The sequence below is a fragment of the Podarcis cretensis genome (genome assembly GCF_951804945.1).
Source record: "Podarcis cretensis genome assembly, chromosome: 13".
Classification (NCBI taxonomy): Eukaryota; Metazoa; Chordata; class Lepidosauria; order Squamata; family Lacertidae; genus Podarcis; species Podarcis cretensis.
Genome location: NC_137182.1, coordinates 54,495,858 through 54,635,746, shown reverse-complemented (window position 1 = coordinate 54,635,746; position 139,889 = coordinate 54,495,858). Strand labels below are relative to the sequence as shown.

At 47.5% G+C, this 139,889-nt stretch overlaps 7 protein-coding genes across 8 annotated transcripts in view; 4 read left to right on the top strand and 3 right to left on the bottom strand.

Annotated features, from left to right (window-relative positions):
* The window catches only part of LOC307202311 (uncharacterized protein), a 20,128-nt gene extending 2,468 nt beyond the window's left edge, over window positions 1–17,660 (bottom strand). The window contains exons 1-4 of the mRNA XM_079952195.1: window positions 17,523–17,660; window positions 8,930–9,052; window positions 5,942–6,025; window positions 4,340–4,477 (exon numbers count right to left, since the gene is read on the bottom strand). Coding sequence (XP_079808321.1) covers window positions 4,340–4,477; window positions 5,942–6,025; window positions 8,930–9,047 — 340 coding nt within the window. The 5' untranslated portion in view covers window positions 9,048–9,052; window positions 17,523–17,660. The remainder of the gene's footprint in view (window positions 1–4,339; window positions 4,478–5,941; window positions 6,026–8,929; window positions 9,053–17,522) is intronic.
* A 654-nt stretch (window positions 17,661–18,314) lies between these two features.
* Window positions 18,315–32,331, bottom strand: LOC307202230 (zona pellucida sperm-binding protein 3-like). Its single transcript, XM_079952051.1, has 7 exons — window positions 31,911–32,331; window positions 29,386–29,504; window positions 27,442–27,545; window positions 25,462–25,633; window positions 22,204–22,324; window positions 20,172–20,263; window positions 18,315–18,568 (listed from the first exon to the last, which is right to left on the bottom strand). The coding sequence occupies exons 1-7, from the start codon at window positions 32,271–32,273 to the stop codon at window positions 18,412–18,414; spliced, it is 1,128 nt and encodes a 375-aa protein (XP_079808177.1). The 5' UTR covers window positions 32,274–32,331; the 3' UTR covers window positions 18,315–18,411.
* Window positions 32,332–37,783: 5,452 nt separating this feature from the next.
* LOC307202269 (asialoglycoprotein receptor 1-like) lies at window positions 37,784–61,623 on the top strand. The gene is made up of 8 exons (XM_079952130.1): window positions 37,784–37,932; window positions 42,052–42,168; window positions 51,041–51,136; window positions 51,440–51,511; window positions 53,623–53,709; window positions 54,020–54,171; window positions 55,744–55,850; window positions 59,385–61,623. The coding sequence occupies exons 1-8, from the start codon at window positions 37,839–37,841 to the stop codon at window positions 59,533–59,535; spliced, it is 876 nt and encodes a 291-aa protein (XP_079808256.1). The 5' UTR covers window positions 37,784–37,838; the 3' UTR covers window positions 59,536–61,623.
* Window positions 61,624–63,103: 1,480 nt separating this feature from the next.
* Window positions 63,104–78,569, top strand: LOC307202277 (asialoglycoprotein receptor 1-like). 2 transcript variants are annotated; one of them, XM_079952139.1, is made up of 9 exons: window positions 63,104–63,126; window positions 67,108–67,203; window positions 68,612–68,734; window positions 68,903–68,998; window positions 69,973–70,044; window positions 72,219–72,311; window positions 74,628–74,776; window positions 75,526–75,632; window positions 78,327–78,569. In XM_079952139.1, the coding sequence occupies exons 2-9, from the start codon at window positions 67,170–67,172 to the stop codon at window positions 78,469–78,471; spliced, it is 819 nt and encodes a 272-aa protein (XP_079808265.1). In that variant the 5' UTR covers window positions 63,104–63,126; window positions 67,108–67,169; the 3' UTR covers window positions 78,472–78,569. The 2 variants fall into 2 exon arrangements, with proteins under 2 accessions (XP_079808265.1, XP_079808264.1); XM_079952138.1 differs by lacking the exon at window positions 63,104–63,126 and adding an exon at window positions 65,769–65,904.
* Window positions 78,570–79,355: 786 nt separating this feature from the next.
* On the bottom strand, window positions 79,356–93,587 carry LOC307202317 (thialysine N-epsilon-acetyltransferase-like). Its single transcript, XM_079952201.1, has 6 exons — window positions 93,416–93,587; window positions 88,787–88,838; window positions 86,416–86,499; window positions 84,419–84,520; window positions 82,987–83,027; window positions 79,356–81,538 (listed from the first exon to the last, which is right to left on the bottom strand). The coding sequence occupies exons 1-6, from the start codon at window positions 93,515–93,517 to the stop codon at window positions 81,359–81,361; spliced, it is 561 nt and encodes a 186-aa protein (XP_079808327.1). The 5' UTR covers window positions 93,518–93,587; the 3' UTR covers window positions 79,356–81,358.
* Window positions 93,588–100,605: 7,018 nt separating this feature from the next.
* On the top strand, window positions 100,606–122,785 carry LOC307202323 (diamine acetyltransferase 1-like). The gene is made up of 6 exons (XM_079952211.1): window positions 100,606–100,820; window positions 103,902–103,956; window positions 105,674–105,757; window positions 115,382–115,483; window positions 120,021–120,061; window positions 122,558–122,785. The coding sequence occupies exons 1-6, from the start codon at window positions 100,758–100,760 to the stop codon at window positions 122,732–122,734; spliced, it is 522 nt and encodes a 173-aa protein (XP_079808337.1). The 5' UTR covers window positions 100,606–100,757; the 3' UTR covers window positions 122,735–122,785.
* A 7,683-nt stretch (window positions 122,786–130,468) lies between these two features.
* LOC307202322 (thialysine N-epsilon-acetyltransferase-like) lies at window positions 130,469–139,297 on the top strand. Its single transcript, XM_079952210.1, has 6 exons — window positions 130,469–130,620; window positions 132,541–132,595; window positions 134,251–134,334; window positions 134,489–134,590; window positions 137,379–137,419; window positions 138,742–139,297. Exons 1-6 carry the CDS (start codon window positions 130,558–130,560, stop codon window positions 138,916–138,918), a joined length of 522 nt encoding a protein of 173 aa, XP_079808336.1. The 5' UTR covers window positions 130,469–130,557; the 3' UTR covers window positions 138,919–139,297.
* The last annotated feature ends 592 nt before the right edge of the window (window positions 139,298–139,889 follow it).

Below are 139,889 nucleotides of genomic sequence, written 5' to 3'. Positions count from 1 at the left end.
TGAGAGTAAAAACAAATTACAAGACGTATCTGGTTTAAAGATTGAAAGAAAGGTTGAGTATAATTTAACACAATATAAATTTGTAAAAGATAATTATTTAAAAACTTGGGAAGAGAATAAAAGAAATTTGCAAATTTGGAATAGAATGAATCTTTCACTGTTAGGGTGTTGGCGATAAAGATGAATGTACAGATTGCTAAATATCTGGGTAGGTCCATTTTTAGCAGGTGTCAGAGTATAGCAGTTGTGATGCCAGATGGGTAGGCAAACTAAGGCCTGGATCCGGCCCAATCGCCTTCTCAATCCGGCCTGTGGACGGTCCAGGAATCAGTGTGTTTTTACATGAGCAGAATGTGTCCTTTTATTTAAAATGCATCTCAAGGTGCAACAACGGCAGCAAGGATACTCATCGCTAAGAGCTGGAAAACTCAAGATCTACCCACACTGGAAGAGTGGCAGATGCAGCTGATGGACTATATGCAACTGGCCGAGATGACTGGTAGAATCTGAGACCTGGGAGAGGAGAGGGTTGAGGAAGACTAGAGGAAATTTAAGACTTATTTACAAAAATATTGTAATTTGGTTGAATGTTAAGAAGGATGCTAGATCATAAATAATTGCCCACCACTGAATTAGATCTGAATTTGACGATAAGTGAGATTAAGGAAAATACAAACTTTTTGGAGAATTGCTAGATTTTATTTAAATGAGCGGAGATAAGATTGCAAACAAGTGGGTAATTTGCTTGGAAATTTTTTTTGTAGCGATGTAAGTGCGAGCGGGAGACGTGAGGGAGTCCAAAGAAGTGACGAAATTATGTTATGATATAAGTAATGTTGTTTATTATTTATGCATTTGTATTCAAAAAACTTTAATAAATATGTATAAAAAAAATAAAAAAAAATAAAATGCATCTCAAGGTGTGAGGGACAGTGGACCGGCTCCCTGCTGAAAAAGTTTGCTGATGGGGGGGGGGTGTTCCTGCCACACTGACCCCTGCAGTAGACACTCGGGTCACGTTACTCTCGAGTAACAAACTTTGGGTTGCAAAAGTGGCAAACCCGGAAGTATTTTTCCGGGTTTCGCTGCTCGTACGTACACAGAATCAGTGCCTCTGGGTACAGATCTTTTCAGGGTGCACACAGACCCCAGGAACGATTTAAATCCATAGCCAGAGGATCCACTGTATGTTAGGAGCTGCGCAGAGTGGTTGGGGCAGGGGTAGGCAAAATAAGGCCCAGGGGCCGGATCCGGCCCAATCGCCTTCTCAATCCGGCCCGCAGACGGTCCGGGAATCAGCGTGTTTTTACACGAGCAGAATGTGTCCTTTTATTTAAAATGCATCTCTGGGTTATTTGTGGGGCATAGGAACTCGTTCATCCCTCCCCCCCCAAAAAATATAGTCTGGCCCACCGCATGGTCTGAGGGACAGTGGACCAGCCCACGGCTGAAAAAGGTTGCTGACCCCTGGGCTGGGGCAATGGGTGGGGTATAACTAGGAAAAATATTAATATGGAATAGGACCAAAGTTTTTTTCAGTTCTGGCTCTTCTTAGGTGGGCACCATTGCCATTATAAGACATCAAGGGAGGCGATCATAGTGAGTTCTGGCACCTCTTTTTCAAGAAAAATAGCACTGAGTAAGACGTCCATATTTTCATCAGAAATTTCGGAGGATATATGCAAGTATATATGAAGTATATATGAGCAGTACATGTGAAAAGGATCTAGGAGTCTTGGTTGACCACAAACTTGACATGAGCCAACAGTGTGACGCGGCAGCTAAAAAAGCCAATGCAATTCTGGGCTGCATCAATAGGAGTATAGCATCTAGATCAAGGGAAGTAATAGTGCCACTGTATTCTGCTCTGGTCAGACCTCACCTGGAGTACTGTGTCCAGTTCTGGGCACCACAGTTCAAGAAGGACACGGACAAACTGGAACGTGTCCAGAGGAGGGCAACCCAAATGGTCAAAGGCCTGGAAACGATGCCTTATGAGGAACGGCTAAGGGAGCTGGGCATGTTTAGCCTGGAGAAGAGGAGGTTAAGGGGTGATATGATAGCCATGTTCAAATATATAAAAGGATGTCGCATAGAGGAGGGAGAAAGGTTGTTTTCTGCTGCTCCAGAGAAGCGGACACGGAGCAATTGATCCAAACTACAAGAAGGAAGATTCCACCTAAACATTAGGAAGAACTTCCTGACAGTAAGAGCTGTTTGACAGTGGAATTTGCTGCCAAGGAGTGTGGTGGAGTCTCCTTCTTTGGAGGTCTTTAAGCAGAGGCTTGACAACCATATGTCAGGAGTGCTCTGATGGTGTTTCCTGCTTGGCAGGGGATTGGACTCGATGGCCCTTGGGGTCTCTTCCAACTCTAGGATTCTAGGATTCTAAGTAGTGGATCAGGACTCAAGCAGTTGCGGCCTGACTCAAGGTTGTCCAGTATTACAGTCATAGTAAAGGTAAAGGGACCACTGACCCTTAGGTCCAGGCGTGACTGACTCTGGGGTTGCGGCACTCATCTCGCTTTATTGGCCAAGGGAGCTGGCGCACAGCTTCCGGGTCATGTGACCAGCAGGACTAAGCCGCTTCTGGCGAACCAGAGCAGCGCACAGAAACGCCGTTTACCTTCCCGCCGGAGCGGTACCTATTTATCTACTTGCACTTTGATGTGCTTTTGAACTGCTAGGTTGGCAGCAGCAGGGACCGAGAAATGGGAACTCACCCCGTCGCGGGGTATTACAGTAATACCTTGGGATAAATACACTTCAGGATAAGTATTTTCGGGTTGCTCTCCGCGGCGACCCGGAAGTAACGGAGCGCATTACTTCCGGGTTTCGCCACTCGCGCAGACGGTCAAAATCATGTCACGTGGAAGTGGCAAAACGCGACCCACCCAGTCACATCTTATGTTCTGTTCAGGATGCGAACAGGGCTCCGGAACGGATCCCGTTCGCATCCCGAGGTGCTATGTGGTAGAAAAACCTCGGCTATGGGTCCCCCAAAATGCCAGCCTGGGGTCAAAGGCTGCATTCATGAATTCAGACCCAAATCCCTGAAATGAGACTGCAAAAGGCTGCTGCGTACGTGTGTTTCTTTAAAGTGCTTTATTTGGTAACAGTTTGCATGGAAGATGCTTAAAAACGTTGGATGTCGTTGTGCTCTGAAACACATGGAGGGCCGTAGTATCTGGGGGACAGGCGAATGGCCAAGAGGATGAGCAGAACGGTGGCTTCTACGATGAGCACCACCATGGCACAGAACTGGAAATCGGGCATCCACCCTGGAGCGAGAGAGGGGGCAAGGAATGAGGCGCGTTGGAGACAGAAGCTGTGCCACAGCGTTAACACATCAGCTTATGAGACTAGCCGCTCCTAGCAGATGGGGCTGCCAGCTCAGGTACATCCCAAAGTTCACTTGGGAAGACAGGCAAACTAATGCTAGTCTGCTACTGGGGACGCGGGTGGCGCTGTGGATTAAACCACTGAGCCTAGGACTTGCTGATCAGAAGGCCGGCGGTTCGAATCCCCACGACGGGGTGAGCTTCCATTGCTCGGTCCCTGCTCCTGCCAACCTAGCAGTTCGAAAGCATGCCAGTGCAAGTAGATGAATAGGTACCCCTCCGGCGGGAAGGTAAACGACGTTTCTGTGTGCTGCTCTGGTTTGCCAGAAGAGGCTTAGTCATGCTGGTCACATGACCCGGAAGCTGTATGCCGGCTCCCTCGGCCAATAAATCGAGATGAGCACCGCAACCCCAGAGTCGGCCACGACTGGACCTAATGGTCAGGGGTCAACTTTACTGCTGGAAAAAAGCAAAGATCCCCCAGTGTCAAAGCAGTGATTCTTCAACATCAACTTCGCTGGACTGGTCATGTTGTGCGGATACCAGATTATCGTCTCTCAAAACAACTACTCTTTTCTGAACTTAGAAATGGAAAGCGTAATGCTGGTGGTCAACAAAAGAGGTTTAAAGACGGTCTCAAGGCAAATCTAAAATGTAGTATAAAAACACTGGCCTGTGAGCGCTCCAGTTGGAGAACAGCCTTTATCAAAGGCGTTGAGGGCTTTGAAGACAATCGAACTCAGGACGCAAGGGAGAAACGTGCTAGGAGGAAGGCATGCTTGGTGAATCCACACCGTGATTGACTTCCATTCGGAAACCAATGTCCCCACTGTGGAAGGATGTTTGGATCCAGAATTGGCCTCCACAGTCACTTACAGACTCACTGTTTAAACCTTGTTTATGGAAGACCATCTTACTCGGGTACGAGGGGTTGCCAGAGAAGAAGAATATCCCAAGCTCTGAGACTACAAGGTCCAGACTCAAGCCCCTTGCCTCACCTGTTTTGGGAGCAGCTGTCGATGCAGTGGTAGTGAGTTCCTCAGTCCTGGAAGTGGTACGGTTCTCCGCCCTGGAGACGGCACCTTCGAGGGTCATGGTGACAACTTCAGCCTTCAGTTCCAGTGCTTTCCTCGCCTCTGAGGGGAGAAAGGGGCAGGTCAGTTCAAGGAGCTGTGCCATCTTTAGGCACAAAGAGAGCTCTGGGGTAGAACTCGAACCCAGATCCAGAGGTAATGTTGCGTGGTTGGTCAACGGCACAAGACACATCATATGGGGACTTCCGGCGAGGCAAAATGATGGGCGCCACAGCAGTGATCAGCTCCTGACGCCAGCCAGAGCCAACTGCGCTACCAGGCTGGCTCTGGAACCGCTGACCACCCAAATTGAGCTGGGAGCGAGAGCACCCGGCCACCCAGCCGACTGCCCAGTGGTGCTCCGGCGCCAGGGAAAACCCAGAGCCAATGCAGGGAGAAGGAAGAGAGAGAAAGAGGAAGGAGAAAAAAGAGGGGAGCCCCGACATTGCCACCGTTGAGGAGGGGAGGTAGGAGGGCACCAGGAAGGCAGGAAGGCAAGGACAATGGCCGAGCCCAGGCCCGATCCGAGCCTACTCCATGGCGGTTAGCACTCCAAGAGGGCAGATCGGGGCCCAGAGGAAGGCCGTGTGACAGAGGAGACCACAGAAGAGAAGATATTACTTCTTGTTTAAATAAAATAAAGGTAAAGGGACCCCTGACCAGTTGTGGCCGACTCTGGGGTTGCGGCACTCATCTCGCTTTACTGGCCGAGAGAGCCAGCGTCCAGCTTCTGGGTCATGTGGCCAGCATGACTAAGCCGCTTCTGGTGAACCAGAGCAGCGCACAAAAACGCCGTTTAGCTTCCCGCTGGAGTGGTACCTATTGATCTACTTGCACTTTGACGGGCTTTTGAACTGCTAGGTTGGCAGGAGCAGGGACCGAGCAACGGGAGCTCACCCCGTCGTGGGGATTCGAACCGCCAACCTTCTGATCAGCAAGTCCTAGGCTCTGTGGTTTAACCCACAGCGCCACCCGCGTCCCCTCTTGTTTAAGTAACTTTTTAAAAATTACTTTTTTTCTCTTATTAAAAAAAAGTGTCCCCGGATTCTTTGGAAAAAAATCTGATAACCTTACTTTAAGCAGAGCTTGGATGGCCAGGGATGCTTTGGTTGGCCAACCCACCTGAGTGTTCCTTGATAACTTGGAATCTCTCCCCTACCTTTGGAATGCAACACCCCATCCAGTTAAAAGGAAGGAGCAGAGAATTAGGAGCTGTTAACAGTGGAACTGGCTCCCTTGGGAGGTGATGGTCTCTCCTGCCTTGGAGGTTTTTAAGCAGAGGTTGGACGGCCATCAGTCATGGATGTTTTAGCTGAGATTCCTGCATCGCAGCGTGTTGGACTGGATGACCGCTGGGTCCCTCCCAACCATACGATCCTACGCTCTGCAGAACTTGATCAAGTAGAGCAGAGCTTTTGCATGGACTCCGTCATCTTGCCAGCCAGGAGGTAGGCACAACCTTCCGCTGTTCTCAAATGCTACATACAAGCACGTATCAATAAAGGCAATTCTGGGGAAACTCCTTACCTGGCCTCGCTGCTTCTATTAAGTCCGGAAACCCAGATCCCTCTTCCGCCTCACTGATGAAGATGGGGCCTCTCCTCAGGTACACTGCAAAGAATTAGAAAGCATTGGCTGCCACCCCGGATCTGCTCAAGGAAAGTCGGCCAAGTATCATAAATAATAATAATTTATTATTTATACCCCGCCCATCTGGCTGGGTTTCCCCAGCCACTCTGGGCAGCTCCCAACAGAATATTAAAATACAATAGTCTATTAAACATTAAAAGCTTCCCTAAACAGGGCTGCCTTCAGATGTCTTCTAAAAGTCAGATAGTTGTTTATTTCCTTGACATCTGAAGGGAGGGCGCCACCACCAAGAAGGCCCTGTGCCTGGTTCCCTGTAACCTCACTTTTCGCAATGAGGGAACTGTCAGGAGGCCCTCGGAGCTGGACCTCAGTGTCCGGGCTGAACGATGGGGGTGGAGACGCTCCTTCAGGTCTACTGGGCCTCAGAGGCCGTTTAGGGCTTTCAAGATCAGCACCAACATTTTGAATTGTGCTTGGAAACATCCTGGGAGTCAATGAAGGTCTTTCAGGACCGGTGTTATGTGGCCTCCCAGTCCCCAGTCTGGCTGCCACATTTTGGATTAGTTGTAGTTTCCGGGTCACCTTCCAAGGTAGCCCCACGTAGGGCGCATGGCAGTAGTCCAAGCGGGAGATAACCAGAGCATGCGCCACTCTGGTGAGACAGTCTGCGGGCAGGGAGGGTCTCATCCTGCATACCAGATGGAGCTGGTAAACAGCCGCCCTGGACACAGAGCTGACCTGCGCCTCCATGGACAGCGGTGAGTCCAGAATGACTCCCCGGCTGCGCACCTGGTCCTTCAGGGGCACAGTTGCCCCATTCAGGACCAGGGAGTCCCCCACACCCGCCCAGGTTTGAACAGCTAAGGTTGGTTTGTCGGGCCAGCTGTTCAAAAACGGTTGTTTCCAACAACTGGTTTCCAACAACTGTGGAGGAACAGCAGGGCTGTAGCATTTGGGGAGGGGGTCGGCCATGGCCCTGGGAGCAGAATTTTGAGGGGGTGCAAAGCAGACAGGGATCCCCATCTCAAGGCAAATAAAAAATGTAGTATAAAAACTGACAACTGGGAAACACTGGCCTGCGAGCGCTGCAATTGGAGAACGGCCTTTACCAAAGGTGTTGTAGGCTTAGAAGACACTCGAACTCAGGACAAGAGGGAGAAATGTGCTAAGAGGAAGGCATGCTTGTCAAATCCACACCGTAATTGACTCCCGCCCGGAAACCAATGTCCCCACTGCGGAAGGACGTGTGGGTCCAGAATTGGCCCCCACAGTCACCTACAGACTCACTGTTAAAACCTTGTTTATGGAAGACCATCTTACTCGGCTACGAGTGAATGCCAAAGAAGAAGAATATCCCAAACTCTGAGACTACAAGGTCCAGAGTCACATTTGCAGAAGCTCCTTGCCTCACCTGTTTTGGGGGCAGCTGTCGATGCAGTGGCAGTGAGTTCCCCAGTCCTGGAGGTGGTACGGTTCTCCGCCCTGGAGAATCTTGGCAGGCTCCGTCCTGGCAAAAGGGGTCTCTGGGCCCAGGAGACTTACCTGGACTCACCGCCACATCCCTGGCCCCCTCGTTGCATGGCTGCCCGGCCAGCACTCGCTCACTCCTCGCTTGGCATGCTCCCTGGATGGTGAACGGGTGACCCCAGCATAGCCCAGCCCGGTGCTCCACTCCACAGGTTTTGGGGGGATTCACCCTCCAAACCAGCCAGCTGGGCTCCCCACATGTGCGGGCAGGCAGCCCCGCTTGTGGGGGTCACTTTGGCGGTGTGTGCTGGGTTGCCATGGGCTCCGTTCCCCCTTTGGGGGCGCAGATTGCAGCCATAACAAAGGCGGCATTTTTCCATCTCCGCCAAGCTAAGCAGTTGGCTCCTCACCTCTATCGCCCTGATCTGGCCACTGTGATCCACGCAACGGTCACCTCCAGACTGGATTATTGTAACTCACTCTACGTGGGGCTGCCCTTGAGACTGACCCAGAAACTCCAGCGGGTGCAGAATGCCGCGGCAAGGCTCCTTACAGGGTCCTCGCCGCAGGATCACATTCACCCGGTGCTATACCAGCTGCACTGGTGCCCGGTGGAGTACAGGGTCAGATTTAAGGTGCTGGTTTTGACCTTTAAAGCCCTATATGGCCTAGGACCCTCGTACCTACAGGACCGCCTCTCCTGGTATGTCCCACGGAGGAACTTACGGTCTGCAAATAATAACATCTTGGAGGTCCTGGGCCACAGGGAGGTTAGGCTGGCCTCAACCAGAGCCAGGGCTTTTTCAGCTGTGGCCCCGATCTGGTGGAACGCTCTGTCCCAAGAGACCAGGGCCCTGCGGGACTTGACATCTTTCTGCAGGGCCTGCAAGACAGAGCTGTTCCACCAGGCCTTTGGCCAGGGCGCAGCCTGACTTCCTCCTTTGGCAATCTTCCACATAACTCTAGCCCAATGGTTGCCATCAATTTGATTTGAATTAACTTTATAATGAAATGATTTTAGAATGTTGTATTCTTTTATTGTTGTTAGCCTCCCTGAGCCCGGCTTCAGCTGGGGAGGGCGGGATATAAATAAAATTTATTATATTATTATTATTATTATTATTATTATTATTATTATTATTAGTGCCCCGGGCACTGGCAAACCACGCTATGCCACTGAGCCAGAGTATAGCCCCCCAGAGCCCCCTCCGCCATGAATTTGGGAACCACTGACCTAGGCTCCCCCCCCCCCCAGATCCACAAAGTTTGGCCCATGCTCTTTCATTGTTCCTCTGTCTGCAACTTTGCCTCGCTCTTTTTAATGGCTATTTCCGTATACCGCTTTAGGGAGTTAAATAAAACCCAGCAGTCTAGCTTCTAAATCGAACTGCTCTTCCTTCTCAAGGCAATGTGTTTTTTTCACAGCTTGTGCTATCAACACCATCGCCCGGCACGTACCATCCAAAGGCAGCTCAGGATTATCCTCCTGCTCTTCCGAGATGTTGGCCGACCTTCCCGGGCCTTTGAAGGGCAGAGGGGTTTTCATTACATCCACCTTGGATTCCATCGCTGGCATGAAGTCTGCAAAGAAACAGAAAAAGGAGATGTGTTTCGTCCAGAGCAGCGGCTCGTAAGAACTTTTTAAAAAGAGATCTGCAGGATCAGGCCAGGGGCCCAACTTTTTTTTTTTTTGCCTTTTGCTTAAACATTAACAAGTTTCGTCTAGCATCCTGCACTCACAGTGGCCAACCGGATGGTCCAGTTGAGCAGGACTTGAACCCAAGACCCCTCTCTCCTCCTGTGGTTCTCAGAAGCATCGCTGCCTCTGAACGTGGAGGCAGAGCCGAGCCATTGTGGCTAGGAGCCATCGATAGCCCTCTCGTCCATGAATTAGCCTCATCCTCTTTTAATAATAATAAATAACAACAACAACAACAATTTATGATTTATACCCTGCCCATCTGGCTGGGCTTCCCCAGCCACTCTGGGCGGCTTCCAACAAAATATTAAAATACACTAATCCATCAAACATTAAAAGCTTCCCTAAACAGTGCTGCCTTCAGATGTCTTCTAAAAATCTGCTAGTTGTTGTTCTCTTTGACATCTGGTGGGAGGATGTTCCACAGAGCGGGCGCCACCACCAAGAAGACCCTATGTTTAAAGGCATCTATGTCAGCAATTGGTGCTGGAGGAGACTCTTGAGAGTCCCATGGACTGCAAGAAGATCCAACCTCTCCATTTGGAAGGAAATCAGCCCTGAGTGCTCACTGGAAGGACAGATCCTGAAGCTGAGGCTCCAAGACTTTGGCCACCTCAGGAGAAGAGAAGACTCCCTGGAAAAGACCCTGATGTTGGGAAAGATGGAGGGCACAAGGAGAAGGGGACGACAGAGGACGAGATGGTGGGACAGTGTTCTCGAAGCTACCAGCATGAGTATGACCAAACTGCGGGAGGCAGTGGAAGACAGGAGGGCCTGGTGTGCTCTGGTCCAGGGGGGCACGAAGAGGCGGACACGACTAAACGACTAAACAAGTCAGCAATTATCACTGCCTCCTGTGGGGGGGAGTTCCACAGTCTAGCTATGAGGAGAGGGGACTTTCACTGTCCTGAATCTGGCAACGTTCAGCCTTCATTGCATGTCCCCAAGTTCTCATGCTATGAGGGAGAGAGATAAACTTTTCTGTATCTACTTTCTCCATGCAAGGCATGAACTATTATTCCCAAACCTTTTTTTGGCCACCGCCCTCTTGGTTCCATAAACTCACCTGCAATTCCCCTTTCCATGCCCGATAAAAAAAAGTAATATTCAGAATAACAGTTTGCAGAAACCACTAAGACAGACAATATTGCAACACAATAAAACCCAGCAAGGAATATTGCACGGAAATTATTCTTACACACCCTTACTCACATACGGTTGAAGCAGATTCAGAGCATGAAGTATTTATGTATTACTACTTGCAGCACACGGACAAACCTTCACTTAATTTATAAGAAAATCAATAGCTGTTACCAATAATAGGCTGTCTTGTGGCCACTCAGAATCATAAATACCACAAATGTGATTGAAGGAAACAGATTTGAAAGTGGCAAGAACAGTAAAACTTTAAATACAATGCAAGGAAGGAGTTTCATTCAGGCGCTAACCTGGTCCATCGGAAAGGTTTGTAATTTAAAAGACAAAACACTAGCGTTTCCCTGCAAATTTCTCTGAAATATTCACTTTGTTTTTGCTGACCCCTGCATGTACTGCAGTCCCACAATCAATCAATCAATCAATCAATCAATCAATCAATAGCTGAACTGGGTTCCACAGTCACAAAAACAAAAAAGAGCCACAAAAAGGCAAAAATAAATAGCAAAAACAGACAGATCTCAGCGTAACACTCAAAACGGAAGTGTGGCACTTAAATTGGAAGCATAACACTCAAAACGGAGCATGTTCGGCTTCCGAAAAAAGTTCACAAACCGGGACGCTTACTTCTGGGTTTGCAGTGTTTGGGTCCCAAGTTGTTTGAGTACCAAGGCGTTTGAGAACCAGGGACCACTGAACTTCAAAGTCAATCCGGTTTGCCAAAAGGACAAAGCGATAAAATTATCGGTAAAAACCATGAGAAACAAAATCGTGGATGTTTCTCCATCTGAGAGACTTGAGGGTCGATTCTAAAAGATCCCACCTGAGAAACGTCTTTGCCCCTGTGGAGATGGTAGCACCAAAACATCGGCACACGTCCTCCTGTCTTGCACTCTCTAAAAAAAAACCCTGAGGAACGAGATCCTCACCCCACTCGTACTAACCATCCCAGGGCGCTCAACCACTGCCACAATGTCCTTTCCTTCTATCAGATCAAAATGAGCAGATAACAGCAAAGGTTGCTAGGTTCATAGCAGGGGCAATCAGAATAAGGGCCACTAACTGACTGCTGATTCAGGACTTTAAATTGTGCTTTTATAGCAAATTTCCTTTTCTGTGTGTATTGTGATGTTTTACTGTTGCTATGGCCATTGGTTAATGCGAATAAAGTTTTCTCTCTCTCAAATCAGAAGCGTAACACTCAAAACAGAGCACGTTCAACTTACGAAAACAGTTTGCAAACCGGAACGCTTACTTCCGGGTTTGCAGTGTTGGGGTTCCAAGTTGTTTGAGAACCAAGGCGTTTGAGAATGAAGTTATCACTGTAATTTTAAGGAACCTTTTGTGTCCACTTTTTGCTTCAGAGTCCATTTTTTTTGCCGGGATTCTCTGAAATTACCGTATTTTTTGCTCTATAAGACTCACTTTTACCCTCCTAAAAAGTAAGGGGAAATGTGTCTGCGTATTATGGAGCGAATGCAGGCTGCGCAGCTATCCCAGAAGCCAGAACAGCAAGAGGGATTGCTGCTTTCACTGCGCAGCGATCCCTCTTGCTGTTCTGGCTTCTGAGATTCAGAATATTTCCCCCCCTTGTTTTCCTCCTCCAAAAACTAGGTGCGTCTTGTGGTCTGGTGCATCTTATAGAGTGAAAAATACGGTACAGTGGTGCCTCGCAAGACGAAAAGAATCCGTTCCGCGAGTCTCTTCGTCTAGCGGTTTTTTCGTCTTGCGAAGCAAGCCCATTGACGGCTTAGCGGATTAGCGCTATTAGCGGTTTAGCGGCTTTTAGCGGCTTATTGGATAAACGGATAAGCGGCTTAGCGGCTTAGAAAAAGGGGGGGGGGGAGGAAAAAAACCCCCGCAGGAACTCGCAAGACATTTTCGCCTTGCGAAGCAAGCCCATAGGAAATTCGTTTTGCGAAGCGCCTCCAAAACGGAAAACTCTTTCGTCTAGCGAGTTTTCCGTCTTGTGAGGCATTCGTCTTGCGGGGCACCACTGTATATTGCATCACGGGGCAGAGGGAGAGAGACTATGATTTTGCGGCAACTTCTTCCTCTGCACAGAACTGCAATAAAAAGTCTTTTCGAAAATGTAAATTAACAGGGGCAAATCCCAGGGTGTGGAGCTGTCAGCTGCGATGCGCCGACTTCTCAGAGAGTGCACGCGATCTGTCACGGAGGCTACAAGCAGCGGCCTGACCCTTAGACCAGGGTGAGCAACTTATCCAACCATCTGTTGGTGGAGGAAGAAATAGAAAGCGGCGGCGATGCAAGGAAGCTAGCAATACAAGCTTGATCTGACAGTGGCACAGAACTGCACCCAACATTTGCCAGCTAGCAAAGCCAGATGCAGTTATTTCAAAATAAAATTTTATGCACAAGAGAAAAAATGTCGCGTTGTATTATTATCGGTCATTTTTTTCCAGTGCAGACCCTGCTCAGCGCAGACGTGTTGACGTTATCGGACTTGCTTAATTTAGGTTTGTTAATTTCAATGCTGGTCCGTCCCTCAAAAAAAATAAAAAATAAAAAAATACAACCCTGTGATTATACGGATTAGTTGCCCCGCAGAACCATTTCACCAGGTCACCTACAACCGTAAAGCAATTATATATTGATATTATAATAATAATAATCAGTGTTTTTTTTTCTAAAAAAATGAAATGTTTAGGGGTACTCTCATTTCGACTCCAAACCACCATTTTATAGTTCAAATCGGGAAAAGTAAATATAGTAAATGGACAAACTACAGAGGTACCTCAGGTTAAGTACTTAATTCGTTCCGGAGGTCCGTTCTTAACCTGAAACTGTTCTTAACCTGAAGCTCCACTTTAGCTAATGGGGCCTCCCACTGCTGCCACGTGATTTCTGTTCTCATCCTGAAGCAAAGTTCTTAACCTGAGGTACTATTTCTGGGCCTGTAACCTGAAGCGTCTGTAACCCGAGGTACCACTGTACAAAGATTTGCAAAATGTTTAGGGGTGCGCGTACCCCTGTGTACCCCCAGGAAAAAGCACTAATAATAATACTAATAATATAACTAATATAGCTAACATAAGAGCACAGTTGGAAGAGCATGAGACACTGAATCTCAAGGTTGTGGGTTCGAGCCCCACAGTGGGCAAATGATGCCTGCATTGGAGGGGGTTGGACTAGATGACCCTCGGGCCCCTTCCAATTCCCTCCCCAACATACGCATTTTTATGCACGATTTACCCCAGCACATGCATTTCTTTTGTACCCACTACTCGGGCTGGAGAAGCACATTGCAATAATTCAGAGGGGTGTGGACTGCCTCTCCTGGTCTGCCCTGCAGAGAGGTTCACAAATGACAATACCTTGGGGGTCCCAAGTCACAAGGTGGTTAGATTGGTCTCAACTAGGGGCAGGGCCTTTTCAGTACTGGCCCCGACTTGGTGGAACGCTCTGTCCCAAGAGATTAACATTTTAATATTTTGCTGAAAGCCACACAGAGTGGCTAGGGAAGCCCAGCCAGATGGGTGGGGTATAAATAATAAATTATTATTATTATTATTATTACTAGGGCCCTGCGGGACTTGACATCTTTCCGTAGGGCCTGCAAGACAGAGCTGTTCCGCCTGGCCTTTGGTTTGGACTCGTTCTGACCCTTATGTTTCCCTCCCCTTATGGTCTTGATCTGTGGGCTACTTTTAAAATGAGGCTGCATTTTAAATTGCATTTTTAATTGGTCCCCCCCCCCCCATTATGTTTTTATTGTAGTTTTACCGGTTTTAGCTGCCCTGAGCCTGGCTCTGGCCAGGGAGGGTGGGGTATAAATAAAAATTATTATTATTATTATTAAATAAATTTTTATTAAGATTTTAAAGGTTACAGAAAGAAAAAAAAGAAAACAATCAAAGAAGAAAAAGAAAAAACAATACATATCATCAAAAAACAGAAAACAAGTCAAACCTTTAACTCACTTACTTTCACTTATTTCCTTGACTTCCTCACGCCTCCCATTTTTGTATTCTAATTCAATTAAATATTCCAGCAAATCCTTCCAACTTTGTTTTTATCCTAATAATTTATCTTAACATATTATAATTTTACCTTCTCTCTTTCACCAATTCATTTTTACTTAATCCTTTATATCCTTTCTGCTAAAACCACATAAAAATTTATTATTATTATTATTATTATTATTATTATTATTTCAGAGGGGGCTGCGTTTCGGCCATCGCCTTGTTTCGGATCGGGCAAATTGAGTCCGTTTGTCTTCCAGGGTGACCTGAATTGAACCTCTCTCCCCCTCCCTAGTGATATTTGGAAACACCATTTAAATCCTGCTTCTGGCAGTACTGGCTCTGCAACACTAGAGGGAGCTCTGTGGCTTCCCAAATCATCCTTGGAGATAATTGCATCTTCTGAAATTTCCTGGGAGCAGAATGAAAATTGGAAGCCCTACTGCGCCGGATCAGATAGTGCTGGGTTTTCTTTTCCCCTTGACTTCAAAATATAAAGACTTCCCTTTCCCAGAATCACATAATTGTAGAGGTAGAAGGAATCCTGAGAGTCATTGTCCGACCCTCCGCCGTACAGGAATCTTTCTACCCAAAAGTGGGATTCGAACGCACAACCCTAAGATTCAGAGTCTCGTGCTCTACCGACTGAGTTGACATATACAGTGGTACCTTGGTTCTCAAACGTAATCCGTTCCAGAAGTCCGTTCCAAAACCAAAGCATGTTCCAAAACCAAGGCACGCTTGCCCATAGATGATGATGATGATAATGATGATGATGATAATAATAATAATAATAATTTTTTATTTATACCCCACCCTTCCCTTCCTGGTTCAGAAAACAGGGCTCAGGGCGGCTAACAACAAATTTAAAACACTTAATTGTGATACAACAAAAAACAGCATAAAATACAGTATAAAAGCGTGAATAACAATAAATTCAAAAATCAATTTAGGGCAAAATCCATCCAGTAAACATTAGATGATCACCAGGGCTAGATGGCTGAATTAGTTCTACTTGGGCCAGCGAGGAGGCCAGGGGAGAATTAGCTGTGGGATCCCAGAGTGGGTGATTTTCATAAAAAGGGGAGGGGGAGGGAAGGAAGGGGAATAAAAGATCAGGCTAAATTCAAATTAAAGGCCAGGTGGAATAGCTCTGTCTTACAGGTCCGTTGGTAGCTGAACTGGGTTCCACACAGTCACAAAAACGAAACAAAAAAAGCCACAAAAATGCAAAATAAATAGCAAAAACAGACGAACCTCAGCGTAAGACTCAAAATGCAAGTTTGGCACTCAAATCAGAAGTGTAACACTCAAAATGGAGCATGTTTGGCTTCCGAAAAACGTTCGCAAACCAGAACACTTACTTCCGGGTTTGCAGTGTACTCGGAGTCGAGTGTGGATTTCATGCTCTTTATTCAGCTCATAGTGGTGAGGAGGAATGGAAGTTCCCCTGAAATGTCTGTTTTATATACATTATTTACACAATGGGCTCCACGTGATTGGCTAATTCCGGGATTCTCCTTTAGGCCAATCAGGTTGCGGATTCACATCCACCTGGAGTTGGATTGGGTGGCTCCTGTGGACCAGTCAGACTGCTGCATTCTGAATCCTATTGTTTTAGGACCAATCAGACTGCTGCATTCTGGATCCTATTGTTCTAGGACCAACCAGACTGCTGCATTCTGGATCCTATTGTTCTAGGACCAATCAGACTGTTGCATTCTGGATCCTATTGTTCTAGGACCAATCAGACTGCTGCATTTTGGATCCTTTTAAACTCAGTACATAACACAGTGTTTGGGTTCCAAGTTGTTTGAGAACCAAGGTACCACTGTACAAGTTTTCGCAGTGCCCCTCCTTCAGAGGTAGGGCAGAGAAAAGATATATTTTTTCTTTTTTTGCTTTGGCAACAGCCTCTATTGAACGGCTTCCCTATAGAGACCCACCTGGCGCCCACATTGCAATCTAACTAAGCTAACCAGAATTATTCCAGTTTTCCGGACGTTTTGGGTTTCTCCACTGCCCTCTGATCTAGCCACACACTGAAAGAATGAAAAGGCAGTCTGGATATTTTTGACAAGAATCGCTGCGCCATTCGGCTGGTCCAGGATCCTGCCCTTCGCACGGGGCTACCTAGGTGCCCCCAAAGGAATTCTGCAAATGGGACCCAGTTTGCAACACCCCTCTCCTCGCTCGAAATTCCCAAAAAAACGATCGTCAGAGGGCACGCCACCTCCGATAATGGAAGCAAAACACACCCTTCACAACCAGCCATAGCTGTCAACTTACAGATTTGAAAATAAGGGACCAGCAGCCTTGAAAATAAGGGATCAGCAGCCAAAAATAAGGGATTTTCAGAGCACAGGTATGTTCAGCTTCTGAGCCAAAGGCAGAAAGCCCAGCCAGCAGCCAAACGAAGCCTCAAGCGGTGGTTCCCACAGCGCAGCAACCCGGCAAAGGGGATGCAGCAAGGAAAACCACCGTCCCCTCTCCGCTGGGAAGCGCTGAGCAAAGGCGAGTCCCCAGGCAACGCGGCCGATTTGATTGGCACAAGGCATGCAAGCTCCACCCCCCAGTCGTTCTCAGACTCCTTATTGGGTGAGCAATGCAGCCAAGCAACACAGTTGGAGCCTCCCTCCTCCCTGGCCGGCAGGGAGGGAGGGAGGGAGAGGAGCTGCTTCCTTTGAAACCCGGGAAATTTAAGGGACATCATCAGTAAGGGACAGCATCGGGACACGGCGCTGGGATAAGGGACTGTCCCGCCAAATAAGGGACGGTTGACAGCTATGCAACCAGCAGTCATCCAAACCTCACCCTCCTTGCCTGAAAAAACACACCATCTGTCGCTAATTTGTGGCGGTGAGTTCCGGGGGTCAAATTATGTGCTGCATCTCTTTTTGTCCCGAAAACCCGAATTCTGCTTCCCTGGATGACCCCCGTGCATTCCGGTCTTATGAGGCAGCGACACAAACTTCCTGCTTTCGTACACACCGTAACTTTTTTGTTAAAACGCTCCGAAAGCAGTTTTTGGCCGAAGCAAGCTCAGATTTTAAAGTCAGCAGAAAAAGGCATTTCCAGGGAAATGGCCGAGGGTGGAAACCAAACCCTAGCTAAAAAACAACCGAGGAAGCATCTTGCAGTTCCTTTCTTGGAAAGTTAGGAAGAGAAACTAGAAAAGGAGAAGAAGATCTGTTTTGCGAGTCCCATTTACCTTCCACTGCCGTCTTCTGAGCGCCGGCTGGGTCTGCGGGGAAGTTTGCAGAGTTCTCCAGGGAGTCGAAAACATAGAAGGGTCCCAGCGTCAGGTGGGCCTGCGGTGCGGTCAACTCGGCTGTGGTCAGGAGGAAGCCACAAAGTGGGTGAGTTACGAACGTCCAATGTTCTCACAGTGGCCAACTAGACGCCCATTATAGGTAAATCTTCAGGATTCGATCTCAAGATCCCTCTCTCCCCTCCTGCAGCTTCCAGAAAATGGGATTCAGAGGCAGGGCGTGGACATCCTGGCTAGTAGCCATCGATAGCCCTCTCACTCCTCCGTGAATTTTGCCCAACCCTCTTATTATTATTTAAAAGACATCTGAAGGCAGCTCTGTTTAGGGAAGTTTTTAAAAATATTTAATGCTGTATTGTTTTGAACATTCGATTGGGAGCCACCCAGAGTGGCTGGGGATTTTTATGCACGATTTACCCCAGCACATGCATTTCTTTTGTACCCACTACTCAGGCTGGAGAAGCACATTGCAATAATTCAGAGGGGTGTGGACCGCCTCTCCTGGTATGCCCTGCGGAGAGGTCCACACGTGACAACATTTTGGAGGTCCCGAGCCTCAAGGAGGTTAGATTGGTCTCAACTAGGGCCAGGGCCTTTTCAGTACTGGCCCCGACTTGGTGGAACGCTCTCTCCCAAGAGACTAACATTTTAATATTTTGTTGAAAGCCACCCAGAGTGGCTGGGGAAGCCCAACCAGATGGGTGGGGTATAAATAATAAATTATTATTAGTAGTATTATTATCATCCCGCTCAACCCTCAGCAATGCACACAGGGAGGATACCAAAGGCGTGAGGAGGGGCAGGGTTGGAGGAGATGACCTCCAAGCCCTCAGAAACCCCACTCACCTGGTAGACTTCTTTGCCAGCTCATCTCCACGGCTCGGGGTCTGGGAAGAAAGCTGGGGGCCTGTTCTGCTGGCACCCGGTCACAATTCCTCGCCTCACAGCAGCTGCAGATGCTTCGAGGACCCTCAACAGGAAGCCAGCTTTGGGGAGAAACGGAGAGCATGAAAGACCAGGCAGATCCCCCTTCCCACCTCAGTCCACCTCAGATCCCGCCCGTGATCCTTTTTGCAGAAGACCGATGTGGGGATCAGGGACGTGGGTGGCGCTGTGGGTTAAAGCACAGAGCCTAGGACTTGCCGATCAGAAGGTGGGCGGTTCGAATCCCCACGACGGGGTGAGCTCCCATTGCTCAGTCCCTGCTCCTGCCAACCTAGCAGTTCAAAAGCACCTCAAAGTGCAAGTAGATAAATAGGTACCACTCCGACGGGAAGGTAAACGGCGATTCCGTGTGCTGCTCTGGTTCGCCAGAAGCGGCTTAGTCCCGCTGGCCACATGACCTGGAAGCTGTACGCCGGCTCCCTCGGCCAATAAAGCAAGATGAGCGCCGCAACCCCAGAGTCGGCCACAACTGGACCTAATGGTCAGGGGTCCCTTTACCTTTAATGTGCGGATCAGGTGGGGTTGCTATGAGGAATTATGAAAAATGAAGCAAGCCGTTGTGTCCACGATGAAAGCAGTGCGTTGACTGCGTTTGATTCACTGACAATAGTTTCTGATCGAATCCCACAAGCCTCTCCACCTCTGGCAATTGCTTTCTCTATGCCAGAACGGCACATATAAGCATTCTAGGACACAGACCTGTTCCCGGTTATTTCGCCAGGCATCCTGGGCCATAAAGAAGATAGTTAGCTTTGATGTACCTTTCCTTGGTTTTGGTAACGGTAAAGGTAAAGGGAGAAAAGCAATGACAAACCTAGACAGCATCTTAAAAAGCAGAGACATCACCTTGCCAACAAAGGTCCGTATAGTTCAAGCTCTGGTTTTCCCAGTAGTGATGTATGGAAGTGACAGCTGGACCATAAAGAAGGCTGATTGCTGGAGAATGGATGCTTTTGAATTCTGGTGCTGGAGGAGACTCTTGAGAGTCCCCTGGACTGCAAGAAGATCAAACCTCTCCATTCTGAAGGAAATCAGCCTTGAGTGCTCACTGGAAGGACAGATCCTGAAGCTGAGGCTCCAATACTTTGGCTACCTCATGAGAAGAGAAGACGCCCTGGAAAAGACCCTGACTAAACAACAACTCCTTTCCTTGGTTTTGTTAATCTTAAAGGTAAAGGGACCCCTGATCGTTAGGTTCAGTCGTGGCCGACTCTGGGGTTGCGGTGCTCATCTCGCTTTATTGGCCAAGGGAGCCAGTGTACAGCTTCTGGGTCATGTGGCCAGCATGACTAAGCCGCTTCTGGCGAACCAGAGCAGCGTACGGAAACGCCACTTACCTTCCCGCCGGAGCGGTACCTATTTATCTACTTGCACTTTGATGTGCTTTCGAACTGCTAGTTTGGCAGGAGCAGGGACCGAGCACCGGGAGCTCACCCCGTTGCGGGGATTCGAACCACCGACCTTCTGATCGGCAAGTCCTAGGCTCTGTGGTTTAACCCACAGCGCCACCCGCATCCCTAGGGCCCTCTAAACTATGGTTATTCATGGACCATGGACTATGCAGGGCAGACCAGGAGAGGCGGCCCTGTAAATAGTGAAAACGGCTTCAGGATGGGGGAAATGTGTGTCTCGCAAGCGACTCACGTGCTGCTGGCAACGTCAAAGGAGCAAGCCTTGTTCCGGACATCTGGCGTTTGGTCGGCTCGCGTTACCTTGAGGTGGCAAATCACGTACAGCTGGAAGGGAGAAGGCAAGAGGTTAAAAAGGGCTTTGGGGGCGAGGGGACAGTGGTGACAGGTGTCAATCAACTGGTTGCATCCTTATTAATTGCATGGATATCCTGCCTTTTTCTCAAAGGAACTCAACGAGACAGGCATGGTTCCCCCTTTCCACAACAACCCTGCGACGTAGGCTAAAGCTAACCGGCTCCCACGAGCTTCTTGGCTGCGTGGAAATTCGAACCCGGGTCTCCAAGGCCCTAGTTCTCATTTGATCCCCACCCAAAAACACTGTGGGATAGAGGTGGGGCTGAGAGGCCGTGACCGGCCCCCAGGGTCACACCCTGCGAGCTTCCTGGCCGAGTTGGAGCGGGGATTCGAACCCTGCTCTCTCCCAGGTCCTAGTCCAGTTCTCTAACCATTGCACCACACTGCCTCTCTGATTTTAGGGCTTGCATAGGGCACGGGACTCCCGCAAGCGCTGCCCATCAGGAGTTGGGGCAAACCCACCTCGACCCAATCGGACCTCCATTTACCCTACAACTGTTTGATTTCTTTAGTTTAGACCATTTATATAGCATTTAAGTTGTAAGTTTTAAGTTTTTAAGTTGTAAGTTGTAATCGTTCAACCTGGAAACGATGCCTTATGAGGAACGGCTAAGGGAGCTGGGCATGTTTAGCCTGGAGAAGAGGAGGTTAAGGGGTGATATGATAGCCATGTCCAAATATATAAAAGGATGTCACATAGAGGAGGGAGAAAGGTTGTTTTCTGCTGCTCCAGAGAAGCGGACACGGAGCAATGGTTCCAAACTACAAGAAGGAAGATTCCACCTAAACATTAGGAAGAACTTCCTGACAGTAAGAGCTGTTTGACAGTGGAATTTGCTGCCCAGGAGTGTGGTGGAGTCTCCTTCTTTGGAGGTCTTTAAGCAGAGGCTTGACAACCATATGTCAGGAGTGCTCTGATGGTGTTTCCTGCTTGGCAGGGGGTTGGACTCGATGGCCCTTGGGGTCTCTTCCAACTCTAGGATTCTATGATTCTATGAACTTGTTTTTATTATTGTTAGCCGCCCTGAGCCCGGCCTTGGCTGGGGAGGGCGGGGTATAAATAAAAAATTATTGTTGTTGTTGTTGTTATTGTTATTGTTATTATTATTATTATTATTTTAAGTCAGTGGATCTCCCAAACCCAGCTTCACTTGGTTCCATAAAACCATCCCCGATAAAAAAATACACCACTCAGAATGATAATAATAATAATAATAATAATAATAATAATAATAATAATTGCGGTCTGCATGATCCGGCTAAGGGAGAAAATAAAATTCAAGCCGCTCAGAATTAATTGCAAAAGAGAAGTTGAACTATGCAGAATTGGCAAAAATGACAGATTAAGAGAAAACGACCACAGCGACTTTGAAAAAGAATGGGAACCATTTATATTATACTTGCAGAAACAAAGAAAGTCGATAGACTTGATGGCAGGATTTAAATAAACATTCACATTATTAGGATGAGAAAATGTTTAGGAGATAGAGAAATATTATGATATATTTGCTTTTATGTCTTTAGGTTTGATGTTATGTTATGTTATTAATAACTTTTTTCTGAAGCCGAAGTTGGGAAAGGCTAGGAGGGGATGGAGGAAGAAATAAATACTAAACGTTAAGAATTTGAGATGTATATAATGAATGAAAAAGAAAAATGGGTAAAAATTTTAAGAATTAATTGCAAAAACCCAGTTGAAGCTATTTCTGACCCGTGCAAGTAACGATGCTGCCTCCAGGGGGCAGTGCAGTCCATTATGCAAAACCCGCCTAGGCCATCCTGTTGCCCACCGGGCGCTTTGAACTATAACTCCCATCCGCGCCAGGTGGACGAAAGCTCTAGGGGTGCCGCTCCCACAAACCCGTGGGCCCAGGTAAGGCCTCCCACACCACCAAACCCCACCTGCTCACCATATTCCTGGAGTCCCCGGCAAACCGGAAGGCGTCCACCGTGAAACGTAGCGTCTCCTCGGAGACTCGGGGTGCGAGGAACGTAGACGAGACGCCCTCTTGCCTCCCGTCCACCAGGCACCTGCGTCAAGGGGAGAAATCGTCACCGACTTTGGGGACCGGAGGGTGGCGGAAAATTGACTGTTTCCCCCAGATTTCATTCATTTATTAAATTTATTAAATTTGTTGGCCACCCTTCGGGTGAAAAGGAAAGGAAATTCTTATGGCGGATTTCTGTTTCCAGCGACTCCTCGAGGTCAGCCTTTATGCTAGATTTCCCACCTACCTTTTCCCTTCCTTGGATGATAATAATAATAATAATAATAATAATAATAATAATTTATTTATACCCCGCCCATCTGGCTGAGTTTCCCCAGCCACTCTTGGCGGCTCCCAATCGTAAAAACAATACAGTGCAGAGGATACAGGATTGAGATTATCTCGGGTTTTTCCCTGCGATTTAACTGGGTTTTTTTCCTTTTCCAAAGGAAAAGCTGCTCTTTAGTGCTAAATCAGAGCAAACGTCAATCTTCAATTGACCATTTGTGCCAATTCAGCGCTAAAGAGTGGATTTTTCCAAAGCCGCAGGACAAGAGAAGGCTGGATAAACCCTCTCTTATTCTTTAGGCGTGTTAGGAAGCACCGTGCTGATGGGAGCTTAAAGTCCTGACATAATAATAATAATAATAATAATAATAATAATAATTTATTATTTATACCCCGCCCATCTGGCTAGGTTTCCCCAGCCACTCTGGGCGGCTTCCAAAAAAATATAAAAATACTGTAATACATCAAACATTAAAAGCTTCCCTAAAGAGGGCTGCCTTCAGACGTCTTCTAAAAGTCTGGTAGTTGTTCTTCTCTTTGACATCTGGTGGGAAGGCGTTCCACAGGGCGGGTGCCACCACCGAGAAGGCCCTCTGCCTGGTTCCCTGTGACCTCGCTTCTCGCAGGGAGGGAACTGCCAGAAGGCCCTCGGTGCTGGACCTCAGTGTCTGGGAAGATCGATGGGGGTGGAGACGCTCCTTCAGATATATCCGGAGATGCCGTCAGGAATCGAACCCAGAACCTGCTCTGCACACAAAACAAACGCTCTATCCCCCAAGTCACAGACCTTAGCGGGGAAGAGGCTTTTCTGCTCAAGGCCTTTAGATTGCTGGGCAAAAGATTACTAGCCAGACAGAAGGCATATTCCTATGTTTCCAAGCAAGGGAGCTGGAAGGCACCCTGAGGTCATCCAGTGCAACCTGCTGCAATGCAGCTATCACAGCAGAAGCAAAGTCTCAGAGGGTACTAGAAATAACGATTTTGCTCAGAGCGCTGCTGAAACAGGGATTCCTGGCTTTGGGCAGCCCGTCTCCCCCCATTCAGGGAGCACTTTAATCATCCCTTTCCCATGTGGTCTTTGGAACTCCCTGCCAATTGATATTAGACAGTCACCTCCCTTGTACAGCTAGGTAAAGGTAAAGGTAAAGGTAAAGGTAAAGGTAAAGGTAAAGGTAAAGGTAAAGGTAAAGGTACCCCTGCCCGTACGGGCCAGTCTTGACAGACTCTGGGGTTGTGCGCCCATCTCACTTAAGAGGCCAGGGGCCAGCGCTGTCCGGAGACACTTCCGGGTCACGTGGCCAGCGTGACATCGCTGCTCTGGCGAGCCAGAGCCGCACACGGAAACGCCGTTTACCTTCCCGCTGGTAAGCGGTCCCTATTTATCTACTTGCACCAGGAGGTGCTTTCGAACTGCTAGGTTGGCAGACGCTGGGACCGAGCAGCGGGAGCGCACCCCGCCGCAGGGATTCGAACCGCCGACCTTTCGATCGGCAAGCCCTAGGCGCTGAGGCTTTAACCCACAGCGCCACCTGCGTCCCCTTGTACAGCTAGATGCACCCTCAAATCTCTTTTCTGCTTCGGCAAGCCAGCACCCAGCTGCTGAAGGTGACTTGGCCTGTATTTTGTTAATTTTATTTCATTTTATCAGCTTAAAAGTCCAGTTTCTTTAGTTTTTTGGCTGCTTTTAAATGAATAGGGCAATGCCGTTGTATGTGAACTGCACAGAGAATTGTTGTTGTTACCGTATTGGCCCGAATATAAACCGCACCCACAAATAAGCCGCAAAAAATAGAATAACCGAATATAACCCGCTCCCGAAATCGCTGCAGTTGGTAGAATTGTAACTCCGAACCAATTTAAGCCTTCGGTCTCGCAAGCCCAGAAAAGTTACCGTACAATCGGCTGAAATCGAAAATGCTATTCAATTGCTACAATCCCACAGGTACTCAAGCTCGCAAATTGGCAACGAAACCATTTTTCTGTTCCGTTTTACCGTACGTCTGTTCCAGCAGCGATATCGTAAAAAACCATTTTTTGTTAGGTTGCGAGTTCAAGCCCTGCTTTAATAACTTTTCAGGGGCTGAATTTTTTTTTTTGGGGGGGGAGGGGAGAGAGAAAGCGCGGCTTATATCTGGGCCAATACGGTATTCAGGATAGAAGCCAGACTGGGGATAGCTCACCTGGTGGCACACAAAATGGGTTGCAGGTTCGAATCCAACGATTCTATGATAAAACTTACGAAATACCGTAAGTATGCAACAACAGCAGCAAGAATACTCATTGCGAAGTATTGGAAGACAAGATTTACCCACCCGGGAAGAATGGCAGATGAAGGTGATGGAATATATGGAATTGGTGGAAATGACTGGCAGAATCCGAGACCAGGGAGAAGAGTCGGTAGAAGGAGATTGGAAAAAATTTAAAGATTATTTACAGAAATATTGTAAAATTAATGAGCTTTAGAAAAATGGTGGAATGAAGTTATATGGCTTTGGCAGAAATGTTATAAGGAACTAGGTACAGATAGATTGTTAATGTATTAAAGGGGAAAAAAACAAGGTTAGAATATGTTAAGATTAATTACAGGACAGAAAATAGATGAAGAGGGAAAGGAATTGCTGAAACAGTTAATTGAAGTGGAATACAAAAAGGGAGGCGTGAGGAAGTCAATGAAACAAGTGAATGAAAGTTAAGATTTAAAATATTGGAAGTGTTTTTAATTGCTTTTGTTTTGTTTTGTTAATTCAATGTTTTATGTAGTGTTTTTGTTTCTGTTTTTGTATTTTATTATGTTTTTTTCTTTTTGTAATCTTTAAACTCTTAATAAATATTTTTTTTTTAAAAAAAGATAAAACTTACGAAATAAAATAGTCATGCAAGTTATTTCCTTACCCGTTGGAGTCGACAATGGCATACGTAGACCCCAGAGTGGCTTCCGGGCTGGCGACACAGCTGTCCACAAAGAGCCTTAGGGGAAGGTGGTTCTTCGCCTCGACTTGGGCTTGCAGGTGCAGGATCTCACCCAGCTGGAAGCGAGACGATAGCCGCTCTCCGCTCCAGTCATCTTGGCGGCGCGAGAGGATGAATGCGTTAATCATTTTTTATTTTTTTAATTGCAAGCACAGCAGAAGAGAAAAGGAAATAAACTTTTCCTGCTGACAGCGTGGTTCATTGCAGTGGCCTGTGGAACAGCCTGCCACTTGAGACTGGGCAGGGAGGGTCCCTTACTGAGCTGAAGGCCAGATTTAGGACTGTTGAGGCCCTGAGCTACAGAAGGTAATGGGGCCCTTTATATGTCCAGCTGTCCTTTGTTGACAACAAATTGTCGCTTTTTTGTTGTTGAATATATGCTTTATGGTAATTTGTGGACCTAAAAAGAAAAGTTAAGAAATTTGACTACAATTGGAATATTGTTTTTGAATAATGATATTGGAAAACTGCTACATTTAGTTACAAGGAAATTCAGGTGGGAGGGACTAGAGGAAGTCAAGTAATATGTTTATGAGGTTGGAAGTGTAACTAATTAATTAATTTGTATTGTTTATGTGTTTGATGTTATATCTTTTACTGCTATTTGCTTAATTTTCTTCTTTTTTGTTGCTTTATTTGTTTTACAGTATGTGTTATAGTTGTATGAAAATCAATAAACATTACTGGAAATAATTTATGGACCTAACAGGTATCAAAAGCCATTTGCACATCGCAAAATATGTATTTTATCAAAGTGATTGTTGAAGCGAAATACAATTAAGTAGAAGTATATTAATAGTGAAGTAATTATTAAGCTCTAACTTAAAATGATTTTTAATTCATAACTTAACGCAAACATTTAAGGTTTATGATTTCTCTATTTCCTTCTGAGGAAACTGAATAGTTCAGTGAAACGAGGTTTGTACCCGGCGTCCCGTTAAGGCTTTGTTCAGTTCTAGGTTTTTCTAATTTTTTCCTTAAACTTCTTGATTTTTGTTATTTAGTTTAATTCTAGAAGATAATATTTCTAGTCGATTACTTCTCGTTTCAGGGATTTTCATGGTATTTCATCTGTTTTGTGTAATTTCGCGGTTCCGTGACTGTCTTTTTTCTACCGGCTTCAGGAAAGAAGCCAGCATTTCATAAAACAATTTTGCTGCCCTAACAGCAGCAAAGGTTAGGAACTTCAGGAGTGAGAGGGCTAAACAGAGCTTGTGAAGAAGAAGGGAACCCGAGAGTCATCTAGACCATCCCGCTGCAGGGCAGGAATATGCAGCTGTTTCATGCAGGGTTCGAACCTGCAACCTTGGCCGACGCAGCTATCCTGCGTTCAAGAGCTATTAGCCAAAACGGCCAAGCAGAAATTCCATTTTCAGAGACAGCAAACCACAGCGATGTTTATAGGCTTTGGGGGTTACAGTGGTGCCCCGCAAGACGAACGCCTCGCAAGACGGAAAACCCGCTAGACGAAAGGGTTTTCCGTTTTGGAGGCGCTTCGCAAAACGAATTTCCCTATGGGCTTGCTTCGCAAGACGAAAATGTCTTGCGAGTTCCTGCGGGGTTTTTTCCCTTTTTTCCCCCTTTTCCTAAGCCCTAAGCCGCTTATCAGCTGATCGGCTAAAAGCCGCTAAACCGCTAATAGCGCTAATCCGCTAAGCTGTCAATGGGCTTGCTTCGCAAGACGAAAAAACCGCTAGATGAAGAGAATCGCGGAACGGATTAATTTCGTCTTGCGAGGCACCACTGTATTTGGCTGTCCCCTGTCGGAGGCAGGAAACTTGGCTAAGGCTGAACTTTGCATCCTTTAAGCCCTGGTGCTCAGCAGCCCTGGATCCTAACCAGACGGGTTTTAGGGCTTTCAGCTAGGCCCTTCCCGCACCCCGAATCCACCCTCTTCCTTACCGTTCATGAGCCGCAACGAGAACCCAAGCCTCGCTTCGGCCGACACGGTGGACCTGAAGGGAGCCCAGGTGGGCTGGATGGCCAGGCTGGAGACATTGCCTTTCCTGGAAACGGGAAGAGAAGCAGCTGAGAACTCATTCCAAAGACCGTGGGGCACCTAGATGCGATCCAGACTGACCCGCCACCCTCGGGAGCGAGAAATCGCTTCCTGCTCCGCCCATTACTCCTCGCTGCTCTCAGATATCTAGGGGGTTGGCAGGGCCGAAGGCAGGGATCCTCTACAGTGGGAGGAGCCACAGCCAATAATGGGAGGAGCTAAAGGCCTCCATCCACAGACATTTAAAGAGGTATCGGACCACTTTAAACCATCCAGGCTTTCCCCCCCCAAGAATCCTGGGAGCTGTAGTTTGCTAAGGGTGGCAAGAGATGTTAGGAGAAAGAACCCTTTCTCTCTCAGAACTACAATTCCCAGAGCGCTTTAACTATCAAGACCTCTTGCCCAGAGTACTTTGGGAATGGTAGCCAACATGGCGCCCATTGGATGTGGCTGAACTACAACTCCCATCATGCATCAGGCTGGCAGGGGTTGATGGGAGGCAGCTCCCAACTCCCAAGAGCACCAGAATAAAAATAATAATAATAATAATAATAATAATTTATTATTCATAGCCCGCCCATCTGGCTGGGTTTCCCCAGCCACTCTGGGCAGCTTCCAACAAAACACTGAAATACAATAACCTATTAAACATTAAAAGCTTCCCTAAAGAGGGCTGCCTTCAGATGTCTTCTAAAAGTCTGGTAGTTGTTGTTCTCTTTGACATCTGGTGGGAGGGAGTTCCACAGGGCGGGAGCCACCACCGAGAAGGCCCTCTGTCTGGTTCCCTGTAGCTTTGCTTCTCGCAGGGAGGGAACCGCCAGAAGGCCCTCGGAGCTGGACCTCCGTGTCTGGGCTGGACGATGGGGGTGGAGACGCTCCTTCAGGTCTACTGGGCCTTTGAGGCCGTTTAGGGCTTTCAAGCTCAGCACCAACACTTTGAATTGCGCTCGGAAACATACTGGGAGCCAATGTAGGTCTTTCAGGACCGGTGTTATGTGGTCTCCCAGTCCCCAGTCTGGCTGCCGCATTCTGGATTAGTTGTAGTTTCTGGGTCACCTTCAAAGGTAGCCCCACATAGAGCGCATGGCAGTAGTCCAAGCGGGAGATAACCAGAACATGCGCCACTCTGGCGAGACAGACAGTGGGCAGGGAGGGTCTCATCCTGCGTACCAGATGGAGCTGGAAGACAGCTGCCCTGGACACAGAACTGACCTGCGCCTCCATGGACAGCTGTGAGTCCAGAATGACTCCCAGGCTGCGCACCTGGTCCTTCAGGGGCACAGTTGCCCCATTCAGGACCAGGGAGTCCCCCACACCCGCCCACCCCCTGTCCCCCAAAAACAGTACTTCTGTCTTGTCAGGATTCAACCTCAATCTGTAATACAGTAAAACATCAGACATTAAAAACTTCCCTAAACAGGGCTGCCTTCAGGTGTCTTCTAAAAGTCAGATAGTTGTCTATTTCCTTGACATGTGGTGGAAGGGAGTTCCACAGGGCGGGCGCCACCACCGAGAAGGCCCTGTGCCTGGTTCAGGCCTTATGCATTGACCGAGGCTGATGAAAGCCATAGCCCAAAATAGAGAGACGAAGGACAGCCACTTGTGGAAGAGTTTCACCTGTTGGATTTCTGCCTGATCTACCACTCTTTTAAAGGTACAGACTCTCTCCTACCCATGAAGCGGCGCTATGGTCTCTGCGATTCCGGCATTGATGGGGGTTGGTTTGGATGACCCCTGGAGGGCCCTTCGCACCCTACAATTCTGCGAGTCTACGAACAGAAGCCAAGGGCTTGCTAGGGTGAAAAAAGCCTTGCTTCACCCCACCCCCAACCGGCAGCCTTCCTCACCTGGGGTAGTGGCACTCAATGGGTATCTCCGCAGCGTTGGTCCTGGTGATTATGGGATTGGTGGAAGGCGACGGCTTGTGGAAGAGACTTGTTCGGTAGATCAGCATTTCCGGAGTCATCTGGAAGCAAAGGGAGATGGGTTGACTTTCAGAGCTTTTCCTAGGACTTACTGCAGGATCCGTCCATCATGATAACTTTTAGCTATCCCGGAAACAAGGTGGCTCCTCCCCGGCTGTTTTTGGCAAAGGATGAGGCCCCACTGAAAGGCCCCCATCCCCTGGGACAGTTTCCCGGCCAGCCCCACTGAAAGCTACGGAGCTCAGGAAGAAAATATAATAATAATAACAACAACAACAACAACAACAACAACAACAACAACAACAACAATAATAATAATAATAATAATTTATTCCCCAGGCACTCTGGGCGGCTTCCAACAGAATATAAAAATAAAAATAATAAAATAAAATATAAAATATAAAATATAAAATATAAAATATAAAATATAAAATATAAAATATAAAATATAAAATATAAAATATAAAATATAAAATATAAAATATAAAATAAAATAGTCTGAGATGAAAGCACCTTGTTTACCTGGCCGAACCCCCAAAATCTCCTAAAACCGAGGAAGACAGAGACCGACAACCCCTACATCTCCCAAACAGTTCCCTTATGGGTTACTCGGAGAGTAAACAGCAGCCCGCCCTGTCCAGGGTCTCTGCCAGATCTCAGAACGGCACGCCGGTCCCTCCCAGCAGCTTCCAGTGAATAGTTTAATAATAATAATAATAACAACAATAATATTTATACCCCGCCCTCCCCAGCCAAGACAGGTCTCAGGTCGGCTAACACCAGATATAAAACAATGGCTTGAAACACAACTTAAAAAACAAGATTAAAATACAATATTAAAATTCAGGGTTGACCCGCGGAACTCCCTGCCACAGGAGGCGGAGGCGGTGACCGCCGACTGAAATGGCGAGGACTGGGCAAATTCATGGAGGAGCAGAGGGCTGTTTGTGGCGGCCATGGGCCTGATCCTGCAGGCTCTGTTTTTTGGCGGGGACAGGGAGGAGAAAGCTATTTGTGGAGGGTTAAGGCTATCATCGAGTGGCTATCCCACCAGCTGGAGGCAGCAATGAAAGTGGCTGGGAAATGCAGGAGGGGAGCGTTGGGTCTTGGGTTCGAATGCTGCCTGTGGCTTTCCCAGTAAGGGCGTCTGGTTGGCCGCTGTGGGGACAGGAAGCTGGGCTAGCTGGTGGCCTGATCCTGCAAGGCCTCCTCTTGCATTCCTATAAACCAGGGGTCAGCAAACTTTTTCAGCAGGGGGCCGGTCCACTGTCCCTCAGAGCTTGTGGGAGGCCGGACTATATTTTTTTTGGGAAATGAACGAATTCCTATGCCCCACAAATAACCCAGAGATGCATTTTAAATAAAAGCACACATTTTACTCATGTAAAAACATCAGGCAGGCCCCACAAATAACCCAGAGATGCATTTTAAATAAAAGCACATATTCTACTCATGTAAAAACGCACTGATTCCCAGACCGTCCGCAGGCCGGATTGAGAAGGCGATTGGGCCGGATTCGGCCCCCGGGCCTTAGTTTGCCTATCCATGCTATAAACAAGGCATGTCCAAAGTCCATTTTGGGGGCCTAATCCGGCCCCTGTAGCAGTTAATTTCCCGGGATAAAATCCCCAAGAAACCTCAACTGCTTCAATCCTTTAAAAAGCCATACACCTTTGGCGTAAAATCCTGAACAAAGCCCAACAACTTCAATCCACCAAAAAGTCAACAACTTTGGTCGGCCCCCATGGCCCTTCGCTTCATCAAATCTGGCCCTCTTTGGAAAACGTTTGGACACTACTGCATATAAACGTTTAGGCAAAAAAACCCCAAAGTTGACAAACACACAATTCCTTGTTTTTAGTAAACTCCCATCAATTGAGGAATCATTGAGTTTAGCCCTTGCAAGCCAGATTATGCTAGTAGGAGTGCAAGAAGTTTTGTGAGGTCACAATGTAGTTAAGTGTGATTTAATAAGGTGAAGATTTATGTTCTTTTAAAAAACTTTTTGGAAAATTAATTAAAAAAATTCAACAGAAGAAGAAGTAGTTTTGTGAGGTGGAGTATTCGAAATATTACAAGACAGACTAGGAAAAGAGTTATTAATTAAGGATAATTGATTTGATAAGGTGAAGATTTATGTTTGTTTAAATTTTTTTTGGGGGGAAATCAATTAAAAAATTCAACCAAAAAAGTTTTCTGAGGTTTAGTATTCAAAATATTACAAGAAAGACTAGGAAAAGAGTTATTAATGAAGGATAATTAAATGCTATATAAAAATTAAACCTCCTGCTGCTTTCCATGGGGCTGGCCTAGGAGACCCACCCTCCCAGGGGGTTCTGCCCCATGTTGCTCAACACACCCCATTTTTAAGCTGCACCCCTCAAGTAGGACCCACCCCCCTCCAACACCCCCACAAAAACCCTTCCATCCCAAAGAACCCAAAACACCTGGACCGTGATGCCACACTGATGGAGACCCGCCTCAAAGACGACCACGTCAGTGGTGCCAGCGGCAAAGGACACCGGGGCGCACGAGGCTGCCCCCAAAGTCAGGTCTGCGGGGGCCACCAGCCGGCCCACCCCAAAGAGATCTCGGTGCACGGCCACCACCAAGCGGTGGGGCTCACAGGAAACCTTCACGGCATGGGGCGTGGCAGGAGCGGCCCTGGAAAAAACAGAGGAAGGGGGCAAGGGGACATGATCCGAGGTCTCTGGCTCCCACCAGGCAGGACTCTGGGGGTCAGCAAAAACCCCCTGGCAGAAAAAAACGCCCCACAGCAAAAACAGCCCCATCACAAACTCCTGCCCCATAGCTGCAACCCCGGTGCGCAATGAAGCTGAGAGCCAAGCAATTGGGCTTTTATACTGCTTTCTGACTCCGCCCACAGTCACATGACTTGAGCAATTAAGACCCGCCTTGTCCTGCCCTCATTCCCCCGGGGTCCTAAAACCCACAGGTTTTTTTTTTTTATAATAATAGTAATTTATTATTTATACCCCACCCATCTGGTTGGGTTTCCCCAGCCACTCTGGGCGGCTTCCAAGACAATATTAAAATACAGTAATGCATCAAACATTAAAAGCTTCCCTAAACAGGGCTGCCTTCAGATGTCTTCTAAAAGTTTGGTAGTTATTTTTCTCTTTGACATCTGGTGGGAGGGAGTTCCACAGGGCAGGCGCCACCACCTTTTACCACATGGGGTGGGATTGTAAGAAAGTAAAATGCTTCTGGGAAATGATATATATAATGAGATGAAGGAAATGTTGAAATATACATTTGCAAAAAAAACAAACAGAAGCATTTTTACTTTGCATTGTAGGTACAGAAATGAATAGACAAAAATCTGTTTTTATATGAAGTTATAGCAGCGAGAGTATTACTAGCCCAATGATTGAAACAGGAAGAATTACCAACAAAGGAGGAATGGAAAATAAAACTGATGGAGTATGCAGAACTGGCAAAATTGACTGGGAGAATTCAAAACCAGAAAGACCTTAAGGATTGGACTACCTTAAGGATATATGACTTATTTGAAAGACAATTGCATTAATGTAACCTCGCTTGTAGGTTTACAAGAAGTTTTGTAAGGGGGGCTGTATAAATTATTGTAAAACGATTTCGGAAGGAAATAATTTGGAAATGAAGTTGAAAAGCATTAATTATAATAACAAAACGCAAGAATAGATAGCAGATTTGAAAATCACTTGACAGAATTGATGGAAGCCTCAGGCTATAATAGCCAAAATGAAGGTGATGTGATGTGAAGTTTTGTTTGGAAAACATATGCAAAAATTAATAAAAATTATTTATTTTAAAAAAAGAGAAAGATTTCAGCCTGTGGCTCCTTTGCAAGGAGATGAAATTCTGTCGGCTATTTATCGCACATTATTCATTCGTATTTGTTTGCAGGGAAGGTTACAAAATATTGCACTGGTTAATAGTCAACCCAAACTTTCCAATATACTATCAGTTTCCTTTATTGCAGGAAGTCTCACACATTTGGAAATAGAAGGAATCCACTTTAACTTTGTAGCCTGAAATTGCCAGGATATGATTGATTGGAGGAAAACCTACCTGGAGTTTCACCTGAGAGTCACAGGTGTAGCCAATGGCCAGGATATTAGACTTTTGAGGTCCTTCCAGAGAGGTAATCTTTTAAAGAGATCCTTCAGATCATCTATTTCACAAATTTTATACACAGTTGGATGGTAATAATTTTTTTTAAAAAAAATCAAAGCGGTTTGCCATTGAATCAATTAATTGATGAAAATTATACATTTGTGGAATATAAAGCTTTGCAAGTAAAGTACGGATTGACCAGTGAAACACAATGGCAATATAGCCAATCGAAACATATTTGCAAAGGTGGTTTGGCCCTGACGCTGTAGCAGCATTGGAAACACCCATGCTGCTACAAGATTTAATCCTGGAAGTCAATCAATGAAATTTTATTTTTGAGATATTTGTAGAATTGTAAATCTGTAGAGTGTGAAATTATGGGATATAGTGATGGTTGTGTTGTGTTTTACCTTCCCTGAGAAGAGAAACTGACCATTAAATCAGTCTGGGAGGGGAAATGGGGGTGTTTGTGGGCCCCCCAACAACTTTCGGCATCCTGAAAAACTACAGTTCCCAGAATTCTTGGCGGCGGTGGGGGGGGGTGCGCTGACAACAGGGGTCTGCTTTTAAGGTATGATATGGATGTGACAAGGCTGTATATTGTCTCCCTGGTTAATTAACTTATATGCAGAATTCATCATGCGAAAGGCTGGGCTGGATGAATCCCTAGCCGGAATTAAGATTGCCGGAAGAAATATCAACAACCTCAGATATGCAGATGACACAACTTTGATGGCAGAAAGTGAGGAGGAATTAAAGAACCTTTTAATGAGGGTGAAAGAGGAGAGCGCAAAATATGGTCTGAAGCTCAACATCAAAAAAACGAAGATCATGGCCACTGGTCCCATCACCTCCTGGCAAACAGAAGGGGAAGAAATGGAGGCAGTGAGAGATTTTACTTTCTTGGGCTCCATGATCACTGCAGATGGTGACAGCCGTCACGAAATTAAAAAACGCCTGCTCCTTGGGAGAAAGGTGATGGCAAACCTAGACAGCATCTTAAAAAGCAGAGACATCACCTTGTCAACAAAGGTCCGTATACTTAAAGCTCTGGTTTTCCCAGTAGTGATGTATGGAAGTGAGAACTGGACCATAAAGAAGGTTGATCGCCGAAGAATGGATGCTTTTGAATTCTGGTGCTGGAGGAGACTCTTGAGAGTCCCATGGACTGCAAGAAGATCAAACTCTCCATTCTGAAGGAAATCAGCCCTGAGTGCTCACTGGAAGGACAGATCCTGAAGCTGAGGCTCCAAGACTTTGGCCACCTCATGAGAAGAGAAGACTCCCTGGAAAAGACCCTGATGTTGGGAAGAGATGGAGGGCAGAAGGAGAAGGGGAGGACGGAGGACGAGATGGTGGGACAGTGTTCTCGAAGGGACCAGCATGAGTTTGACCAAACTGTGGGAGGCAGTGGAAGACAGGAGGGCCTGGCGTGCTCTGGTCCAGGGGGTCACGAAGAGGCGGACACCACTAGACAACAACAACATGGATGTGACCCGAATGGCAGTTCAGGGAGGTGGCAGTTTTCTCCCTCTCTCATAACGCTGGAAGTTGTGGGACTCCGAGGAAGCTGAATGTGGGGAATGTTTGAGGCTTTATCCTGTTTTTAATATTTTGTTGGGAGCTGCCCAGAGTGGCTGGGGAAACCCACCCAGCTAGGCAAGGTCTACATCATGGGTAGCAAACTAAGGCCCTGGGGCTGGATCCGGCCCAATCGCCTTCTCAATCCGGCCCACGGACGGTCCGAGAATCAGCGTGTTTTTACATGAGTAGACTGTGCCCTTTTATTTGAAAGGACTGAAAAAAGTTTGAAAAAGTTTGCTGAAAAAGTTTGCTGACTCCTGGTCTAGATTGTTATAAGAATTTAAGGTCTCAAACATATAAATTTAAGGTAAAGGTAAAGGGACCCCTGACCATTAGGTCCAGGCGTGGCCGACTCTGGGGTTGCGGTGCTCATCTCGCTTTACTGGCCAAGGGAGCCGGCATACAGCTTCCGGGTCATGTGGCCAGCAGGACTAAGCTGCTTCTGGCGAACCAGAGCAGCACACAGAAAGGCCATTTACCTTCCCACCGGAGCGGTACCTATTTATCTACTTGCACTTTGACGTGCTTTCGAACTGCTAGATTGGCAGGAGCTGGGACCGAGCAATGGGAGCTCACCCCATCGCGGGGATTTGAACCGCCAACCTTCCGATCGGCAAGTCCTAGGCTCTGTGGCCACCCGCGTCCCATATATAAATTAAATGTTCATAAATGTACAATTAAATGTTCATAAATGTACATAAATGTTCACTGGAAGGACAGATCCTGAAGCTGAGGCTCCAAGACTTTGGCCACCTCAGGAGTAGAGAAGACTCCCTGGAAAAGACCCTGATGTTGGGAAAGATGGAGGGCGCAAGGAGAAGGGGACGACGGAGGACGAGATGGTGGGACAGTGTTCTCGAAGCTACAAACATGAGTTTGACCAAACTGCGGGAGGCAGTGGAAGACAGGAGGGCCTGGCGTGCTCTGGTCCAGGGGGTCACGAAGAGGCGGACATGACTAAACAATTCAACAACAACAACAAATGTACAAGGCAAATACATACATAAGTATGTAAACCATGTGTCTGAAATAGTATGGGAGAGCAATCCTGAAGCCACTTGGACTCTGCCAAATTGACCTCAAATGTTTCTCTGGAAGGAGGAGGAAATGGGGAAAGCCTCTGCATCACCGTTTCCTTATGTGAAGAAATTAATGGACTATGCAGAATAGAACAAAAAAGGATTCGGAAACCTGCAGGACCAGAGATTCACAGAAGATTGGAAGAAATATTTGAAGAGCAACTGTAACCAACAAATTACGCTAGCTTTTGTAAGGAGAAATATACAAAGTGTTACAAAGTAGAAAAAGATAGAGATATTGGTTCTGAGTTTGAAATTTAAGAGGGAAAATAAGAAATGCATACTGAGAGATTAGATTGGAAAATTTTCAGACAGGACTGATGGAAGTCAAAAAAAGTTGAATAAGATGTAAAAGTATGTTTAATTACTGTTGGAAATGATATGTTAAAAAACTAATAAAAAATTATATATATATAAAAAAAGACCTTAATATTTTTTTTTTTTTACACCAACCATCTGAAAATCCCCCCCCCCCAACTTTCTGTGGGGTGGTAGCATTTTGGAAAGGCCGCTTTGGGGAGAAATAATATTGACAGAGCAAAGGTCATTGAGCCGCGCGGTGATCAGGAACAGGATGAGGGCCTGAAATTTTTTAATTTGGAAAAAGGAGGGAGGAGGTAAAACGGGGGCAGCCAGGCCACCCCAGATGCCCCAAAACCTTGCCCCCATCCCTCTTCTGTGGCAGCTTGCCCTGTGGCAATCCTGCCCCCTGGGCACCCGCCAACCTGCCCACTTTTGGCTGTGGGATTTGGTTGGCGCCGATTGGGAAATTGGTTCGTTGGCAGGTCATGACTTTGTTCAAACTTTGCCCAGGTTGACGTTTTTGACGGGGAGAAGAGGGAGCTACGATTTTCGGAAGCGCCCGTGGCCCCCCAACTCAAGAGCGACCCGGTGAAAGGACCCCTTCCGTGCCAGGGAGATGACAACTTCTTTTCCCAAGCAAGTAGACATCTGAAGGCAGCCCTGTTTAGAAAAGCTTTTCATGTTTAATAGTCTGCATTTTCATGTTTTAATCTTGTGTTTTAATCTTGTTTTTTGAGCTGTATTTCAATCAATTGTTTTTATATTTGGTGTTAGCCGCCCTGAGCCTGGTCTTGGCTGGGGAGGGCGGGATATTAATAAATTTTATTATTTATTATTTTTATGAAGATTAGCCGCTCTGGGATCCCACAGCTAATTCTTCCCTGGTCTCTTCGCTGGCCCAAATAGGACTAACTTAGCCAGCTAGCCCTGGGGATCATCTAATGTTTACTGGATGGATTTCCCCCCTAAATTTATTTTTGTATTCTGAATTTATTGTTATTCATGTTTCATACTGTATTTTATGCTGTTTTTTCATTGCATCATTTAAGTGTTTTGAATTTGTTGTTAGCTGCCCTGAGCCCGGAAAGGGTGGGGTATAAATTAAAAATTATATTTATGTATTATTATGAAAAAGAATATATGGGCAGAAAGAACACTGGGCGAGAAAAGGTAAGCCCAAAGAAAGGGAAAGCGAGGGAGTAGTCCAAGGGTTGCAGAGTTGAAAGCCTAACTCATCTTTGCAGCTTTGAGGTCCCACCGGATATTCCGCCTCGCTCCACCTCCATCGACATGGACCCTCCTCCCGAACCCAGCGTGGCCAAAGAGTACGAAGATCTCCAAAGCTTGGATGTGCCAGGTGAACGCGGGCAGCACTTCGGGAGAGGTACGCAGGGGGGATGGAGCGGGGCCGGCCCATAGGACTGGGTGTGGGGAGAGCCGGATTTAGGTTTGACGCGGCCCTCAGCTCCTGAAGGCAATGGGGCCCTTTCTATGTCCAGCTGTCCTTTGTCAACACCAAATTGTCACTGTTTTTGTGTGTGGAATATACAGTATTTTTCGCTCTATAGGACGCACCCGACCACAGGACGCACCTTGTTTTAGAGGGGGAGAACAAGAAAAAAAAATTCTCCCCCTCTCTGCCCAGCGCCCCTTCAGCGAAGTGGCAGGAGACTCTGCGCAGAGAGGGGGAGAATATTTTTTTCTTGTTCTGCCCCTCTAAAACAAGGTGCCGTTCAAGGTGCGTTCAGTCGCCTTCAGGCGGCTACCTTGGAAGCCTGTAGGAGAGCGAGAGGGGTCGGTGTGCACGGCCCCTCTCACTCTCCAGGCTTCAGAGAAGGCAACCCAAAGCCTCAAGAGCGGGGCGGGAGTTTCCGCTGCGCTCCGGAGGCTTCAGGTTCCTTTCAACCTGCTCTTTGGGGCTGGCGGGGGGAAGCCCACCGCCAGCCCCAAAGAGCAGGTCGGGGAGCAGCGGAATGGTGCGCAGTCTTCCCCCTGCTCCGCGAGCTTCTTGGGGCTGCCGGGGAAGCCCGGGTTTCCCCCCCCCCCCCAGCCCCATAGAGCAGAGAAGCCAAGACAGCGAGCAGGATGCATCCCACTGGCTGTCTCGGCTTCTGCCATAGCCATGCGCAACCAGCCAGGAGAGGCTGCGCATGGCTATGGCTTCTTTAGCCCCGCACAACCTCTTCGGCAGGGAGAGGCTGCGCACGGCTATGGCTTATTTGGCCCCGCGCAACCACTCCGGCAGGGAGAGGCTGCGCACGGCTATGGCTTCTTTGGCCCCTGCAACCTCTTCGGCCGGGAGAGGCTGCGCAGGGCTATGGCTTCTTTGGCCCCTGCAACCTCTTCGGCAGGGAGAGGCTGCGCACGGCTATGGCTTCTTTGGTCCCTGCAACCTTTCCGGCCGGGAGAAGCTGCGCACGGCTATGGCTTCTTTGGCCCCTGCAACCTCTTCGGCCGGGAGAAGCTGCGCAGGGCTATGGCTTCTTTGGCCCCTGCAACCTCTTCGGCAGGGAGAGGCTGCGCACGGCTATGGCTTCTTTGGCCCCTGCAACCTTTCCGGCCGGGAGAAGCTGCGCACGGCTATGGCTTCTTTGGCCCCTGCAACCTCTCCGGCCGGGAGAAGCTGCGCACGGCTATGGCTTCTTTAGCCCCGCGCAACCTCTTCGGCAGGGAGAGGCTGCGCGCGGCTATGGCAATACCCCCACCTCCCACAAAAGCCCACAGGAGCCGCACACCCTTTAAGGAGCGCACGGCTCCTGCGGGCTTTTCTACGAGGAGCGAGAAGGGACTGGCCGCGTCAGTCCCTTCTCCCTCTTGAGGAAAAGCCCGCAAGAGCCGCGCGGAGCCTGTGTGCGGCTTTTGGGGGCTTTTCCTGCCTGCCTCCCCCCCTGCATTCGCTCCCTAAGACGCACACACATTTCCCCTTACTTTTTAGGAGGGAAAAGTGCGTCTTATGGAGTGAAAAATACGGTATGCTATATGGTCATTGATGGATCTCATAGGTATCTCAAGCCATTTGCACATCACAGTCATACCTCGGGTTACAGCCGCTTCAGGCTGTGTTTTTTCGGGTTGCGGACTGCCGAAATCCGGAAGTACCGGAACGGGTTACTTCTGGGTTTTGCCGGCTGCGCGTGCGCAGAAGCACCGAATCACAACATGTGCAGACGCGGGTTGCGAACGCTGCGGGTTGCAAACGTGCATCCTGCACGGATCACGTTCGCAGCCTGAGCATCCATTGTATGTATTTTATCAAAGTGATTGTTGAACTGAAATACAATTAAGAAGTACCGTATTTTTCGCCCTATAGGACGCACTTTTTCCCCTCCAAAAATGAAGGGGAAATGTGTGTGCGTCCTATGGGGCGAATGCAGGCTTTCGCTGAAGCCTGGAGAGCGAGAGGGGTCAGTGCGCACCGACCCCTCTCGCTCTCCAGGCTTCAGGAGAGCCCCACCGCCAGCCCCACAAGGTCGGGGGACAGCGGGGAGGTGGAATGCCGCCATCCCACTATCTCCCGATGTGGTTTGGAGACTGACGGCGGGGAGACGCGTGCTTCTCCCCACCGCCAGCCCTGCAAGCTCCGGGGACAGCTGGGAGGCGCAGCGTGTCTTCCCGCTGTCCCCAGACCTGGTCTGCAGGCGGGCGGCGGGGAGAAGAGCGCAACTCCCCGCTGCCGGCCCCACAAGCGCCTGGGGGGGAAATAATTTTTTTTCCCTTTATTTCCCCCCCAAAAAACTTGGTGCGTCCTATGGGCCGGTGCGTCCTATGGGGCGAAAAATACGGTATATTAGTAGTGAAATATTATTAAGCTCTAACTGAAAATGATTTTTAACTCATAGCAAACGTCATAATGCAAACACATTGGCATTGGGCGATAACAAAAGCTCCTTTAGAAACACAATTTACAAGGGCTCATCATCCAGTCTCTAGAAACTTGCTATAACATGAAATGATAATAGGTGTAATATATGGTGCAAACTACAAACAATTATAGGGACACGGGTGGCGCTGTGGGTTAAACCACAGAGCCTAGGACTTGCCGATGAGAAGTTGGCGGTTCGAATCCCTGTGACGGGGTGAGCTCCCGTTGCTCGGTCCCTGCTCCTGCCAACCTAGCAGTTCGAAAGCACCTCAAAGTACAAGTAGATAAATAGGTACCGCTCCGGCAGGAAGGTAAACGGCGTTTCCGTGCGCTGCTCTGGTTCACTAGAAGCAGCTTAGTCATGCTGGCCCCATGACCCGGAAGCTGTACGCCGGCTCCCTCGGCCAATAAAACGAGATGAGCGCCACAACCCCAGAGTCAACCACGACTGGACCTAATGGTCAGGGGTCCTTTACCTTTACCTTTATGAACAATTATAAATAGCAGAATGTAGGCCCCCTATATATAGAAAGGAGCAAACCCGTGATATTTTAGGGAGCAGGCGAGCAGGCGAGGCCCATGACTTACATCCTAGGAGCCTATACAACACAAAACCTGTTCCTGTAGGTAGGTTTTATTTTATTTATTTTTTATCTTATATTTTGGAAAAGTACATCCAGGTTTTTTCCTTTAACTTTTTTGGGAGCCCCCAAGAGAGTGGGGCGCTAAGCTATAGCTTGTTTGGCTTATACATGAATCTGGCACGGGGTGTGAGGGGAATTTGGCCTGGGGAGAGAGCAGGGCTAAGCCTTCCTGTTACACGGACTACCCGCCACTGGAGAAAGTCGGCTGCTTTCTTCTGGAAACGGTCAGTGCTTGGAAATGTACATTAACAAAGGTCATAGAATTGTGGAGTTAGAAGGGTTCCCCAGGGGTCATCCAGCCCAACCCCTTGCAATGTGGGAATCTCAACTGGAACTTAGTTCTCTGTCCAGTTCTGGGCACCTCCGTTTTAGAAGGAGATTGACAAGCTGGAACATGTGCAGAGGAGGGTGACCAAGGGCAGGCACCCCTAAAATTGGCCCTCCAGCTGTTTTGGGACTACAGTTCCCATCATCCCTGACCACTGGTCCTGTTAGCTAGGGATGATGGGAGCTGTAGTCCCAAAACAGCTGGAGGGCTGAGTTTGGGGATGCCTGACTAAGGGTTTGGAGCATGGGTAGGCAAACTAAGGCCCGGGGGCCGGATCTGGCCCAATTGCCTTCTAAATCCGGCCGGCGGACGGTCCAGGAATCAGTGCGTTTTTACATAAGTAGAAAATGTGTCCATTTATTTAAAATGCATCTCTGGGTTATTTGTGGGGCCTGCCTGGTGTTTTCACATGAGTAGAATGTGCGCTTTTTATTTAAAATGCATCTCTGGGTTATCTGTGGGGCACAGGAATTTGTTTTTTGTTTTCCAAAATATAGTCCGGCCCCCCACAAGGTCTGAGGGACAGTGGACCGGCCCCCTGCTGAAAAACTTTGCTGACCCCTGGTTTGGAGCCTGATGAGGAACGGTCGAGGGAGCCGGGGATGTTTAGCCTGGGGTAGAGGAGACTGAGAGTAGACCCATGAGACACCCCTCTTTTTCTCCCCACAGCGCTGCCTCCATTCCAGTCGCCCTGGCGCCGGATCTGCCCCACCAACCGCCTCGTCTTGGTCCTGATGGGGTTCTGCTTTGTCCTGACTCTCTCGGTGGCTCTGCTTGGAATTCAGAGTGAGTGATGGGCGTCACAGCATTGGGGGAAAGGAATTGGGCGATTTGGTGTGCAGAATCCGGCTTCCCCAACCTGGTGCCCTCAGCCTCCAGATACCTGGGACTGCACCCCGCTAGGGCATGCTGAATTTTTCTTTTCCTTTCTTTCCCCCAATTTTTAAAATTAATTTCCCCAAAGCTTTAGACAAACAAACATAAACCTTAACTGTACTTAATCCAATCTTAGTAACATTGTTGAGTGACTTCCTCAAATCCCCCTGGCTGAGTTTCAGTATATATCCTGGTAACAAATTTCTCATAAAATTAACTTAATCAATTAATGTCTTTCTTTCTTTACACTTTAAATTTAAACATGTTGTTCTATAATATCACATATTTAAATCCTAAGCCTATCTGGTATTTGCAGGTTTTTCCAATTAAGTTATCTTAGCATATTTAACTAAAATATGCCAAGACGGTCAGGGGTCCCTTTACATTTACCTAAGACCTCAAAATTCCTATAACACTGTCCTGAATCTCTCAACATTCATCGGATGCCCACATTTCCAGGGGAATGTTTTCGCCTGGCTCCTAAAGATATTTTTTTGTGTGTGTGTTCTCCCTCCTTCCCTTTTCTCTTTTTTGACAAATTAAAAAAGGACCCCTGACCATTAGGTCCAGTCGTGGCTGACTCTGGGGTTGTGGCGCTCATCTCGCTTTACTGGCTGAGGGAGCCGGCGTCCATCTTCCGGGTCATGTGGCCAGCATGACTAAGCCGCTTCTGGCAAACCAGAGCAGCACATGGAAACGCCGTTGACCTTCCTGGCAGAGTGGTACCTATTTATCTACTTGCACTTTGACGTGCTTTCAAACTGCCAGGTTGGCAGGAGCAGGGACTGAGCAACGGGAGCTCACCCCGCCACGGGGATTCGAACCGATGACCTTCTGATCAGCAAGCCCTAGGCTCTGGTTTAACCCACAGCGCCACCCGCGTCCCTTTTTTTGACAAATTAGATGCAGAATGTATCTCTGCCGGATTTTGTTCTGGGTTTTTTGGGGGGGAAACCCAGCTTCCTCACTGATTAAAAAGTTCCTCTTGAACCTTCGCCCGGCTTCCTCCCATCACTTCCAATTGCTCTGACCTTAAAGTGCTCCAACCTGGAGGAAGGGATTTTGAAGCTATGAAACTGCCAAAATGCAAAAAAATTCATTACAGAGCTCGCCTGGGATGCCGCCTTCTTGCTCCCACTGCGCCAATTAATTAACTTAGCCTTGCCAAGACGGTGGTTTTATCATCGTTGTTCCAAGGGCCCCAAAACAGCTTATCTTGCACACATCGTCCTCTTAACTGAATTGCCGCCACCTGCGTTTTTTTTTTCCTTTTCCAGTAATAAAATTTGCAAAGTCTTGGGAGGGCAGGGCATATAAAATAAAATAAATAAAATAAAATAAAATAAAATAAAATAAAATAAAATAAAATAAAATAAAATAAAATAAAAGCGTCTGCAGGCAAGCTACATGTCTGGAGACAGAGAGAAGTATTCCCTCTAGCCCCTTTAATATAGGTCACTGATAAAAATATATACCGTATTTTTTGCTCTATAAGACTCACTTTTTCCCTCCTAAAAAGTAAGGGGAAATGTGTGTGCGTCTTATGGGGCGAATGCAGGCTGCACAGCTATCCCAGAAGCCAGAACAGCAAGAGGGATTGCTGCTTTCACTGCGCAGCTGTCAGGGAACTGCCATCGGAAGGACAGGTGGTGAGAAGGCTTCAGCAGAATAGAAGAGCCTCTTCTTCAGGAGAAGAGGGAACCAGTAGGGGGAGTGCGGGAGCTCCAAAGGAAAGGGAGTCGGAGGGGAGGCTCTGGGATACTTCCAGTGAGAACAGCGAGGAGGTATCAGAACAGCCCATAAGGACTCCCACCCCCCGCCGGAAGCTGTCACGCAGGGAATCCAGGAGGCGCATGTCTGTGAAACAGCTCTTATGTTGGAAACGTTTCCGCAAACGCCCACTGTCAGATTCTACCAGCGACTGAGGGAGCCATGCTCAAGGGCTCTTCTCAAGGCAGGGTTTCACTACACAGAGTGAGCTCTGAGGGATCCAGCTTTAACGCACAAGCTGCTCATTATCCCACCACAGCAATCTGACAGTCCCTGAAAGCAGCTTGTGCAAAGAGAGGCATCATGAGCAACCCAGCCGGAGGCGGAGATGGGGGAGCAGCTGCAGCCGGTCCTAGCCTGGAAGAAAGGTACAGGATGTTGGAGGTACAGTTAGCTCTGCAAACGGCGAGGCTGGAGGAGAGGAGGGCTCATGATGCAGAAAAGGGGAAAGCCGCCCAGCTCTCGAGGAAAGTGCCAGGACTGGTGCAGAAGTTTGGGGGTGATCCCAGGAATTATCAAGCCTTCAGGACAGAGATGCAATATGCCCTCAATCTGCAGTTTGATGATTTTCCTGATGAGGATTCGAGGGTTGGTTTTGTGATTGGGCATCTCGAAGGCACAGCCCGAGATTGGGTGAGGCCACTAATGGCAGCCAATAATGAAGCCCTAAGGGACACAAGGAAGTTTTTTCGCGCCATGGATCTGATGTTTTCCAGCGAGATTGAGCAGGGAGTGGCGCGCAGGCAGTTAATGGCGTGTAAACAAGGGAACCGATCTGTCCGTGAGTACTGGACTGAGTTCACCATGTTGATCCATAAATTAGGATGGGATTTGTCAGCGGAACCGATACAAATGCTGTTCGAAGAAGGACTATCTTCGGCAGTGAAAGACGAACTTTCCCGGGGGCCCAGGGCGGAGTCTATGGACCTTCTGACTAAATCAGCGCTGGCCATAGGCTCACGCCAGGAGGCCAGAGCCTTGGAGAAGCGGGAAGGGAAAGGGGAGCGTTGGAGGGATTTCCGCATTCCAGAGATGCCAGAGCAGCCTTCTCTGCCAGCAGAGCCGATGGAAATCGGAACAGCGCGCGCGCGCGCAATTTCAAACCCCAGTGAAGGGCGGAAGAAGGAGGGGAAAGGCGCCAAGAAATGTTTTCTCTGCCAACAGCCAGGTCATTTTGCCAGAGTTTGTCCGCAAAGAAAGGAATGGCAAGGAATGGCGGGAGCTGTTGGGGAGGAGGGAGAAGGAGCTAAGGAGCAAGTAAAAGCCAACGCCTGGCTGCCACCGACGGGGCACAGCAGCCAGGCCAAGGAACAGTAAATGTGCCCACGCCGGAACCCCCAAGACCAGCTCTTGTAATAGAGGTATTGCTGGAGCTGGCAAACGGACACCCACTAAAAGTGAAGGCGCTATTAGACTCAGGCAGCTCCTGCAACTTTATGAGTAAGGAGTTTGCAGCCGCCCATCAGATACAAACCATTCCTTTAAAAAATCCCCTGCAGGTGACCACGATTGATGGGAGGGCGCTGTTGGGGGGAGAAGTAGACCAGCAGACGGTCCCCATGACAATGAGGGTGGCAAGACACACGGAACGGATAGCGTTTAATATAGCCACGTTGGGAGGAGCGCCCATCATTTTGGGGATGAGCTGGCTAGCGCTGCATGATCCGCTTGTGGGATGGCATCAGAGAGTGGTTTCCTTTGGGTCAGCACATTGTATGGGACACTGCACAGAAAAAGGGGGCCAAGCAGGCACTCAGGCCACGTTAGCAAAGATAGAAGCAATGGAACAAGGTAGGGTACCACGACAATATGCAGATTTTGCCGACGTCTTCAGCGAAAGGGAAGCAGATAAACTACCCCCGCACAGAGCCTTTGACTGCCAAATCAACTTACTTCCAGGAGCGCAATTGCCAGTGGGCAAGGTGTATGCAATGTCGGACAGAGAGATGCAGGAGCTAAGGGAGTTTATTGACAAAAACCTCAAGCGTGGGTTCATCAGGGAGTCACGAGCGGTGGGGGGTAGCCCAGTGTTCTTTGTAGACAAAAAAAACTCGGACAAACCGAGATTAATTGTGGATTTCAGGGCCCTAAACGCAGTGTCCGAACCCGTGACCTTCCCTATGCCCAGAATCGATGACATTCTGACCCGGGTGAGAAAAGGGAAGATTTTTACCAAGCTGGACCTGAGGGGGGCGTATAACCTGATACGTATGAGAAAGGGAGATGAGTGGAAAACCACTATGTTCACCCCCTTGGGGGCATTTGAGTACTGCGTTATGCCTTTCGGCCTCCAGGCGGGTTCCGCAGTATTTCAATCATTTATTAATCACGTACTAGGACCATTGCTGTACAAGAACTGCGCTGCGTTCTTGGACGATGTGCTGGTGTACTCAGAGGATGAAGAGCAGCATGTGCGAGATGTAAGAGAAGTACTGAGCAAACTGCAAGAAAACCAGCTGTGGGTGAAACTGGAGAAGTGTCAGTTTCACGCCAGGGAGGTGGAATTCCTTGGGTACCGGTTGTCGGACAAGGGGCTGGCCATGGATCCTAGCAAGGTGCAAGCAGTGCTGGAATGGAGGCCACCGAAAACTAAGAAGGATGTGCAGAGGTTTTTGGGGTTCGGAAACTTCTATCGGAAGTTCATCAAGAACTTCGCCCATTTAACAGCCCCCATCACGGATTGTCTCAGCAGTAAGAAGAAATTTGTCTGGACGGAAGAAGCGCAGCGAGCTTTCGAAAGTTTAAAGAGGGCGTTTGCTTCGGAAGAACAACTTTTACACGTGGATCTGCAGCAGCCGATGAGGGTGGAAACCGACGCGTCTGACAGAGCGGTGGGGGCCGTGCTTCTGCAGCCAGGAGCGAATACGTCGGAATGGAAGCCGTGTGCCTTCTTCTCGAGGAAATTGAACAAGTCTGAGAGGAATTATACAGTGTACGACAGAGAATTACTCGCTATCCACGAAGCGTTCAAGAGATGGAGACACCTGTTGATTGGAGCGCAACACAAGGTTCAAGTACGGACAGACCACAAAAATCTAGAATACTGGAGAACAGCCCGAGTGTTGAACCAGAGACAAGTAAGATGGGCGCAAGAGTTCTCCAAGTTCAATTTTGAGATTCGCTACGTGCCAGGGGCTGAGAATGTCAGGGCGGACGCTCTCTCCAGAAAACCTGAGTACTTGGAGGGGGAAGGAGGGGCGGAAGAAAGACATATCATCTCAGAGGACCACTGGGTTTGTGGGGCGGCATTGGTGGGGCAAAGAGAACTGGTAGAGGGTATTGAAAACGATGAATATGCCCAAGAGAAACTTAGGGAACTCAGGGAGACAGGTGAAAACGCAGGGGGGTTTGAGGAAAAGAACGGAAAACTATATTACAAAGGGGCGCTCTACATACCAGGTGGGGAACTAAGAGGGCGAGTGCTTAAGCAGTTGCATGACAGCCCCACGGCCGGGCACTTCGGGCAGCACAAAACCATGTGGTTGGTTACCAGGGAGTTTTGGTGGCCCAAGGTGCGGGAGGACGTGCGGGAGTATGTCAGGGGATGCGACAGGTGCCAAAGAGCAAAGGGAGAGAGGTTGGCGCCAGCGGGGTTATTGGAACCCTTACCCACCCCAGAAAGGCCATGGGAGATGGTATCCATAGACTTCATGACCGATCTACCGAGATCCAAAGGGAAAACCGCGGTCATGGTGGTGGTAGATCTACTAACTAAGATGTGCCACTTTATAGCTTGTTCACATGCAGTGACAGCGGAAGAAACCGCAAGGTTGTTTGTGGAGCACATTTTTAGGTTGCATGGCGCCCCCTTGAGGGTTTTGAGCGACAGAGGAAAACAATTTACTTCAAGGTTCTGGAGGAAACTAATGAGCATGTTGCATGTGGAGGTAAGTTTTTCCACCGCCAGGCACCCAGAAACAAATGGGCAAGCAGAAAGGGCAAACGGGGTTTTGCAACAATATCTGAGGTGTTATGTAAAGGACAGAGAAACTGATTGGGTGGACTGGTTACCTCTGGCAGAATTTGCCTACAACAACGCGGAGAACGCGTCCACAGGGATGAGTCCCTTTCTAGCCAATTATGGGGGTCATCCTCGGGCGTTTCCAGGAGAGGGCGGGGGAAGGTGGAGTGTACCTGCAGCGGAAAATTTTGTTGAAGAGATGGAAGCGATCCACCGTCAGCTCCAACTCAACTTAGAGAAAGCCAAAGAAGAATATAAGAAGCAAGCTGACAGAAATAGGAGGGAAGGCGAAACCATAAGGGTGGGTAACCGGGTGTGGCTATCCACCCAAGGACTGCCGTTCAAGGGAGGGTGTAAGAAATTGAGACCCAAACGGTTGGGACCCTTTGAGGTCATACAGCAGGTCAACCCAGTAGCATTCAAACTCCGATTGCCCAGTCACATGAAATTGCACCCAGTATTTCACAGGTCATTACTGTCGCCCTACAGAGAGGGGTGTGAGTGGGGGGAACGTGAGAGGGAGGTCACCCGGACACCCGTCATAGAAGAGAGAGAACGCAACATGGATGTGGCAGGGATCATTGATTCCAGGTGGAAGGGGAATCAGGTGGAATACTTGGTAGAATGGGAGGGGGAGGAAGAGTCAGAAAACGCATGGGTACCGGCAGAGGAAGTCAAGGACGAGATTTTAATAGAAACGTTTCATCGGCGTTTCCCAAGTAAACCACAACCAGTGGCAAGGTTTAGGAGGGAACACTTCGGGACTACAGATGAGGAAGGGGAATTTGAAGGGTTCCCAGAGTCGGAAGTGGAGGTGGAAACAGATTCCGACGAAGGAGAGGAAGAGGGGGAAAGAGGCGGTAGGCCGTGGTTAGAAGTGTTTGAATCCTCGGAGGATGAGGGGAGTTCCTTCCAGGGATTTCCGTCCTCGCCGCCAGTAGGAGAAGAGGCGGGAGGGGGTGAAGGGGGCCCTGGGGGGGAGGTGGATGTCAGGGAACTGCCATCGGAAGGACAGGTGGTGAGAAGGCTTCAGCAGAATAGGAGAGCCTCTTCTTCAGGAGAAGAGGGAACCAGTAGGGGGAGTGCGGGAGCTCCAAAGGAAAGGGAGTCGGAGGGGAGGCTCTGGGATACTTCCAGTGAGAACAGCGAGGAGGTATCAGAACAGCCCATAAGGACTCCCACCCCCCGCCGGAAGCTGTCACGCAGGGAATCCAGGAGGCGCATGTCTGTGAAACAGCTCTTATGTTGGAAACGTTTCCGCAAACGCCCACTGTCAGATTCTACCAGCGACTGAGGGAGCCATGCTCAAGGGCTCTTCTCAAGGCAGGGTTTCACTACACAGAGTGAGCTCTGAGGGATCCAGCTTTAACGCACAAGCTGCTCATTATCCCACCACAGCAGCGATCCCTCTTGCTGTTCTGGCTTCTGAGATTCAGAATATTTTTTTCTTGTTTTCCTCCTCCAAAAACTAGGTGCATCTTGTGGTCTGGTGCGTCATATATATATATATATATATATATATATATGAAAGGTTTTGCAGCGCATGGACACACACCCCAGATAGTCCGCAAGGCAGGGGCCATGGCTTGAAGTGTGACTGATGAGTGTGCAAAAAATGGAGTGTGCAAAACAGGGACGTGAGTGTGCAAGATACAGGAGAAGGGCAATTTCTCAGCTGTAGCTGTTAACGGAGAAATCTGAGGGCTCCCTTGGACAAGAAACAAGGACACCAGCCAGGAATAACAGAGCAAAACAGCAGCCAGTAGGCTTCGTCTTTATTGAAGACTGTCGCGACAGGACTCCCACCTGCCACAAGATGGAAGCCCCAAACAAAAGAGAACCCAAACTTTTATTAGCTGCTAATCCCCATGTTGGGGATGCGGGTGGTGCTGTGGGTTAAACCACAGAGCCTAGGACTTGCCGATCAGAAGGTCGGTGGTTCGAATCCCCGCAACGGGGTGAGCTCCTGTTGCTCGGTCCCTGCTCCTGCCAACCTAGCAGTTCAAAAGCATGTCAAAGTGCAAGTAGATAAATAGGTACCGCTCCGGAGGGAAGGTAAACGGCATTTCCGTGCGCTGCTCTGAATCGCCAGAAGCGGCTTAGTCATGCTGGCCACACGACCCGGAAGCTGTATGCCAGCTCCCTTGGCCAAAAAGTGAGATGAGCATCGCAACCCCAGAGTCGGTCACAACTGGACCTAATGGTCATGGGTCCCTTTACCTTTAACTCCTTTACCTTTACCTTTAACTCCATAGTCTTGGAGCCTCAGCTTCAGGATCTGTCCTTCCAGTGAGCACTCAGGGCTGATTTCCTTCAGAATGGAGAGGTTGGATCTTCTTGCCAGTCCATGGGACTCTCAAGAGTCTCCTCCAGCACCAGAATTCAAAAGCATCCATTCTTCAGCGATCAGCCTTCTTGATGGTCCAACTCTCACTTCCATACATCACTACTGGGAAAACCAGAGCTTTAAGTATACAGACCTTTGTTGGCAAGGTGATGTCTCTGCTTTTTAAGATGCTGTCTAGGTTTGTCATTGCTTTTCTCCCAAGGAGCAGGCGTTTTTTAATTTTGTGGCTGCTGTCACCACCTGCAGTGATCATGGAGCCCAAGAAAGTAAAATCTCTCACTGCCTCCATTTCTTCCCCTTCTATTTGCCAGGAGGTGATGGGACCAGTGGCCATGATCTTCGTTTTTTTGATCTTGAGCGTCAGACCATATTTTGCGCTCTCCTCTTTCACCCTCATTAAAAGGTTCTTTAATTCCTCCTCACTTTCTACCATCAAGGTTGTGCCATCTGCATATCTGAGGTTGTTGATATTTCATACGGCAATCTTAATTCCGGCTAGAGATTCATCCAGCCCAGCCTTTCGCATGATGTCTAATTCTAATTCTATGATTCTGCAATTCTTACATATGTAAACCGGGGTGAGGAGAGTGGTTCAAGCAGGAGACGAGCGTGCACCAAGAGTGACTGCCAAGAAAGAAGGGGTGAGCGTGTGTAAAAGGGAAAGAGCCGAGTTCAAATTTTGCTCTTCACCTGCTTCCCACCAGGGGCTCGTTTCAGCGGAGATCAAGGGGCGGCGAAGGAGGCTCTCAAGAGTTTGAACCTGACGGTGAAAGCGGGGCTCAGCAGCATCCAAGAGAAGAGTAAGTGAAGGGATGGGAGGAGCAGGAGGAGGTGCTGAGACCCAGTGGTTAGAGCAGACTACACAGAGACAGTGGACATCCTTTTATTGGTCTGCTGCCTTCCCACAACCAAAGCCCTTTCGCCCTGCATGTCAGCCACCAAAAAGCTCTCCCAGAGCAGCTTCTAAAGGTGGTCTCTGTGCTTCAGCGTCCGATCTGAAAGACGCGACACACAAGGAAAGAGGATTGGGGAGGGAGGAGGAAAGAAGAAGAAGCGCAAACAGGAAGCAGTTTTTCACATCGCCGCCGTGTTTCCGATTCCAGGGAACGGCACCAGAACAAAACTGGCCATGCTGGAGAAAACGATGAATGACCAGGTTTCGAAGATGGAGAAAGGTGGGTGGCCCCATGAATGAGCATGCAATATGTGGTGTGGGTGCGAGTTCCCCCCCATCTCCTTTTTTAAAAAATCATTTTTATTAATTTTCCAATAAAAAGCATCCACTTAATCTATCCAATCATAATCCAATTAAAATAAAAAAGACCAAATTATAATCCAAATTATAATTGTTGATTTTTCGGAGCTCCCCATAGTCTGGACCTCTGAAGCATATCTCCACCTCTCAGTCCTGCCTCTCCTCGTTGTAATCTGGTTGGCCAGGGGCTGGAAGAAGCATTTAGATTTGATATCCCGCCTTTCACTCCCCTTCAGGAGTCTCAAAGCGGCTAACCATCTCCTTTCCCTTCCTCCCCCACAACAAACACACTGTGAGGTGAGTGGGGCTGAGAGACCTCAGAGAAGTGTGACTGGCCCAAGGTAACTCAGCAGCTGCATGTGGAGGAGCGGAGACTCGAACCCGGTTCATCAGATTACGAGTCCACTGCTCTGAACCACACTGGGAAGAAAGCACACAGGAGCTCAGACCTTGGGCCTGGCAAATGGACGCTTTGTAAGACCTGAGCTGTGCTGCTGGGAAAAGCAAAGTGTCCTTTGCTGAACCTGAGCCGCTCTGGCCTTGGATCTCGCCGAGAGACCTCCGGTTCCGCTGTGCTAGCTTGGGAGTTTGGTGGGGCTAGGGCTGTGTTACCCATAGGTGCTAGGGGTGCGGGGCACCTGGGCGCCGGGCTTTCAGGTGTGCCAGGCCGGGAGTCCGGGGGCGAGATTTGGAGTCTGGGATTGGGAAGAGTCAACAGCCGCTGCCGAGCCGAGCTCAGCCCGTCAGAGCACTGCAGCTCCTGCGCACCTGGGATTAGCGCCCAGCGCATGCTGCTCACATGAGCTTTGCTCAGTTGCCGTTGTGATAAGAATTTTAAGGTTTTAGATATGTAATAAAGGTAAAGGGACCCCTGAACATTAGGTCCAGTCGCGGACGACTCTGGGGTTGCGGTGCTCATCTCGTTTTACTGGCCGAGGGAGCCGGCGTACAGCTTCCGGGTCATGTGGCCAGCATGACAAAGCCGCTTCTGGTGAACCAGAGCAGAGCATGGAAACGGCATTTACCTTCCCGCCGGAGCTGTACCTATTTATCTACTTGCACTTGACGTGCTTTCGAACTGCTAGGTTGGCAGGAGCAGGGACCGAGCAACGGGAGCTCACCCCGTTGCGGGGATTCGAACCACCGACTTTCTGATCGGCAAGGCGTAGGCTCTGTGGTTTAACCCACAGAGTGACCCGCGTCCCCATAGATATGTAATACATGTTCATAAATGTACCAAGCAAACACGCACATAACTATATAAACCACATGTCTGAAAACCCCACAGAAAAAAAAGTCCTGAACAAATTGACCTCAATTATTTCTTCATGGTCGAAGTGGGAAACCTCCCCGTTGTCTTTTTCCTTCACAAATCCTGTCTTAAGGGCACATTTAAGATATGAATAGGGTGTGAGGCTGTGACCTGGCTCAGGAACTAAGTATTTATCATTACAAAAGACTGGCCAGGCTCCCCAGGCAATCCAATCAAGTGACCATTAAACAGGTAACCTGGCAGATAAACAAGTCACTCAGATTTCTGCTGTAGACCGCCTTTTCTGTGATGTAGGTATGATGTATCTGGGGGGTGGTCTTAGGTTACACCCCTTCTGGGATATATGTATGATGTATGGAGGGGTGGTCTTGAGTTCCAGGGCAGGGAATTAAAATGTCCATATTGTTCTGGGTTCCTCCTCCCTCCTGCATGTGGGGAGTGAGGGACCCTGTTGCAACAGATCAATAAAGATCAGGCTTACTAGCTGCTTCCTTCTCAATATTCTCTGGTTGGCCTCTGTTATTCTCTCCTACCAATAGGGAACCTACGTAAGGACTCTATATGGGCTCTTGGGTATCCCATAAGGGGGAAAGGGCAAATTTTTGTTTACAAGCACCGCACCCCGGCACTGCATATGCGTAAGACTCCCCTGGGTAGGACACTGGTTTCCTTAGCGTGCTCAGGATTTGGCCAGGAAGAAAGTATGCAGCCTCGCTCCCTTTGCATTATGCTCCTTTATCCTCTGTCTTTTCTTCCAGTCAAGAAACAAGTCGAAGGCCAGTTGGACACCTTAAATCAAGACTCGAGAGCTTTCCGCTGTGAGCTAGTGGAGATGAGAAGCAACGGTAAGAGACCGCACATTTATTTCATCTCCTTTAAATAAAAGGACACATTCTACTCATGTAAAAACACGCTGATTCCTGGACCGGATTGAGAAGGCGATTGGGCCGGATCCTGCCCCGGGGCCTTAGTTTGCCTACCCATGCTATACAGGCTCTTGGATACCCCATAAGGGGAAGAGGAGCAGTTTTTTCTTATAACGGTGCCGAAAACATTTCCCGCCCCCCCCCCAGAGGTGGGGGGTTATGGGTGCAGCTCTTGCAAGCAGGTAACCACTCCTCAAACCTTTCCTCTCCCCTCCACCGTCCGCTATAGGGAGCAAAACCGGGTGCTGCCCAAAAGGCTGGAAGAATTTTGAGGAGAGCTGCTACTGGATGTCTCAGGACGCGGCTTCTTGGAACCAGGCCAAGCTGGACTGCGAAAAGAAAGAGGCTCACCTGGTGATCATCAACTCGCCGAAAGAGAAAGTAGGTGGGGGTGGGGGGTGGGTTTTGGAGGCCTGTCCCAGGGTGGTGGGTGGGTGGCAAAGGGAGTCAGGTGCTTCGGTGTGCATGGGGAGATTTCACCCCTCCCATATCCAAGAATCTCCTGACGAGTCTGCTGATTCTCCAGAGAGGAGGAGCAGTGTTTTGCTTTCTACTTATTCAGCTCCAGCACCAAGTCAGTCAGTGTGTCGGAGAGAGAGAGAGACTGAGTGTTAGAGATCGTGTGTAGAGATAAGGTTGCTGCTAAGAGCAGCTGCAGACACTCAGTGCAGCATTCATTTATGCTTAGACCTATTTAGCTCTGTATATAGTTTTGTATCATAGTTGTAGTTATAGAATAAAAGAAGATATTCTACAGAGCTGCTCTCCGAGTCGTTTATACTCTGCCAGACTCTGCTATACTCTGCTGTGCGACGACTGTATTGTGGAAGTGAATCCGGTGCTCACAACTCTAAGCTGTGAGTCCACAGCACTTTGACCTGGTGGTCTCTGGAAGTGCTACCCAGCTCGCCTAGCCCAGTCGGGGTTGAAGCGCATGAGTCCAGTTGGTGACACTGGCTCAAGGGCAATGCTGACATGTGCCAGTCCTTGAGATGGGCGCGACAGCACTTTTTCCTCTCCCTTAGATAAATTCCCCCCACCTCACCGAACAACCCTTTACCCGAAGGTTTCTTTTCCTATTGTAATAAACAAAAATCTGCCCTTATTCCCTTATGGGGGACACAAGAGCCCGTATAGAGTCCTTTGCAGATTCTCCATTGGTCAGAGCAAATAACAGAGGCCAAGCAGAGAACATTGAGAAGCAAAGCAGCTTGTAAGCCTGATCTTTATTGATCTGTTGCAACAGGCTGCTCCCCTCACACGCAGGAAAGGAGGAGGACCCCGAACAAAGGTGTGCCTGCCCTTATATAGACATTTTAAATTGTCCGCCCTGTAGCCCAAAACATCATACCTATATCACAGAAGGAGGCGGTCTACAGCGGAAATCCTGTCTGCCAGGATACCTGATAATGGTCCCTGATTGCTTTACCTGGGCAGCCTGGCTATTCTTTTGTGATGGTTAATGCTTTAATCCCTGAATCCAGGCCACAGGCTCACCCTATTCAGACACAAATAAGCCCTTAACACAGGTAAGCAAAAGACAATGGAGTCGTCCGCGACTGGACCTAACGGTCAGGGGTACCTTTATCTTTACCTTTCATTCTCTTATGATGTAAGTCGTGGGCCCCGCCTGCTCCCTAAAATATCACAGGTTTGCTCCTTTCTATATATAGGGTGCCTACATTCTGCATGTTCAAATGGCTTGAGATACCTATGAGATCCATAAATGACCATATGACATATATTCAACACAGAAAAACAGCGACAATTTGTTGTTGGCAAAGGACGGCTGGACATAGAAAGGGCCCCATTACCTTCAGTGGCTTAGGGCCTCGCCAAACCGAAATCCGGCCCTGTTCTCGTTAATAAAGGGCTAACTCCGACTTTGAACGGTGTGATTTATTGCCTGCTTGCTCTTTGACACGCAGCGACGTTTCTCCCCCCCCCCCCCAGAGATTCGTGAATCAGCGCTGGAGGTCCGGTGACATGTGGATCGGCCTGACGGACGTCACGGGAGTCTGGAAGTGGGTTGACGGGACTTCGTACATGCTCCAGCAAGAGTGAGTTCGGTGCCCCACGCACAGACGCGGCTGTTCCCCACTCCACCCCTCTGCAGTGCTGTCATCACAGCTAAAGAAATCTCCTGTTGCGTCCCAAAAGCAAGGAAGGATTGGGCTCTGATTAATAAAAGAAACACGAGGCTTGACCAGCAAGACTCTGGGAGGAAGTGCCAATAATAAATAATAATAATAATAATTTATTATTTATACCCCGCCCATCTGGCTGGGCTTCCCCAGCCACTCTGGTCGGCTTCCAACAAAATATTAAAATACAGTAATGCATCAAACATTAAAAGCTTCCCTAAACAGGGCTGCCTTCAGATGTCTTCTAAAAGTCTGGTAGTTATTTTTCTCTTTGACATCTGGTGGGAGGGCGTTCCACAGGGCGGGTGCCACCACCAAGAAGGCCTTCTGCCTGGTTCCCTGTAACTTGGCTTCTCGCAGGGAGGGAACCGCCAGGAGGCCCTCGGAGCTGGACCTCAGTGTCCGGGCTGGACGATGGGGGTGGAGACGCTCCTTCAGGTCTACTGGGCCTTTGAGGCCGTTTAGGGCTTTCAAGGTCAGCACCAACATTTTGAATTGTGTTCGGAAACGCCAAAGATAACATTCAATTTTTAATTTTTGTTGGAAGCCGCCTAGAGGGGCTGGGTACAAATAAATTATTATTATTATTATTATTATTATTATTATTATTATTAAAGTCACTTCTGCAGCACAGCAGTCTAGCATATGGCGGCTATTCCCAGCTCTGTGCTTTATGGCAAAGTTGCAGCAACAGGGGACGATTCCCATTCTGCCAATTTAAACACCGTATTTTTCGCTCTATAAGACGCACCTGACCATAGGACGCACCTTGTTTTAGAGGGGGAGAACAAGAAACGGAGCCCCTTCCATTTCTCCTGCCGCTTCGCTGAAGGGGCGCTGCGCAGAGAGGGGGAGATTTTTTCTCTCTTGTTCTCCCCCTCTAAAACAAGGTGCGTTCGGTGCGTTCATGGTGCCTTCAGTCGCCTTCAGTGAAGGCAACTCGAAGTCTCCGGAGCGCAGCGGGGGTTCCCACTGCACTCCGGAGGCTTCGGGTTCCTTTTTACCTGCTCTTTGGGGCTGGCGGTTGGGGAAGCCCCAAAGAGTAGGTCGGGGCTGGCGGGGCAAGCCTGGGCCCCCCCCCCCAGCCTCAGGGACCACACACTCGCTCCATAAGACGCACAGACGTTTCCCCTTAGATTTTAAGAAGGAAAAAGTGTGTCTTATGGAGCGAAAAATACGGTACTTTCCCCCTGGCGGGCTGCATGCATGCAGACAGAGATGACGCCCTCCTGGAAAAGTCCTCTGCTCTTTTCTTTTCATTCCACCTCTGGCTCTGGTGCAGGAGAGGCTGGGCAGCGCCTGGTCCTACACTTTCCTGGCCTGCCTCTTTTTCCAATCCCTCCACCCTCCTGCTCTGAAGCTTCCCCCAAACCCTGATTCTTGCCTCCTGGCTGGCGCAGTTCCCCACAAACCACCGCCCCTCTCTCCCAGTCAGACTCCAGCCCCCTGCCCTAACTCACATTATCCTCATCATCCGGCCTCAGGGCTCAGCTTATGTTCCCAGCTTATGTTCAGAAAGAAAGAAAGAAAGAAAGAAAGAAAGAAAAGAAAGAAAGAAAATATCTCACTTTTACAGAGTGTTCCAAGAAAGGCAATTTGCATTGTGTGTTTAAATTCTGGGTGCAGAGATTTTTAACGCCCGTGTAATTTATTCTCGCATTCGTAAGCTGCTTATACTGTTTTGGCACTAATAATTAATGCCGGAATCCTTCTGTCTCAGGAGAAAATGTATTTGTGTACTTTTGGGGGTGAAGTCTCGTACCTCTGGGGCCGCCTCTCCTGGTATGTCCCACGGAGGACCTTATGGCCTTCAACTAAAAACATCTTGGAGGTCTTGGGCCACAGGGAGGTTAGACTGGCCTCAACCAGAGCCAGGGCTTTTTCAGTTGTGGCCCCGATCTGGTGGAACGCTCTGTCCCAAGAGGCTGCGTTCAGATGTCTTCTGAATGTAAAGTAGTTGTTTATCTCTTTGACATCTGATGGGAGGGCGTTCCACAGGGCAGGTGCCACCACCGAGAAGGCCCTTTGCCTGGTTTCCTGTAGCTTTGCTTCTCGCAATGAGGGAACTGCAAGAAGGCCCTCGGAGCTGGACCTCAGCGTCCGGGCAGAACGGTGGGGGTGGAGATGCTCCTTCAAGGATACTGGGTCTTTGAGGCCATTTAGGGCTTTCAAGGTCAGCACCAACACTTTGAATTGTGCTCGGAAACGTACTGGGAGCCAATGTAGGTCTTTCAGGATTGGTGTTATGTGGTCTTGGCGGCCACTCCCAGTCCCCAGTCTAGCTGCTGCATTCTGGATTAGTTGTAGTTTCGGGGTCACCTTCAAAGGTAGCCCCACGTAGAGCGCATTGCAGTAGTCCAAGCGGGACTGTAAAACTCTGCTAAGTAAAAGAACTTGCTAGCACAAGTTAAAGGTAAAGGTAAAGGGACCCCTAACCATTAGGTCCAGTCGTGGCCGACTCTGGGGTTGCGGCGCTCATCTGGCTTTACTGGCCGAGGGAGCCGGCGTACAGCTTCCGGGTCATGTGGCCAGCATGACTAAACCGCTTCTGGTGAATCAGAGCAGCGCACAGAAACACTGTTCACCTTCCCACCGGAGCGGTACCTCTTTATCTACTTGCACTTTGACGTGCTTTTGAACTGCTAGGTTGGCAGGAGCAGGGACCGAGCAACGGGAGCTCACCCCGTCGTGGGGATTCGAACCGCCAACCTTCTGATCGGCAAGCCTTAGGCTCTGTGGTTTAACCCACAGCGCCACCCGCGTCCCTAGCGCAAGTTAGGAAGGAGAGTAATAAACAATATATCCTCTCCTGCCTTCCTGAACATTCCCACACAGAGATCCTTTACCTTTACAGTGGTGCCTTGCAAGACGAAAAGAATCCGTTCCGCGAGTCTCTTCGTCTAGCGTTTTTTTCGTCTTGCGAAGCATCCCTATTAGCGGCTTAGTGACTTAGCGCTATTAGCGCTATTAGCGGCTAAGCGGCTAAGCAGCTATTAGCGGTTTAGCGGCTTAGAAAAAGGGGGGGGGAGTGAAAAAAATCGCAAGACTCGCAAGACGTTTTCGTCTTGCGAAGCAAGCCCATAGGGAAATTCGTCTTGCGAAGCGCCTCGAAAAACGGAAAACCCTTTCGTCTAGCGGGTTTTTCATCTTGCGAGGCATTCGTCTTGCGGGGCACCACTGGACCTTTTTCTACCTAAATCGGAGAACAACATCTCTATAGTATAGTGTATTTTATAGTATAGTATAGTGTATTTTGAAATGGGGTTTCAGAGTTTTTAGGGGTTTTGAATGTTTTATGTAGTTTTTCAATTTCATTGTTCTGTATGGGACAATGACAATAAAGATATCGTATATCGTATATCGTAACATCAGCGACGCATTAAATGTTTTCCCCATCCCTCCTTTCAAGAACACTGCAAATGATGAATTTTTTTGGTTCTGTTGTTTTAGGGACTGGGCTGAAGGGCAGCCGGACCACTGGTACGGCCACGGACTGGGAGGCGGAGAGGACTGTGTCCAGGCTTATTCCAACGGCCTTTGGAACGACAACCACTGCTCTCGCCGGTTCCCCTGGATGTGCGAGATGGAGCTGGGCCTCTAGAGGAAACGGGAAGGAAGTTGGTGCCTTTATGCACATGTGGTGGTACTGCACCAAGAGAAGAGAATTTTGGGATATAATATACAAGGAACTCAAAACGATCTTCAAATTCTCGTTTCGGGAAAAAAATAACCCTGAAGCCTTTTTGTTAGGTGTTCTGTCCACTGATCTACAAAAACCCCCCCACAGAACCCTCTTTATGTATGCAGCCACAGCGGCGAGGATTTTAATAGCAAAAAAATTGGAAAAGCGATGTCATCTCCACAAAAACTGGTTGGCAAGCAAAGACGATAGAATATTCGGAACTTGCAAGGATGACTGGGAGAATTAAGAGGAAATTCCAGCCGGAAATTTAGTAAAGATTGGATAAGGTTTAAAGAATATCTTTAAAAGTACTGTAATGACACAAATCTCCTGACAGATTAGGACTGAATCTTGGAGTTTAAGGAAATTATGAAGTGAAAATTTCTACTGATAATTAACGGGAAAGAATAATAAAAATGAAGTTGCCTATAGACTAGTAAGGTATAAAAAGCGCAATGAGGTGAATTGGAAGTTAAAGGGTGTGTAATGTCAAATGAGGTGTTGTTAGTCAGTGTCTATGGTCTGTTTATGTTGTTTGTCGCTTTGTTTATGTTCTGTGTAAATTGTTTTGTAATAAAGAATCTTTAAAAATAAATAAATAGAGGAAACAGGAAGGTCCCCTCCAAAAAACCCGGTTCTGTCACTCTGACACGGAGAGTTCCACACAAGCGATTTCTTTTCTAGTTGTTTTTATGCTTTCTTTTTTTGAAAATCATTTCAGATACAAAATTTAAACAAGCCAAATACATCTCCATATATATAGAGATTACTCTGAATCTCACGACTTCCCCCACCCTCCGTGGATCTCGTTCTCAACTTTTATAACTGTATATTATTCCATAATCTATATTTTATATCAATCCATATTATCCATGGTAATTGTTATGCTACAAGTGAAATTAAAACCCTGCTAGTGTTTCCATCTGCTTGCTGTGGTCTCCTAATTATTATTATTAATAATAATAATAATAATAATAATAATTTTTTATTTATACCCCGCCCTGCCCTTCCCGGTTCAAAAACCAGGCTCAGGGCAGCTAACAACAAATTTTAAACACTTAATTATAAAAGCAGCATAAAATACAGTATAAAAACACGAATAACAATAAAAATCAAAAATCAAAAATCAATCAGATAATCCCCAGGGCTAGCTGGCTGAATTGGTCCTACTTGGGCCAGTGAGGAGGCCAGGGAAGAATTAGCTGTGGGGTCTCAGAGCGGGTAATCTTCATAAAAAGGGAAGGGAAGGGAAATAAAAGATCAGGCTGAATTCAAATTAAAGGCCAGGCGGAATAGCTCTGTCTTACAGGCCCAGCGGAAGGAGGTTAAATCCTGCAGGGCCCTGGTCTCCTGGGACAGAGCATTCCACCAGGTCAGAGCCACCACTGAGAAGGCCCTGCCCCTGGTGGAAGATAATCTGACTTCCTCTAAACTATGATTATTCAAGGACCTTAAGGTCCTCTGCTTGTATTTTCCCCCCCCCATTTTTATTAAAAGTTCTTGTTTCCTGAGTTAGCGACTCTTTCTTCTTTCCATCTCTGGGCTAGTACCATCTGAGCGGCTGTTGTCCCATACATAAAAAGTCCTTTCTGCTCCTTTAGTATATTGGTACCTATAATTCCTAATAAAAAGGCTTCTGGTTTTTTAATGAAGTTTGTTTTATTTTTTTCCAACTACGTAAGGTTCACACAAGACCAATGCGATCCTGTGCATTCAGGATTAGGCAGAGACCTGACTTTGCTTCATCCCCTTTAATACATAAAACAGAAAATATATCTTGTTGTGAAGACAGGATAACTGAGATGAGGCAGGTCTGAGACCCTGGCCTCAAGGTCAGAAAATCTGCAAGTTATGAACCTAAATAAATTGCTTTTTTAAATTTTACAACCAAGTTCTGTTTGATTTTATTCAATAGATAAATGAAAATAAACAAACCTACGGTTATACAGGAAATCAACTGTATCTTTTACGAAAGCAAATAAAGCATGATGAGATTGTCTTCTGAAAGGAATGTTTGTTTGCCTTTCATAGAATCATAGAATCATAGAATCCTAGAGTTGGAAGAGACCCCAAGGGCCATAGAGTCCAACCCCCTGCCAAGCAGGAAACACCATCAGAGCACTCCTGACATATGGTTGTCAAGCCTCTGCTTAAAGACCTCCAAAGAAGGAGACTCCACCACACTCCTTGGCAGCAAATTCCACTGTCAAACAGCTCTTACTGTCAGGAAGTTCTTCCTAATGTTTAGGTGGAATCTTCTTTCTTGTAGTTTGGAACCATTGCTCCGTGTCTCTTGAGCAGCAGAAAACAACCTTTTCCCCTCCTCTATGTGACATCCTTTTATATATTTGAACATGGCTATCATATCACCCCTTAACCTCCTCTTCTCCAGGCTAAACATGCCCAGCTCCCTTAGCCGATCCTCATAAGGCATCGTTTCCAGGCGTTTCCTGTGCTGCTCCAGACATTGGTACATTTATGAACATTTATTTTAATCATCAATCTTTATTACGGTCCAGAGACCCAACAAATCATTACAAAACAATACACAATTCAGACAGCCTACCTCCAGGTTAAACAAGCATTTAGTTCAGAATATAGGGATTGTTTGTTCTTGCAACCACCGATAAAAACTTTGCCACTGCTAATGTTCTAGCATTTGTCTGGTCTTCCAATAGGAACCTGACATAGTGAGCCTCTGATTTTCCCGGGAAAAGTACCAGCAAGGGTAATATCAGTTCAGCCCTGGCTTCCTCATATTTTGCACAATGCAGCATTTATTTTATGTATAAGACCTAAAAATTTTATTACAAGGGCAGAGGGGGCCGGTCCACCATCCCTCAGACCTTGTGGGGGGCCAGACTATATTTTGGGGAAAAAAATGAACGAATTCCTATGCCCCACAAATAACCCAGAGATGCATTTTAAATAAAGACACATTCTACGCTTGTAAAAATACACTGATTCCCAGACCATCCGCGGGCCGGATTTAGAAGGCAATTGGACCGGATCCAGACCCTGGGCCTTAGGCTGCCTACCCCTGTTCTACACCGATGCGCTATATTGTCTAACTTGGTTTGTTGCTACGCTTTGAGCTTCTGTTATTGCAGGATTGGGGCTAATGAAAGGCTTGTTTGCCTCAGTTATATTGATTGACTACCTTCTCTAATTTTGTTCATACAATATTGATTTATTTTTTTAGTTGTATCTCCACCATATGTTCTTTATTCAAGAATTGTGAAACAATACAGGCTATATACGTTGTTAGAACATTATTAGCCATGCTTAAGTTGGCCTGTGTATTGTGGCCCAGGGTCCAGGGCTGGCTGTGTTGGAGCTAGCGAAAGGATTTCTCCCTTCCCCGCAGCCGGAAAACTCCAAATTTGGGCATGGCAGATGAGCGATATTGACAGTTCAAAGATTGGGGGCGAGGAGTCCATAGCGAAAGTCACTGTGGGGAAGGGCGACAGCAAACGGACCCATAAAGAGACAGAAAATCAGGTAAAGAAGGTATTTTAGTGTATTTTTAACCTTTTTGGAAGCTGCCCATAGTGGCTTGGGTGGAAACCTAGCCAGATGGGCGGGGTACAAATAATAAATTATTATTATTATTATTATTATTATTATTATTATTATTATTGCCCCTCTGGCCTGTAAATCCTCTACCCTATGGTTACCAGGTGTCCCTGTTTCCTGGGGACAGTCCCCAGATTTGCAAATAAATCCCCGGGTAAATTCCTTCCCCGGAATGTCCCCGGATTTCATCTAATTTCCCCGGAAAACGCAGCAGCGGCAGTCTCAGCAGCCTGGAACAGTTGGCTCTGGCTGGCTTCAGGAGCTGGTCGGAAGCAGCAGTGTAGCGTGGGTGGTCAGCACCCGGGGCAAGGCAAGTAATTTGTGCCCCCTAACCCGGGGCAAGGCAAGTAATTTGCGCCCCTAACCCGGGGCAAGGCAAGTAATTTGCGCCCCCTAACCCGGGGCAAGGCAAGTAATTTGCGTGCCCTAATCCGGGGCAAGGCAAGTAATTTGCGCCCCCTAACCCGGGGCAAGGCAAGTAATTTGCGTGCCCTAATCCGGGGCAAGGCAAGTAATTTGCGCCCCCTAACCCGGGGCAAGGCAAGTAATTTGCGCGCCCTAACCCGGGGCAAGGCAAGTAATTTGCGCCCCCTAACCCGGGGCAAGGCAAGTAATTTGCGTGCCCTAATCCGGGGCAAGGCAAGTAATTTGCGCCCCCTAACCCGGGGCAAGGCAAGTAATTTGCGCCCCTAACCCCTAACCTGCCACCGCTGCCAGCTTCTTCTTGCTGCTGCCTGGGCTGGGGTATTTACGGTAAGGTAGCCATGGCGGCGGCAGGTCCGTGTCAGGTGATCTGAGGCAAGTTGCCGCTGGCGCTGCCGCCCAAACGACGCCGCTTGCCCGGAGGAGGAGGGCAGAGAGGCGAGGAAAATGCAACATGGCCCAGCAGCTGCAGCAGCAGCTGGGCTGCCTCCACCTTCCCTGACCCCAGAAACTAAGCTGTGAAGGGAGGTTTCATGCTGCCTATTGGAGCAGCCCTGATCCCAACTCCTACTTGCGTGTAAGCAGGAGTGGGGCGGGGATATCTCAGCTGTGAAGGGAGACTTCACGCTGTCTAAGAACTTGCATGCAAGCAGGAGGAAGCCAGGGATTGTTAGAATTCCTGCTCCGTGATTGCAGTCATGGGATTGTTGTCTTTCACATATGTTTTGACTCCACCGCGTGGGAAGTGACGGAGACAGGATGTTTGTGTTCCTGTGTTCCATGAAGTGGGACTATTGTCCTTTGTTCTTTTTCTCTTTGCTGTCTGATGCTAGAGAGAGAGGGAGCCATGTTGCAGTGCTCCGTGTGTGTGTTTATATGTAAATAAAGGAGATTAGCCAAAATGTAGGGACGCAGGTGGCGCTGTGGGTTAAACCACAGAGCCTAGGGCTTGCCGATCAGAAGGTCGGCGGTTCAAATCCCCGCGATGGGGTGAGCTCCCGTTGCTCGGTCCCTGCTCCTGCCAACCTAGCAGTTCGAAAGCACGTCAAAGTGCAAGTAGATTAATAGGTACCACTCCGGTGCGAAGGTAAACGGCGTTTCCGTGCGCTGCTCTGGTTCACCAGAAGCGGCTTAGTCCTGCTGGCCACATGACCCGGAAGCTGTACGCTGGCTCCCTCGGCCAGTAAAGCAAGATGAGCGCCGCAACCCCAGAGTCGGCCACGACTGGACCTAATGGTCAGGGGTCCCTTTACCTTTACCTAGCCAAAATGCTGAGTTGCTGAGGTTTGTCATGTACGATGCAAAGACTCTGCAGATCCCTAAGTGTGCCGGTGTCTGTTGGCATCAGTCGCTGTGATGTTTGGGCAGAAGAAAGTTTATGAAGCTCCGGAACGATTGACCAGGAGGGAGAGAACATGCCAGTCGGGCATGTGTCTCTGACAGGGTCCTACTCGGGCGTAGGCTGACCTCCTGACGGGGATCAGTGGTGTCGCAATGGGGTGGCACTGGGTGGTGGTTCGCCCCGGGTTCCATGTATGTAAAGAACGGACATCCGGAATGGATTAAGTTCGTAAACTGAGGTACCCCTGCAGTGTCTGTTTTTAAACTTGCACAGATCAGCAGTTTCAACGAGAAATCTTCACGTGTTCGCAGTTTGGGGCATACAGGACAGGAAGGGAAGCTAAAAAAGTTCTGTTTCTCTTGCCTGCATGAGTATAGTTCCGCTTTTTTAATTTTTGCCTGCCTGATGGAGGTTCCTCATTTCTGAAATAACCCTCTAGGAAGTTTTATAATCTTTCACTATAAAAGGAGCCCCCAGCGGCTAAATCGAGGCTTCCAGCCTTTTCAGATGTATCTCGCTGGAGCCCTGTGCAGTCAATAAATCGGGCCTTCCTCGTTGAACCCGTGTCTGTCTGGGAAAAATCCTGCAGCAGCACGGGGTTGGACTAGATGACCCCTGGGTCCCTTTCGGCTCAACGCCTCAACTCCCTTTGGGAGCCAATCCAAAAGGGCTGCCTGTCAGTCCTTTTGAGGAGATAATGATCCATTTGCCGGAGCCGTAGAAACATCGATTGGTTCCAAAAATCTGGACGCAGTCGGGAGAAACGGATCGTTGTGTTTCCCCACACACACATGCGTCTGCCTCGAGAATTTTATCTTTGCTTGTGGGTTTTTCTGAAAGGGAAGTGTTGGGGGAGCTGAGGAGCGACCTCCGATTAAGGAAAATTTGAAGCTTTTGGGACTTCTGAGTTTGGAGCAAAAGGAGAGCGAAAGGGGACGTGAAAAGAGGTTTGTATAACACTGATATGCATGGGCATTTGAAGGAGCTGAACGTTGCAGATTCAGCGCAGAGTTGGACTGTGGAACTCCCTGCCACTGGAGGCAGTGACGGCTTTAAAAGAGAATTAATTGAGAGGGCTATTGGTGGCTACTAGGCAGAATGCCTGCGCCCTGCCTCCAAGGCTTCCAAATCCAACCACAAGAGGGGAGAGCGGGTCTCGTGTTCGAATTCTGCTCGCGGTTTTCCTACGATGGGCACCCGGTTGGCCACTGTGAGAAATTGATGCTGGACTCGATGGGCCAAGGGCCTGATCCTGCAGAGCTCTTCTCATGCTCTTACGTTCCAGACGGCTCCTAGCAGGGTGAAAAATATCTGGGTCTGAAACCAATCCATTTGGCCATACTGGAAAATCAAACAGGAGCATTCAGATTGCAGTCTGTTTTGTGTGTTTTTCCCACCACCAGGAAATATTCTGTAGCTCAGTTTTGTTTTCTCTTTAGAGCAATAATTTTGAGTGTTGAATTTTGAGGTGTCTTCGCCAACTCTAGGGTTCGGCATTAAATCAGTCCCCCCCCCCCCCATTTGGAAATTTCAGTGCGTCAATATCAAACAATTGTGGCCGTCAGTAGGCAATCTTTTCACTTAAATCTTAGCTCCAGGTTAATGCAAGGAAGCCAAAATTCGTGTCAAACTGAGACCCCAGGGTTTTCCGGCTGGAATAATGCAAAAAATTAAAATGGATTGTGGTTGCTAACTCTTTTGAATCGCAGCCTGTTTGGAAACTAATTTCAGTGAAATACATTTAATCTGAAGGCTGTAATTAATATCCTGCTTTTCCTTTTGGGGCATTAAACCACCACCCAAAGCCCGGTGCCTGTTGTATTTCGTACATTTTTAGAGAGAGCCTGTGTTAATGATTGAGGATGTGTTTATTAATCTGTGTATTTTAAATCTGTGTGTCTGATGACGAGGAATTTCCCAATTTGAAGGCGGCGTTTTGGACTTTGCTTTGCCAATATCTGGCCTAAATCAACTGGGAGGGAGCTGCACAGACATCTGGCTTGTGGAATCTATTGACTTTGAGGTTGTTTGGTTTGTTACTATAAACTCAGAGAAATCCACTACTTTTACTTTGAAAGCATGGATGTAGCCAAGATTTATGTTGCAGGGGGGAAGATTTTTGCCTTCAAATCCCATCCTTCTGGTTTCAGGTTTCTCATGCCCTCTCTGACCCAGAGTGATCAAGCGTCGCCAAGACACTAGATCCCCAAATATGGAGGACAAGGAGGAGGATCAGAGCAGCGGAGGTACGTTTCTCTGTCCATCCTGTTTCTCTGTCTTTCGCAAACACTCACCTTGTGTATTTCACCATATTTCTTACCCCGTATGTGCCCGGGCGACGGTGCCACATAAAAACCCCTTCCACTTCTGTAAGAAATCAATCTTTTTTTATGTGGCGGCACCTTTGGAACTCCCTGCCAATTGATATTAGGTGGGAACTTGATTGGCGCCTGCGAAAAATATTCTTATCCAGGAAAACATACCCAGGAGTAGTTTAGAAAGTGGATGAAACCCCAAAACAGGCGCAAAAACAACACACACACACACACACACACACATATAAAACACAGGTTAATACAGTGGTACCTCAGGTTACATACGCTTCAGGTTACATACGCTTCAGGTTACAGACTCCACTAACCCAGAAATAGTACCTCGGGTTAAAAACTTTGCTTCAGGATGAGAACAGAAATCGCGCAGTGGCAGCAGGAGGCCCCATTAGCTAAAGTGGTGCTTCAGGTTAAGAACAGTTTCAGGTTAAGAACAGACCTCCAGAACGAATGAAGTACTTAACCCGAGGTACCACTGTATATAAAAAAGAAAAACAGTTCCATCTATAAACCAATTCCGTCTATAAAAACAACACCGACATTCAAAAACCATTGAAGATTTCGCTTCAGTACTGGGATAAAGATCCCTCTCCTTCTGCATAGGACCTTAGACTGAGGCTGGATCTACGCCGATCACGAAAAAACGCTTTAAAAAACAGTATAGTGGCTCTCAATGCAATTTCCCGCCGACATCGCTGCTCTATAGCGCCCTCTGCTGGCACATTGAGGAGCCTGTCATTTACAGTTCCAATGCCAGGCTCCTCAACACATTGGCGATTCACCTAAAGTTAACCCTTTAGGGCCAGGCGACGGCTCTTTTTGCTGCTGAGCTAAACGCTGTCCAAAAGCGAGAGCGTTGCCTATAACACATTTTTCATGTTTTAACTGAGCTCTTACTGTCAGGAAGTTCTTCCTAATGTTTAGGTGGAATCTTCTTTCTTGTAGTTTGGAGCCATTGCTCCGTGTCCGCTTCTCTGGAGCAGCAGAAAACAACCTTTCTCCCTCCTCTATGTGACATCCTTTTATATATTTGAACATGGCTATCATATCACCCCTTAACCTCCTCTTCTCCAGGCTAAACATGCCCAGCTCCCTTAGCCGTTCCTCATAAGGCATCGTTTCCAGGCCTTTGACCATTTTGGTTGCCCTCCTCTGGACACGTTCCAGTTTGTCAGTGTCCTTCTTGAACTGTGGTGCCCAGAACTGGACACAGTACTCCAGATGAGGTCTGACCAGAGCAGAATCCAGTGGCACTATTACTTCCCTTGATCTAGATGCTATACTCCTATTGATGCAGCCCAGAATTGCATCTTTATCCCTGCAGAATTCGGCCTGCGCCCCTCGGACTCCTGGGGACGGGGCGTCTGCCCTGGCCACCGCCTGGTGTTCATCCTGCTGGGACTCATCTGCGTCTTCACCATTGCCGTCACTGTGTTCGGCTTAACAGGTGAGTAGTGGCTCAGCTGGTGAGATGTCCGGCTCCTTGGGTGCAGGTGTGGGAAAGAGGGGTAAAGGAAAAGGGACTGGACCCCATTAGGTCCAGTCGTGGCCAACTCTGGGGTTGCAAAAGGCACCTAGAAGAATGGGAGTTTCGAACTTTGCTCCCTCTCCCCAGGTCGGAAATCTGTCAGTGAATTGAAAGGGATGGAGGAGACTTTGAAAAGCATCAACCGCACGGTCTCGGCGGAGATCACCGCTCTGAAAAAGAAGGGTGAGTCCAGGAAGCAGATCTTCTTTCCAAGTGTAAGGTAAAGGTAAAGGGACCCCTGACCATTAGGTCCAGTTGTGGCCGACTCTGGGGTTGCGGCGCTCGTCTTGCTTTATTGACCAAGGGAGCTGGTGTACATCTTCCGGGTCATGTGGCCAGCAGGACTAAGCCGCTTCTGGCGAACCAGAGCAGCGCACGGAAACGCCGTTTACCTTCCCGCCGGAGTGGTACCTATTGATCTACTTGCACTTTGAGGTGCTTTTGAACTGCTAGGTGGGCAGGAGCTGGGGCCGAGCAATGGGAGCTCACCCCATCGCAGGGATTCGAACTGCCGACCTTCTGATTGGCAAGACCTAATGGTCAGGGGTCCCTTTACCTTTACCTAATCCCCATGTTACACCCCCCAAACTACATCACTCATACATCACGGTTACATCATGAAAAGGGAGGTCTGGTGGCCGTAATCTGAGCATCCTGGACCCTGCCCCATGGTTCTCCTTGCCCTCCACCAAACACCCATCAAGTGTAACAAAAGAGATCTTTCCATTTCCCTGTTTCCCAGCCAAGTTCACACACCCTTTTGTCTTCATCTGGGCTTGTTCTTTCTGGAATGGCTACCTGTCTGGCACTCAGGTATCAGGATGCCGGGGATTATCACTCAGGCAGAGGGGCTGCTGAGTAGCTGAGCTCACCTGTCTATATGAATTTCTGAAGTTTTCCCAGTGAGCCAGTACAGAGATCCATTGATCAGTGAATTCTTACATTTGTTGTCGTGCATCAAAGGCCCTTTGAATAGGCAGGAAGAAACTGTGATGAACTGTTTTGTGAGGACAAATCGCAAAAGTCACAAAAGTGCTGGTTTTGGTAGTGGGCTGCATGTGCATGATATCTGCTGGAGGGGCAACCCCCCCATACATAAATTCCTGCAACATCCCCAAACCATTTCCTCCAACTTCACCTCTTTCTGCTGGTTCCAGAGGCAGAAGATTTGAAGCAACTGGTGAAAATTGAACATATGGTGCACAACCTGACCGAGGAGGCGAAGGAAGGTGCGTCCGCGCGGAAGCAGCTGTGGGACAGATGTGGGGGGTTTCCCCCCCTGTGTGAGGGGAGGTGTGGTTGCACCTGGATTTGGGCAGGCTATACTTTTTAGTTATTAATTTAGGTTAGTAACTATTTTGTTGCTGCTATTATTATTTCTAATAATGATAAGGTAAAGGTAAAGGGACCCCTGACCATTAGGTCCAGTCGTGACCGACTCTGGGGTTGCGGCACTCATCTCGCTTTACTGGCCGAGGGAGCCGGCGTACAGCTTCTGGGTCATGTGGCCAGCAGGACTAAGCCGCTTCTGGCAAACCAGAGCAGCGCACGGAAACGCCGTTTACCTTCCTGCCGGAGCGGTACCTATTTATCTACTTGCACGTTGACGTGCTTTCAAACTGCTAGGTTGGCAGGAGCAGGGACCGAGCAACGGGAGCTCACGCCGTCATTGCGGGGATTCGAACCGCCGACCTTCTGATCGGCAAGTCCTAGGCTCTGTGGTTTAACCCTTTCTAATAATGATACCCCTTCATTATACAACTTTAGGCACCAGGCAAAAACGTTCCTCTTCAACCAAGCCTTTGGTTAATTGATATCCAATGCCCTTTTAAAGTTGTGTGTGTGTGTGTGCTATTGGGTTGTTTTCATTTTCTTTTCCTATTTTTATATAATTTTTATTAATTTTTCTGTTTCACAATTTAGAACGCTCATTTAAACAACCTTAAAATATCGGTGATTTCCCTTCTTCTCTTTCCATGGCTCATTTTGCATATCATAAATCCTTGTATATTTTACTAAACCATTCAGTATTCCATTATTAACATCCATCAAAACATATTTACACTGCTGAATTTATCTTAATGCTGCTAATGTTTTCAAGTGTAAACAGTGCCCCCCCATATATTCAATAAACATTTTCTAATCTTCTTTAAACGTATGTTCTTCTTGTTCTCTTATTCTATATTCAAAACAAAACAAAAAAATTCCTTCCAGTAGCACCTTAGAGACCAACTAAGTTAGTTATTGGTATAAGCTTTCGTGTGCATGCACACTTCTTCAGATATTCTATATGTTAGGTTCATAAGCTGCACATATTCCATCAGTTTTAAGTTCCCATTCTTCTTTAGTTGGGACCTCACTCGTTTTCCATTTTTGGGCTAACAAAACATGGGGTGCAGTAGTGACATACATAAATAACCTTTTTTGACACCTGGGAATTTCCGTCTGAATTATTTCCCAACGAAAAGGAGACCGGATTTTTTTAGGGGGGGATGATGTACTTTTTTTCCCAATTCATTATGGATTATTTTCATTTTCAATTTGATTATGCGTTTTGTGATTTTATTTTGTGATTTTATGCTCCGAACTGCCCTGAGACCTGAGGATATAGGGCAGTATGCTACTACTACTAGGGACGCAGGTGGCGCTGTGGGTTAAACCACAGAGCCTAGGACTTGCCAATCAGAAGGTCGGCGGTTCGAATCCCCACGACGGGGTGAGCTCCCGTTGCTCGGTCCCAGCTCCTGCCAACCTAGCAGTTCAAAAGCACGTCAAAGTGCAAGTAGATAAATAGGTACCGCTCCGGCGGGAAGGTAAACGGCGTTTCCGTGCACTGCTCTGGTTCGCCAGAAGCGGCTTAGTCCTTCTGGCCACATGACCCGGAAGCTGTACGCCGGCTCCCTCGGCCAGTAAAGCGAGATGAGTGCCGCAACCCCAGAGTCGGCCACGACTGGACCTAATGGTCAGGGGTCCCTTTACCTTTACCTTACTACTACTACTACTACTACTAATTTTATATCCCGCATTTTCCTGTGCCCGAGGTAGTTACAGTATTGTCTACAAAAAGTATATGGAATACAAAAATCTAAAAACACATAAGAGATAATGGTTAAAAATCATAGCTGTCAACGTTTCCCTTTTTAAAAAGGAAATTCCCTTATTCCGAATAGGATTCCTCGCAAGAAAAGGGAAAAGTTGACAGCTATGTTAAAAAGCAATTAAGCCATAACAAAATTAAAACCATGTGAGAAAACAAATCTTTAAAATACAGGTAACAGAAACAGCCTAGCCCATTTAAAAGCCCTTTGCTTAGAAAACGGTCTGTCCTTGAAGATTCGTTGTGGGGGGGGGGCTCAAGAAGAATCATACTGAATGACCCTCATTTCCCTTTGGCCTCATCCAGTGAAAACCCAGTTCCAGGAACAGATCTCTAAACTGCGGACCAGTGTGCGGACCCAGAATTGCGAAGTGGAGAGCATTAAAAGCAACAGGACAGGTCAGGAGTTAATCGGGGAGCAGCGCTCAAGTGTCTGTCTGGAAAAGGGGGGTGCATAACTGTGGAAAGGTGGCTCATGCAATAATTCTTGCAATAATTCCCTGGTCCTGAATGGGGCAACTGTGCCCCTGAAGGACCAGGTGCGCAGCCTGGGAGTCATTTTGGACTCACCGCTGTCCATGGAGGCGCAGGTCAGTCCTGTGTCCAGGGTGGCTGTCTGTCAGCTCCATCTGGTGCGCAGGATGAGAGCCTCCCTGCCCGCAGACTGTCTGGCCAGAGTGGCACATGCTCTGGTTATCTCCCGCTTGGACTACTGCAATGCGCTCTACGTGGGGCTACCTTTGAAGGTGACCCAGAAACTACAGTTAATCCAGAATGCGGCAGCTAGACTGAGGACTGGGAGCGGCCGCCAAGACCACATAACACCGGTCCTGAAAGACCTACATTGGCTCCCAGAACGTTTCCGAGCACAATTCAAAGTGTTGGTGCTGACCTCTAAAGCCCTAAACGGCCTCAAAGGCCCAGTAAACCTGAAGGAGTGTCTCCACCCCCATCGTTCTGCCCGGACACTGAGGTCCAGCTCCGAGAGCCTTCTGGCAGTTCCCTCATTGTGAGAAGTGAGGTTACAGGGAACCAGGCAGAGGGCCTTCTCGGTGGTGGTGCCTGCCCTGTGGAACGCCCTCCCAGCAGATGTCAAGGAAATAAGTAGCTATCCTATCTTTAAAAGACACCTGAAGGCAGCCCTGTTCAGGGAAGTTTTTAATATTTAACGCTGTATTGTTTTTAATACTTGATTGGGAACTGCCCAGAGTGGCTGGGGAAACTCAGCCAGATGGGCAGGGTATAAATATTATTATTATTATTATTATTATTATTATTATTATTATTATTATTATTCTCAGCGTCTCCAAGTCATCAGGTGTGCATTTCGGTGTTTTTATCTTGCAAATTGCCCTGTGATCCTTGGATGAAGGGTGGTATGAAGAAATAATAATAATAATAATAATAATAATAATAATAATAGGAAGTGGCTTCTTCAGCAACTTAGAGCACATATTGGAGAACCTGTCTTTCAAATACTCCAAATGACCTCGTTCTCCGTCCGGTTCTGGGCACCCTATTTTAAAGAGGAGATGGACAAGCTGGAAGGTGTGTAGAGGAGCGCAACCAAGGTGAACACTGGTTTGGAAAACAAGCCCTATGAGGAATGGTTGAGGGAGCGGGGGATGTTTAGCCTGGAAAAGAGGAGACTGAGAGGAGATATGAGAGCCATCTTCCAATATCTCAAGGTCTGCCCCATGGAGCAAGCTTGTTTTCCCCTGCTCCGGAGGGCAGGACTCGAACCCGTGGCTTCAAGCGACAAGAAAGGAGATTCGACTAAACATTTCCTTACATTAAGAGCTGTTTGAAACGGTCTCCCTCTCTTTCCTTGGTGGTCATTTTAAGCAGAGGTTGGGTGGCCATCTGTCAGGAAGGCTTCAGCTGAGATTCTAACATTCCAGGGGGGTTGGACTAGATGAGCTTTGGGGTCCCTTCCAACTACAGGGTACCTTGGTTCCCAAACACAGAAAACCCAGGAGTACATGTTCCGGTTTTCAAACGTTTCTCAGAAGCCGAACGTCCGACGCGGCTGTCGGCTATTGTTTCCGGGGCGCCTGCACCAATCAGAAGCTGTGCCTTGGTTTTCGAACATTTCAGAAGTCAGACAGACTTCGAGAACCAAGGTACTGCTATATTTGGAGTTTTTGTTTTTGCTATTTATTTTGCCTTTTTGTTTTTGAGGCTTTTTCGGTTAATTTGTTTTCGTGAACCCAGTTCAGCTTCCGATCGATTGATTGTGTGACTGCGGAAATGGATAAAAGCCCCCCATCTAAACAAGGACTATCATCAGTGCAGCTAAGAAATTTTTTTAAAATTTTTTTTATCGTCTACAATACTGTCCTATTTATTTTATAGTACAGTACATTGATTACTGCTTTCATTTTAGGGATCGATTGTTTCGTTAGATAGTAAAATTCATGTTCAATGGCTGTTTTTTTAGGGGTTGTTTTTAAAAGTCTGGAACGGATTAATCCATTTTGCATTACTTTCTATGAGAAAGGGCGCCTTGGTTTTGGAACGCTTTGGTTTTGGAACAGATTTCCAGAACGGATTAAGTTTGAGAACCATCGATTCTATGGTTCTGTGAAGTTTCTACCAGCTATCCCACAGAGGGAACCACCTCAAAGTGATGTTTGCCAGCTGACTCTTTTTCGTAAGGCAGCGTGGATCAGAGTTTGACCTCTCTTTCGTTCTTTACCCCCCTCCCCCAAAAAGTGGGAAGCCACTGCTGCCTAAAAGGTTGGCTCCCGTTTATTCGCAGCTGCTACTGGCTCTCCAAAACGGACAAGTCTTGGGACGAAGCCAAGCTGGACTGTGAAGATAAAGACGCCCACCTGGTCATCATCACCAGCTACCTGGAACAGGTAAGTTGGCCTGAACTCTAGGCAGGAGAAACACCTTTGAAGGTGACCCAGAAACTGCAACTAATCCAGAATGCAGCAGCCGGACTGGGGACTGGAAGACCACATAATACCAGTCCTGAAAGACCTTCATTGGCTCCTAGGACGTTTCCAAGCACAATTCAAAGTGTTGGTGCTGACCTTGAAAGCCCTAAACGGCCTCGGTCCAGTATACCTGAAGAAGCGTCTCCACCCCCATTGTTCTGCCCGGACACTGAGGTCCAGCTCCGAGGGCCGTTTGGTGGTTCCCTCATTGTGAGAAATGAGGTTACAGGGAACCAGGCAGAGGGCCTTCTCGGTGGTGGCGCCCGCCCTGTGGAACACCCTCCCACCAGATGTCAAAGCGAAAAACAACTACAAAACTTTTAGAAGACATCTGAAGGCAGCCCTGTTTAGGGAAGCTTTTAATGTTGCAAGTTTTTTTGTGTTTTCTGTTGGGAGCCGCCTAGAGTGCCTGGGGAAACCCAGCCAGATTGGGGGGGGGGGGTATAAATAAGAAATCATTATTATTATTACTGCTGCACTGGGACAAACAGCAAACCGTGGAAAATGCAACGGACGTTTGTTCCAACGCTAAATCACACGGGTTTTTCCTGGGAAGCGCAAAAGGAACTATGGATGAGCCCTAAGAAATGCAATTAATAACACCAACTAAAACCGCAATCTGTCCCCGGTGACACCACTTTTTTCTTCTGCCCTCTCTCTCTCTCCAGCAATTTGTGGCCCAGCTGACGAAGCCCCGGAACACCTGGATTGGCTTGACCATGGCTAGCGGTGTCTGGAAGTGGGTGGACGGTACGGGCTACACCATCCGCAGAATGTGAGTTTTTTTTAAAAAAATGAATATTTATTAGCATTTTCAATAACACCACAAAAACAAAAGTAAACAAAAAATGACAAAAAACAAAAATACAAAAGTACAAAACTTAAAAACAATTAAAAACACACAAAATTTCAATTGCTTATTTTCTTTTAACTTGCTTCTCAGACCTCCTCACACCTCCCCTTCTTGTATTCCAATTCAAATTATTAGCTCAGCAAATCCTTTTTACTTATTTCTCAACTTTAACTTGATAATTTATTTTAACATGTTATTATTTTATTTTTTCTCTTTCATCCATTTCCTCAATTTATTGTTACAAACCTTAGCTTATCCAAACTTAAACATCAATACTTATACATCAATACTCATTCTTAAACCAAAATTCCCTTCCACGACTTTCCCAATTTTCATACGAATAACAAAACAGAATAAAAACAAAACAAGTTACAATTATATACCCTTTGGATTCCCAAACTGCACCCACCATCTGCAGAATGTGAGTTTGACCCCCTGCCCACCTGGTGTCCACTCGCATTGCCCTTTTGTGAGGTTCCATGTGCTGGGTATATAATTCAAGAGGATATTTTGCTCTGTAAATGTGAGGTTGTTCTGTACAGTCCTGCTGATGGTTTCAGTTACCTTCTGCCAAAAATCTTTCAATATAGGGCAATGAAAAAAACATATGTTTTAGAGAAGCATTATCCCTATTCCATCTCGAGCCGTTTGATACCTTAGATAGCCCTATTTTTAAAACAAATGTAATGGGGTCCAAGCGACGCGGTTGGTGTTGTGGGCTAAACTACAGAGCCTAGGACTTGCCGATCAGAAAGTCGGTGGTTCGAATCCCCGCGACAGGGTGAGCTCCCGTTGCTCGGTCCCAGCTCCTGCCAACCTAGCAGTTCGAAAGCATGTCAAAGTGCAAGTAGATAAATAGGTACCACTCCGGTGGGAAGGTAAACGGCGTTTCTGTGCGCTGCTCTGGTTCGCCAGAAGCGGCTTAGTCATGCTGGCCACATGACCGGGAAGCTGTGCGCTGGCTCCCTCAGCCACTAAAGCGAGATGAGCGCCGCAACCCCAGAGTCGGCCAGGACTGGACCTAACGGTCAGGGGTCCCTTTACCTTTACCTTTAATGGGGTCTAGTATATTCCAAATATTACTTTTTGTTGTATGTGGCTCTCTGATCTGATCTGAACCTTCACAGCAGCATTCAAGGTACGTGACAGTTTTGCTCAGGCTGCCATTTTCCCTTCCTTGCTCTTGTTGTAAACAAGAATTGCCCTTTTCCCTTATGGGGTATCCAAGAGCCCGTATAGAGTCCTTAAGTGGGTTCCCTATTGGTAGGAGAAAAGAACAGAGGCCAACCAGAGAATATTGAGAAGCAAAGCAGCTAGTAAGCTTGATCTTTATTGATCTGTTGCAACTGGGTCCTTGCTCACCACAGGCAGGGGGGAGGAGGCGCACAAGGCCTTATAAAGACTTTTGAAATTGCCACCCTGTCTGACCAAGCTGTGGGGGGCAGTGGAGGACAGGAGTGCCTGGCGTTCTCTGGTCCATGGGGTCACGAAGAGTCGGACACGACTAAACGACTAAACAACAACAACAACAACAACAAGATCAAGACCACCTACAGAAACATCATACATACATCACAGAAGAGGTATAACCTAAGACCACCCCTCAGATGTTGTTGTTTAGTCTTTTAGTCATGTCCGACTCTTCGTGACCCCATGGACCAGAGCACGCCAGGCCCTCCTGTCTTCCACTGCCTCCCGCAGTTTGGTCAAACTCATGCTGGTAGCTTCCAGAACACTGTCCCACCATCTCGTCCTCCGTCGTCCCCTTCTCCTTGCGCCCTCCATCTTTCCCAACATCAGGGTCTTTTCCAGGGAGTCTTCTCTTCTCATGAGGTGGCCAAAGTCTTGGAGCCTCAGCTTCAGGATCTGTCCTTCCAGTGAGCACTCAGGGCTGATTTCCTTCAGAATGGAGAGGTTTGATCTTCTTGCAGTCCATGGGACTCTCAAGAGTCTCCTCCAGCACCAGAATTCAAAAGCATCAATTCTTTGGCGATCAGCCTTCTTTATGGTCCAGCTCTCACTTCCATACATCACTACTGGGGAAACCACGGACCTTTGTTGGCAAGGTGATGTCTCTGCTTTTTAAGATGCTGTCTAGGTTTGTCATTGCTTTTCTCCCAAGAAGCAGGCATCTTTTAATTTCGTGGCTGCTGTCACCATCTGCAGTGATCATGGAGCCCAAGAAAGTAAAATCTCTCACTGCCTCCATTTCTTCCCCTTCTATTTGCCAGAAGGTGATGGGACCAGCAGCCATGATCTTCGTTTTTTTGATGTTGAGCTTCAGACCATATTCTGCGCTCTCCTTTCACCCTCATTAAAAGGTTCTTTAATTCCTCTTCACTTTCTGCCATCAATGTTGTGTCATCTGCATATCTGAGGTTGTTGATATTCATATCTTAAATGTGCCCTTAAGACAGGATTTGTGAGGAAAGAGACAATAGAAGGTTTCCCACTTTGACCTTGCAGACAAAATAATTTGCTCAGTTTAGGAATTCAAAATGGTTCCAGGTCGGTCTTCCTGTGCTGATCTATGTACGTGCTTGGTTGGTACGCTTATGGACATTACCATATATCTAAGACCTCAAAATTCCTATCACATTCTCACTCTCATTGCAGAGACTGGCGGCTCGGGGAACCGGATAGCTTTTCCGTCGAAACACCCTTCCACGCGGCCCACTGTGCCCATCTTTACCGTGATGGGCTATGGAGCAACGAGAACTGTAACCGCCGCTACAACTGGGTTTGCGAGATGAACAGTTGAGTCGCCGGGACAGAGAGTGCCCAGCATAGAGGCCACGGAGTTTGCCAGGCCGCTCGGTCTCTTCCAAACCAAATAAACAGAACAATTTCGCAAAGAAAGGGGGCACCTTGTCATCATTGTCTATTTCTGGAACGTTTTCGTTTCTCACGGCTTTTACTGGTAATTTTATCGCTTTGTCCTTTTGGCAAACTGCATCGACTTTAATAAATAATAATAATCAATTTTTATTTATACCCCACCGTTCCCGGTTCAAGAACCGGGCACCAGGTGGCTAACAACAAATTTTAAAACACTTAATTGTAAAAGCAGCATAAAATACAGTATAAATACATGACTTTGAAGTACAGTAGTACCTTGGTTCTCAAACAACTTGGAACCCAAACACTGCAAACCCGGAAGTACGTGTTCCGGTTTGCGAACTTTTTCCAGAAGCTGAACGTGCTCCGTTTTGAGTGTTACGCTTCCGTTTTGAGTGTTGCGCTTGTTTTAGTGTTACTCTGAGGTCTGTCTGTTTTTGCTATTTATTTTGTGTTTGTGTTTTTGCGGCTCTTTTTTTCTTTTGTGACTGTGTGGAACACAGTTCAGCTACTGATTGACTGATTGTGTGACTGCAGTACATTGTTTACTGCTTTCATTTTATGGTCTCGTTAGATAGTAAAATCCATGTCAAATTGCTGTTTTAGGGGTTGTTTTTAGAAGTCTGGAACGGATTAATCCGTGTTGCATAGCTTTCTATGGGGAAGCATGCCTCGGTTTCGGAACGCTTTGGTTTTGGAACGGACTTCCAGAACGGATTAAGTTTGAGAACCATGGTACAACTGTAGCTGTTTTGCAGCTAAGAGTTATCTTCTTATTCTTAATTATTTTGGGAATGTTTAAAACGGTTTTCTTTCACGGTAATTTTATTGTTTTGGTAACGAGCTTTGAGTTTGTTTGTTTGTTTTTACAATCAGGCAGTGCAGTCACAGCATAGATTAGACCAACCTTTTTGGGGACCATGCCCCACCAAAGCATCTCTAAAATCCTGACACTCCCAGAATTCCTTGGGGGGAAGCCATGCCAGTTCAACACCGCTTCTTGGGGGACTCTGGGAATTGTAGTTCCATGGGGGGAAATACGACTCTCCTCACCACACTCAGCCCCAGTGACCAAACTACGTTTCCCAGGACTCTTTGCGGGCGAAAACTCTTTAAAATGGTATGATCAGGATAGAGGTCTGGGGTTTGGCCCAATCTTACCACGATGACCCGTATTACTGTGAAGACAACGGCATCCTAAAAACCTTTGGCGTACTGCAAGAAGGGGAAAGGCGAAATGTTGCAAACATGTGCGTATATTTATTTGATGAAGTGAAGGCAGGGTCCAGTGGGGAGGAAAGCAGGGAGTTAAAAAGGAGGCAAACCCAAAAGCAAGGACATTTATTGTGTTTCGGTCAGGACAAATGCAAGATTCTGCACATATAGGATTGGGGACATCTGGCGTACTAGCAGTACATGTGACAAGGATCTAGGGTGAACCACAAGCTGAACGTGAGCCCACAGTGTGATGGAGCAGCAAAAAAGGCCAACGCTATTCTAGGCTGCATCAACAAGAAGTCTAGTATCCAGATCAAGGGAAGGAGTGTTGTTGTTGAGTCTTTTAGTCCTGTCCGCCTCTTTGTGACCCCCTGGACCAGAGCACGCCAGGCACTCCTGTCTTCCACTGCCTCCCGCAGTTTGGTCAGACTCATGCTGGTAGCTTCGAGAACACTGTCCCACCATCTCGTCCTCCGTCGTCCCCTTCTCCTTGCGCCCTCCATCTTTCCCAATATCAGGGTCTTTTCCAGGGAGTCTTCTCTTCCCATGAGGTGGCCAAAGTCTTGGAGCCTCAGCTTCAGGATCTGTCCTTCCAGTGAGCACTCAGGGCTGATTTCCTTCAGAATGGAGAGGTTTGATCTTCTTGCAGTCCATGGGACTCTCAAGAGTCTCCTCCAGCACCAGAATTCAAAAGCAGCCATTCTTCGGCCATCAGCCTTCTTTATGGTCCAGCTCTCACTTCCATACATCACAACTGGGAAAACCACGGCTTTAAAATAGGCCAATGCTATTCTAGGCTGCAGCAATGGAAGTCTAGTGTCCAGGTTAAGGGAAGGAATAATCCCGCTCTATTCTGCCTTGGACAGACCCCATCTGGAGTCCTGTGTCCGGTTCTGGACACCCCAGTTTAAAGCGGAGATTGACAAGTTGGAAGGTGTGCAGAGGAGGGCAACCAAGATGATCAAAAGACTACAATTCCCAGCATCCCTGACCGCTGGTCCTGCTAGCTAGGGATCATGGGAGTTGTAGGCCAAAAAACATCTGGAGGGCCGAAGTTGAGGGAGTCTGCGTATGAGGAACAGTTGAAGGACCTGGGGGTATTTAGCCTGGAGAAGAGAGGACTGAGACTGAAGCCATGGGTTCGAGTCCTACGCTCCAGAACAGGAGAAAAGAAGCTTGCATCTCTCCTCCATGTGACAGCCCTTAAGACATTTCTTAAGGGCTTTCACATGGAGGGCTATCACAAGATGCAAGCTAGGACTCGAACCCATGGCTTCAGTTTACAAGAAAGGAGATTCGGACTAAGCAGATTCTGATGGTGAGAGTCATTCAACAGTGGTACTCCTAGAAGGTGAGGCTGGATGGCCCTTTGTCAGGGTTTCTTAGGGTGTGATTCCTGCATGGCAAGGGAGTTGAGATAGATGACCTTTGGTGGTCCCCTTCCAGCGCCGCCATTTTGCAAATCTAAGAAGCGGCGGCACTGCTACTGCTAAACCTCCCCAACCACTCTGTCCAGAGTGAATAAAGGAACCCAAATTCCTGGCTTCTCCGAGGGATGACAGTCCTGCTGTTCCGAAATCTCTGTCTGCGCCTCATTTGCTGGCTGCCCCCGCCGCCAGCCGTTGCATGGCGTCTTCCTCGAAGCGGAAGACGTGCCAGCCTTCAGTGGCAGTCAGGTCCACGGCGCCGTTGCCAAGGTATAAGTCGATGGCCTTTTGGTTCCAGTCCAGAGCGGAGAACTTCATCTGGGTGCATCCTTTCTTCACGCCAATCTGCAGAGGAAGAGAAGAGAGGCCTTAGCTTGGCAGGGAGAACATCTGCTTGGCTTGCAGAACGTCGTGGGTTCAACCCTTGGGATCTTTGGGTAGTGCTGGGGCAACTGTGCCCCCGAAGGACCAGGTGCGCAGCCTGGGAGTCATTCTGGACTCACCGCTGTCCATGGAGGCGCAGGTCAGTTCTGTGTCCAGGGCAGCTGTCTACCAGCTCCACCTGGTACGCAGGATGAGACCCTCCCTGCCCGCAGACTGTCTTGCCAGAGTGGTGCATGCTCTAGTTATCTCCTGCTTGGACTACTGCAATGCACTCTACGTGGGGCTACCTTTGAAGATGACTCGGAAACTACAACTAATCCAGAATGCGGCAGCCAGACTGGGGAATGGGAGACCACATAACACCGGTCTTGAAAGTCCTACACTGGTTCCCAGTACGTTTCCGGACACAATTCAAAGTGTTGGTGCTGACCTTGAAAGCCCTAAACGGCCTCAAAGGCCCAGTAGACCTGAAGGAGCGTCTCCATCCCCATCGTTCAGCCCGGACACTGAGGTCCAGCTCCGAGGGCCTTCTGGCGGTTCTCTCCCTGCGAGAAGTGAGGTTACAGGGAACCAGGCAGAGGGCCTTCTTGGTGGTGGCACCCGCCCTGTGGAACGCCTTCCCACCAGATGTCAAAGAGAACAACAACTACCAGACTTTTAGAAGACATCTGAAGGCAGCCCTGTTTAGGGAAGCTTTTAGTGTTTGATGTTGTATCACTTTTTCATTATTATTATCATTAATTCTGTTGGGAGCCACCTAGAGTGGCTGGAGAAACCCAGCCAGATGGGTGAGGCATAATAATAATAATAATAATGATGATGATATAATAATAATAATAATAATAATAATAATAATAATAATAATAATTGTTATTATTACACCTGCCTGACGCGGGTGGCGCTGTGGGTTAAACCACTGAGCCTAGGTCTTGCCGGTCAGAAGGTCGGCGACGGGGTGAGCTCCCGTTGCTCGGTCCCTGCTCCTGCCAACCTAGCAGTTCGAAAGCACGTCAAAGTGCAAGTAGATCAATAGGTACCGCTCTGGCGGGAAGGTAAACGGCGTTTCCGTGCGCTGCTCTGGTTCGCCAAAAGTGGCTTAGTCATGCTGGCCACATGACCCGGAAGCTGTACGCCGGCTCCCTCGGCCAATAAAGCGAGATGAGCGCCGCAACCCCAGAGTCAACCACGACTGGACCTAATGGTCAGGGGTCCCTTTACCTTACACCTGTCTGAAACCCTGGAGAGTTGTTGCTGCCAACCTGAGCACGTAATATGAAGCTAGGTGGACCCCAGGGGCATGACTGGCTATGAGGCAGCTTCTAATGTTCCTATTTCTAGGGGAAAGGGACGTAGCAGAGCAGTTGCCTGGCATGAAGAACGTTCCATTTCTGTGTAGGGGCAGCTCTTACCTGGGCAATGGCGCTCATCAGCTTCTTCCCTATGCCTCTCCCTGCAACAGATTGAGGAGGAAAAGCTCAGAAGGAAGTCAGGATTCCTGGGTTCTCCGAAGGAAGGAAATACGCCCCCCTGGTATTTATGCCTTGGGAACTCTCTGCCTCAGTATCCTGGCTTCCACCACCACGTCCTAGAACATGTCCCACCCTCATCTGGTCTAGGTCGCTCCCTCCAAATTTTACCTTTGTTTTCAAAGCAACCGGACTCCTTCCATATATAATAATAATAATAATAATAATAATAATGAAATACAGTGGTACCTCGGGTTACATACGCTTCAGGTTACATACACTTCAGGTTACAGACTCCGCTAACCCAGAAATAGTGCTTCAGGTTAAGAACTTTGCTTCAGGATGAGAACAGAAATTGTTCTCCGGTGGCACAGTGGCAGCGGGAGGCCCCATTAGCTAAAGTGGTGCTTCAGGTTAAGAACAGTTTCAGGTTAAGTATGGACCTCCAGAACGAATTAAGTACTTAACCTGAGGTACCACTGTAATTTATTATTATTTATACCCCGCCTATCTGGCTGGGTTTCCCCAGCCACTCTGGATGGCTTCCAACAGAATATTAAAATACAATAATCTATTAAACATTAAAAGCTTCCCTGAACAGGGCTGCCTTCAGATGTCTTCTAAAAGTTTGGTAGTTAATTTTTCTCTTTGACATCTGGTGGGAGGGAGTCCCACAGGGAGGGCGCCACCACCGAGAAGGCCCTCTGCCTGGTTCCCTGTAAGTTGGCTTCCCGCAGGGAGTTTTGGGAATTGTAGTGCAATGAAAGTGGAGGGCGCCAGGTTGCTTTGAAGGTGCAATAGTCCCTCTCTCTCTTTCTCTCTCCCTCTCTCACACACATTTTCTTAATTATACAGTGGTACCTCAGGCTAAGTACTTAATTATACAGTGGTACCTCAGGCTAAGTACTTAATTATACAGTGGTACCTCAGGCTAAGTACTTAATTATACAGTGGTACCTCAGGCTAAGTACTTAATTATACAGTGGTACCTCAGGCTAAGTACTTAATTCGTTCCGGAGGTCCGTACTTAACCTGAAACTGTTCTTAACCTGAAGCACCACTTTAGCTAATGGGGCCTCCCGCTGCTGCCATGCCGCCAGAGCACGATTTCTGTTCTCATCCTGAAGCAAAGTTCTTAACCTGAAGCACTATTTCTGGGTTAGTGGAGTCTGTAACCTGAAGCGTATGTAACCTGAAGCGTACCACTGTAGTTCCTGGCTGTTCATAGAATCCACCGAATTGTTCGGCTGCAAGGAACCCCTACGGTCATCCAGTCCAACCCCCTGCGCTGCGGAAATCTTTGCGCAAAGCAGAACCTGAACCCGCAACCCGGAGTTTAAGAGCCTGAAAGCAGCTTCTTCCCTTTCCCCTTTACCCCGAAACTCTGGCATGACGTAGAGGTCTTCCATGTAGATGTTTCTGCCTTTCCAGGTGCTGTAAGTGAAAAAATACAAGCCGAACCCCACGACGGTGTGGCCTGCAGTGGGGAAAAATGAAAGAACGACGACAAAAGATCACAACCTGCTTTTCTAAAATCAGTCCAGGGTTCTTTTGGATCAGGTTAGCAGCCGACCATAAACAGGACCCGGGCGATTCAAACACAGCCTTTTCCTCCAGGCAGTTGCTTGGGGGCAGAAAATATATTGGGGGGCTGCCCAAGAGATTGTGGGCCGCTCCCCGTGGGATGAGAACCTGGGTAAGTGGTTCTGAAATTCCCCCCGGATTGAAAATTGCAGAATCGGAGAGTTGCAATGCATCCCAAGGGTTAATAATAATAATAATAATAATAATAATTTTTTATTTATATCCCGCCCTTCCCGGTTCAGAAAACCGGGCTCAGGGCAGCTAGCAACAAATTTAAGACACTTAACTAATGCAACAAAAAAAGAGCATAAAATACAGTATAAAACGTGAATAACAATAAATTCAGAATTCAAAAGTCAATTGGGGGGGGGGGGAGAATCCATTCATATAGAGAGTTTGATAGACATTTGCAGGGAAACAACAAAAATATAAGGCTCTGTCCAAAGGGATTTGCAATCTTTGATACAGGGGAGGAGGGAAAAACCCTTGTTGCATTCAGTTTTACTCAGTTTCAATAGCAGATTAATGGTTGGCCAATATTCTACAGCATTTTAAATGTGTCTGCCGGGGTGGGTGTGTTATTTTAACTATTTACGTTGTATTTTATCCTGCGAACCGCCCTGAGATCTTGTAATGAAGGGAGGTCTATAAATCTAATTCTTCATCATAATTTTTTATTTACAGTATACCCCACCCATCTGGCCTGGTTTCCCCAGCCACTCTGGGTGGCTTCCAACAAAGATTAAAAATACATTAAAACATCAGTTACTAAAAAAAATCCCTAAACAGGGCTGCCTTCAGATGTCTTCTAAAAGTCAGATAGTTGTTTATTTCCTTGACATCTGGTGGGAGGGAGTTCCACAGGGCGGGTGCCACCACTGAGAAGGCCCTCTGCCTGGTTCCCTGTAACTTGGCTTCTCGCGGGGAGAAAACTGCCAGAACCATACTACCACAAAATATAATTGAGAAATAAAAATTACATATATCAATATTTTGTTTGCTATTTGTTATTTACCGTCTTATTTCCTCCCAGACATTCCATGCAAAACACACACCCGCACAAATAATAATAATGAAAATAAATATTTTTCCACCTTTTATCTTACAAAATCGTTTCTTCAGTTTTGACTTCCTGTCAAGTCCCTTCGCATATATTTTGTCTTACAACTGAACGTAAACAAAACAATAAACCTTTCTATATAGATTTTCCAATACATTCAGAAAACATAATAAATCCGTAATTGTTGTCCACCTCCTTTTACTTCCTTTGTCACTCGAACGCTAGCACGGAGTCAAAACTATTATTGTATTTCCTTTATAACCATCCCATTTTCCCGCAAATTTTTGCTTTGAGTTTCCTCTGAGTTTGCTCGTCCATTGAGCCATCTCGATTACAAATTCCTGTAATTTAATTTGCCAATCTATTATTTTTGAAGGTGGCTATCCTATCACCTCTCAGTCCCCTCTTCTCCTTTCCCAACTCCTTCGACCGCTCCTCATATGGCTCCGTTTCCAGACCCCTTGATCCTCTCAGCCACCCTATAGCTTGTCGATATCCTCCTTAAACTGGGGTGCCCAGAACTCCAGATGGGCTCTGACCAAGGCAGAACGTCTCTGGGGCAAAACTGGGCGATTCTTCCTTCTGCTTTCCCTCCCATCGCTGAGCCCCGGAGACGGAAGTTAATTGGGAGAGGAAGGAGCGAAGAGAAGGGGCATTGCAGCAGAGAGGGAAGGATTGGATCTTCGCCAGACTGGAAGATGGGATTTTGGGGCAGGAACCTTGCTTACCGTCTTTGCTCTGATGTTTCGGGGCGACCTCGGCCACCACACATTTATAGAAGGGGTCCTGGCAAAAGCCGTCCTCATAAAGCCCTGGAAAGAAAGACGCGAGAATCAAAGAGACAGCGAGAGAAAGGGGGTGGAAAAAAACCGGGGTCAGCAGGACCCAGGAAAAACTGCAAGACGACCAGCTGTGTAGATCCCAAACTTTTGGGCTTTTAAGTTCAGGTGAGCTCTGGAAATAATACCAATACTACTACTACTACTAATTTGTTATTTATACCCCGCCCATCTGGCTGGGTTTCCCCAGCCACTCTGGGCGGCTTCCAACAAAACACTAAAATACAAAATCCTATTAAACATTAAAAGCTTCCCTAAACAGGGCTGCCTTCAAATGTCTTCTAAAAGTTTGGTAGTTGTTTTTCTCTTTGACATCTGGTGGGAGGGCATTCCACAGGGCAGGCGCCACCACCGAGAAGGCCCTCTGCCTGGTTCCCTGTAACCTCACTTTTTGCAGGGAGGGAACCGCCAGAAGACCCTCGGTGCTGGACCTCAGTGTCCGGACAGAACGATGGAGGTGGAGATGCTCCTTCAGGTCTACTGGGCCTTTGAGGCCGTTTAGGGCTTTCAAGCTCAGCACCAACACTTTGAATTGTGCTCGGAAACATCCTGGGAGCCAGTGTAGGTCTTTCAGGACAGGTGTTACAGTGGTGCCTCGCAAGACGAAATTAATTCATTCCGCGAGTTGCTTCGTCTTGCGATTTTTTCGTCTTGCGGAGCACAGATTCCCCGGGTATTAACGGTTTTACAAAAATGGAAGCAAACTCGCAAGACGTTTTCGTCTTGCGAAGCAAGCCCATAGGGAAATTCGTCTTGCGAAGCACCTCGAAAAACGGAAAACCCTTTTGTCTAGTGAGTTTTTCGTCTTGCGAGGCATTCGTCTTGCAGGGCACCACTGTATATGGTCTCCCAGTCCCAGTCTAGCTGCCGCATTCTGGATTAATTGCAGTTTCTGGGTCACCTTCAAAGGTAGTCCCACATGGAGCGCATGGCAGTAGTCCAAGCAGGAGATAACCAGAGCATGCGCCACTCTGGCCAGACAGCCTGCGGGCAGGGAGGGTCTCATCCTGCGTACCAGATGGAGCTGGTAGAGAGGCCGCCCTGGACAGAGAGCTGACCTGTCCCTCCATGGACAGCGGTGAGTCCAGAATGACTCCCAGGCTGCGCACCTGGTCCTTCAGAGACACAGCTGCCCCATTCAGGACCAGGGAGCCATTCAAACGTGCATGGCTTTATAAGGCAGCAATGCTTTCAAGACCGGTGTTATGTGGTCTCGGCGGCCGCCCCCATTCCCCAGTCTGGCTGCCGCATTCTGGATTAGTTGCAGTTTCAGGGTCACCTTCAAAGGTAGCCCCACGTAGAGCGCTTGGCAGTAGTCCTTCCTGGTTCAAAAACCAGGCTCAGGGCAGCTAACAACAGATTTAAAACCCTCAATTATAAAAGCAGCATAAAATACAGTATAAAAACATGAATGACAATAAAATTCAAAACTAATTAGATATTCCCCAGGGCTAGCTGGCTGAATTGGTCCTACTTGGGCCAGTGAGGAGGCCAGGGAAGAATTAGCTGTGGGGTCTCAGAGCGGGTAATCTTCATAAAAAGGGAAGGGAAGGGAAATAAAAGATCAGGCTGGATTCGAATTAAAGGCCAGGCGGAATAGCTCTGTCTTACAGGCCCGACGGAAGGAGGTTAAATCCTGCAGGGCCCTGGTCTCCTGGGACAGAGCATTCCACCAGGTCGGAGCCACCACTGAGAAGGCCCTGGCCCTGGGGGAGGATAGCCTGACTTCCTTAGGGCCCGGGACCTTTAAGCTATTATTATTCATGGACCTTAAAGTCCTTTGCGGGGCAGACCAGGAGAGCCAGTCCCGTAGATACAAGGACCCTAAGCCACAAAGGGTTTTAAAGGTCAAGACCAGCACCTTGAACCTGACTTGATACTCCACCGGGAGCCAGTGCAGCTGGAAAAGCACCGGGTGAATATGCTCCCATGGCAGGGACCCCGTGAGGAGCCTCGCTGCAGCATTCTGCACCCGCTGGAGTTTGTGGGACAGCTTCAAGGGTAGCCCCGCGTAGAGCGAATTACAGTAGTCAAGCCCGGAGGTGACCGCCGCGTGGATCACTGTGGCCAGGTCGGGGCAGGAAATGCAGCCCCTCTCCCACACCTGGTGCCCTCGAGATGTTTGAGTCCACAACGACCATCAGCCCATGGTAATCTGATCCCACCCATCGTGCCCCAAACATGAACACAACACTTCTGTGACTAAACCTGGCCAAGGAAGATTTGTCTATGAGAATTCCCGCCCGGGGTTCAGCCTCACCTTGACTGCTGTTTGCTACCTGATCAGGCATTTTCTCAAACTCTGCAAGTTCCTGAAAAGAGAGAAAGAGAACATTAACCACAGGTACAATGCCTGCGCCACCACCTCACTTGCCAAGACCTTGAATTTTCACACATAAAAACAAAGGTAAAGGGACCCCTGACCATTAGGTCCAGTCGTGGCCGATTCTGGGGTTGCGGCGCTCATCTCGCTTTACTGGCTGAGGGAGCCGGCGTACAGCTTCCGGGTCATGTGGCCAGCATGACTAAGCCGCTTCTGGCGAACCAGAGCAGCGCACGGAAACGCTGTTTACCTTCCCGCCGGAGTGGTACCTATTGATCTACTTGCACTTTGAGGTGCTTTTGAACTGCTAGGTTGGCAGGAGCTGGGACCGAGCAACGGGAGCTCACCCCGTCACGGGGATTTGAACTGCCAACCTTCTGATTGGCAAGCCCTAGGCTCTGTGGTTTAACCCACAGAGTCCTTATGTAGGTAGGAGAAAATAACAGAGGCCAGCCAGAGAATATTGAGAAGCAAAGCAGCTCATAAGCCTGATCTTTATTGATCTGTTGCAACAGGGTGCCCCCTTCACCCGCAGGAGAGGAGGAGGAACCCAGAACCAAGTTGTGCCTGCCCTTATATACACATTTTAAATTCCCTGCCCTGGAGCAGAAGACCTCCCCTCCATACATCATACCTACATCACAGAAGAGGTGATCTACAGCAGAAATCTGAGTGCGTTGTTTACCTCCTGTCTGGCAGGTTATCTGTTAATGCTCGCTTGATTGGATACCCTGGGGAGCCTGGCCAGTCTTTTGTAATGACAAATATTCAGTTCCTGAGCCAGGTCAGGCTCACACCCTATTCATATCTTAAATGTGCCCTTAAGACAGGATTTTTGAGGAAAGAGACAATGGGGAGGTTTACCACCTTGACCTTGCAGAGAAAACATTTGGTCAGTTTGGGAATCAAAAGCGGTTTCAGGTCGGTCTTCCTGTGCTGATCTATGTACGTGCTTGGCTGGTACATTGATGAACATTTAATATATATCTAAGCACGTGGGTGGTGCTGTGGGTTAAACCACAGATCCTAGGACTATGCCGATCAGAAGGTCGGCGGTTCGAATCCCCGCAACGGGGTGAGCTCCCGTTGCTCGGTCCCTGCTCCTGCCAACCTAGCAGTTCAAAAGCACATCAAAGTGCAAGTAGATAAATAGGTACCGCTCCGGCAGGAAGGTAAACGGCGTTTCCGTGCACTGCTCTGGTTCGCCAGAAGCGGCTTAGTCCTGCTGGCCACATGACCCGGAAGCTGTACGCCGGCTCCCTCGGCCAGTAAAGCGAGATGAGCGCCGCAACCCCAGAGTCGGCCATGACTGGACCTAATGGTCAGGGGCCCTTTTACCTTTAAAATATATCTAAGACCTAAAAATTCTTATCACATTCGGCCACCGTGAGAACAGGATCCTGGAGTGGATTGGGCCCCCTCCGGCAGCCTCTCTGGATTGCAAACTGCAGAGTGCAAGTTTCTCTGCAGAATCTCAAATGACAGAGAGAGAGAGAGGATAGGCTAGAGTCTAAAGCAATATCTGGCAATTACACAATCTCTCGGGGAGCTTTGCTATGCTAATGCAAAACCCACAGGAGAGAAATCTCTGGCCGTGATCCAGCGCAAAACAAACAGCATCAAACTCTCCGGTTAAATCCTGGCTCAGCCTTTCAAAGCCAAGGAGGTTTCCTTTTGAAGTCAGGCAGTTGTTACAGAGTGTGCCCAGTTTTATACTTTGCAAAGGAGCATGAGGCTTCGCTCCCTTTTATTCTGACAGCAGGGGCCTGTTGCTAGGGCTGGAAAAGATCCTGGGCCGGCACATCTGCATAGGATTTGCATATGCTAATCTACATTTATGGATTTAAAAGCCTCGCATACGAATCCCGCCCCCAGGCCCTGCTTCCAGGCTTCAATTAATTCACACTCTGCTCCAAATCCGCTCACCTGCAGTTTCAATTTATTCCTCCTCAATATCCTGAACAAATCCTGTTCTGGATCCTAGAATTATAGAGTCAAGTGGGACCCCCGGGAGTCATCCAGCGCACCCCGCAGAAATATGCAGGAATCTTTTGCCCACAACCTGGAGGTTAAAAGCCTCATGCTCTACTGACTGAGCTAGTTTTCTCTCCACCATCCCACCCTCAAGAGTGGCCAAGCAGATGCCCGTTATGTGAAAGCGACAAGCAGGATTCGAACGCAGCTCCCCCCTCTTGCCGTGGCTCCCAATAACTGGCCTTCTGAAGCAGAGCCATTATGGCTCGTAGGCACACCACAGCCTTCATAATAATAATGATAATAATAATAATAATAATAATAATAATAATAATAATAATAATATATTATTTATACCCCGCCCATCTGGCTGAGTTTCCCCAGCCACTCTGGGCGTCTCCCAATCAAGTGTTAAAAACCATATAGCATTAAATATTATAAACTTCCCTAAACAGGGCTGCCTTAAGATGTCTTTTAAAAAGAAGATAGCTGCTTATTTCCTTCACATCTGAAGGGAGGGCATTCTATAGGGCGGGCACCACCACCGAGAAGGCCCTCTGCCTGGTTCCCTGTAACCTCACTTCTCGCAATGAGGGAACCGCCAGAAGGTCCTCGGAGCTGGACCTCAGTATCCGGGCTGGACGATGGAGGTGGAGATGCTCCTTCAGGTCTACTGGGCCTTTGAGGCCGTTTAGGGCTTTTAAAGGTCAGCATCAACCCTTTGAATTGTGCTTGGAAATGTACTGGGAGCCAATTTGGATCTTTTAGGACTGGTGTTATGTGGTCCCGGTGGCCACTCCAGTCTAGCTGCCGCATTCCGGAGCATGCACCACTCTGGCCAGACAGTCCGTGGGCAGGGAGGGTCTCATCCTGCGTACCAGATGGAGCTGGGAGACAGCTGCCCTGGACACAGAATTAACGTGAGCCTCCATGGACAGCAGTGAGTCCAGAATGACTCCCAGGCCGCGCACCTGGTCCTTCGGGGGCACAGTTGCCCCATTCAGGACCAGGGAATCCTCCACACCTGCCCGCCTCGTGTCCCCCAAAAACAGTACTTCTGTCTTGTCAGGATTCAACCTCAATCTGTTAGCTGCCATCCATCCTCCAACCGCCTCCAGACACTCACACAGGACCTTCACCGCCTTCACTGGTTCTGATTTGAAAGAGAGGTAGAGCTGGGTATCATCCGCATATTGATGGACACCCAGCCCAACCCCCCTGATGATCTCTCCCAGCGGCTTCATATAGATGTTGAAAAGCATGGGGGGGAGAGGACAGAACCCTGAGGCACCCCACAAGTGAGAGCCCAGGGGTCTGAACACTCATCCCCCACCACCAGTTTCTGAACACGGCCCAGGAGGAAGGAGCGAAACCACTGTATAACAGTGCCCCCAGCTCCCAGCCCCTCTAGACGGTCCAGAAGGATGTTATGGTCAATGGTGTCAAAGGCTGCTGAGAGATCCAGCAGAACTAGGAAACAGCCTTTATCCTCACTGGGTTTGACCAATCCTCTTTTAAAGCCGTCAAAGTTGGTAGCCATCGCTACCTCAAGTGGCAAGGAGTTCCGCAGTTTAACTGTGAACTCCGCAAAGAAGTCTCGAACCCACCCAAGGGTCATCCAGCCCACCCCCCCGAAATGCAGGAATCTTTCTGACCGACTTGGGATTTGAACTCATGACTTTGAGATGAAGAGTCGTGCTCTGCCAACTGAGCTAAGGCCTCGCCTAATTTGCAGGGTTGTCGCGAGGATTAAAGGAGGAAGAGGGGGAAAGGGTGGTATATAAATGCAATAGATAAATGGAATTAAATAATAATCCTTGCATGCAGGGTGGATTTGATTTACCGTAAATCGAATCGATTTAAATCATTATTTTTTTGCAGAAAGACTCATTCTTGCTGGTATAATCTGAATATTTACAACCAGATGAAGGTTTCATTTCTGGAATAATAAATTTTCAGAGTAGTTTTTACGAAAATTACTGATTTGGTTCTACTATAAGAAATACATAGGCAGATAATAATGAAATTATTGTGAGGTTTAACAAGTTAACTGTTTCTATTTGGACAACTTTCCCGCTGTGCTTTATTGGAAGGAGAAAAATAACCATTTCCTTAATAACAATTTAAACATTTTATTTCTCTAAAACAATAACATTATAGCATATGTATCCACGTTTCTTAACCGATGTGGTTAAACAATTTTTTTTAAAAAACCCCGCAACAACTTAGACAAAAACTTAAAACAAATCCTTATTTCCTGATGAATAGCCTTTGGACTCTAATGCAACTTAAACAGAAAACTATCTTTAGGAAGATATTTCCTCCAAAAGCTTTTTATTTTAAAATCCGATTTAAATAAAAAAAATCCGATTTTTTTTTAAAAAACATTTATTTCATCCTGCAAACCAGGATGAAGGCTCAATAAGCAATAAATCTCTCTCTCTTTTTTTTGCTATTCGGACTGCAGGGAGGGCCAGCGCCGGGGCTTAGGCGGACATTCAACAGGTGCAGTACTTCAAGAGGACGCAGCTGCACCAGTCGAATACCTGCCTGCCTGCCTGCCTGCCTGCCTGCTCGTGGGAAAGGGCCTACCCGGATCATGCGCATGATCTCCGCGCAGTCCTCGGCTCGGGAGGGCCGGATCGACACCGCGGGGTCGGCGGGGTCTTGGCCCACGGCTGCCTGATCGGCCATGGCAGATCCTCAGCTGGAGATACGGAAGTTTTCTCCTGGGTCGGAGAACTACATTTCCCAGGATGCTCCAGGGAAGAGGGAGGGTGGAAAGAGGAGGAGGAGGAGGAGCGGGGCGGGACAGAGCTGGCCAGAGAACTCAGAAAATCCTTGAATTGGAAGGGAACCCCAAAGGACATCCAGGGCAAAAAAAAATGAGAGGCACAAATACAAGATGGGTGACACCTGGCTTTAGAGCAATACATGTGAAAAGGATCTAGGAGTCTTGGTTGACCACAAACTTTTTTTTTTTTAATAAAATATTTATTAAGTTTTTCCAAATTAGTACAAAACACAAACAAAAAACTGCCAACAAAGGTCCGTATAGCTAAAGCTATGGTTTTCCCAGTAGTGATGTATGGGAGTGAGAGCTGGACCATAAAGAAGGCTGATCGCCAAAGAATTGATGCTTTTTAATTCTGGTGCTGGAGGAGACTCTTGAGAGTCCCAAGGACTGCAAGAAGATCCAACCTCTCCATTCGGAAGGAAATCAGCCCTGAGTGCTCACTGGAAGGACAGATCCTGAAGCTGAGGCTCCAAGACTTTGGCCACCTCCTGAGAAGAGAAGACTCCCTGGAAAAGACCCTGATGTTGGGAAAGATGGAGGGCGCAAGGAGAAGGGGACGACAGAGGACGAGATGGTGGGACAGTGTTCTTGAAGCTGCCAGCATGAGTTTGACCAAACTGCGGGAGGCAGTGGAAGTCAGGAGTGCCTGACGTGCTCTGGTCCAGGGGGTCACTAAGAGTCGGACACGACTAAACGACTAAACAACAACAAAACAAAAAACAAACATGCACAAAAGAATGACAAAAATACAAAAAAGCAAAACAAATAACAAATATAATTTTCATTACTTATTCCATTATCTTATTTCCCGGACCTCCTCTCACCTCCCCCTTTTGTATTCCAGTTCAAATTCTTAACTCAAATTTTAACTTATTATGACTTATTTTAACTTATTACTCAATCCACAAACTTGACATGAGCCAACAGTGTGACGCGGCAGCTAAAAAAGCCAATGCAATTCTGGGCTGCATCAATAGGAGTATAGCATCTAGATCAAGGGAAGTAATAGTGCCACTGTATTCTGCTCTGGTCAGACCTCACCTGGAGTACTGTGTCCAGTTCTGGGCACCACAGTTCAAGAAGGACACGGACAAACTGGAATGTGTCCAGAGGAGGGCAACCAAAATGGTCAAAGGCCTGGAAACGATGCCTTATGAGGAACGGCTAAGGGAGCTGGGCATGTTTAGCCTGGAGAAGAGGAGGTTGAGGGGTGATATGATAGCCATGTTCAAATATATAAAAGGATGTCACATAGAGGAGGGAGAAAGGTTGTTTTCTGCTGCTCCAGAGAAGCGGACACGGAGCAATGGTTCCAAACTACAAGAAAGAAGATTCCACCTAAACATTAGGAAGAACTTCCTGACAGTAAGAGCTGTTTGACAGTGGAATTTGCTGCCCAGGAGTGTGGTGGAGTCTCCTTCTTTGGAGGTCTTTAAGCAGAGGCTTGACAACCATATGTCAGGAGTGCTCTGATGGTGTTTCCTGCTTGGCAGGGGGTTGGACTCGATGGCCCTTGGGGTCTCTTCCAACTCTTCTATGATTCTATGATTCTATGATTCCAACCCTCTGCTCTCAAAGCGCGGTCTCCCATCCAGTTTGAAACCTTACCGGTCCCTGCTAAGCTTTGCAAACGTGGCGGAAATTTTATTGCAACCTCACTGGGAGGAGGTTCGAATGGGGCCGACCAATGAATGGATCCTAGGATTGTAGGCTTGGAAGGGACACCGGAGGGTCATCCATCCCAACCCGCCGGATCAGGGTGGAGAGTTCGACTTTGTGACAGTTTGGATCATGAACGGGGCATCCAACCCCATCCAATCAGATTCATGAGAGAGGAAAGTAAACACTGCTTTACGCAAGGCATCGTTCAGCTAAGGAACTCCCTGCCACAAGATGTGATGATGGTTGCTAAGTTAAAAGGTAAAAGTAGAGGGACGCCTGACCATTAGGTCCAGTCGTGACCGACTCTGGGGTTGCGGCACTCATCTCGCTTTATTGGCCGAAGGAGCTGGCATCCAGCTTCCGGCTCATGTGGCCAGCAGGACTAAGCCGCTTCTGGCGAACCAGAGCAGCGCACGGAAACACCATTTACCTTCCCGCCAGAGCGGTACCTATTTATCTACTTGCGCTTTGACGTGCTTTTGAACTGCTAGGTTGGCAGGAGCAGGGACCGAGCAACGGGAGCTCACCCTGTCATGGGGATTCGAACCGCCGACCTTCTGATCGGCAAGTCCTAGGCTCTGTGGTTTAACCCACAGCGAAACCCCCATCCCTCTGGTTGCTAAGTTAGATGGCATAATAATAATAATAATAATAATAATAATAATAATAATAATAATATACTATTTATTATGAGTTTCCCCAGCCACTCTGGGAGGCTTCCAAAAAATATTAAAATACTGTAATACATCAAACATTAAAAGCTTCCCTAAAGAGGGCTGCCTTCAGATGTCTTCTAAAAGTCTGGTAGTTATTGTTCTCTTTGACATCTGGTGGGAGGATGTTCCACAGGGAGGACACCACCACCGAGAAGGCCCTCTGCCTGGTTCCCTGCAACCTCACTTCTCGCAGGGAGGGAACCGCCAGAAGGCCCTCGGAGCTGGACCTCAGCGTCCGGGCAGAACGATGGGGGTGGAGACGCTCCTTCAGGTCTACTGGGCCTTTGAGGCCGTTTAGGGCTTTCAAGGTTAGCACCAACATTTTGAATTGTGCTTGGAAACGTACTGGGAGCCAATGGAGGTCTTTCAAGACCGGTGTTTTGTGGTCTCCCAGTCCCCAGTCTGGCTGCCGCATTCTGGATTAATTGCAGTTTCTGGGTCACCATCAAAGGTAACCCCACGTAGAGCGCATTGCAGTAGTCCAAGCGGGAGATAACTAGAGCATGCACCACTCTAGCCAGACAGTCTGTGGACAGGAAGGGTCTCATCCTGCGTACCAGATGGAGCTGGCAGACAGCTGCCCTGGACACAGAATTGACCTGCGCCTCCATGGACAGTTGTGAGTCCAAATGGCTCCCAGGCTGCGCACCTGATCCTTCGGGGTCACAGTTGCCCCATTCAGGACCAGGGAGTCCTCCACACCCGCCCGCCCCCTATCCCCCAAAAACATTAAAATTAAAATCAAATTAAAATTAAAATTAGATGGCATTTTTTTTTTATGGTTGCTAAGTTAGATGGCATTAAAAAAAAGGAGGAGCAGAGAGCTGTCAATCATGATGACTACATGGAACCTTCAGGTATAAGGGGCAGCGTACTTCACAATATCAGATGGGAGGTCCAGCCGACAGGGGCTAGGTGGTTAATTTCACGTCCTGCTTCTAGACTTCCGGGAGTCAAACAGTTGGCCATCTGCTCTGATCCAGCGAGGCTTGTCTTTCATTTTATTGGCATTTCATCATCCTAGACCTCCTCCTCAGTACCCTGGCTGGCACTTCCAATTGTGGAGAGAGCTCTCTTTATTCTGGAAACAGGAATCCCTTTGTAGAAGGAACGAGGCTATTTTTCCTTCTAGGCTGGTTTTATCTACCCTGATTTTTTTGTTCTCTGGGCAGTTCCTGATGGCTGCTGTTGTCACGTGGGAATCAGATTCCTGCCTTGCAGGGGGTTGGGCTGGATGACCACTGGGTGACCCTTCCAAGTCTACAGTTCTGTGATAGCCATATAGAATCCTAGAATGGTAGAGCTGGAAAGGAACCCGGGGTCATCCAGTCCAACCCCTTGCAAGGCAGTGTAGCACCCTGCTTGTGGTTAACGCTTAGCTGGAATGAAATATTCAACGCAGCAATAGAGAAATTAAAATAATAATTTATTTGTCAGACAAATAAATGAGAGGCACAGTGGTATATGGTTACCAAGCTCTGGCCTGGCCTCTTGCCATTCTGGCCAGCACTTATATTTCTTTAATCCAGCCCCCTTGCTCCTCCTGTGGCTGCCTCTGTCCAATCAGCCTGGTTGAAATTCCTATTGGTTGTTTGCTAGAACCAATCACAAAAGATACACCCATTTCCTTCTGCCCTTTTATGGGAAACAAAAAGCTATATATTCTTCTATCTATAAATGACAAATAAGTAGTAATATATCTTACATGTGTCTCAACAAGGAACCTTAATTACCAGCTCACCTCGCCCTATTGCCCTCCAAAACAGATGGTTAATCTTAAATTTTTATCTTAAACAGATGTCAAGGATCATCATTGAAAGATCTCCTTCCTTTGGAGGTCTCTAAACAAAAGCTTGACAACCATATGTATGCTCTAATGATGTTTCCTGCTTGGCAGGGGGGGCTGGGCTGGTGGCTGACTTAATTTCAGGATAGTTACAACTCTTACAACTATATGAAATAAGAATCCATCATTTCTTAAATCCTTTGCATATTACATTTAAGCCAATATATTTAATACATAACATAAATAACCTTTTAAAAGGAAAAGAAATCTTAAAAGGATCTCAGTTTAAGAAAGAAACAACTTTAGAAAAAGACTTCCCAAAATACTCTCTTCCTTTCTGCCAGCCAGATGCTCTTGGCCTTTTAACCTTAGGAAAATATGGCTCAAGTTTAATGGGAGGCACATGGTTTTATTTTACTATTTACCCACTCTTAATTATGTTTATCTCTGCTTTTTTTATCTTCTGTAATATGTAGGGTCAGTGTCCTCGCTCTCAGCCTGTAATTCCCTTTTTGACTTTGAGAATTGTTTTCTGCTATAAATCAGGGGGCCCCCTTGTCTAGGAGGAAAAACATTTTGCCAAGCTTCTTAGGCAGCTGCTCTTCTGCCTGGCATGAAACATTTGAAGATCTTTAAGCTCATTTTAAGATACAGGCCCTGATCAAAATATAAGCTTGATAAAAATGCAGGCTTATGATTAGATGCCTCAGCAGGAATCTCAACATGCGGTCCCCCATCCAATTTGAAACCACAGCAGACCCTGCTCAGCTTTGCAAACGGACCAGCAGGTTTCATTCCTGATTTGCAGCAACAAACACATTTCTCTCCCAAAAGAGAGCGAGTGATGGATGCAACTGTCGCCTAATCTGCCTGCAAACAAACCACGATGAATGCTCAAGAACGCTGAATGTTAGGTGATTTGGAGCAGATAAAAGAAGACACCGTTCTTCACTCACCGCAGAGTTAAACTGTGGAACTCCCCCCCACAGGAGGCAGAGATGGCAGCTAATAATAATAATAATAATAATAATAATAATAATAATAATAATTTATACCCCACCCATATGACTGGGTTTCCCCAGCCACTCTGGGCAGCTCCAGACACAATATTAAAAACACGATAAAACATCAAACATTAAAAGTTTCCCCAAACAGGGCTGCCTTCAGATGTCTTCTAAAAGTGATAGTTGTTTATTCCCTTGACATCTGGTGGGAGGGCGTTCCACAGGGCACCACCGAGAAGGCCCTCTGCCTGGTTCCCTGCAACCTCACTTCTCGCAGGGAGGGAACTGCCAGAAGGCCCTCGGAGCTGGACCTCTGTGTCCGGGCAGAACGATGGCAGTGGAGACGCTCCTTCAGGTATACTGGGCCTTTGAGGCCATTTAGGGCTTTCAAGATCAGCACCAACACTTTGAATTGTGCTCAGAAACGTCCTGGGATCCAGTGTAGGTCTTTCAAGACCGGTGTTATGTGGTTTTTCAGTCCCCAGTCTGGGTGCCGCATTCTGGATTTATTGCAATTTCCAAGTCACCTTCAAAGGTAGCCCCACATAGAGCGCATTGCAGTAGTCCAAGCAGGAGATAACCAGAGCATGCACCACTCTGGCAAGGCAGTCTGCGGGCAAGGAGGGTCTCATCCTGCGTACCAGATGGAGCTGGCAGACAGCTGCCCTGGACACAGATTTGACCTGCGCCTCCATGGACAGCGGTGAGTCCAAAATGACTCCCAGGCTGCGCACCTGGTCCGTCAGGGGCACAGTTACTCCATACCTACGGGACTGCCTCTCCTGGTACGCCCCGCGGAGGACCTTAACAAATAACAACATTTTGGAGGTCCTGAGCCTTAAGGAGGTTAGACTGGTCTCAACTAGGGCCAGGGCCTTTTCAGTACTGGCCCCGACTTGGTGGAACGCTCTGTCCCAAGAGACTAACATTTTAATATTTTGTTGAAAGCCACCCAGAGTGGCTGGGGTATAAATAATAAATTATTATTATTATTATTATTATTATTATTACTACTACTACTACTACTATTACTAGGGCCCTGTGGGACTTGACATCTTTCCGCAGGGCCTGCAAGACAGAGCTGTTCCGCCTGGCCGTTGGTTTGGACTCAGTCTGACCCTTATGTTTCCCTCCCCTTATTGATCTTTGATTTATCAAAAGCTGCATTTTAAATTGCTTTGAAACCTGTATTTTAATTTTTCTTTTTCTTTTCCTTTTTCTCCCCCCCTCTCTTTTCCCCCTATTATGTTTTTACAGTGATACCTCGGGTTAAGTACTTAATTCGTTCTGGAGCTCCGTTCTTAACCTGAAACTGTTCTTAACCTGAAGCACCACTTTAGCTAATGGGGCCTCCCACAACCGCCGTGCCATCGGAGCACGATTTCTGTTCTCATCCTGAAGCAAAGTTCTTAACCCGAGGTACTATTTCTGGGTTAGCGGAGTCTGTAACCTGAAGCGTATGTAACCTGAAGCGTATGTAACCTGAGGTACCACTGTATAAGACGAGCCCCAATTTTAAACCTCATCCTGAAGCAAAGTTCTTAACCTGAGGTACTATTTCTGGGTTAGCGGAGTCTGTAACCTGAAGCATATGTAACTTGAAGCATATGTAACCCGAGGTACCACTGTACTGTGATTTTACTGGTGTTAGCCACCCTGAGCCCAGCTCTGGCTGGGGAGGGCAGGGTAAAAATAAAAATTATTATTATTATTATTATTATTATTATTATTATTATTATTATTCAGTACCAGGGATCCATCCAAACACAGATGGCTTTAAGGCAGCAGTGCTTCTGAATGCAAAGAGGGGGGAGTTGCTCCTGGGCTCGGATCCTGCTTGCAGTGGCCGGACTGAGCCTTCCCTACCCTCCTCTTTCGCAACCCGGCTGCCCTCGTGACTCTCCTTTAAGGACCAAAGGAGAGAGCAAATCGACCTTTGCTGAGACCTTGGAGGTTTCTGCCTGGAGCCATGAATTTTGCCATCCGTCACTGCACCCCTAAGGATCTGAAGGATATCATGCGGTTTATCGAGGTGAGGGCCGTGGAAGCGGGAGGGATCCTGGGGTCCGAGCCCAGTGGTCCTGGGTGGCCACCTGCCCCAGGTGGATCGAAACAGGATTCGGCCGTTCGTCGGTGTGGCAGAGAGATACAGTGAGTCTAGATTCACAGGGTTTTGCTCAAGTCACAGAGAAGTTCTCCTGGCCACTGATATTAGCAGGGATGTGCGTGCAAAAGCCCTCTCTGATTTAATTCCAGCGGACCTCGCATGGGAGAAATTCTGTGGATCAGGCCCCCGATATAGCAGGTTGCATTTGAACCTTGCATTTTGGAGTGATGTTGCGCCACTTTAAACAGACCTGAAGTTTATTTTTTCTTAATGCTGAAGTTTATTTTTTCATAATGCTTTTTACTGGTGTTTCTTTTAACACAAGCGAACAAAATACAGTAAAATTTAACAATCATTTACCCTCATTCCTTCCCCACACTCTGCTGAGCACTGACTTCCCTCCCTTCAACAGGTTTTCTTATGTCGGTTACTTTTCCACAGTTTCTTGTTGTATCCAATCCTATCTACATCGTAATATTTATTTCAGTCCTGCCACAGTCTTCAAATTTCTACAGTTCTTATTTAGGCACTCCATAAATTTGCTCCAATCTTTTTGGAATTTTGCTTCCTCCTGCTTTCGGATTCTACAGGTTGGTTTTGCTAGTTCCACATAATCAACCATCTTTGCCGGACGCAAGACTCGAATCCGTGACCCTGAGATGAAGTCTTGTTCTCTAACCGGCTGAGCTAGTCCTATTTTCCCTCACAGAAGGAGTCCCCTGGGAAGAGGGACAGATGAGTCGATTTCGCAAAATCTATATGCTGCTTGGTTCTTTAAAAAACGACCCTCAAAGCTGTTTTCCAAAAGGATAAAATCATCGATAAGAATCACTGACAGCAATAATTTAAGACTTTCAAGAAAAACAGATTAAAACTCTCACCAGCTTTCTAAACATCTGGGTAGGTATGTTGAAAGAGTTTTAGCAGGTGCCAGAAAGAGTACAATGCAGGCTCCTGTCTCTAATAATAATAATAATAATAATAATAATAATAATAATAGGTATATTTATACCCCCCCCCCATCTGGCTGGGCTTCCCCAGCCACTCTGGGCGGCTTCCAATAAAACACTAAAATACAATAACCTATTAAACATTAAAAGCTTCCCTAAACAGGGCTGCCTTCAGATGTCTTCTGAAAGTTTGTTAGTTATTTTTCTCTTTGACATCTGGTGGGAGGGCGTTCCACAGGGCGGGCGCCACCACCGAGAAGGCCCTCTGCCTGCTTCCCTGTAACTTGGCCTCTCGCAGGGAGGGAACCGCCAGAAGGCCCTCAGAGTTGGACCTCAGTGTCTGGGCAGAATGATGGGGGTGGAGACTCTCCTTCAGATATACTGGACCAAGGCCATATCAAGTGGCAGGGAGTTCCAAAGTGCTGCCACGCTAAAATATCGAGTTCTTGCAGATGTGCAGTGGGTATTATGCGGTACCTGTTATTGAAGCACTCAAGTGGAAGAATGTGGGGTAAGGTGATTTTGCAGGTAAATTTGGTCCCAAGTTGTTAAGAGTTAATAATAATAATAATAATAATAATAATAATATATTTATATCCCACCCTCCCCAGCCGAAGCCGGGCTCAGAGCGGCTAACAACAATAAAAGTAACACAGCATTCTAAAATCAATTCAAAATCAAATTAATGGCAGCCATTGGGCTATTGATTCCTTTGATGGATGGATGGATGGATTGATTGATTGATTGTTAAATCACTCTGGAAATTGTGTCCCTGTGAGGAGAAGGCAGTGTGCTCATATTCCTAATAACTCTCAGCATCCTTAAGAAACGATGGGGTTTTTTTTTTGGGGGGGGGCAATGTCTGTTTGGTTCCATGATGTTCCCAGGCTACACGAGCGGCTTAAAACTCCGCGAGGTCATTTCCCGATTCCTGTCTGTGCTTCAAGTCCACGCCAGAGAACAGGCGGAGGATATCTTCACCTGATGTGCACTTCCTGTTTGGTTTTCCTGTCTTCCCTCCCCGAATTCCAATTCACGAAGATGTCATCTGAGCATGCTCAGTGGCTTTCTCAAGTGTACACACCTCAGCTGAGCCGCAAGGTGGCTTCCGTTATACGGATTGCGGGTAACATCATGTGCCCACAGCTTCAAACACCAGCATGCAGTAAAAGCTGGTTCCCCTTTGACGCTCCCTACTGGCACCCGGGTGGCGCTGTGGGTTAAACCACAGAGCCTAGGACTTGCCGATTGGAGGGTTGGCGGATCTAATCCCCGCAAGAGGGTGAGCTCCCGTTGCTCGGTCCCTGCTCCTGCCAACCTAGCAGTTCCAAAGCACGTCAAAGTGCAAGTAGATAAAGAGGTACCGCTCCGGCAGGAAGGTAAACAGCGTTTCCGTGCGCTGCTCTGGTTCGCCAGAAACGGCTTAGTCGTGCTGGCCACATGACCTGGAAGCTGTACGCCGGCTCCCTCGGCCAGTAAAGCGAGATGAGCGCCACAACCCCAGAGTTGGCCACGACTGGACTTAACGGTCAGGGGTCCCTTTACCTTTACCTTTTCAAGAGGTATCTAAAGCCATTTGCAAGGGACGTGGGTGGCGCTGTGGGTTAAACCACAGAGCCTAGGGCTTGCCGATCAGAAGGTCGGTGGTTCGAATCCCCGTGACGGGATGAGCTCCCGTTGCTCGGTCCCTGCTCCTGCCAACCTAGCAGTTCGAAAGCACGTCAAAGTGCAAGTAAGATAAATAGGTACTGCTTTGGCGGGAAGGTAAACGGCGTTTCCGTGCGCTGCTCTGGTTCGCCAGAAGCGGCTTAGCCATGCTGGCCACATGACCCGGAAGCTGTACGCCGGCTCCCTCGGCCTGTAAAGCGAGATGAGCGCCGCCACCCCGGAGTCGGCCATGACCGGACCTAATGGTCAGGGGTCCCTTTACCTTTACTGAGACCCCCAAAGCACCTCAGATGGCCGCAGGGACCCAGGTGTCCTGGCACCGCTGGGGGAAGAGGCGAAGGATTTTGGGGCTCACCCTTCATGCACAAACCTCTCTCCCTCTTTGCAGGAGATTGCCGTCCTTCACAACGTACCCTTGGGCTCAGTCAGAACCAGTGTGGAAGGTAAAGAAGGGGTGCGAATGGCATGATATTTTTGTGGGTTCTGGTGGGGGGCAAGCGCCCAACTTTTTGGGCTTCCTCCATCTTCCGCAGGCCTGCACCTTGGGGTTCCCCCCTGCCCTCACTTGCCCAGGTTCTTTTTTTAATTAGTGTTTTTTAACATATCATTTCCAACAATCATTTAACATAACTTCTTACCTTATACAATATTTTAGACTTCTGTCAACAACCTCTGATGATTTTCCATTCTGCATTCCGCTCACTTGTTCTGCATTTCTTAATTTCTCTTTTTTTTTATTAAAAGTTTTGTTAATACAGTAGAGAAAAGACAGAATAGACAGATAATAGACAGAAAAAAGAACAAACATAAAATTTAACATCTTGTAATACCCATTTTTTCTTCATCTTTTAGACTTCCTCACATCTCCCACTCTTGCGTTCCAAGTTATAAAACTTTAACAAGCAACTTATCACCTTGTTTCAATTCTTATTATGCACATTTCCAATGTTTGTCCCTAACTTTGAATACTTTTATCTGGATCTTACATACCTAACTTTAACACAATGTTTATTCAAAATTTGTTTTTCTCATAAAATTCACTCATTCTCATAATCTTATCTACTGACTTTATGGGCCCTGTTATTTTCAAATCTCTCATCCTTCTTAGCACTCATACAGTTTACAACGTTTTTGTAGATAGTCCTTGAATTTCTTCCAGTCCTCTTCCACTGCATTTCTTAATTTCTCTATTACTCTTAATTGTCCTAAACGAAACAAAATAAAAAAATTCCTTCCAGTAGCACCTTAAAGACCAACTAAGTTAGTTCTTGGTATGAGCTTTCGTGAACTAACTTAGTTGGTCTTTAAGGTGCTACTGGAAGGAATTTTTTTATTTTGTTTTGACTATGGCAGACCAACACGGCTACCTATCTGTAACTTGTCCTAAACCAATCATTCTCCTCATAGTCTTTCTTGCAATAGTGGTACGTCAGGTTACAGAACTTCTTGCAGTCCTACTAGCGTAATCTGTTCATTACAATTGCTTTTCGAATCATTCATATATTTACTCCAATCTTCTAAGAATCTCTGGTCCTGCAGGTTTCGAATCCCTCCTGTTACCGTAATTTATCTAATTCTGCATAGTCCACCAATTTCATCCGCCATTCTTCTTTCCTTCTTGCTTCCGTTTTTGTGCCAATAATATTCTTGCGGCCATCATTGCATATAAAAACAACTTACAATCCTGTCTATTAATATCATCTCCTACAGTGCCAAGTAAAAATGCTTCTGGTTTCTTAATAAATGTATATTTCAACATCTTTTTCATCTCATTATATATCATTTCCCAGACGTTTTTTCACTTTTTTACGTTCCCACCACATGTGATAGAAAGTTCCTTCCTTTTCTAGCTCACCCAGGTTCAGCGAACTGCAGTTGGCCTTGTAGAACTGGTGGAGCTTCCTAAGACAAGCAGGCTCTATCTGATATTAAAGGCAGAGGAGCAGAGGCTGGCTAAAAAGTTGGCAACAACCTCCACCCGCTCAGATCCCCACCCCCTTGTCCGCCGCCAGCTTAACTGGGGACGGAGGGTTTCCTTCCCCCTCTGCCCCCTGAGCTGTGATTCCTGCATTTTGGGGGGGGGGGTTGGACTAGATGACCCTTGGATCCCATTCCAACACTACACCGCCACAATTCTTCCTTTCTCCACTTCCTCCACAGAGCTGAAGAAGGCTGGCTTCGGGGAGCGCCCGAGATACAAGTGCTTTGTAGCTGAAATCCCAGCAGAGGAAAACTGCAAGGACGGTAATTTTGAACAGAGCAAGGCCTAGGCTCTGTGGTTTAACCCACAGAGTGACCCGCGTCCCCATAGATATGTAATACATGTTCATAAATGTATCAAGCAAACACGCACATAACTATATAAACCACATGTCTGAAAACCCCACAGAAAAAAAAGTCCTGAACAAATTGACCTCAATTATTTCTTCATGGTCGAAGTGGGAAACCTCCCCGTTGTCTTTTCCCTTCACAAATCCTGTCTTAAGGGCACATTTAAGATATGAATAGGGTGTGAGGCTGTGACCTGGCTCAGGAACTAAGTATTTATCATTACAAAAGACTGGCCAGGCTCCCCAGGCAATCCAATCAAGTGACCATTAAACAGGTAACCTGTCAGATAAACAAGATGAAGGAGTGAGGACCAGGGGTCCACCTGGGTCCACTTTGGAGAGCCAGACTGAAGCCATTTTATAAGGAGCAAGCTAAAAGCTAAAAATTACTTCTCTCCTCTTCTTGCACAAAGCATTTTTGTAAATGCAGCAAGTGTGGTCAGAGCACTTCACACCTGCAAGCTAGCTGTCGACCCAATTCCAGTAAAACACCGAGTCAAGAGCGAACAACAGGAAGATTTAGCTCACCACAAGACTAACGGTGAGAAAACCGATGGTCAATGTGGTTTTACTAGGAACTGTAAGTGGGTCAGAGAGTTTATGAGCTTACAACACCACCTAATGGAGAAAGCAGTTTGGAACCAAAAGGCCACCATCAATTTTCTAATTGGTTGAGCTTCAATGAATATGCATAAAGGAGGATGTCTGGGAGGTGGAAAGGGGGGCTGAACTGTTGCTTTGCCTTAGGGCATAAAAGTTGTCTGCATCTGACTGACGGTGGGCATTCTCTCATTTCTTCCTGAATGCACCCCTTTTTGCTTTTTGTCTGACAAAAACCAAATTGAATAAAATCTTCTTTTTAAGAAATATTGCTGCCTGGATTTTTCCATTCTGGTCTGTATTCTGAAGTCCCCAACATTTCTGGTGCCCAAGGTGACTCGGATAGGGACCTTAAGTCCTCAAAAAGACCAGAAGGCAGCTCCCTTGTCCTTTTCTAGGCAGGGCACAGGGGAGGGGGCAACCGGCCGCTTGCTCCAAGCGCGCACCGAGGCTTTTCTTCGGAGGAGGGCGAAGCCAATTTGACCCTCCTGCTGGATCCTGTGAGAGGAGACAACGGATTGAAGGACCGAGGTTGACAGGACAGGACAGGACAGGACAGAGTCCAGCCGGCTGGGGTGAGTAGATGAAAACAAGTCCTGTGGGGAATAGGAAGCCTCCTTTTGAACAAGGAGAAGGGAGATCCTGATCACATCTCCAACGTGGCTAGTGGCATTAAGGGGAAAAGGATTGTCCCCTGATAACCACCCACGTTAAGGTATTTGGAAGAAGGAAATGGGACAGAGGGAATTGGTGTGTGTTTTGTGTGTTGTATGTCAGATACTCCAGTGCATGAATTTGTTGAATGAGCGGTCAGGGCTTAGCGTCCCTTTGGCCAAGCGAGTGCAGGGTTGTGCATTTCCTAGTAGGGCGACCTCACCTAGGTCACAACCTGAAGTGTGTGGAGAGTGGAAGGAATTTTGAAACCCGGTTAGGAGCGGAGTATCTGAAAAATGGGGTCTGAAGCAAGCCAATGTAGTCCTTTTGAATGCTTTTGATTTGGCCCAAATTACTTACAATCAGAGAGAGGAGGTCTCAAAGGAATAACCAACCCCAAGCTTTTCTGATGTCTGCTCCTCAGTCAGCAGGCATCAAATCTTTCAGAAACATAGGGGCCCTAGCTGGGACAGGGCAACAAGGAGTATGTTTTGAGGCTGAGGACCTACTTAGAGAAGAGTTTCAGACTCAGATTCAGCTTTGGGAGCGATGGAGGGGATCGCTCGAGAGATCCCTTAGGTTATTCAAGTTGGTATACTGAACTAGAATGCATACAAAACTTTCAGATCTCTGGACCTCAATGAAGGCAAGAGTTCAGTTAGGCAAAGTTGGAGGACTCTCTCCTGACTTGTGGCTTTGGTAGCAAGGCAAGCCTCCTAGTTTCTCCAAAGCCCATCACTGAACTGGGAAGCACATGAGCCTCGCAGACCTCCAACAGTTTTGATCCCTATAGTAGGTATAGCTTGACCAGGGAGGGCAACCTAAATCCCAGAACTTAGCTAGGGAAGAGCTGGGTACCTCTGTGACCAGCGGCAGTTTGGAACACATCAGGGAAACCACCAGCAGTCCCCTAGCTTCTCTGATGACCAGTGAGAGGTGGTCTATGGCTAGGAATTACGAAATGCTTTCAGACCTATAGCAGTTACAGTTGAGACAGGGAGGGCAATTTAATTGGTGCCCTTAACCAGGCACCAGCTGGATGGCTCAGAGTTCAGGTGTGTCTCAGAGAACACTGTAACAGACCCCTAGTTTGAGGCTCAGACAGAGGAGCCTCAAGAGAAGACCTGCATTTTTGTGGCCACCACAGTTGACAAGTTAGTTGCCACAGAAAAGGATGAAGGAAGAGATGAAGAAACAAGCCGGACACCTGAAGCTGACACAGCCAGTGGCAGGTGTCTGCTGGGAGAACTACTAGAAGTTTAAAAAAAAAAAAAAAAACTGCACAGAACAGAAGGAGGAAGAAGACCTTTGTCCATTTAACTTGGATGAGTTTGTGACCATGGATGAAGTTCTAGAGGTTCACGTGATAATAGAGAAACCCCCCCCACCCCCCTGGCTGAAGAAATATAAGACTGATCAATGCAAAATTATGGCCCTTAGGACTGAAATTAAAGGAACACAGGCAGGAAAATGTCTGTTCCCAGTGCCGTGGTGGCCCCCTTGGGAGGACAGGGACAGCCCCATGTCCCCAATGCTCCACCGTTGCCCCACTATGTGGCCCCAGGAGCCGAAGCAATAGGAAAGGGGGGGCTGCCAGACACCCCAGAAGTAGACAAGGCAGAGCCCAGCGACCAGACCCTGGAGGAAATATACCCCAAAGTTAAAGAATTGAGAGAACAGATGGCCAAATACAGGACGACTACCCCTATGTATCGAGAAGCTGCAGAAGCTTATCGCAATGCTCGAGTCAAAGCATTGGGGGAGCACCTAAAGCGGTCCAGCTCCACCACAGAGGAGAAGCAGAAGTCCTGACCCCCCCCCCTTCGTGTAGTTTGGGACAAGCCGCTCCCTGCGCCCCCCTTCACCCTCCAATACGTCCCCTTCACCACCACTGATTTGATGAATTGGAAGACCCACACCCCTGCATTCACTGAAAAACCCCAGGCAATGGTGGACTTGCTGTCCTCCATATTTGCAGCAGCTGAGGGAAGCCTCCAGGACCAAGGTGGAGGAGCTGCAACACCAGATGGCAGAGCTTTCCTCTCTGGCTGCCAAAAGAGACCCAGGGGAGCTGGGGAGGCTTAAGGAGAAGGTCCGAGCGCTGAGCGGGGAGCAGGAGCAGGAGCAGGCCCACCTGAGGCTACAGGCCGAGCAGCAGAAGGTGGCAGAACTGGAGGTTCAGGTGAAGCACCTGAACACCAAGCACCAAGAAGCACTGGCTGAGCTCCAGGTGGACTTGGCTCGTGCCACGTTGCAGGCTTAAGGAGAAGGAGGGCATAGAGGACCAGCTCCGGGCAGAGATTGCCTCTCTGCAGGTGCAGGTGGCTGTGGCTCAGAGGGAGGCTGCCCAGAGCCTGGCCAAAGGGAAGAAGGAGGGGTACGAAGCAGCCCAGGCGCTGGAAGTTGTCACCAGAGAGCTGGCTGAGGAGAAGCACAAGTAGCCGAGCTGGAGGCTCAAGTGAGGCTGGCAGGGGATCAGAGCCATAAGGACCTGAGTGCAGCTGAGTCCAGCCCTGAAGGAGAGGGCACCGAAGAATTGCTCCACCTGCTGTGGGAGGCGGGATACAAAGTTTCCCAACAGAAAGGTCAATTGTGCCAAAATAAAATGAAATACTTAGGTTTTAATGTGTCACACCAGCAAAGGACACTGCGACCAGAGAGAAAAGAAACTATTTGCTGCATGAAGGAACCCACAACAGGAAACAGCTGCGAGGATTCCTAGGAGCAGCAGGCTTTTGCAGAATTTGTATCCCAGGCCTCAGTATTTTAGCAAAATTGCAGCAGGCACCAGCGCTGAGTATCCCAAATCCAGAAAAGTCTTTTTCCCTGTTTGTGGATGAAGACCAGGGAACAGTAAAGGGAGTGCTGTGCCAGAAATTGGGGAGCTGGCAGCAGCCCGTGGCATATTTATCTGAGCGCCTGACGTCTGCAGAAGAAGGTTTACTGCCATGCATGAGGGCAGTTGTGGCAGTCGCCACCCTACTGGACAAAGCAGACAAATTCCCCTTTGGCCAAGACACTGTTTGTGTAATCCCGCATGCAGTCCCAGCTTTGTTTGACGTGCTCTCAAGCGAAGATGAGAAAGTGTCAGATGTTATTGTTGCACCCACGTTTGAAGTTTCAGGTCACCACCGCCCTCAACCCAGCTACCCTGTTGCAGGTAGGAGAAGGTGAGGAGCAGACGCACGATTGCATTGAGGTTGCATTATGGACACAAGACTGGACCAGGAGAAGTGGCCAGAGGAAATCGATTGGCAGACAGAGTGGCCAAGGAAGCAGCCCGGGAACCAGCCCCAGCCTCAGTTATTGGAGCAGTGGTCCCAGAAGGGATCTTAAGCACTGCTGACAAACCAGCCTATACAAAGCAGGAAAGGGACACTGCAGATGCTCAGGAGTTGACATTGTCCAAAGAAGGATGGTACCTTACCCCTGATGATAGGATATAGATCCCAGAGTCCCTTTCCCAGCAGATAATTCAGAGATACCATGAGTCCACCCACATGGGGCCAGATGCCACAACCAAGCAGCTGGAGAAGTATGTCTATATAGCCAAGCTTTATCAACTGGCAGCCCAGATTTCCAGGAAATGCCTGCTTTGCCAAAAGAATAATCCCAGAATACATTTACGGGTTGCCAACACCCTCAACCCAGCTACTCTACTGCCTTTGCCAGACACAGACAGCATGGAACACCATGATTGTCTCCAAGTGATGGATGAGGTCTATTCCAGCAGACCGGATCTGAAGGATGAGCCGCTGAAGAATCCAGACGTTGTATATTATCCAGATGGCAGCAGTTTCATTGTGGACGGCCTTCGTAAAGCAGGATATGCTGTAGTGACCAATGAAGAGGTTGTGGAAGCAGAACCCCTGTCCCCCGGTGCTTCTGCCCAAAAGGCTGAATTAATTGGACTGACTAGGGTCCTGCAATTGGCAGCTGGATGCAAGGCTAACATCTATACAGATTCCAAATATGCCTTCTTAACCCTGCATGTGCATGGCGCCCTATGGAAAGAGCGAGGCTTGATTGGAGCCCACGGGAAAGCCCTGAAATACGGTCCAGAAGTTGAGACATTACTGGAAGCTGTATGGGCCCCCGAAGAGATTGCTGTGATGCACTACAAAGGCCATGGGAGAGGCCGGGACATGGTCACTAAAGGCAACCAGAAGCTCGTGAAGCAGCTCTGAAACCTCCACCAGTGGTCACCGCAGCCCTCATCCCAGAACTCACTCCAGACAACGTAGAACCACGTTACACCCTTGATGAACAGCAGTGGGCATGTCAAGAAGGAGCAAAGCTCCAGGAAGGACCAGACAACCGTGTTTTTGTCCCACAGCATCTGGCCAGTGTCATTGTGAAGAATTACCACAGATCCACCCATTTGGGAGGCCCAGCTGCTAAAGGAGACCTTGGGAGAATATTCTACATCCCCAACCTATCTCAGCTAACTGCTGCTATATCCCAGAAGTGTGTCCTGTGCGCAGCCTACAGACCCCAGAGTTCGGGAAACACTGAGCGAATAAATCGTACCTTGAAGACCCACTTGGCCAAGCTGACCCAGGAAATGGGACTCAACTAGATAGATATCCTGCCCATTGCCTTGTTTCGGGTGTGAATCGCTCCAACTAAGAGACTGAGACTATCACCTTTTGAACTTCTATATGGCAGACCACCCCATTTCATCAGCGACATCCTCGCCAGTTTGGGGCGGGTGGGAGATCACATCAGCCAGGAACAAGTGCAATCCATGTCCTGTGTGTGTGTTTGCTTCCTTTCCAGGTATTTCTTCCAGTCTCGCTGAGCCGGTTCACCAGTTCCAACCGGGTGGCAGCGTCTGGCGACCCCCCTCATCCCCAACTGCGGTGAAAGTAGCCGAGGTGATCCCCTGGGTACATCACACGCGTCTGAAGAAGTCGGAGGGTGTCTGGACTTGCAAGAAAAATCCTGCTGACCCTCTGAAGCTGACTCACTGATCATCACCTTGTGTCTGACGCTACCGGAACGCGTTGGGCCACGGGCAACGAGATCCTGCAGCTGATCATCACAAGGACTTTCATAAGGACTTTCTCTTTTCTCTATTATGTTCTATATTGATTTGCTCTATGTCTTATTGCCCTGACCCCACCGAGCCATACCAACCCTATTGGCCTGCTGACCTCTGCTACGACTGGTTCGTCTTGCCGGTGGTAAGAGATGGCGTGCTCATTGGCTATTGGAAACAGGGGTTTGATGAGGTTGCCGTATTGAAACATCCCACTACCCCATTGTGGCTCCTCTTCCACACCACTGTCCAGCGCACGTGGGTACTGCTTATACGGGAACTTGCAGAGACGGTCGAAATCTATCGAGTTCTGGACCGCTCCTGCTGTTGTGGGGGGGGTAACCAACTGTCAATCGGGGGGTAGAGCACTGTACCAACCCCATTTAATAGACCAGGTCCTAATCTTAACCCAGGTGTTGCATGGGACGGAACCTATCTTAATGCAAGTGTTGTAGGGGAGGGAGCCTGAACCAGGTGTGCATTGAAATTGCTGAACAAGTGCCAGTAAATTCTGCAACACCACCTCTGACAATCGTGGTGGCTCGAGCCTCCCAAAATCCCAGAATACTACCTAAACTGCTGGGCCTGGTAACTCCATACCTAATACCCTTGAATGTGGCAGGGTATTCTTGTGGCTGCATAAGAGTTGCCACCCAGTAGACAGACAGGGCACCTAGTTCCGGAAGAATTGGATGGGAGGGGCGCCAGCGGGCAGCGTCCCCAACGTAGAAACTTGCTCTCCAGCAAATTTAGAGGCACCACTAGGACTTTTGGTATTGGGACCAGAACCCCTTGATATAGTCACCCCGTGTTTCAGGCCGTTGCAGGGGTGGATATATTCTTGTGGGTGCAACATCATTTACGTGGAAGAAGGGGCCCCTTTTGGGTATAGTATTTTCCCAGGAAACCACAGGGGTCTCCATCCACCGGGAATAGTTGGGAAGTTGATCCAAGTGGTAGGAGCTTCCGAAATAAGGTGGAAAATAACCCCAGAGGCCCAAGCGTTTATAGAATACGAATATCAGTGGGCCCTTCAGCGGTAAAAGAATATTAGGAATGGCCCCGAGTATTGGTGGGAGGAACTATGGAAATATTGAGGTTGGTGGGTAGGAGTGGTATGTACTGCCCTACTTCTTTGGATGCTCCTGTATTCTTGCTGGCATGAACAATATCATATCTGGTTGGAGAATTGGAGAACCTACCTGTGTATTGGCCAAAGCGGGAAAGAGTCCCCTGGCCTCCCATGCCAATTTTTCCCCGTCTAACCCCTACAATAGGTGGTTACAAATGGCTGAAATGGTAGCCCATTCGGCCAATAAGTCGAAATGTCTGGTATGCACCTTGGCTCCAACAGATGCCACGAGTGGACTGCCACTTCTCCCACTGCCACTTAACCGTTCCACCATTCACAAACGAGCACTGGTCAATGTCTCAGCACGTACCCATATCCTGGCTCTCTATAATGTGGTACCTATTGATCCATCTATCGAAAATGATGAACCGGAACCGGTCAGCATTTTCATGATGGAAAGGGGGGAATGAAGGAGTGAGGACCAGGGGTCCACCTGGGTCCACTTTGGAGAGCCAGACTGAAGCCATTTTATAAGGAGCAAGCTAAAAGCTAAAAATTACTTCTCTCCTCTTCTTGCACAAAGCATTTTTGTAAATGCAGCAAGTGTGGTCAGAGCACTTCACACCTGCAAGCTAGCTGTCGACCCAATTCCAGTAAAACACCGAGTCAAGAGCGAACAACAGGAAGATTTAGCTCACCACAAGACTAACGGTGAGAAAACCGATGGTCAATGTGGTTTTACTAGGAACTGTAAGTGGGTCAGAGAGTTTATGAGCTTACAACACCACCTAATGGAGAAAGCAGTTTGGAACCAAAAGGCCACCATCAATTTTCTAATTGGTTGAGCTTCAATGAATATGCATAAAGGAGGATGTCTGGGAGGTGGAAAGGGGGGCTGAACTGTTGCTTTGCCTTAGGGCATAAAAGTTGTCTGCATCTGACTGACGGTGGGCATTCTCTCATTTCTTCCTGAATGCACCCCTTTTTGCTTTTTGTCTGACAAAAACCAAATTGAATAAAATCTTCTTTTTAAGAAATATTGCTGCCTGGATTTTTCCATTCTGGTCTGTATTCTGAAGTCCCCAACAAAGACACTCAGATTTCTGCTGTAGACCGCCTTTTCTGTGATGTAGGTATGATGTATCTGGGGGGTGGTCTTAGGTTACACCCCTTCTGGGATATATGTATGATGTATGGAGGGGTGGTCTTGAGCTCCAGGGCAGGGAATTAAAATGTCCATATTGTTCTGGGTTCCTCCTCCGTCCTGCGTGTGGGGAGTGAGGACCCTGTTGCAACAGATCAATAAAGATCAGGCTTACTAGCTGCTTCCTTCTCAATATTCTCTGGTTGGCCTCTGTTCTTTTCTCCTACCAATAGGGAACTGCAATAAACGAAAATCTGCCCTTATTCCCTTATGGGGGACACAAGAGCCCTCATAGAGTCCTTTGTAGGTTCTCCATCAGTCGGAGGAAAAAACAGAGGCCAACCAGAGAATATTTAAAAGCAAAGCAGCTTGTAAGCCTGATCTTTATTGATCTGTTGCAACAGGCTGCTCCCCTTACACGCAGGAAAGGAGGAGGACCCAGAACCCAGGTGTGTCCGCCCTTATATAGACATTTTAAATTGCCCACCTTGGAGTCAAAGACCACCCCCAGAAACATCATACCTACATCACAGAAAGGGCGGTCTACAGCAGAAATCTGAGTGCGTTGCTTACCTCCTGTCTGGCAGGTTACCTGTTAATGCTCACTTGATTGGATACCCTGGGGAGCCTGGCCAGTCTTTTGTAATGACAAATACTTCGTTCCTGAGCCAGGTCACAGGCTCACACCCTATTCATACACAGACATACCCTTATGACAGGATTTGTGAAGGAAAAGATAATGGGGAGGCTCTTCCATTTGACCTTGCAGAGAAGACACCTGGTCAGGCTGGGAGTCAAAATAGCTCCATGGCTGCTCTCCTGTGCAGCTTCAGACATGTGGCCTGTATATATCTATGTACGTGTTTGCTTGGTACAGTTATGAACCTTTATTATATACATAAGACCTTAATTTATTTATTTCAGAACCTAACATAAGGACTCTATATGGGCTCTTGGATACCCCATAAGGGGAAAAGGGCAGATTTTTTTTGTTTACAACAGCATTGTGGGTTTCTGCTGCCCCCAGGTCACAGTCTTGCTGGGTACACCCTGTTTTCGTACACCTATAACGCCTTGCGAGGGAGGAACGCCTATGTTGACAATCTCTACGTCAAGCCAGAATTTAGAGGTATGGATGCGAAGGGGCGAATTTTGGGGTGGGGGCAGAGGCACGCTAAGGAAAGTTTCTCCTCTTCTAAGACATGAACCATGAATTATGAATTATGAACAATGAACTATGAACATTTGGATTTTGGTGCTGGAGGAGACTCTTGAGAGTCCCATGGACTGCAAGAAGATCCAACCTCTCCATTCGGAAGGAAATCAGCCCTGAGTGCTCACTGGAAGGACAGATCCTGAAGCTGAGGCTCCAAGACTTTGGCCACCTCATGAGAAGAGAAGACTCCCTGGAAAAGACCCTGATGTTGGGAAAGATGGAGGGCACAAGGAGAAGGGGACGACGGAGGACGAGATGGTGGGACAGTGTTCTCGAAGCTACCAAACTGTGGGAGGCAGTGGAAGACAGGAGTGCCTGGCATGCTCTGGTCCAGGGGGTCACGAAGAGTCGGACCTGACTAAATGACTAAACAACAACAACAACAACAACAACAACAACGAGACATGAACAGCTCTTCTGAAAAGGACTCAGCCAAGCAAAAGCTCAGCACTAGACAGCAGTGTGATGCAGCAGCAAAAAAGGCGAATGTGATTCTCAGCTGCTTCAACCAAAGCTGTCAGTATATGGAAACATCACAGCTGCAGACAGCCAGATTGTTGACACCACATGATGCGCCTATCTGTGGGAAAGAAGAATTTCCCAGGACGTTCACAGGCTGGATAAGTCTTTGTGAAGAGTGTAACTTGAAACCTTCTGTGTGCGCATGTTCAGGAAGTTTGTCAGACTTGCTGGAAGAACTGAACTGAAAGGACGTGTTTTTCTCTAGTGCTGTAATGTCAGAAATAAACATCGTGTAAATCGATTTCTGACTTATTTTCTTTCCCCTGCGGAAGCAGGAGGGGTTGTGCATTTTGCCCATGCTTGGGAAAATGTCACCTATCAAAATCTCCCTGGTCTGTCTGGATATCAGCCAGAGGAGGTTACCGGTAAGCAAGCTCCGAGGACAGTGAGAGGGGCCAGCCTCTACGGAGGGGGCTTGCAAACCAACAGATTCTGCCTTGGCCAGACCCCACCTGGAGTCCCGTGTCCAGTTCTGGACGCCACAATTTAAGAAGGATATTGGCAAACAAGGAAATGTTCAAAGGAGGGCAACCAAGGCGATCAAAGGTCTGGAAACCAAGCCTGATGAGGAACAGTTGAAGGATTTGGGGATTTTTAGTCTGGGAAAGAGGAGACTGAGAGGAGATGTGATAGTTGTCTTCAGATCTCTGAAGGGCTGTCGCATGGAAGATGGAGCAAGCTTGTTTCCCCCTTCGCCGGAGGGCAGGACTCGAACCCATAGCTTCAAGTGACAGCAAAGGAGATTCCGCCTAAACTTTAGGAAGTACTTTCTGACAGTAAGAGCAGTGGAACGGACTAGTTGAGAAGGCTACAGAATCTCCTTCGTTGGGGGTGAAATAGAAAAATTAAGGTTATATATATATATATATATATATGAATGAGATGATAAAAGTTCATAAATGTACCAACCAAGTGCATACGTAGATGTGTGGACCACATGTCTGGAGCAGCACAGGAGGACTGCCCTGAAACCATTTTGACTCACAAACTGACTAAATGTTTTCTCTGCAAGGAGGGAGGGGGTGGGGGAAACTCCCCATTGTCTTTTTGTGCACAAATCCTGTCTTAAGGGTGTGTCTGTGTATGAACAGGGTGAGCCTGTGACTTGGCTCAGGAACTAAGTATTTATCATTACAAAAGACTGGCCAGGCTCCCCAGGGTATCCAGTCAAGTGAGCATTAACAGATAACCTGCCAGACAGGAGACGTGTTTAACGCACTCAGATTTCTGTTGTAGACCGCCTTTTCTGTGATGTAGGTATGATGTTTCTGTGGGTGGTCTTGGACTCCAGGGCGGGCAATTTAAAATGTCTATATAAGGGCGGGCACACCTTTGTTCTGGGTCCTCCTCCTTCTCCTGTGTGTGAGGGGAGCACCCTGTTGCAACAGATCAATAAAGACCAGGCTTACGAGCTGCTTTGCTTCTCAATATTCTCTGGTTGGCCTCTGTTATTTTCTCCGACTGATGGAGAACCTGCAAAGGACTCTAGAAGGGCTCTTGTGTTCCCCACAATGCAATGCGCTCTACGTGGGGCTACCTTTGAAGGTGACCCGGAAACTACAACTAATGCAGAACGCGGCAGCTAGACTGGGGACTGGGAGCGGCCGCCGAGACCATATAACACCAGTCTTGAAAGACCTACATTGGCTCCCAGTGCGTTTCCGAGCACAATTCAAAGTGTTGGTGCTGAGCTTGAAAGCCCTAAACGGCCTCAAAGGCCCAGTAGACCTGAAGGAGCGTCTCCTCCCCCATCGTTCTGCCCGGACACCGGGGTCCCTCTCCCGAGGGCCTTCTGGCGGTTCCCTCCCTGCGAGAGGCCAAGTTACAGGGAACCAGGCACAGGGCCTTCTCGGTAGTGGCACCCGCCCTGTGGAACGCCCTCCCATCAGATGTCAAAGCGATAAACAACTACCTGACATTCAGAAGACATCTTCAGGGAAGTTTTTAATATGTGACAGTTTTTAATATGTGACAGAGTGGCTGGGGAAACCCAGCCAGATGGGCGGGGTACAAATAATAAATTATTATTATTATTATTATTATTATTATTATTATTATTATTAGGGAAGAAGGGTAGACTTTTGTTTATTACAGGGGCTTTCAAGCAGATGTTGGATGCCCACGTGTCAGGGACACTTATCTGTGATCACTGCATTGGTGCGGGTCAGACTAGATGAGCCTTGGGAGTCCCAACCCCACCTCAGAAGGCGGTGGGCTCTCTCCTTTGTTGGAGGTTTTTCAACAGAGGTTGGATGGTCACCTGTCCAGGTTTTTCCAGCTGTGGTTCCTGCAGCGAGTCAGGGTCTCTTTCAACTCTACTAGAGCAGTGTTTCCCAACCTTGGGCCTCCAGCTGTTTTTGGACTACAACTCCCATTATCCCTAGCTAGCAAGACCAGTGGTCAGGGATGATGGGAACTGTAGTTCAAACACAGCTGGGAGAGTTGTAGTTCAAACACATGGAAGAGGTTTGAGGGCCTCCGACATAAGGGCACCAGGTTAATGCGCTAGGTTAATGGGGCAAAAAGGACTGACAAAATCCAGGAGCAGGAGGAAGGGACGCTGGGTGAAGATTGGACTGTTCTACATTCTTTTTTGTTGTTGTTATTAAGACTGTTTTAAAAATAATTGATGAATGTTAGAAAAATGTTGAAATGGAATTATTTGGCTCTAGCAAAATGTTTTAAAGAATTAGGCTAATTATATGGCTATGAGAAGTTGATAAAAATAAGATTTAAATTTTAAATTTTAAGCTTTAAGGCCTGCTATAAGACAAGATGAAAATAGATTAAGATAATGTAAGAAAATGTAAGGATAAAATATTGTAAAGAGGGTAAGGATTTGCTGTATCTGATTGGGTAGAGAGGAATACAAAAAAGGGAGGCGTGAGGAAGTCAAAAAAGAAAGTTAATTAAGTATGAATTTAAAAGCTGGAGTTTTTATTTTTCCTTCTGTTGGGTGGAATTTTATTTTTCTTGTATTTTGTTTTTCTGATCTGTTTTATGTGTATTTTTGATTATGTTTTTTTTTTTACTCTTTTGGTTGTTATGTGTTTTTTCTTTTATAAAAGCCTAATAAATATATATATAAAAAAAAAACAACACAGCTGGAGGCCCAAGGTTGGGAAACACTGTACTAGAGTCTGACCTCACAGCCACAGGACTGCAGCTTTGAAAGAGGTCTCTGGGTATCATCTCAACCAGGCATAGGCAAACTCCGGCCCTCCAGATGTTTGGGACTACAACTCCCATCATCCCTAGCTCACAGGACCAGTGGTCAGGGATGATGGGAATTGTAGTCCCAAACATCTGGAGGGCTGGAGTTTGCCTATGCCTGCCTTACACGACCACCCCATATGATAAAATGTACCTTCTTTTTCTTCAAGCTTCAATTACCTTACACCAGGCATAGGCAAACTCCAGCCCTCCAGAGGTTTGGGACTACAATTCCCATCATCCCTGACCACTGTGAGCTAGGGATGATGGGAATTGTAGTCCCAAACCTCTGGAGGGCCGGAGTTTGCCTATGCCTGATCTAGACTGACCCCTCCAAAACCTCATACAGTGGTACCTCAGGTTACATACGCTTCAGGTTACAGACTCCACTAATCCAGAAATAGTGCTTCAGGTTAAGAACTTTGTTTCAGGATGAGAACAGAAATCATGCTCCGGCGGCGCAGCGGCAGCGGGAGGCCCCATTAGCTAAAGTGGTGCTTCAGGTTAAGAACAGTTTCAGGTTAAGTACGGACCTCCAGAACGAATTAAGTACTTAATCTGAGGTACCACTGTAATATATTTGCGAATGTCCTTTAGAACATCACCCCTGCCCCCTCCTCAGAATGGGAATCATCCATTGTATTTATTTTTGGGTCGCTCACTCAGATTATCTTGATGTTCCTATGTTCAACGCGGCTGCTTTCTTTCCTTGCAGGGAGAGGAATTGGCAGTGCGCTTATGAAGCAAATGGCCGAGGTGAGTCCAGCCCTGGTTTTCGGCGTGCAACCTCACCTTCGCTCAGACAAGCAACCTTTCCAGTTTAAAAAGCCCTGAGCTCCCAGCTGGGTGTGGGATGTTATCATCACTGAAGAAGTCAAATACAGTGGTGCCTCGCAAGACGAAATTAATCCGTTCCACGAGTCTCTTCGTCTAGCGGTTTTTTCGTCTTGTGAAGCAAGCCCAATGACGGCTTAGCGGATTAGCGCTATTAGCGGCTTTTAGCGGCTTTTAGCAGCTTATCGGCTTAGCGGATAAGCGGCTTAGCGGCTTAGAAAAAGGGGCGGGGGGAAGGAAAAAAACCCCGCAGGAACTCGCAAGACATTTTTGTCTTGCGAAGCAAGCCCATAGGAAATTCGTTTTGCGAAGCACCTCCAAAACGGAAAACCCTTTCGTCTAGCGGGTTTTCCGTCTTGCGAGGCGTTCGTCTTGCGGGGCACCACTGTACAGTGATACCTTGGGTTAAGTACTTAATTCATTCCGGAGGTCTGTTCTTAACATGAAACTGCTCTTAACCTGAAGCACCACTTTAGCTAATGGGGCCTCCTGCTGCCGCAGCGCCGCCAGAGCAGGATTTCTGTTCTTATCCTGAAGCAAAGTTCTTAACCTGAAGCACTATTTCTGGGTTATCAGAGTCTGTAACCTGAAGCGTATGTAACCCGAGTTACCACTGTACAACATTTCCTGTTGCTTAGAGTGGACTCTGTTGTAAACAAAAACCTGCCCCTTTTCCCCTTATGGGGTCTCCAAGAGCCCATAGAGAGTCCTTACGTAGGTTCCCTATTGGTAGGAGAAAAGAACAGAGGCCAACCAGAGAATATTGAGAAGCAAAGCAGCTAGTAAGCCTGATCTTTATTAATCTGTTGCAACAGGGTCCTCGCTCAGCACACGCAGGAGGGAGGAGGAACCCAGAACAAAAGTGTGTCTGCCCTTATATAGACATTTTAAATTCCCTCCCTGGAGTCCAAGACTACCCCCAGAAACATCATATCTACATCACAGAAAAGGTGGTCTACAGCAGAAATCTGAGTGCATTGTTTACCTGTTAATGCTCACTTGATTGGATACCCTGGGGAGCCTGGCCAGTCTTTTGTTATGATAAGTACTTAGTTCCTGAGCCAGGTCACAGCCTCACACCCTATTCATATCTTAAATGTGGCCTTAGGACATGATTTGTGAAGGAAAAGACAATGGGGAGGCTTTTCCCAGTTTCCTTTGACCTTGCAGAGAAAACATTTGCTCACTTTGGGAATCAAAAATGGTTTCAGGTCGGTCTTCCTGTGCTGATCTATGTACGTATCTATGTAAGGGCATCCTGATCAAATTTGCAGATGACACCAAACTGGGAGGGGTGGCTAACACCCCAGAGGACAGGATCACACTTCAAAACGACCTTGACAGATTAGAGAACGGGCCAAAACAAACAAGATGAATTTTAACAGGGGGAAATGTAAAGTATTGCACTTGGGTAAAAAAAATGAGAGGCACAAATACAAGATGGGTGACACCTGGCTTGAGAGCAGTACATGTGAAAAGGATCTAGGAGTCTTGGTTGACCACAAACTTGACATGAGCCAACAGTGGGACGCGGCAGCTAAAAAAGCCAATGCAATTCTGGGCTGCATCAATAGGAGTATAGCATCTAGATCAAGGGAAGTAATAGTGCCACTGGATTCTGCTCTGGTCAGACCTCACCTGGAGTACTGTGTCCAGTTCTGGGCACCACAGTTCAAGAAGGACACGGACAAACTGGAACGTGTCCAGAGGAGGGCAACCAAAATGGTCCAAGGCCTGGAAACGATGCCTTATGAGGAACGGCTAAGGGAGCTGGGCATGTTTAGCCTGGAGAAGAGGAGGTTAAGGGGTGATATGATAGCCATGTTCAAAGATATAAAAGGATGTCACATAGAGGAGGGAGAAAGGTTGTTTTCTGCTGCTCCAGAGAAGCGGACACGGAGCAATGGATCCAAACTACAAGAAAGAAGATTCCACCTAAACATTAGGAAGAACTTCCTGACAGTAGGAGCTGTTTGACAGTGGAATTTGCTGCCAAGGAGTGTGGTGGAGTCTCCTTCTTTGGAGGTCTTTAAGCAGAGGCTTGACAACCATATGTCAGGAGTGCTCTGATGGTGTTTCCTGCTTGGCAGGGGGTTGGACTCGATGGCCCTTGTGGTCTCTTCCAACTCTAGGATTCTATGATTCTATGATTCTACGTGCTTGGCTGGTACACTTATGAACATTTATTCTCTATCTAAGACTTTAAAATTCTTATATACTTTAAAATTCTTATATACAGTGGTATATAAATTCAAACAAACAAACCTTGCTGTGTAGTCCACAAATTAACATTGCAAGTTAGATGCAAGGCTGAGGCTGGTTCGGATTCCCAGCTATAAAAAACCCCCTTTCCTCCAGCCCAATGTTCAAGAACTCCCAGTTTTTTCAAGGCTGAATTTCTGCCTCTTATTTCCGCAGGACGCTTGGAGCCAGGGGTGCACCCAGTTGCAAATGCACGTTTCCGCTTCGAAAGAAGATGATTTTGGGTTCCTTTTTCGCCGCGGAGGCGAAGACCTCACTTCCAAGGAGGGCTGGAATCTCTTGCGCATTCATAGCCACGACCTGCGAGGGATGGCTTCTCGGAGCAAATTCTAGGCTGGCGGCGCTCCTGGGGGCGAGATTTGCGACTCTGGAGGAACGGGAAGGATCCCTTGCGAAAGGGAAGCACATCGAGGCGCTTTAAGGTTTGATACGGAAAGAGGGGGGCATGTCTTCTTCACCTTCTTCTTCGCTACAATATATCCATTTATTTCCGAGTCCAATTGTCAATGTCAAAAGGGACTAAAATCTATAAAATTCATAGAAAATCAACCGTAACACCGATTTTCTTGCTTTTGGTGCCAACCGGCTCAATTTCTCTAGGACTCCATGACACCTCCCCTGTCCTCCATAATCCCTCAAGCGAGGTGTCACGTACTCTCAGGAAGACCCTAATCCCGTCAAATCACTCTGCCAAGCCTTTCCTCCGGGCAATGCCGGATGGCAGACTATGCATACATGGACCATTGTCTTCTCGTCACCGGTACTCAGAATGTGCTTATCTGCGCATATCTCCAGCTCTGCATATTCCCCCCTCCCTCCTCCACATGTTAATCCGTGTAACCCAACCTCTTCTTAATGTATTCATGATGTAATTTGTGTAACCCAACCTCTTCTTAATGTATTCATGATGTAACTGGGATGTATTTTGCACTGTATTCTGGGACATGGAGGGAAGTTTCAAAAGTTCATGTCACCCCTTTCTCGCTGTTCAATCTCGCCTTGAACCTGTTGCGCAATAAACTTGGATCTTCTGCATCTTGCTCCTGTCTCCGGCTGAGCTCATTTTCCTCCGCAGGGACCCGCGGACTTAGCCCGACGAGCTGGGTGGCAGAGTAGCCTCGCACCCAGATTTTACCGTAACAGGCTCCTCCCGGGTGTGGCTGGAAAACCCGTTGACAAAGCCAGGACTCCACACAAATGATATCTGTGTCAAAAATAAATAAATAAAGGAGAGGTGTCTTCGGAGCATGTGCAGAGTGACTTTCTCTTCCGCCATCGCCACCTGTTCATGTGGACGCTGCTTTCCCACATGCTTGTGCCCAGATTGGCTCACAGCATACAACAACAACAACATACTATCAGTGCTTTTTCTTAAAAAAATGTTTAGGGATACAGTGGTACCTCGCAAGACGAATGCCTCGAAAGTTTTTCGTTTTTTTAGTTGCTTCGCAAGACAGATTTCCCTATGGGCTTGCTTCGCAAGACGGAAACATCTTGCGAGTTTGCTTCCTTTTTCTTCCAAGTTTGTTTCCTTTTTCTTAAAACCGTGCATTCACTTCGAGGAGCAACTCATAGCACGCGGTGTGGTAGCCTTTTTTGAGGTTTTTGAAGACTTTGGTGATTTTTGAAGCTTTTCCAAAATCCGTGCTTCGCAAGACGAAAAAATCGCAAGATGAAAAAACTCGCGGAACGAATTAATTTCGTCTTGCGAGGCACCACTGTACTCACAATATACTACTCATATTGGAATACTGCCCCTCAATAATAATAATAATAAATAATAATACAATTTTATTTATATCCCGCCCTCCCCAGCCGAAGCCGGGCTCAGAGCGGCTAACAACAGTAAAAATAATACAGCATTCTAAAATTCATTCATTATAAAATCAGTTTAAATCAAATTAATGGCAATGTGGCCAAACTTAGATTCACAAAACGTTTAGGGGTATGTGAAAAAAGCGCTAATAATAATAATAATAATAATAATAATAATAATAATAATAATAAATTAATAATAAATTAATTCTATGCTGCCCATCTGATTGTGTAGCCCCAGCCACTCCAGGCAGGTCCCAACACAATATTAACAACACAATAATAAAAGAGCAAACATTTAAAAAGTTTCTGTATAATGTCCCTAGATCACAGAATCATAGAACTGCAGAGCTAGAGATTCTTAGAAGACTGGAGCAAATATTTGAACTATTTGAAAGGCAATTGTAATGAAAACAGATTACGCTAGTAGGACTGCAAGACGTTTTGTAAGGAGGACTATTTGAAATACTGCGAGAAAGACCATCAAGAGAATTATTAGTTAACGATAATTAAAAGTAGTAGAGAAATTAAGAAATGCAGAGCAAGTGATAAAGAACGGAAAATCTTCAGAGATTGTTGATGGAAGTCTAAAATATTGTATAAGATAAGAAGTTATGTTAAATGATTGCTGGAAATGATAAGTTAAAAAAACACACAATATAAATGTGTGTGTGTGTGTGTGTGTGTGTATCTGCAGAGCTAGAAGGGGACCCCCAGGGATCATCCAGTCCAACTCCTTGCCATGTGGGAATCACGACTCAATAATAATAATAATAATAATAATAATAATAATAATAATAATAATAATTATTTATATCCCGCCCTCCCCAGCCGAAGCCGGGCTCAGAGCGGCTAACAACAGTAAAATGATACAACATTCTAAAATCAATTCATTATAAAATCGGTTCAAATCAGATTAATGGCAACCATTGGGCTAGAGTTCTGTGAGGATTGCCAAAGGAGGGAGTCAGGCTGCGCCCTGGCCAAAGGCCTGGTGGAACAGCTCCGTCTTGCAGGCCCTGCGGAAAGATGTCAAGTCCTGCAGGGCCCTAGTCTCTTGGGACAGAGCGTTCCACCAGATCGGGGCCACAGCTGAAAAGGCCCTGGCTCTGGTTGAGGCCAGCCTAACCTCCCTGTGGCCTGGGACCTCCAAGATGTTATTATTTGCAGACCGTAAGGGTCCTCCGTGGGACATACCAGGAGAGGCGGTCCCGTAGGTACGAGGGTCCTAGGTCGTATAGGGCTTTAAAGGTCAAAACCAGCACCTTGAACCTGATCCTGTACTCCACCGGGCACCAGTGCAGCTGGTATAGTACCGGATGAATGTGATCCCGCGGCAAGGACCCCGTAAGGAGTCTCGCCGCGGCATTCTGCACCCGCTGGAGTTTCTGGGTCAGTCTCAAGGGCAGCCCCACGTAGAGCGAGTTACAGTGGTGCCCCGCAAGACGAATGCCTCACAAGACGGAAAACCCGCTAGACGAAAGGGTTTTCCGTTTTGGAGGTGCTTCGCAAAACGAATTTCCTATGGGCTTGCTTCGCAAGACGAAAATGTCTTGCGAGTTCCTGCGGGTTTCCCCCCCCCCTTTTCTAAGCCGCTAAGCCGCTTATCTGCTTATCCGCTAAGCCGCTAAAAGCCGCTAATAGCGCTAATCCGCTAATCCGTCAATGGGCTTGCTTTGCAAGACGAAAAAACCGCTAGACGAAGAGACTCGCGGAACGGATTCTTTTCGTCTTGCGAGGCACCACTGTACAAGAATCCAGTCTGGAGGTGACTGTCGCATGGATCACTGTGGCGAGATCAGGGCGAGAGAGATAAGGAGCCAACTGCTTAGCATGGCGGAGATGGAAAAATGCCGCCTTTGTTATGGCTGCAATCTGCGCCTCCATGGAAAATTCCTGGCAGGCAGCTGTCCAACCAACCTCTGTTTTAAAAAAATTGGTGGACAGCCCACCACCTTCTGAGGCCAGAGATTCATAGGATTGTAGAACTGGAACGGACCCTATGATTCTTCACCGAGTAGCCAGAATCAGGCCCTCCCAAGTCTGGGATTTTGGCAGGAAGAGGAAATTTCCATGGCTTAAGCCTCAGCCATTGTAGCTTCAACTTTGCCTCCCATTTCTCGAACCCGTTTCCTCAATCCCCTGGCACAAACTTTGCCCTCCAAGTCACTCTCAGAAGCTCCCGGTGCAGTTTATTCTTTAACTAGATGGAGATGGCATTCTTTCCCCTTCCCTAATCTTTAACTCAAACCCAGCTCCCTTCGCTGTGAAAACCTTGTGAAAAATAATGGATGGAATTAGGGATGTTTAGCCTGGCGAAAAGGAGACTCAGCTACATTAGTTTAAAAAAACCCACACATCATTTTGGATGCATTATACACATGCGACACCAGATGGCGCTGGGGAGCAAAGAAAATTTATTTGCGATTTTCCATAGCTGTTTTTATTATTATTATTATTATTATTATTATTATTATTATTATTATTATTGTTTAATTTCTGACTTATTTATAGTGGCTTTCCCCCTGTATGTAGATCCACCCTGAGATAAGATAGGATAGCCACCTTGGAAAATATCTAAAGGGTTATTTACTGCAATATTATAACATGTTTTGGTTTTGATATTATTTATTCTATCCTAGGTTTTCCATCAGGCTTAATTGATGAGAAATAGAAGTAAGGAGTAGACAGGAAGTCAGTTACAGTATAAAAAGTCATTTTTATGTTAAATGTATTGTGAGAACTGCCGTATTTTTCGCTCCGTAAGACGCACCTGACCATAAGACGCACCTAGTTTTTTAGAGGAGGAAAACAAGAAAAAAAATAGTCTGAACGAAACAGTGGATGTATGATTTTTGTGGTTCATGCTATGGCCACAGACATGTGATTTGACGGTGGGTTTGGGGTATCCCAATGCAAAAATCCTGAGAATCCACGTGGATCCGTGCTTTGAAGCCACGTTTTTGCGCCATTGCAGCCCCACAAAACAGTGGGTGCGTGGGTTTTTTGGTGGCCATGGACATGCTATGTGATCTGATGGTGAATTTGGGGTGACCCAATGCAAAAATCCTGAGGATCCATGGGCTTTTACCTCCCCGCTCCCAGGCAGCTTCCATTATTGCTAGCGTCCCTTATCTCAATTCCGATCGCTTGCGATCAGCAGCTTTGTTTCAACTCCCGTTTCCCTCTTTCAAAAAAAAGAAAAAAAGAGCATGATCTGCTTTTCTCCCCCGGGCAATTCGGCTCCAGGGACCACGCATTCGCTCCATAAGATGCATAGACATTTCCCCTTACTTTTTAGGGAGAAAACGGTGCATCTTATGGAACGAAGAATACGGTATTTAATGTATTATTATTGTTGTTGTTGTTTTTCATTTCTTTTTTCCTTTTTAGTTTCTAGGAAGTGATGGATATTTGTTTACTTCTAGATTTCTTTTTTGTGTGTGATGCTTTAAAATGATATATAAATATCTAAATTTATATTTATATATAAATTTATATTTATAATTTACATCTGCTCACGGAAGATGGAGCAAGCTTGTTTCTTCCTGCTCCAGAGGGTGGGACCCAATCCGATGGCTTCAAAGAGCAGAAAATGAGATTGAAGGAAATGCGATGGGTATATCCACCTGCAGACATTTAAAACACATCAAATGGACATTTAAAGCACAGTTGTTGTTGTTTAAAGCACAGTGCTTCTCCCCAAAGAATCCCAAGAATTGCTATTCTTCCCCCACCTGACCTACAATTCCCAGCGCCCTGAACAAACTATAACTCCCAGGGGCTCGATCTCCCTCACAGGCGGTCGGTTAGGGTGAGCAGATGGCAATAATTCTCCGCAGCCACACACAAAAATACTGGCCTGCATTGTCAATTCTCCTGTTGTGTTGCTCCGAAAGTGGATGATTGGCGGCTTGTCACGCAGCCGACGTGAGTAAAATCAGGGCCAGGCGTTTCCTGAATCCAAATTCACCCACTTCTGCGATGATGAGCATGTTTGCTCAACTAATACAGAGTTTGTGTACAGTGCACCAGCTGAATCAGAAGGCGTCTGTTTGCTCACGGCGCATGATTCACACAACTTCAGGACCTGGGTTGCCAAGCGTCTCGGGTGCCTATGCAGAGAGGGAGGAAATGGCCAGCCTGCAAGAAGGGCCCGATTCAGCCGGAGGCAGGAACCTGCATGATTTGTTGTTTTTTAGTCGTTTAGTTGTGTCTGCCTCTTCGTGACCCCCTGGGCCAGAGCACGCCAGGCATTCCTGTCTTCACTGCCTCCCGCAGTTTGGTCAAACTCATGCTGGTAGCTTCAAGAACACTGTCCCACCATCTCGTCCTCTGTCATCCCCTTCTCCTTGTCCCCTCCATCTTCCCCAACATCAGGGTCTTTTCCAGGGAGTCTTCTCTTCTCATGAGGTGGCCAAAGTCTTGGAGCCTCAGCTTCAGGATCTGTCCTTCCAGTGAGCACTCAGGGCTGATTTCCTTCAGAATGGAGAGGTTTGATCTTCTTGCAGTCCATGGGACTCTCAAGAGTCTCCTCCAGCACCAGAATTCAAAAGCAGCCATTCTTTGGCAATCAGCCTTCTTTATGGTCCAGCTCTCACTTCCATACATCACTACTGGGAAAACCATGGCTTTAACTATACGGACCTTTGTCGGCAAGGTGATGTCTCTGCTTTTTAAGATGCTGTCTAGGTTTGTCATTGCTTTTCTCTCAAGAAGCAGGCGTCTTTTAATTTCGTGGCTGCTGTCACCATCTGCAGTGATCATGGAGCCCAAGAAAGTAAAATCTCTCACTGCCTCCATTTCTTCCCCTTCTATTTGCCAGGAGGTGATGGGACCAGTGGCCATGAACCTGCGTTATAGGATCTTATAAAACCATGGAGAAAATGGATATAGAAAAGTTTTCTCCCTCTCTCTCAACACTAGCATTCTTGGACATCGCACAAAGTTGGTTGTTGGGAGGTTTGGGATGGAAAAGGCCTTCTCTGTGCATGGTTAAACTGTGGAACTCCCTGCCACAGTGATCGCTTTAAAAATAGACAAACGCCTGGTGCGAAGGAGGGCTATTGAAGCGATGAGGCTCACCCAGCCCTGCTTTCTTGAAAACTATAAGTAACCATAAACTATAAGTAAAACCCTGTGTTGGAAAGAGAATCCATAATTTGTGACTTTCGGAGATTTAGAAGATTTCTGTTTATTTGGTTTTGCAGAGAGTGCCTATTTCATATTGTTCATATTGTTCTATGTTCTGTATAGATTATATAAAGAGTTTATATTCTTAACGGAGAAATCTGAGAGCTCCCTTGGACAAAAAACAAGGACCCCAGCCACGAATACCAGAGCAAAACAGCAGCCAGTCGGCTTGGTCTTTATTGAAGACTGTCGCGACAGGACTCCCACCTGCCACCAGGTGGAACAAGATGGAAGCCCCGAACAAAAGAGCCCCCAACCTTTTATTAGCTGCTAATCCCCATGTTACACCCCCCTCAAACTACATCAATAATACATCTTGAAAGGGGAGGTCTGGTGGCCGTAATCTGAGCATCCTGGACCCTGCCCCATGGTTCTCCTTGCCCTCCACCAAACACCCATCAAGTGTAACAAAAGAGATATTCACATTTCCCTGTTTCCCAGCCAAGTTAATTACACCCTTTTTGTCTTCATCTGGGCTTGTTATTTCTAGAATGGCTACCTGTCTGGCACTCAGGTATCAGGAGGCCAGGGATTATCACTCAGGCAGAGGGGCTGCTGAGTAGCTGAGCTCACCTGTCTATATGAATTTCTGAAGTTTTCCAGTGAGCCAGTACAGAGATCCATTGATCAGCGAATTCTTACATTTGGTGTCGTGCATCAAAGGCCCTTTGAATAGGCAGGAAGAAACTGTGATGAACTGTTTTGTGAGGACAAATCACAAAAGTCACAAAAGCGATTGTGCTGGTTTTGGTAGTGGGCTGCATGTGCATGATATCTGCTGGAGGGGGAAACACACCCCCCCAACCTATACATAAATTCCTGCAACAATATTGACATCGCATTGTTGTACTTGGTCATCATGTTGCCTTTGGCTATCACTTCTCGAAAGCTATGGCTGGCCGAAGGACCCTGGAGAGAGTTCAAGTTCCCATCTTCTCCTCGCTGAGATCTAGGAAGCCTGACGGATTGACCTTGGGACTTCACCCCCTGCAAAGCACCCAGAAGCCCCTCCCACCCCCACTGGAGTCGAGTCGTCACTCAGGAATCAAGTAGATTTCCGACCAGCCACCCTCCCAGCTTTCAAACGCAGCCCAGATGCACACAGAAGTCCTTTCTACAGAGTAAGTAGCCCGGGAGAATCTGGAGCCATGAGTTTCACCATCCGCCCTTGCACCCCCAAGGACCTGAAGGACATCATGAGACTGGTGAAGGTGAGGAACGCGATGAGAAGCATGGAACGGTCAGAGTTGGAAGGGTCCCCTGAAGGTCATCTAGGCCAACCCCGCAAAATGACCGAATCGATCGCAGTTGAAGAACCCCAGACTAGCCAACCTCTTGCTCTGCCACATTCCTAGAGTTGGAATACATGACCCTCGGGGTCTCTTCCAACTGTACGAATCAATGCTTCTGCGACAGATCTTTATTTCCTCTTTGCTCCTGATCTGTATCTTCTTTTTTTTTAAAAAAAATTATATTTATTAGTTTTTCAACAAGACAAAAGTTACAAAGATAGTAAAAAGAAAATACAAAAAATACAAAAACCAGAAAAGAAAAAAAGAGAAAAATAAAAGCAGTTAAAAATAAATCCCTCTTTCTATTATCTTACCACTCATTTACTTATTTTCATGACTTCCTCACACCTCCCTTTTTTGTATTCCAGTTAATAGTTAGTTCAGCAAATCCATACCCTCTTTGTTTACTCTTAGTTCTTTATCTTCACATATTATAACTTCGAATTTTCATCTAATATCAATCCAATTTTACATATTCCTATTTTGCCTTATTGCTAAAACCACTTCATTTCATTCCAACATCATTAACATTCAATAATTTTACAGTGTTTCTGTAAATAGTCTTTAAATTTCTTCCAATCTTTTTCCACCAACTCTTCTCCCTGGTCTCGGAACTCCTGATCTGTATCTTCATTTAATATCTTCTTCCCTGGAGTGGAAGGAAATACCATTTTGTGGTTCGCCGCGGGTGCCAAAATTTCTGTTCCGGCTGCTGGACTAGATGGGCCATTGGACTGTCAGTGCCGGATTTACGTATAAGCTAAACAAGCTATAAAGGGACGCAGGTGGCACTGTGGTCTAAAGTGAGATGAGCGCCGCAACCCCGGAGTCGGCCACGACTGGACCTAACGGTCAGGGGTCCCTTTACCTTTACTTTAAACAAGTTATAGCTTAGTTCAGGGGTCAGCAAACTTTTTCAGCAGGGGGCCGGTCCACTGTCCCTCAGACCTTGTGGAGGGCAGGACTATATATTTTTTTTTGGGGGGGGGGAATGAACGGATTCCTATGCCCCACAAATAACCCAGAGATGCATTTTAAATAAAAGCACACATTCTACTCATGTAAAAACACGCTGATTCCCAGACCGTCCGTGGGCCAGATTGAAAGGCAATTGGGCCGGATCCGGCCCCCGGGCCTTAGTTTGCCAACCCATGCCTTAGGGCCCCACTCTCTTGGGGCCACCCCAAAATTGTGAGTCTTTGTAAACTGTGTTTCTAAAGCAGTGGCGTAGCGTGGGGGGTGCAGGGGGGCCGGCCGCACCGGGCGCAACATCTGGGGGTTAGGGTTAGGGGGCGCAAATCCATGGGTTAGGGGACGCAAATTACTTGCCTTGCCCCGGGTGCTGACAACCCACGCTACGCCACTGTTCTAAAGCAACTTTTCTTATTGCCAAATGCCAATGTTTTTGCATTATTAAGTTTGTTACGGATAAAAAAAATCATTTTAAGTTAGAGCTTAATAATTATTTCACTATTAATATACTTCTTAATTGTATTTCACTATTAATATACTTCTTAATTGTATTTCAGTTCAACAATGACTTTGATAAAATACACATTTTGTTATGTGCAAATGGCTTTAGGTCCATAAATGACCATATAGCATATACTCAACACAAAAAACAGTTGTTGACAAAGGACAGCTGGACATATAAAGGGCCCCATTACCTTTAGTAGCTTAGGGCCTCGTCCAACCTAAATCCGGCCCTGGGCCTGATCCTGACTGTTCTTACGTGCACAATTCATCATAAGGATCCCTGGGTTAAAGGGGGAACAAAGAGTCTCGAGGTGGCTGCAAACCAGAACTTTTGCTCCCAATTCTCTCTCTTCCTCTAAACAGGAGATTGCGGGCATTTACAACTTCCCTCTGGGCTCACTCAAGACCAACGTCGAAGGTAAAGAAGGGGCTCCGGTGTGCAAATAGATTATTAGGTTACCAGCTTTTTCCCAGTGAATCCGGGGACACTTTTTAACTTCAATAGATTTTGTATGGGGACTGATTTGTAAATCTGGGGACTGTCCCCGGGAAACGGGGACGTCTGGAAACCTTAGATTAGTGGCTCCCTACAGGGGTGGTTTGGGACGCGGGTGGCACTGTGGTCAAGACCATGGAGCCTTTTGGGCTTGCCGATCGGAAGGTGGGCGGTTCGAATCCCCGAGACGGAATGAGCTCCCGTTGCTCTGTCCCAGCTCCTGCCCACCTAGCAGCTCGGAAGCACATCAAAGTTCAAGTAGATAAATAGGGAAGGTAAACGGCATTTCCATGCGCTGCTCTGGTTCGCCAGAAGCGGCTTAGTCCTGCTGGCCACATGACCCGGAAGCTGTACGCCGGCTCCCTTGGCCAATAAAGCGAGATGAGCGCCGCAACCCCAGAGTCAGCCACGACTGGAACTAATGGTCAGGGGTCCCTTTACCTTTACAGGGGTGGTTTGGGACACAGGTGGCGCTGTGGGTTAAACCACAGAGCCTAGGGCTTGCCGATCAGAAGATCGGCGGTTCGAATCCCCATGACGGGGTGAGTTCCCATTGCTCTGTCCTTGCTCCTGCCAACCTAGCAGTTCGAAAGCGTGTCAAAGTGCAAGTAGATAAATAGGTACCGCTCCGGCGGGAAGGTAAACGGCGTTTCCATGCTCTGTGTTTTCCGTCACAGTGTCCCCTTGCGCCGGAAGCAGTTTAGTCCTGCCGGCCACATGACCCGGAAAGCTGTCTGCGGACAAACGCCAGCTCTGAGCCCAGCTTTGGCTGGGGAGGGCGGGATATAAATTAAAAAAAAATATTATTATTATAGCTCCCTTGGCCTGAACGCGAGATGAGCGCCGCAACCCCAGAGTCGCCTTTGACTGGACCTAACCGTCTGGGGGTCCTTTACCTTTTACCTTTTACAGGGGTGGTTGTGCCCCCAGGGGTGGTCGTGGGATTACCTACAGGGGGTGCTAAGAGGCAGTTTTATTGTTGAAAGGCTGCCTCTCCTGGTCTCCCACGCAGAGGACCTTAAGGTCAGTGAATAATCATAGTTTAGAGGGCCCTAAGGAAGTCAGATTATCCTCCACCAGGGGCAGGGCCTTCTCAGTGGTGGCTCCGACCTGGTGGAATGCTCTGTCCCAGGAAACCAGGACCCTGCAGGATTTAACCTCCTTCCTCAGGGCCTGTAAGACAGAGCTATTCCGCCTGGCTTTCAATCTGAACTTAGCCTGATCTTTTATTCCCCTTCCTTCCCTCCCCTTTTTATGAAGATTACCCATTCTGGGATCCCACAGCTAATTCTCCCCAGGTCTCCTCGCCGGCCCAAATAGAACTAATTTAGCCAGCCAGCCCTGGTGATCATCTAATGTTTACTGGAAGGATTTTCCCCTGAATTGAATTTATCATTATTCACGTTTTATACTGTATTTTATGCTGCTTTTTGTTGCATCAATTAAGTGTTTCAAATTGGTCGTTAGCCGCCCTGAGCCCGGTTTTCTGAACCGGGAAGGGCGGGGTATAAATAAAAAATTATTATTTATTATTATTATTATTATTACTGCCCCTCCCTTTCCCGCTTCCTCCCCAGAGCTGAAGAAAGCTGGGTTTGGGGAGCAGGCCCGATACGAGTGCCTTGTGGCCGAAGTCCCCGCCGAAGAGAAAAGCAAAGAAGGTAATGAGGAGAAGAGGCTCCCATCTTGCGAGGGACATGATCCGGCCCGCAGGGAGAAGCTGCTACTGCTGCAAATGAGGCGCAAGTGGGTGGTCTGGAAATGCCAGCAAGGCTGAATTCCTGTGTAACATTATTTATTTTGCTCCACACGCAGGCTACACCCTCATCGGGTACACCCTCTTCTCGTACACCTATAACACCTGGAGGGGAAAGAACATCTACATGGACAATCTTTACGTCATGCCGGAATTTAGAGGTACGGATGGGGAGGTAGCGGTCAAATCCTGTCCTCATGGTGGCCGGCCGCTTTGAGAAATCCGCAGGCAGGATTCGAACGCAAGGCCAGCGCTCTCTCGTCCTGTGGTTTCCTGCAAATGGCCTTCAGAAGCATTACGAATAGCCACGTGTTATTTTAGCGGGACGAAACCTTTTTTGGGGGGCCAATTTTAGCGGTGATGGATGGCGGTCGTAAAAATATGTTTTCGGGTGTGCGGAATTCAACCCTTCAATTCTCTTTTGGATCGGACAACGTGGGTCTCTATGTTCGACGAAGGAGCACAAAATCTGCTTCCGGAAAACCAGGAGAATTTTAATTTTACCTCTTGGAAATGTCACGTAATGCTAAATCGTAGGATCGTAGAATTGTAGAGTTAGAAGGAACCCAAAAGTCATCGAGCCCAACCCCTTGCAATGCAAGAATCTCAGCTAAAGCATCCACGACAGATGGCCTTCCAGCCTCTGCAATAATAATAATAATAATAATAATAATAATAATAATAATAATTTAATGCTGTATTGTTTTTAAACCTTGATTGGGAGCTGCTCAGAGTGGCTGGGGAAACTCAGCCAGATGGGCAGGGTATAAATAATAAATTATTTAAAATTATTATTATTTAATAATAATAATAATAATAATAATAATAATAATAATAATAATAAGCAGCAGCAACAGCAACCACAACTGCAAGTACTTGGCAAACCCTTTTAACGATTTATGTGCAATTTTACACCCATTTACTCACCAAGCAAAACCAAATTACGGCGATCTAACCAAAATATCTTTGGAATTCCCAAGTCACATTAGAAGTTTTTAGCATAATATTTCAGATTTGAAGGTTGAAAAATTCAACAGGCACTGAAGCTGTGCCCCTTTTCTGCGGATCAAGGGTGCAGCAGCTGCTCTTGAAAAAGCCCTCTTTGTGCTTCATGATGGGCCAGGGATTAAGACAGGGGTCAGCAAACTTTTTCAGCAGGGGGCCGGTCCACTGTCCCTCAGACCTTGTGGGGGGCTGGGCTATATTTTTTGGGAAAATAATAATGAACGAATTCCTATGCCCCACAAATAACCCACAGATGCATTTTAAATAAAGGGACACATTTTACTCATGTAAAAATACGCTGATTCCCGGACCGTCCGCGGGCCGGATTGAGGAGGTGATTGGGCCGGATCCGGCCCCGGGGCCTTAGTTTGCCGACCCATGGTTTAAAAGGGGGGGATGGGACCCCTGACCGTTAGGGCCAGTCGTGGCCGACTCTGGGGATGCGGCGCTCATCTCACTTTACTGGCCGAGATGGAACGGAAATGCCGTTTACCTTCCCGCCAGAGTGGTACCTATTTATCTACTTGCACTTGACGTGCTTTCAAACTGCTAGGATGCCAGGAGCAGGGACCGAGCAATGGGAGCTCACCCCGTCGTGGGGGTTTGAACCGCCGACCTTCTGATCGGCAAGTCCTAGGCTCAGTGGTTTAACCAACAGCGCCACCCACGTCCCTAGTAGCGCCTTTGTTGTTGTTTAGTCGTTTAGTCGTGTCCGCCTCTTTGTGACCCCCTGGACCAGAGCACGCCAGGCCCTCCTGTCTTCCACTGCCTCCCGCAGTTTGGTCAAACTCATGCTGGCAGCTTCCAGAACACTGTCCCACCATCTCGTCCTCTGTCGTCCCCTTCTCCTTCTGCCCTCCATCTTTCCCAACATCAGGGTCTTTTCCAGGGAGTCTTCTCTTCTCATGAGGTGGCCAAAGTCTTGGAGCCTCAGCTTCAGGATCTGTCCTTCCAGGGAGCACTCAGGGCTGATTTCCTTCAGAATGGAGAGGTTGGATCTTCTTGCAGTCCATGGGATTCTCAAGAGTCTCCTCCAGCACCAGAATTAAAAAGCATCCATTCTTCGACGATTAGCCTTCTTTATGGTCCAGCTCTCGCTTCCATACATCACTACTGGGAAAACCAGAGCTTTAACTATATGGACCTTTGTTGGCAAGGTGATGTCTCTACTTTTTAAGATGTTGTCTAGGTTTGTCATTGCTTTCCTCCCAAGAAGCAGGCGTCTTTTAATTTCGTGGCTGCTGTCACCATCTGCAGTGATCATGGAGCCCAAGAAAGTGTCTTTGTCCATGGAGTTTTCTTGGCAGGGATACTGGAGTGGCTTGCCGGTTCCTCCTCCAGGTGGATCACGTTTGGTCAAAACTCTCCACTGTAACCTGTTCATCTTGGGTGCCCTGCTCGACATAGTTCATAGCTTCTCAGAATTATTCAAGCCCCTTCGCCATGGCAAGGCAGTGATCCATGAAGGGGACCCATGGTTTAAGAGGCTACAAAATGGCCGGAGCTGAGCAGGTTTGGCAAGAGCTCGGGTGAGAGACCATCTGGGGTCCCCTGGCAGCGCCACTAAATTCTTGCCGCCTTGGCTTGTATCTTCAGAGAGAAGCGGTGGATATAACTGGTATCAATGCAGGATGAGGAGAATCCACCTTTCCCCTGCTCAGTTTAGCATGGAATCCTAGAGATGTCGAGTTGGACTGGGACCCCCAGAGGTCATCCAGCCCAACCCGCTTCGCCATGTCGAAATCGCAGCCTAAGAATCCCTGGCGGATGCCCTCCCCGTTCAGAAACCTCCAGCGAGGGGGAATCTGCCTCCTTCCGAGAGTTGTGGAATTGTAGAGTTGGGGTCCCTCAGAGGTCATCCAGCCCAACCCTCTTTTGCCACGTAGGAATCGCACCCAGAGCACCCTATCCTAATAGGCTTCCTCTGGTTGTCCTTCCTCACAGGGAGGCGGATCGGGAAGGCGCTGATGGAGCAGGCGGGTGAGGTGAGTTGTGTGGGAATGTTCAGGGATGCGGGAGAGGATATATTGTCTGATTATATCCTTTCCCAACTTGTGTTAACAAGTTCCACAATTTAGCAGAGTAACATCCCCCTTTTTAAACTCGCAGCGGATGCGTTTGCCCAGGCTCGCTAAAGCCTCTAGAATAACTGTTCCAGTATTTCCCCCTTATTCCCTCCTAAAAGATAAGACATGACGCAGTCTTCTCTAAAAGTATAAAAAGGTTTACTCACACAGCATTCTGTTCACAATTGGATCCCAGAAGGCAGACTTAGCTTAGAAAAGTAACATATACCTGGAAACTATCTCATAAGGAGACATTCCCTTTGAGCATCATTGACTAAGCAGATGTTGCTTCTTCGATGCATGTAGTCAAAGAGAGAGAGATGGCTGCCCTGCCCTGTGCTTTTGTCGTTACCTGCACAGGTGAGGCCACGCCCACCTCTAGACACATGTCCCAGCCCAGAAGGAAAAGAAAGTTTACCTGCTGGCTGGACAAACATTCCTCACCATGTGTAAACTCTAGGAATGTTGTACTCGATTGCTCTTGTGTTTCACATCCCACAAATTGTTGCACCCCTTTGGCCCCGTTCAGACAAACACCTGTCCCACCTGTGGCAAACCCGGGTCACGAGAGCTCCTCTGCTCGGATGTCCCCCTGAGATGTGACGGGATGCGGGTGGGGGGCCTAAAACACCATCCCCTCCCATTCTTTTGGGGAACGGACGCCCACTGGCTTTGCCCCACGTGGGTTCCCTTGTTCACACATTACCTGGGAACAAGCTAGGGCATTTATGATTACTCTTGTTGCCTTAATACCCCACATTTTCTCTCTGCAAGCAGCTCAAGGCAGCCTATGTGGTTCTGCCACCTGCCCCAGAATTAATCCGTAGAACACCCCTTTGAGGTAGGCTGAGCTGACAGGCTATTCCGCCTGGCCTTTAATTCGAATCCAGCCTGATCTTTTATTCCCCTTCCCTTCCCTCCCCTTTTATGAAGATCACCTGCTCTGAGACCCCACAGCTAATTCTCCCCTGGCCTCCTCACTGGCCCAAGTAGGACCAATTCAGCCAGCTAGCCTTTACGCTTATTTCCCCTAAATTGATTTTTTGAATTTTATTGTTATTCATGTTTTTATACTGTATTTTATGCTGCTTTTATAATTTAGTGTTTTACATTCGTTGTTAGCCGCCCTGAGCCCAGTTTTTGAACCGGGAAGGGCGGAGTATAAATAAATTATTATTATTATTATTATTATTATTATTATTATTATTATTAATTCCCTCCCCTTCTCCCTGCCACCTCAGGTTGCCTGGCGCCAAGGCATCAGCCAACTCCGAATGCATGTTTCCTGCCAGAAGGCGGACGTCCTGAGCTTCCTCGAGAGGAGGGGAGGCGAAAACCTGACCGACAAGGATGGCTGGCACCTCCTACGTTTCCCCAACGAGGCCCTGAAGAGGCTGGCAGCTGAGAAGAGATTCTAGCGGGCTCTGGGTTCGAATCCTGCCCTCCACCCCTAGGCTCCTGGCGGGGGGCATGTTTTGTGGTTGGAGAGGGGGCGGGAATGGATAGCCCATGATGCAGGGGCAGCAAAAGTGAGTGTGGAGGAGGAGTTTGGGCAAGAGGAGAAGAGTCACAGAATCACAGAATCACAGGGGGGACCCCCTGTGGCCATCTAGACCAACCCCTTGCAATGCAGGGTTGTTGCAAAAAATAAAAATAAAAAACTAGTCTGTGAAGAAGCCTGAAGAAATTTTCTGATGCATCTGTGGCCTTGTTTTCGTCTTTGGTGACGCTTTTGCCCTTCTTCTTTCTTTAAAAAAAATAATATTTATTTGGTTTTCCAAATTAAGATTTTACAGTCGTATATCCAACATACGTCATAAAAACAAGATTCAAAAGAATATCCTAGACTTCCCCTTTGTGGATCCTATTGCTGGCCATTTCCTCCTGCAATTTTTACAAGACCCCTTGATTTATTAGCTACTTTGTAACCTTTAAAATCTTAATAAAAAATTATTATTATTTTTAAAAAAGATTTATTAGCTACTTTATGATGAGGCTGCATTTTAAATTGCATTTTAACTTGTATTTTAAATTGGTTTTTCCCCCTTTTCTTTGGCCAGGGAGGGCGGGGTATAAATAAAATTTATTATTATGAATAATAATAATAATCCAAATCTTTTACATCTCTATTATAATCCAAAATTCACCAAGTGTTATTCCACTCCCACTAATGATTTTAACTGCTTACAATGATTCCCCCCCCCCCAGATAAATTGTAATTTCCCCCCATTCTTTATTAAAAATTTTAGCTTTCTGGATTTCGGATTCTTCCAGTCGTTTTTGCCATCTCTGCATAATCCGTCGACTTACTCTGCCATTCTGGTCGGGACTTAATTTTCTTCCCATCTCTGGTCTGTTCTATTCAGGTCTAGCTAGCTGCTTGTTACGG

What these genes read in the sequence shown, in the direction of transcription:
- LOC307202317 (XM_079952201.1), bottom strand. Translation starts at nt 93,517, where the DNA reads ATGGCCGATCAGGCAGCCGTGGGCCAAGACCCCGCCGACCCCGCGGTG. An exon ending in AGATCATGCGCATGATCCGG is followed by an intron (nt 88,839 to 93,415) that starts GTAGGCCCTTTC and finishes CTCTCTTTTCAG; the next exon opens with GAACTTGCAGAGTTTGAGAA. An exon ending in GAAACATCAGAGCAAAGACG is followed by an intron (nt 84,521 to 86,415) that starts GTAAGCAAGGTT and finishes TCCCCACTGCAG; the next exon opens with GCCACACCGTCGTGGGGTTC.
- LOC307202277 (XM_079952139.1), top strand. Translation starts at nt 67,170, where the DNA reads ATGGAGGACAAGGAGGAGGATCAGAGCAGCGGAG. An exon ending in GACCGAGGAGGCGAAGGAAG is followed by an intron (nt 70,045 to 72,218) that starts GTGCGTCCGCGC and finishes GGCCTCATCCAG; the next exon opens with TGAAAACCCAGTTCCAGGAA. An exon ending in TCACCAGCTACCTGGAACAG is followed by an intron (nt 74,777 to 75,525) that starts GTAAGTTGGCCT and finishes CTCTCTCTCCAG; the next exon opens with CAATTTGTGGCCCAGCTGAC.
- LOC307202323 (XM_079952211.1), top strand. Translation starts at nt 100,758, where the DNA reads ATGAATTTTGCCATCCGTCACTGCACCCCTAAGGATCTGAAGGATATC. An exon ending in AGTCAGAACCAGTGTGGAAG is followed by an intron (nt 103,957 to 105,673) that starts GTAAAGAAGGGG and finishes CTTCCTCCACAG; the next exon opens with AGCTGAAGAAGGCTGGCTTC. An exon ending in AGAGGAAAACTGCAAGGACG is followed by an intron (nt 105,758 to 115,381) that starts GTAATTTTGAAC and finishes TGCTGCCCCCAG; the next exon opens with GTCACAGTCTTGCTGGGTAC.
- LOC307202230 (XM_079952051.1), bottom strand. Translation starts at nt 32,273, where the DNA reads ATGGGGCAGGAGTTTGTGATGGGGCTGTTTTTGCTGTGGGGCGTTTTT. An exon ending in CTCGTTGCGGCTCATGAACG is followed by an intron (nt 25,634 to 27,441) that starts GTAAGGAAGAGG and finishes CGCGCCGCCAAG; the next exon opens with ATGACTGGAGCGGAGAGCGG. An exon ending in GCCATTGTCGACTCCAACGG is followed by an intron (nt 22,325 to 25,461) that starts GTAAGGAAATAA and finishes CCCTTGACGCAG; the next exon opens with GTGCCTGGTGGACGGGAGGC.
- LOC307202322 (XM_079952210.1), top strand. Translation starts at nt 130,558, where the DNA reads ATGAGTTTCACCATCCGCCCTTGCACCCCCAAGGACCTGAAGGACATC. An exon ending in ACTCAAGACCAACGTCGAAG is followed by an intron (nt 132,596 to 134,250) that starts GTAAAGAAGGGG and finishes CTTCCTCCCCAG; the next exon opens with AGCTGAAGAAAGCTGGGTTT. An exon ending in CGTCATGCCGGAATTTAGAG is followed by an intron (nt 134,591 to 137,378) that starts GTACGGATGGGG and finishes CCTTCCTCACAG; the next exon opens with GGAGGCGGATCGGGAAGGCG.
- LOC307202269 (XM_079952130.1), top strand. Translation starts at nt 37,839, where the DNA reads ATGGACCCTCCTCCCGAACCCAGCGTGGCCAAAGAGTACGAAGATCTC. An exon ending in GGCTCTGCTTGGAATTCAGA is followed by an intron (nt 42,169 to 51,040) that starts GTGAGTGATGGG and finishes GCTTCCCACCAG; the next exon opens with GGGCTCGTTTCAGCGGAGAT. An exon ending in TCGTACATGCTCCAGCAAGA is followed by an intron (nt 55,851 to 59,384) that starts GTGAGTTCGGTG and finishes CTGTTGTTTTAG; the next exon opens with GGACTGGGCTGAAGGGCAGC.